Consider the following 138927-nt stretch of genomic DNA (forward strand, 5'->3'; position numbering starts at 1 on the left):
TAAGAGGTATAAAGAAAAAAATGTTCTTCCAGAAACTACACTTAACTAAGAGTTTTGTCAGAGTTTTGGTTTTATTTATACTCATTTGGGCAAAAATTAAGCCCAAAAAAGAAAGAACTATGGAGCACTAACATCACTTAATGTTACTATGTCTTGTTACATACATTGAGGACACCACCATTAATTTAAGAAATGTTGCCTACCAGCTATAGTACTGTGCCTGTAGAACTAGGCATGGTTCTAGGCTCTTAAGAACAGCTAAATATTCATTCAACAAATAAATTTAAGTACTTAAGTGTTAAGAATTGTTCCTAGGCCTAAGGATGCAGCAGCAACCAAGATCAACTATAAAGCACTGCCCTCCTAGAATATATACTCTGTTTCTCACCCTCAGCACTGTTGACGTTTTGTGCTGGATAATGTACTGTGGGCCTGTCCTGTGCATTACAGGATTTTTAGTAGCATCCTGGTCTCTGCCCACTAGATGCCAATAACACCACCCCCAAGTTGTGACAATCAAAAATGTCTCCAAGCTGGTTGGGTGACTCATGCCTTTAAGCCCAGCACTTCATGAGGCTGAGGTGGATCACTTGAGGCCAGGAGTTCGAAATCAGCCTGGGCAACATAGTGAGACTTCTATCTCAAAAAAAAAAAGTTTTAAAAATTACCCAGGCGTGTAGTGGTGCATGCCTGTAGTCCCAGCTAGTTGGGAGGCTGAGGTGGGAGGGTTGTTTGAGCCCAGGAGTTTAGGGCTGCAGTGAGCCATGATCGGGCCACTGCACTGCAGCCTGGGCAACAGAATGGTGAGACCCTGTGTCTGAAAAAAGAAAATGTCCTCCAGTTGGACTGAAGAGTCTGAGGGAGTGGATTTTGAGGTCAGAATCACCCTGGTTGAGAACTACTTGTCTGAATAACACATTAGTTACAGGTGAGTGTTAGGGTCACAAGATGTATGGTTTAGTGTAGAAAATAAGATTATAGGCTCTGAAACCAAATTTCCTGGGTTTCTAATCCCAGGTCTGACACTTCCTAGCATGTGATCTTGGTTTCCTCATATGTAAAATGAGAGTGATGATAGCAACTACTTTATAGGAGTTAGAGAGTGAATTGTAATGCTAATAGAAATAGGGCTGTGATTTGGCAAAAATCACCATTTTCTGCTATATAAAATAGTAACTGCAGCCTAGGAATGCAAATCATATGTAGATGGACTTTTCTGATACTTAGATAGAAAAATACTGAAATAATTCAGGCAGAAAAAGCATGAGTTCCTTTTCATGTCCCCAAGGATATTTGGAAAAATTTGAATTTTAAGAGAAACCCAGAGTGATATAATGATATTTCACTTATATTTTTCTAAAAAGTATAAAACCCTGTTTTGACTCTAATGTTGATTCAGATTTTTTTTCCTTAAATGTAAATAGATAAATTTTACCATATGTGGACATTATGAATATAGTTTTCAATTTTGTTCATGGAATTAAGTTTTGCTTTTTTAAATTATCTCATCTTTAGATGTGGAGCAGCAAACTTAGAATCAAAACTCATCACTGCAACGTTTTTTCTTATACCTACCTTAATCTTTGTCTTCATTGAATTTAATCTTCATACATTATTCTGTCTTTCTTTTAAATCCTGGATATGTATAAAGGAGTTATAATGTGTTTTACAATTTATACTCCTACTTTATCTTATAAATCTTAAAGTATTTGCAAGCTTTTTTCTCTTAAACTATAATGAGTCTTAATTTGTGATTTATAGGACTCAATTTTTAAAATAAATCTGTTCCATAATTTGTTATTTTGTATCAATATGTCTGGCATTTCATGAAAACATGAGTAGTAGATTAATAATAGAACTAAATTTAATGTATATTTCCTAAGTTAAACTGAGAAAAATGCATGAGTGGATGTTGGGATACTTGATAAAACTGGTTACTAAACTTATTAACTGAGCAACTAAGGCTGTAGGCTTGACATTAGATTATCTTTGAAAGGTAGAAATAAAATGCTTATTCCTACATAGGTCTGTATTCTAAATGCAGTATTAAGTATTCCACATGTTGCACATGTGTATTACACATATTTTGAACTTCCTTAAAACATCCATTAGTGGCCTATAGGTTGCCGACCTTAGAAATTAAAGGTTTTATCCGAAATTAGGGATATCTACCTGATTTTTGTATCTAAGAATAAGTTTATTCAGTATTGACTGTCTGCCATGTTCCAGGCACTGTTCACATTGCTAGACAGAGCAAAGGATGTTCTGCTCATGTGGGGAAAACAGTGGATGAACAGAGCTCTACTGGTAACAGTTTGTTAAACATTCTCAGAGCTTTCTCTTTGGGACAATTTAAATATTTTTATAGGCAGTAATTATTCTGATTTCTCCAAAAGGGTTTGGAGAGACTTTTTACCATTTTGTTTTATTATGAACCTAGTTAATCCTGATTTTCTTTACAGAGTGACATAAATAATTACCGAAATTCGGCATTTGGGTCAAAATGCAGGGTTTTTTCCTGAAAACTAAACAGCACAGATCTTACAGGATTTTATGGGAATAAACTTAAGTCAAATGGTTACACCAGTTTTTAAATAAGCAGAGATCAAAGGCCTTTCATGTTTTTGTGATCTGCACTATTACTCATTCAATTTTCTATTTATAGTGTAGTATTTTGTGTCCCTTGTGAGCACTAATGTCAGAACAGGAAACTTTATTACTGTTAAACTTTTTAATGTGCAATGTACCAGGCTTGGGACAGAGAGGAATAAGAAGGACTAAGTATAATAAGCCCAGTCCCTGCTGACAAGGTATTAAACAAGTCAGTGGTAGGGAAGACCAGTCATAAGCTATCAAATCTAATAACTTATGTCTAGCCATAGCTCATGTTCTGTTATCCACACTAAAGCAAATGACTGATAGTAAAAGTTATATTTTGCTTTAAAATAATATGAGCTATTTGGTTTATATTCCCAACTATTAGATTTAGTTGACTATTAATAGGTAAATGTTATTTCGATTCCCTAAGCAAATTAACCAATGATGGAGAACTACATAGCTGACAGAAAAATACTAGGAATGGTATGTAACCAGAAGAGTGGGTAATTACTGGGGAGCCCTCCACTGTTATAAATGGGATTGATAGTAAATATTCTAATACGACTAAAGCAACAGATTTGACAGCTGTGTGAAAGATATCCCAGGGAGGGGCAATGGTAGAGCTAGAATTAACCAAACCAGTTTGTCTGCCTTTGAATAAGTATCTTCTTTGGGTAGCCAGATTTGAATGGTAGGGCCTTGGTGTTATTGACATACAGGAGGCAATTGAAACCATGAATGTGAATGAAGTTATTTTCATAATTAAGCATGCAGAAAAAAATAGGAAAGCCTGGCCCAAGCAGGCTTGGGATGGAGAGGAGAAGGGTTGGAGTACAAAGGATTGCTATTAAAAAGACCTAGGCAAATAGCTATGCAGCAATTGAGAATATAGCATCCGTGATGGCTGTTCCTCTCTGCTTCTGTTATGCTATAGGCCAGCAGTAATTTTATTCTCTGGATGTGTCATAATTTATAGTTGTCTCTATATTCTTTTTCTCTTTTTTTGAGTCTCACTCTGTTGCCCGGCTAGAGTGCCGTGGTGTCAGCCTCGCTCACAGCAACATCAAACTCCTGGGCTCAAGCGATCCTGCTGCCTCAGCCTCCCGAGTAGCTGGGACTACAGGCACACACCACCATACCTGGCTAATTTTTTCTACATATTTTTAGTTGGCCAATTAATTTCTTTCTATTTTTAGTAGGATGGGATCTCAGGCTGGTTTCGAACTCCTGACCTTGAGCAATCCACCCGCCTAGGCCTCCCGGAGTGCTAGGATTACAGGGGTGAGCCACCGCGACTGGCCTGTCTATATATTTTGTGTGGAATTGGCTAGCAACCTAAGGAGATGATAGGTTACTTTTGGAAATAACCATCCTCTAATTAGTAGGCCTATGTATATCTGTGCAGCAGCCATAAAAGCTGTTTCAGAGTCAGTGTTGGCAAATGTATTCAAATTCAGCTGCACCAAGGCCACAAATCATCTTTCAAATACTTGCCTTTGCAGTATTTCTCCATATACCTTCCCAATAATGTAAACTTTTTTCTCTCTCATTCTTCATAAATGTCATTTTGGTGCTTTATTCAAAATATTAAGGAGATAAATTATTATTTCGTATTAACTGGGTTCATGTCCAAAATCAAAGTGTTATCAGGGGCCTAGGAGAGAACCCACTCCTTGGCATTATGCCACATCACTCTAATCTCTGCCTCCATCTTCATATCTCCTCTGTGTACCTAATCCCCCTCTTCTCTCTCTTATAAGGATATTTGTTTTGGCATTTAAGGCTCACACACATACTCGACAATAATGTCATCTCAGGGTTCTTAATCATATATGCAAAGATGGTTTTCAAATAAAGGTAATGTTCACAAGTTTGGGAATGGATGTGGACGTCTGTGGAAGCCATTAACAGCCTACAAAAAAATTTTACTAATTTTCAAGTAACAAATACCAGCGTGGGTCTAACTGCAGGATAATGCAAAACATTCAACTGAATCAGCAGACTCTGGGATCTCCCTGGAGATATCCTGAGCACCTAGGAAAGCCCCAGGATTAAGCTACTCTACACAGATTCTCTTAGGGAAGCCTAGGGTCACGTGAGACTTCCATGTGTCTATAAGAAGTCTAGTCTGGACTAGTTCTACAATTACTGAACCAAGTGGCTGTGGAATGCTGTTAACTTTTGTCATCCCACAGAATTACTTTCCACTTGTGTTAGTATACATCCTGTCTACCCTGTATGTTTTGTTTTTCAGTGATGACAGAAACGTCCTTCCACTGACTTAGATTTGGGAGTAATATAAATAGCAAACTTGATTTCCTTTCTTTGCTTTTCATTTTCCAACTGTCCAGAGGGTTTTCCCTTCACTTCACCTCCTATCTTTAAAAAAGATACGTGTTATTTTGAGACCAAATGGTGTTTATAAGACTTTACTTCTGCACCAAATGGAATGTTTTATTTACTGCTTGAGTATTTTGGTTTTGTTTTTAAAGATATGGAAGGTGATAAAAAAAAAACTCATCTGATTGGAATAAAGTACACTGAACATTTGAGCAAGTTAGGGATGGAATTTATGGAGTTTTATGTCTTAGTACATTCAGCATTAGGGATGGGGTTTCTGTCTGTGTAATTACTTCTCGAAAATGAATTTGGACCTTCTCCAGGTAGCCTGTTTACCCATTAATTATTTCAAGTAATGGTGTGAAGAGATTGTAACCATCTGTGTGGTTGACTTGTTTAAGATACAAAGTTACAGTCCCAGAAAATTCAGCTCTATCAGAGCTTGTTGTGGAAAAAGTTCTTACTTATTCCTTCCTTTGAATTTTCTGACTTCAATAAAGCATGACTTGGATCATACAAGATTTCAACTGGAGACTTACAGAGTCTATTTTATTAGAATAAAAGGCAATAATGCTTCCTGAAATACATCTGGGTTCTTTGCAGAAGCTGCACTATCTGGTAATTACTATTTAGCAAACATCTAACAGCTAGCTCTTAATTTTTCAGAAATTATGAGAACATTACTAGCCAATATCATACGACTAATTTTATTACACCAATGCTTTCATAGAATATATCAATAAAGAAGGAAGTGGCATCCCCTACCCCTTCCCCCATCCTTCCACTCTGAACTGATACCGGATATTCTCATGGTCAGGGCATTCTCCCCTTGGCAGGATGTGGCTAATGACGTATGTAGAATTAATCAGTTGGTTGCCCTAGGCCCCCTGCCAAGGCTCCTTCTGGAAAGGTTAAAGAGGGCAGGTCTCAGGATGTCATCTGGACAGGCTGGATATAGAATGCCAATCATGTTAAGCCCTGGAAAGTTAAGACATTTTACAATATTACCTCCTCCACCACTGTCTGTCAGAGGAGAGCCAGTTGCACACTGATCATTTCCCCAAGGCTATTATATAATAAGGAAAGGCATTTTTTTCTTAGCTCAGTTACTTCCTCACTCAGAGGAGCAGTGAAATTAGTCTTGATTGACTCAACCACTTTATCTCACTTTGAAGAAGAAAAGTAACAAATTCTAGGAAGCAAAAGATTTTTTGTGGCCTGCACAAAATAAACACTACATGAGTTAAACCAAAATATTTTCAATGGCCAACCTTAAACCTAGTTTGACTTAAACTTCTTTTCCAAAGGGAGATAACCATAACAACAATCTGGAATTATCCACACAAACTTTCTCTGCCCTCCTTTTCTGCCATCCTGTGAAACACAAATAGAAGTTTAAGAGAAGCCTGTCATCTAGGATTCCCAAAACCAATTAAAATGGGAAATGATGAAAGAATAAGAAAAGCCAGTAAATGATAGCTTAATTCTTGAGTTCTTTGGCTTGATATTTCCATGAAAGACATTTCTAGATTGAAGAACTGATAAGCCCTGATAGTTGAGAAATATCAGTATCAGTTATTTCTTAGATACCCTAATATATGCCACACGTTGCTCTAAGCATTTTACATGTGTTATTTAACTCTCACAACAATGTTATCAAATAGGGGCTCTTAGTGTCTCCTAATAGTGCTAATGAATGCATTCAATCAACAGAATGAAATAAACACTGGAAGATAAAATTATTTTTCCTTGTATTATGAGTGAATACTTCAAAAGCGCAAAAAAATCTATTAGAATTATTCAGGAACTTGGGAAGGTGACTGGATACAAGATAAGTATGCCAAAAATCAATAGTTTATATCTACAACACTTAGAAATTATTATGGAGGTAAATGTTACAGAAGCAAACACTATAAATGTCTTAAGGTATAAAGCTAACAAGCTATTGGCCGTGTGGTGGCTCATACCTGTAATCCTAACACTTTAAGAGGCCAAGGTGGGAGATTACTTGAGGCCAGGAATTCAGGGTTGCAGTGAGCTGTGACTGGGCCTCTGCACTCCAGCCTAGGCAACAGAGCAAGACTCTACACAGACGGGAGGGAGGGAGGAAGGCAGGCAGGCAGGCAGGCAGGAGGGCGGGAGGGAGGGAGGAAGGAAGGGAGAAAGCTATTACTAAATTGAAGGAAGGAAGGAGGGAGAAAGCTATTCCTAAATCTTTTTGAAGGACATAAATCAAGATCTGCACAAAGATTATATTGAATGGGAAGACCATAATCATAAAAATACCAATTATCCCTAATTAACATGTTAATGTAATATGACTCCACTCTGAATTTCAACTGGGTGAGGTTTTGAAATTGAAATTGAACTAAATGACCTTAAAGTTCAAGTGAAAGAAGAAATGACAATTTTTTCTTCTTTTTTTTTATTTTGAAAATTATTAATCAGTAGACTTGAGTCCAGAAGTAGATTACAGTATACAACAAGTTAATATATGCCAAAAATACATTTCAATAGAAAAGAATGTTATTTAGTAAAATGCTAGCACAACTAGATATCCATCTGAAGAAAATAAAAATTCAACTCCCATATCATGTAATATATACTTTCCAGATATATTTAAATTTTTCAAACTATAAAGTAAAACAATAGAAACCTTAGAAGGAAATCTTAGAGATTGGAAGTCTAGAGACAGGGTAGACCTTCTTAGCCAATTCAGAAAACTCAGAAGCTATCTTTAAAATTAAAATATTTTATATATTTAAATTAAAATAGTATTAAATATGATAAGCCCATGATAAGTCAAAAGTACATTTAATGCCCAAATAAACTCATGGTAAAGTTGAAAATTCTAAGTCAAACCATTGTAAATTGGGAACTGTCTGTATATATATAAATCTAAAACTTATTTGGCAAAATATATTACAAAGTCAGATTTGGGGAAATATAATACAAATAAAAGGTAAAGAGTTAATATCCATAAAATACAAAAGGTTGTTAGAAGTTGAGAAGAAACAATCCAAAAGAAAAATGGATGAAAGATATGACTAGGCAGTTCAGAGAAGACCAAATCCAAGTGACCAATAAACATAAAAAGATGCTCTAACTAGTAGCCAGAGAAATACAAATGAAAGTACCAAGGAGTCCAACACAAGGACAAAAATTGCAAAGAGAGAACACTATAGTCCTAGAAGGGAGGGTAGAAGGCAAGAAAGGATTCATTTTTTGCCAATGGAAATGCGAGTTGTAAAGCTAACATCTATGAAAATTCAAAATATGTTTATTTAACCCAGCAATTCTCCTGATGTCTACACCAAAGAAATCAAAGGATATATATACACAAGATTATTTGTTGCCACACTCTAGAAGAAAAAACAGGGCAAATGCCTATCAACAGAATAATTAAATAAATGACGATTCATGCATAACATAGAACATTATGCAGTCATTAAAAAATGAGTTTGATGCTTAAAGGTTGAACTTGGAGGGGTTCCTATGAGGTATTGGATGTAAATAAAGCAAAATACAGAGGACATGTGATACGTGTGTGTGTGTGTGTGTGTGTGTGTGTGTGTGTGTGTGTATTACATGAGCCTGGAAGAGGTATTGAAGGAGACCTACCAGATTGTTAATGTGCATTGTCTGGCATGGTGATACAGGAGGGAAAGGGTGAGGAAATGAAAGGGATCTGAGTAGGTGGGAGAAGAAAAGCAAAAGTACAGTGGTAGGAAAGAGACAAAACAGGAGCACAAAGACATATAGAAAGTCATTGTCAGGAACAAGTCAACAACAGTTTCTGGAATATAAATTTTAAAAGTCATATGAATGTCATAGGTAAAATACGAGTGTAAATATGTGAGGGGTAGTGTGCAGTAAGAAAAGTTCTCAAGCTAGCAGGAATATGGATGACTCTTGGATGATTTCCTTTTCCTTAAGATCGTCATGCTATCTTTGAGTAAAAATAATTTAAATTAAAAAAAATTATCATAACATTATCCTTAAAGCAGAAAATCATTCAAAAAGCCAAAGGAGTTTCACTTTCTTTTATTACCTGAAATTCAGCCTTTTTACATGGCTGAGGAACTTGAGTTGATCTTGTGAAGGACAAAGAGACAGAAGGACTCCCACAGGATGTTAAGAGTTTCCTAAAGATTAAGTTCTATCATTTAAAATTACAAATAGGAAGCCAGGATGGATTTTTAAATACTAATTTACCTAATGCTCTTTTGCAGCACAGACTCAAGCTTCCAAACGAGTTCCAAGGGCAATGTTCATGACAGACACAGCTTTTTCTCAGCATTATATTGCATTGCCAATGCTCGTATTCTGTCATTTTATGCTTTTAAATGCACTTCTATATATAGAAGCTGCATCGTTTGCTCTTATATGTCAATGTTTGTAGCTCAAAATATACTTGATGTGTTTTAAGTCAATTCCTACTCTTGATTTATGAACTAAATATCCTACATTTTCAGTTGTTAAAATAACACCTTGAAAATGTTGTTTTTAAAGAATAGCTTCATAGCATCATGAATGCATGATGTATCTACAGACACACTTTCACAAGTCTTCTAATTAGAAGATATTTGCTTATAGACAAAGATAATTGTATATATGTGGTAACTAGTTATCCATTCAACTTTTGAATTACTTTTTACATTGTTACTCCAAAAGTTATCATTAGTTCATAATGATGTGGGTTTGTTTTCCCTGCATTCTTTTTAGGCTCCTCCACACCCACTCCCCCGATCCTTTCCCCTACCTCCTGGCTTCGGCTTCACTCTGGGTATGTGAACAACACATGCCTCCCATCTTCAGACAAACACTGAAGCCTGGACCGTGACCTGCATTAGGTAGAGTCTACCGGAAGCTAAAAGCCTTTTACCTGTGTTTTAAGCAGCACAGAAGCAGCCACTCTCCGCCCTCCCACCCCACAATTTTTGTGCAAACCCCAGAGAAGAGGAGAGACCCCCTGTGATGTGTGAGGTTGAATTTCCTGCCCTCAACCTATCAAAACAGACAGGATGAGGGCTCGGTCAGAACTAAGACAACAATAAAAGAAAAAAATTTAATGTGACTCTTTTAGGCCAGTCCAATTTGTGGGGTAAAGTTCATGCCAGCTTACTTTGCATAAGCAAATCTAAGCAGAGTATAAATTGAGCCATTTACAGAAAACAGCAAAACAATGCTCTTCTAAGGGCCCTAATAAATCACTCTTCAGAATCATGAACGTGTGTTGGATTTACAGGATTTCTATGCCAAGCAGAGAAGTGTGTGAAAACAGGAAAGCAAATTGCATACGTTGCAATAGTAGTTTTGTGGTTTAGCTGGCGAATGTTCTGTATCAAGAAGGGATAATGATTTTAGTTTTTCAATTGCCCACCAAGATCATTTCCATTATTGATGAGGTCTGGCTGTAGAATCATTGCAATTGATTTATTTGTCTTGCAAACTTTTTGTCAGCAAATTTACCACTACCTCAAAAATGTCACTAGCTATGCTTAAGATATAGCACTAGAAGCACAAGCCACAATGCAAACCTATATTGAGCTAACCCTTACTGTTGGAATTCTAAGAAGAAATAATGTATTTATGATTTCACGTTAAAAATCCCCCAGAAGGTCGGGCAGAAGGCCACGCCTGTAATCCTAGCACTCTGGGAGGCCGAGATGAGTAGATTGTTTGAGCTCGGGAATTCAAGACCAGCCTAAGCAAGAGTGAGACCCCGTCTCTACTAAAAAAATAGAAATAAATTAACTGGACAACTAAAAATATATAGAAGAAATTAGCCAAGCACGGTGGTGCATGCCTGTAGTCCTAGCTACTTGGGAGGCTAAGACAGCAGGATTGCTTGAGCCCAGGAGTTTGAGGTTGCTGTGAGTGAGGCTGACATCATGGCACTCTAGCTGGGGCAACAGAGCAAGACTCTGTCTCAAAAAATAAAATAAAATAAAAATCCCCCAGATACCAATATTCAAATCACAATTCAGTAATAAAAGAGTAATTTGAAATTAGGAAGTTTTACATTTCACCATTCTATATTCCTCTTCAAATTGAACACAGTTTGAAAGAATTAAGAGAAACTATAAAACATAAATTATTTGAGGATTCTTCCTGTTTTTAAGCTCCGCAAGATTGAGATTATAAAGACATCATTTGATGTAGTAGAGAAGTATCTAAATTTGAGAGAATAAAAGTGAAAATAAATTACAATCTGATTACACATATGTAGATTACTCATGCTAGAATATTATTTGAGGAATTGAGTGCAATAGTATTGATTGAAAATGACCCACTCATTCAAGAAAAATTTATTGGGCACCTACTAAGTGTCAATAGGCAGAAGTGAATAAAATATAGTCCCTGCCTTCTTGAAGCTGAATAAAATAGCAAACACTTATTGAGCTATTTACAGAAAACAGCAAAACAATGGTCTTCTAAGGGCCCTCATAAATCACTCTTCAGAAATGTGAACGTGTGTTGGCTTTATAGGATTTCTATGCCAAGCAGGGAAGTATGTGATTATGTTGTGCATTGCAATATTATCCAATGTTTATTGAGTGGTCATGTCAAAACTGTCCTAAGTGACTTACATATGTTAACTCATTTAATCGTCACAATAAATCTATCGTATTGGTACAATTATTTTTGTTTTACAAAGGCATAGGAGGGATAATTTGTCCAAGATTCCATTGAGTAAGTGGGGACCTCAGGATTCAACCCAAGGAGTTCTTGTGTTCTTTACCACCTCTCAACTGTCACATAAATTTTATTTATTTATTTAAGACAGAGTTTCGTTCTGTTGCCCAGGCTAGAGTGCCTTGGTGTCAGCCTCGCTCACTGCAACCTCAAACTTCTGGGCTCAAGCGATCCTCCTGCCTCAGCCTCCTAAACAGCTGGGACTACAGGCCCACACCACCATGCCTGGTTAATTTTTTTCTATTTTTAGTAGAGATGTGGAGATGTGATCTCTCTCGCTCTTGCTTAGGCTGGTCTCAAACTCCTGACCTTAAGCAATCCTCCTGCCTTAGCCTAACAGTCACATAAATATTATTTAATTTCCAGTGTAAACTTTTCATGACAATAGTCTTATTCTCTGTTTTGTTTGTTTGTTTGTTTTTTTGAGAAAGGATGTCACTTTGTTGCTCAGGCTGGAGTGCAGTGGCATGATGATAGCTCACCGCAGCCTCCAACTGCTGGGCTCAAGCGATCCTCCTGCTTCAGCCTCCCGAGTAGCTGGAACTATAGGCACACAACACCACTCTTGGCTAAATGTTTTTTCTTTAGAAACAGGGTCTCTCCATGTTGTCCAGGCTGGTCTCAAACTTTTGGCTTCAAGCAATCCTCCTGCCTCGGCATCCCAAAGTGCTGGGATTACAGGCATGAGCCTGGCCACTCTCGATTTACAGAAGAGGAAACTGAGGTATAGAGAGGTAAAATAACTCAAAAGTGAACTGGCAATGATTCCACCCACTACACTGTTTAAACTGGGAAGACAGACAATTAAACAAGTGTCAAGGCTCCCCATTTAAACTCTGACCCCATTTGACCTTGGAATGAAGCATTTTTCTTCAAACCAGACATACTTCCCAAAACAGTCATATTTGAAAAGACATAATGTGCTCAATCAATAGCTTCCCACTATGACCACCACACCATATCCTTTACTAGAATTGTATCAGTGCCTCGTCCAGTCCTTGCTTTAGCTTTCCTTCTATTCATGAAGTTCAAATAACACACCAGAATTTTTGAAGGCATTCAAAATTTACGTTCTATGTGCAAATATTTTTTTCTTCCTTATGAACTTCTTGAAATTTAATATCTTTTTTTTTTTTCTATCTTTTTTGCTGCCTGGTCTATCTGGACCACACTTGTATGTATTTTGCAGGTTCCTCCTAAACTACATTCACAGCTCTCTTTTGCTTTGTATAATATAACATGTTTAACTACCATGTAGAATCATTGCTACTTGTGTACAAAATGTTTGTCAGACTTTCAGTCTGATTACCAAGATCGCATGTGTCTTGAGCAAGAAGCCAAATTAAATAAATAATATGGGGAAATACATTTTTTTTCTTAAGCAAATATATTTATTTAAAAATAAAACATTGCCCTGCACAATAATGTGAATTTACTTAATGCCACTGAACCACACACTTAAAAATGGGTAAAATGGTAACATAGATATGTAATATATATATATATATATATATAAAACCACAATTTTTTTTTTTTTTTTTTTTTTTTGAGACAGAGTCTCGCTTTGTTGCCCAGGCTAGAGTGAGTGCCGTGGCGTCAGCCTAGCTCACAGCAACCTCAAACTCCTGGGCTCGAGTGATCCTTCTGCCTCAGCCTCCCGGGTAGCTGGGACTACAGGCATGCGCCACCATGCCCGGCTAATTTTTTTTTTATATATATATCAGTTGGCCAATTAATTTCTTTCTATTTATAGTAGAGACGGGGTCTCGCTCTTGCTCAGGCTGGTTTTGAACTCCTGACCTTGAGCAATCCGCCCGCCTCGGCCTCCCAAGAGCTAGGATTACAGGCGTGAGCCACAGCGCCTGGCCTTAAAACCACAATTTTTAAAAGCAGATTAGTGAAAGAGCCAGTCAATATCAAGGGGGAAAAAAGAATACAACATTACCAACAAAGCAATGATAACAATTCATAAGATGTAGAAGTTTTAACACATAATAGGTGTTAAGTAAGCATATTTAAAGAAAATAGTGGCCAAATTTTATTTGATAACTACAGTAGTAACTAAAAACATTTATATATCCCATGTTATTATTAACTAAGTATATTTGAATAGATAAGTTTACCTAATTTGTTTTTTTTAAATAAGTGAATGTCTTTCTCCAAACTATATATCCCAGGTCCAGGCACAACAATGTCTAGCATTTAGTAGATACTTAATAGATATTGGTGAATGGATGAATAAAGTATTCTTTTTTTTTTAAATTTTTTTTAGCTTATTATGGGGGTACAAGTGTTAATGTTAAATATATTGCCCATGCCCCCCTTCCACCTTGAGTAAGAGCTTCAAGCGTGTCCATCCCCCAAATGGTGCACTTCTTACTTGTTGTGGTTGTATATACCCATCCTTTAGTCCCCCCTCCCACCCTCCCGGCACCCGATAAATGTTACTCCTATATGCCCACTTAGGTGTTGATCCATTAATACCAATTTGCTGGTGAGTACATGTGGTGCTTGTTTTTCCATTCTTGAGATACATCACTCAGTAGAATGGGTTCCAGCTCTATCCAGGAATATACAAGAGGTGCTATATCAACATTATTTCTTAAAGCTGAATAGTATTCCATGATATACATATACTACATTGTATTAATCCACTCATGAATTGATGGGCACCTGGGTTGTTTCCACAGCTTTGCAATTGTGAATTGTGCTGCTATAAACATTCAGTGCAGGTGTCTTTTTCATAAAGTGACTTTTGATCTTTTGAGTAGATGCCCAGTAGTGGAATTGCTGGATCAAATGGTAGATCTACTTGTATCACTTTGAGGTATCTCCATATTGCTTTCCACAGAGGTTGAACTAGTTTGCAGTCCCACCAGCAGTGTAGGAGTGTTCCTCTCTCTCTGCATCCATGCCAGCATTTGTTGTTTAGGGACTTTTTGATAAAGGTCATTCTCACTGGAGTTAAGTGATATCTCATTGTGGTTTTGATTTGCATTTCCCTGATGATTAGAGATGTTGAACATTTTTTCATATGTTTGTTGGCCATTATTCTGTCTTCTTTTGAGAAGTTTCTGTTCATGTCCTTTGCCCATTTTTTTTATAGGATTGTTTGATTTTTTTCTGGCTGATTTTCCTAAGTTCTAAATAGATTTTAGTTATCAGCCCTTTATCAGATGCGTAGCTTGCAAAAATTTTCTCCCATTCTGTGGGTTGTCTGTTTGATCTCTTGACAGTTTCTTTGGCTGTGCAGAAGCTTTTAGTTTGATCAGGTCCCATTTGTTTATTTTTGTTGCTGTTGTGATTGTCTTTGGGGTCTTCTTCATAAATTCTTTGCCTAGGCCAATGTCTAGAAGAGTATTTCCAACATTTTCCTCTAGAATTCTAATCGTTTCACACCTAAGGTTCAAGTCTGTTATCCAGCGTGAGTTGATTTTTGTGAGAGGTGAAAGGTGTGGGTCTTGTTTCAATCTTCTACATGTGGCTATCCAGTTTTCCCAGCACCATTTATTGAATAAGCATTCTTTTCCCCAGTGTATGTTTTTGTCTGCTTTGTTGAAGATTAGTTGGCTATATGAGGATGGTTTTATATCTGGGTTCTCTGTTCTGTTCCACTGGTCAATGTCCCTGTTCTTGTGCCAGTTAAAAGCTGTTTTAATGACTATAGCCTTGTAGTATAGTTTGAAGTCTGGTAAATTGATAACTCCGATTTTGCTTTTATTGCCTAGGAGTGATTTTGCTATGCGGGGTCTTCTCTGGTTCCATACGAAGCATAAAATTATTTTTTCTATATCTAAAATGATGATGGTATTTTGATAGGGATTGCGTTGACTCTGTAGGTCACTTTGGATAATATAAGACATTTTAACAATGTTGATTCTGCCGACCCATGAGCATGGTATATTCTTCCACCTGTTTACTTCCTCTGCTATTTCCTTTTTCAGTATTTCATAGTTCTCCCTATAGAGGTCTTTCACCTCCTTAGTTAAATATATTCCAAGGTACTTTATTTTCTTTGTTGCTATTTTGAAGGGAATTGAGTCTTTGATTTGGTTCTCACTTTGACTACTGTTAGCGTATATGAATGCCTCTGATTTCTGTGTATTGATTTTGTATCCTGAGACTTTACCAAATTCATTTATCAGATCAAGGAGTCTCTTGGTTGAATCCTTGGGGTTTTCTAGATATAATATCATGTCATCAGCAAAGAGTGAGAGTTTGATCTCTTCTGCTCCCATTTGGATGCCCTTAATTCTGTTCTCTTGTCTGATTGCTGTAGCGAGGACTTCCAGCACTATGTTGAACAGAAGTGGAGATAGTGGGCATTCTTATCTTGTTCCAGTTCTAAGTGGGAATGCTTTCAATTTTTCCCCATTCAGTATGATATTGGCTGTGGGTTTATCATATATGGCTTGTATCATTTTTAGGTAAGCCCCGTCTATGCCTATTTTGTTGAGCATTCTTATCATGAAAGGGTGTTGAATTTTGTCAAATGCTTTCTCTGCATCTATTGAGAGGATCATATGGTCTTTGTTTTTGCTTCTATTTATATGGCGCATTACATTTATAGATTTGCGTATGTTGAACCATCCCTGCATCACTGGGATGAAGCCCACTTGGTTGTGATGAATTATTTTCTTGATAAACACCTGGATTCGATTGGCTAGGATTTTGTTGAGAATTTTTGCATCTATATTCATAAGGGATATTGGTCTGTAGTTTTCTTTTTTGTTGCATCCTTTCCTGGTTTTGGTATCAGGGTTATGTTTGTTTCATAAAATGTGTTGGGGAGAATTCCATCCTTCTTGATGTTGTGGAATAATTTCTGCAGGATAGGCACCAGTTCTTCTCTGTAGGTGTCATAAAATTTGGGTGTGAAACCATCTGGTCCAGGACTTTTCTTTTTAGGAAGGTTTTTGATTGCTGTTTCAATTTCAGTACTTGATATTGGTCTGTTCAGGAATTCTATTTCTTCCTGGTTGCGCCTAGGGAGGCTGTGTGTTTCTAAGAAATTGTCCATTTCCTCTACATTTTCCAGTTTGTGTGCATAGAGGTTTTTGTAGTATTCGTAAATTATATCTTGTATCTCCGTGGCGTCAGTTGTGATTTCTCCTTTATTGTTCCTGATGGAGCTTATTAGAGATTTTTCTTTTCTGCTTTTTGTTAGTCTAGCCAATGGTGTGTCAATTTTGTTTATTTTTTCAAAGAACCAACTTTTTGTTTTATTAATCTTACGTATAGTTTCCCTGTTGTCAATTTTGTTTAGTTCTGATTTGATCTTAATGATTTCACTTCTTCTGCTGGGTTTGGGGTTGGTCTGTTCTTCTTTTTCCAGCACTTTGAGATGATTCATTAGGTTGTCTATTTGTGATCTTTTTGACTTTTGGATATAGGCATTTATGGAAATAAACTTTCCTCTCTGGACTGCTTTAGCTGTGTCCCACAGGTTTTGGTAACTTGTGTCACCTTTGTCATTTAGTTCAAAGAATCTTTTGATTTCCATCTTAATTTCCTAATTTATGAAATGATCATTCAGCAGAAGGTTGTTTAGTTTCCATGACTTTGTGTAGAAATGAGGACTCCTGTTAGGATCGATTTCTACATTTATTCCATTGTGGTCTGAAAAGATACATGGTATAGTTTCTATTTTTTTAAATTGTTTGAGACGTGCTTTGTGTCCTAGGACATGGTCCATCTTAAAGAATGACCCATGAGCTGATGAGAAGAACATATATTCAGTGGTTTGGGGGTATAATGTCCTGTAAATGTCAGTCAGGCCCATTTGTTCTAGGGTTCTGTTTAAGTCCATTATTTCTTTGTTCATTTTCTGTTTGGAGGATCTGTCCTGTGCTGTCAGTGGGGTGTTAAAGTCTCTGACTATTATGGTGTTGTTTTTTGTCCATTTTTTTAGATCCAGTAGAGTTTGATTTATGAATCTGGGTGCACCAAGGTTGGGTGCATATATATTTACAATTGTTATGTCTTCTTGTTGAACTGTACCCTTCACCATTATATAGTGACCTTCTTTGTCTTTTATTACTTTTGTTGATTTAAAAACTAAGTTATCTGTAATCAGCACCGCCACGCCAGCTTTCTTTTGGCTTCCATTTGCTTGAAATATTGTTCTCCATCCCTTTACCTTTAGACTAGTTGCATCCTTGCAGGTTAGATGTATTTCCTGAAGGCAGCAGATACTTGGCTTGTGTTTTTTAATCCATTTGACCAGCGTATGTCTCTTGAGTGGGGAATTTAAGCCATTCACATTTATCGAGATAACTGATGGGGGGGCAGATTTATGTTCATTATGTTGGGTTGAACATTGTTGCTTTGTTTTCTCACTTGAGCCATTGTGGTATCTGGGCTTTGATCTTTAGATTTGAGTAGATTTACATTCGTGAGAGTTTATTGTGCTGATCCATGGGTAACACTGTTTTGAGTACTTCTTGAAGGGCTGGTCTTGTCTTGGTGAATTCCCTCAGTCTTTGCTTATCTGAGAATGTCTTGATTTCTCCTTCATATACAAAACTTAGTTTTGCAGGGAATAAGATTCTAGGCTGGGCATTGTTTTGTTTCAGAAGAGTGAGAATGGGGCCCCAGTCTCTCCTTGCTTGTAGAGTCTCAGTAGAGAAGTCTGGTGTTATTCGAATTGGCTTTCCCTTGTATGTTAATTGCTTCTTTTGTCTTACAGCTCTTAGAAAGGCCATTTTAGTTGATATTTTGGTAAGTCTGATGACTGCATGTCGTGACATCTTCCTGTTTGCATTGAATCTCCCAGGGGTCCTCTGAGATTCTTGAACTTGTATATCGAGATTTTGAGCAAGGCCTGAGAAATTTTCCTCTATTATATCTTCAAATAGCTTGTCCAACCCTTGAGTGTTGTCTTCTTCCTCTTCTGGTAAATCTATGACCCTTACATTAGGTTTCTTCACATAATCCCACATCTCTTGTAGGCTTCGGTCTTTTCTCTTGTTTCTCTGCTCTATCTCTGTGACTGATTTATTTAATTGAAAGGTGTTATCTTCAATCTCTGAGATTCTTTCTTCTGTTTGATCTACCCTGTTCTTAAGGCTTTCCACTGTATTTTGTAGTTCCCTGAATTGATTCTTCATTTCCAGGAGTTTGGATAAACTCTTCTTCACTGTATCGAATTTTAGTGAATTTTTGTTCCAGGTTCTGGAGGCTTTTTGTGGTTTCTTTGTGTTGGTTATGGAGTTGTTCTTACAGGTCATTGAATTTTCTTATGATCCACATTCGAAATTCCTCTTCTGTCATTTTGGTTGCCTGATTTTGGTTGGTGTCCATTTCTAAGGGGCTGGTGCTCTTCTTTGGGGGTGTGGTTTCTGTTTGGTTCTTCATATTTCCAGAGTTCCTTCGCTGATTTCTTCTCATGTCGATCAGTTGTTGCTTCTTTCCTTTAGGTTTTTGTTTGGGTATTCACATGCCTTGTTTAGTTTCTGAGCCAGTAGGTGGTGTCTGTGGGTGAGATTTGACCACTCCCTGTATGATGAGTCAGTAGGTGCCATGAAAAGGCTGTGCAGGATGTCCTCCCTGTCAGTAGGTGGTGCTTGCTTGGAGGAACAGGCTACACTGTTGTTTTTGTGTCCTGTAACCAGCTCTTCTTCCTCTAAGAGGCACTCTAGTGCCTCAGGTGGTGGGTGGGGCCCTGGGACTTCCAGGTGTGTCCTTTTCTCCCTCTCAGTTTGGGCTGGTCTGAGAGTCAGTCTGGGCGGAGCTGGGTTGGGTAAGCCTGCCCTCAGGCAGCACCAATGCCATTAGCAGGGATCAAAGTTCTGTTCTCTGCTTCTGGGAAAAGCTGTCAGGGACGGTCTGGAATGGCCCCCGCTCAGTCAGAAAGTCTGCGTGTGAGGGTGGGGCTGTCTGAGATCTGCAGTCTGGAGCAGGCCTCACTCCTTTCCACCCTCTCCAACTCCGAGGCTAGTCCTGGGCCTCTGCCAGCAGGCCAGACCTCATGCCACCGGGCCTCTTCTGGCTGTGATGCCCGCCGGGATGTTCCCTGTGTGGAACACCACCTGGGCTGGGCCAAGGCCTCCCTTTGGGAGGAGGGTTGCCCCCTAGGACACTGATCTGCCCCTGAAGGCACACACACCTCAGTAGGCTGTTTGAGTATATCCCTTCTGTGCCCCAGGCAATGCGAAACTTGGGTGCAGGATCTGGTCTGCAGGTCTGACCTCTGGGTCCCAGAGTTCAAACTATATCCCCACCAGGGAGAGGAGTGCCAGTCCCAATTCACCCATGGGGAGCCCAAGCTGGATCTGTGTCTCTCAGCCTCAGGGTCTGCCCCGTTCTCCTGGGATCACCGTGTCAGCAGCACCTGGGAAGGCTGGCGGGTAGGGAGCTCACTGTCTGAGTTCCCCTCAGTCAGCTGTAGGGCCCCAAAAGGGAAGGTCCTGTTCCCTGGAGGTGTCTCCGGCTGGTGTCTCTGAATAAAGTATTCTTAAGGATGGTGGACAATGAACGGCTATATGTGGATAACAAAAGGAGACTTTGAAGTCATATTTTTATTTATCAACGTAAAGTATCAATTATTTTGAGCTCCTCATACAGAGACCATACTTCTGCTATTATTGCAGAAGAAATGACTGGAATTGGTTCAGTTCAATCTATGTTACTTATACCTCTATTGCTATGTCCCTAGTTTGACGTTTCCAAATGAACTGATAATAATTATAAGAGTAAGATCATTTTGAGGACACATAAGCTATGCCATGTATATGCATATTATAATGCATGATACTGTTCTAAGTCCTGAAACATTTTTTTGGTTTTAGAGACAAGCCTTGTTCTGTCACCCAGGATAGAGTGTAGTGGCCCAATCATAGCTAACTGTAACCTCGAGCTCCTGGGCTCACGTGATTCTCCCACCTCAGCCTGCCAAGTAGATTTGACTACAGGCACACACCACCATGCCTGGCTAATTTTTAAATTTTTTGTAGAGATGCAGTCTAGCTATGCTGCCCAGGATGGTAATTCCTTATGCATGTTAACTCATTAAATCCTCATAACAACCTTATGATCTGGTACTATTATTATACCCCAAAAGAAGAAACTGAGGCATATACTTGTGTCCAATGTCATGTATAGCTAGAAAGTGGTAGAACTGGTATGTGATCCCAAGCATTTCAACTCTAAAGTCTGAATTTTTAATCACTTAGCTCTATTGTTATTTTTATATTTAGTCCTCATAACCACTCTAAGAGAAATTTCTCATTTGTAGGGATAAGGTTTAGAATAGTTATATAACTGATAAACTATAGAACTGAGATCCAAACTCAGGGAGCCTGATCTCCAACACTGTAACCTTAACCTGCAGGCAATAATGTCTCTCTTTTTTTTTTTAAACAGAGTCTCACTCTGTTGCCCGGGCTAGAGTGCCGTGGCATCAGCCTAGCTCACAGCAACCTCAAACTCCTGGGCACAAGCCATACTCCTGCCTCAGCCTCCCCAGTAGCTGGGACTATGGGCCAGTTAATTTTATATATATACATATATATAAAACTATATATACATATAGGTTTTTTTGTTGTTGTTATCCAGCTAATTTCTTTCTATTTTTTTAGTAGAGACGGGTGTCTCACTCTTGCTTAGGCTGGTCTTGAACTCCTAAACTCAAATGATCCTCCTGCCTCGGCCTCCTAGAGTGCTAGGATTACAGGCATGAGCCACCATGCCCAGCCAATAATGTCTCTTGAGTTGAGCCAGTTATTATGATTCATAGTTCAGCCAAAATCTGGTATTTGTTGTCAATTCATGATTCATTGTTGTTTACCATACATTTAGTTTGTGATTCAATTTAGTTCAAGTCCATGACCTAGAGTAAATTACTTAATCTTTTGGCAATTCCAATTCTTTAGATAAAAAGAATATTACTAAATTATAATAGCATGTTTGCAATGTTTGTGTTCAAAAGGAAAACTCCTCAAATATTAAAATAAAATACACACCATCTTGTATCTGAACAAGCTGTTAATAATCTCAGTATTTCACTTTGTCTTATATAAGCTGTTGTATATCTTACAACTGTATCCAAAATCTTTGCACTATCTTTTAAACATGGAAAAAATATTTAAGCATCTGCCAAAACTAACCTCACTGGATTCACATCTGACTCACTGGAATTCTTGATGAATGTACTAAAATATCTGTGGACAACTTGGGGAAAGTTAAAAAAAAAGAAAGAAAGAAAACAAATAAAATATTTGTTTGAATTTCAAGTGGAGCCTGCTATGAAAATAAATTGCTTTAAATAAAATAAGGCATAGTGAACTAGACAGTAACAATAAGAACAAAATTAGCCAAAGTCTTACTAAAGACAACCACCATCAACATTGGTATAATCTTTGCTCAGTGTTTTTTAAATGTTTTTACATTGTTTCTGAGCATACTGATATATATATATATATAACATGCCCATCTGTTTCCCTCATTTAAAGCAAAGCATAAACATTTTCAAATTATTTTTTTTAATTTCTATTTATTTATTTATTTATTTTGAGACAGAGTCTCACTCTGTTGCGTGGGCTAGAGTGCTGTGGCATCTGCCTAGCTCACAGCAACCTCAGACTCCTCGGCTAAAGTGAGCCTTCTGCCTCAGCCTCCCAAGTAGCTGAGACTACAGGCATGCACTACTATGCTCAGCTAATTTTTCTATTTTTAATGGAGACAGGGATCTTGCTCTTGCTCTGGCTGGTCTCGAACTCCTGAGCTCAAGCAATCCTCTCACCTTAGCCTCTCAGAGTGCTAGGATTACAGGCCTGACCACCGCGCCTGGCCAATGGAGAATTTTTGATATGAAAAGATGTTCCTATTGTTAAGTGAATAAGCAGATTATAGAGTTAAAGTATAATTCCATTTGTTCCAGTTGTCAACTGCCACATAAAAAGCCACCACAAAATGTAGTGACATAAAACAATATATTATTAACTCTCTTGGTCTTGTGAGCTAAGTGGACTTAGTTGAGTAATCCTTGAGGAGGGTATTTCATGCAACTGTACTCAGATACAGCCCATAGAATCATAGGAATTCTTTAATTTTCTGCCTTTGTTTATGTCTATTTTCTTAGCTTTCTGTAAGAGACACTTGGATTTGTACTAAGAAAACCAGTACTAGTTATTCAAAATTTATCAAAATGGAAGTTGGCTGAAAAGGGAAAGAGAGAGAAAGAAAAGATATTAGCTAGAGAGAAGCATCAGGTAATTGGACACTTTCTTTTGAAGGGGCTTCTCGAAGGGTTGGTTCAGCAGATTTTGAAATTGAGACAAACAGAACTCATGTACCATCTAATGGGATTAAGAAATACTCAACAACACCTATGTAGTAGTCCTGCACCCCGCCTCTTCAATGTATTCGAAAGTGCTTATCATGAAGAAACAATCAGAAAAATACCCAAATTGAAGAAGATTCTGCAAACCCATCTGAAGTCTTGAAGAGTTCAATGACTTAAAAGAAAAAAGATGTCTAGGTGACTATTATTAATTAAAAGAGAACAAAGAGATATGACAATTAAATGCATAATCCTCTATGTGATCCTGTACGGAGAGGGGCAATTATAAGGGACATTATTGGAGCAACTGGGGAAATTTGCATTTTAATTATGGTGTTCTGTATACATTAATTATTCTGAGTGTTTGTTTTACTGTGACTAGCTAGGAGCATGTCTTGTCCTTGTTTGAGGAGCGCCACAGAATAGTTTCAACAAATTGAATTTTAAGGATCTAATTGGCTTTTATTAGTGATTCATGAATCAGGCAGCATCCCGTCTACAAAACAGAGGGGCTTGAGTGAACTGATTTCAGATGGTGAGCTTTATAGGCAGAAAAGGGATGAAGAAAGCAGAAATAAGGAGCAAAAAGCAGATTGGTCATTTCCAAGTCACTTTCTTCTCCAGGGTTAACACAGGGGATTTCCCTGTTGCCCTTGCTCAGGTAGACTGGGCATCTTCTAATGCATTGCTGTGAATCTCCTATATTTTTGAAAACTGGCCCATTTTTTGTTTGTTTGTTTAGAGATGGGGATCTCACCTTACTCCCAGGATGGGTTTGAACTCCCAAGCCCCTCCTGCCTCAGCCTCCAGAATACCTGGGACTACAGGCATCGTTTTACATTTCAGTTTAATTACATGGCACCTAGCATGATCTCAGTCCAAAACAATGGCCCCCTATAAATTTTATTTAACAGGAGATACTTGCTGAAGTATCTGGGGGTGAAGTATCATTATATCTATAACTACCTAGACAGTTTAGCCAAAAACAAGAAGAGAGACATCAATTTGTGGGGAAATATAACTGTTCTAGATAAAGAGTATATTGAGGCCGGGCATGGTGGCTCACACCTGTAATCCTAGCACTTTGGGAGGCCGAGGCGGGCGGATTGCTCAAGGTCAGGAGTTCGAAACCAGCCAGAGCGAGACCCCGTCTCTACCAAAAATAGAAAGAAATTAATTGACCAACTAAAAATATATATACAAAAAATTAGCTGGGCATGGTGGTGCATGCCTGTAGTCCCAGCTACTCGGGAGGCTGAGGCAGTAGGATCGCTGAGCCCCGGAGATTGAGGTTGCTGTGAGCCAGGCTGACGCCATGACACTCACTCTAGCCTGGGCAACAGAGTGAGACTCTGTCTCAAAAAAAAAAAAAAAAAAGAGTATATTGATGTCTATCTGTACTATTTTTATATAAGCCTTTCTGTAAGTTTGAAATTTTTCAAAATGAAAAGTTGGTGGTGGGGTGTGTGTGTGTAATGATATTTGATTTCCTCAGCTGTTGGGGATAAGTGAGGTGAAGGGTGCTCTAAGTCAGATAGTTCAGGTTTGAGTATTTTTGGGATGGTTGCTTTCTGTGCTATCCCAGAGCTTTTCTCTAGTTTCATAACAATTCAACGAGCACCTGATAGGCTTCCAGTAAATTCCCTTTTGTTTAAGTGAACCATAGTGAATTTCTGTCATTGCAACCAAGAACATTAAACATACAAGAGCTGTCCAGAAAGTATCCAGCCATGCAATATTAACATGTTCTCATTGCAGTAACAATGGCTGGATGCTTTCTGCACAGCCCTCATAAAACTACCATGTGTATAATAAACACCACATAAGTTTATTCCACACAGTTTTAAGGTAATCAAATGAACATATTTTGAAATATTTGGGAAAGGTATGGTGTTCATGCCTACTAATTAAATGTGTCAAAGTGAAACCCAATGCACTTCCCCACAAGTTTTCTCTCTTTGCATATGAACCGAACATAGTACTAACTTTTGGCCCCAAACTGCTCTTCTTTTTCATTGTATGCTTCATGGTAAATTACATCAAGTACATTTTAAGCACATTATATGAATGAAACAGATTGGAATTCAGTTGCTGAGGGACACATGGCAAGAACCTGGGACACTGGCTCACACTTTGAATAAATTTGCCTTGGCACTGACAAAAATCATCAGGACCACATTTCACTTTCCATAAGAACAAGTGTGCTTTTGAACAGGAAAATTAGGAGGTGAGGAGAATGAGAAAGCCCCTTAACATTTCAGTGACCTGCTATGCAGTGTACACCTGACATCTTGTTTTTAATCCTTACAACTCTGTAGTAAAGGCATTGTTATCGCCATTCTACACATGAAGAATCCGCACGCACAGGGAATTTGAGTCTAGATTGAGCCCAAAGCCAAGTTTTTTCAAAATGCCGTGTTTTCTTTGAGTGGATAAGGTATGAAGAGGCCTTCCTGGGAACCACATTTCCCAGAATTAGAGCAGAATGTAAATGCCTAAAACAAAACTTTGACTGATTTCCTCTTTTCCAGCTGGACCATAGAGGGTATTGAGAAGAAAAAGAAGATTCGTACTATGTCAGAAACCCATAAGAAATAGTGAAGAAATTTTGCAGAGCTGAAGATCAAGTGCCTGAAAAAGAAATTTGCCCCAAAAGATGCTTTGAAAGGTGAGTAGAAACCTTTATCTATGAAAAAGCTAAGCACTATCACAGGAACACAGGCAGATGTACAGAACTAAGATTTGAATGGCTAGGATGTCAAGAAAAGCTGGCACCTTCTGTGTACCAATGGAACCCAAATCATCATTTGTCATCAGGATCAGAGGTATCAGTGATGTGAGCCCAGAGATCTGAAAGGTGTTGCAGTTTCTTTGCTTTCACCAGATCTTCAATGGCAACTTTGTTAAATTCAATAAGGCTTCAGTTAACATGGCTGAGAATTGTTGAACCATATATTGCATGGGGAAACCAAAACCTCCAATCAGTAAATGAACTGACGGACAAGCGTGGTTATGGTAGAATCAATAAGCGAACTGCTTTGACAGATAATTCTTTGCTAGATGGATCTCTTGGGAAATATGGCATCATCTTACTGGAGGATCTGATTCACAAGATTTATACTGTTGGAAGAGTCAAACAACTTCCTGTGACCCTTCAAATTATCTTCCCCACAAAGTGGAATGAAGAAACAGACCGCCTATTTTGTAGAAGGTGGAGATGTTAGCAACAGAAAAGACCATATCAACATGTTTATTAGATGGATAAACTATAAGGTGTCTACCATTATTTTTGTAACCTGGTCAGTTAATACAACCACTGCTTTCAAATTGGAAAAAACAAAACCCAAACAAAAATGAATCCTTCAACACCAGAATATACTACTTTTTGCTTAGATGGCACTTTGAAATAGAAAGCAATAACACCAACTTTTATGCTTGCCTTTTGACTTTTTAAGACAAGTAATCCTTTTCTCTTTAATAGGGAAAAACTACCAAATAAAAGACAAATTAGCAATTATGGAAAACAATGTCAAAAATTACACCACAAGGAGGTGAGTGCACTGAAATAGAGACCCCCAAGGTGTGGGGCAGAGCCTATACATCTAAATTCCAAGAACAGGCGCTCTCTGACAGAGAATACCAGGAAATGACTTCACATTTTTCCAGACTATCAGTATACTTTATGTTTCCCAGTAGGATAACCCAGCTCCTGGACCACGCCCACAAATGTTGGTCTGGCCAAGCGGCGGCAGCGAGTCCCGGCTAAATGCAGCCGGGTCCCGCCCCCTGCCCCGCCCTTTCCCCCGCCCCGCTCCTGCTCGGCCCCGCCCAGCACCTTCACGCTTCGGCAAACTTTCGCGCCTGCGCCCACCGGGCCTGCGGCTGTAGGCGGAAGTCGCGCACGCGCTGGGTGGGAACGCTGTTTCTTTTCCTCCTCCCTTTTTCTCTGGGGCTGGGTTGGCGAGAGGGTGCTTCCGGGTCGGAGGGTTTGTTTCCGGAGAGCGGGAAGGCTGAAACGCGGTGGCTAAGCCGGAGCCAGGCTTGGTTCTGGGTGGAGACGGCCGTAGCCATGGACAGGTCAGTTGTGGTTGTGGCAGCTGAGTATGGAGTCTTGTCCCTCTTGCCTGTCGGCGGAACGAAACAGGTGAATCCAGACTCCCAGAGGAAGCCGAGGAGGTCCCAGGTGCTACCCCTAGGACACACCTTTCCCCTGCCGGGAGATTCGGCAGCTGATGGAGGAAAGGCCGCTCGGTGTGGGTGGGAATAATGGTAATCCCCTACCTTCCCACTACGCTCTACGTTCTGAGATCTCTTCGGTGCTTTCGGGCGACAGCACCGTTCGCTACTGGGGTGGGCGGGGTAGGTGGTGGCTCAGCATTCAAGATTCTAAGAGACGAGCCCGAGATCACAAAGCCAGTTAGTGACGCTGCTGGGATCTCAGGCCAGACTTTCTGATTCCAGGTGCCAGCATCTGATAGTCACTGAGTCCCTCCTATGATCAGGGCACTAGCTGCCTGCAACAAAGATTAGTTATTCAAGGTCTTTGAACTTGGGGAATTCGTTGTGTAATGGATGAGACAACCAAGCACTGTAAAGTGTTAAGTGTTTTGGAGCAATTAAGTCTCCCTGTCACGATAGCTATCAGGAAGACCTTTCTGAGAAGGTAATTTTCTATCTGGTCTTTGAATAATAATAGTACATTATTACTACTCAAAAACATTGAGTGCCAACTATGTGACTGCCATCTTACATTTAATCTTCAGAACAATCCTAGGAAGATAGGTACTGTTATCCTCTTTTTATAGATTACACTGAGGCTAAAAGAGGTTAAGGGACTTGCTCAAAGTTAAGCTAATAAATAGAAGAACCAAGTTGCCAGCCTGGATCTGTTCTGTGTGACTCTAGCCTCCATGAGGCTGTTTGAGAAGTAAGTAGGTGTTCACCAGCTGGAAAAGGGGGCAAATGTAGGCTTCTGTAAAAGAAACAACATGTTCAAAGGTGGGAGGATATGAAAAAAGTATATACTTTGTGTAGCTGAAAGGTTACATACAGTGTATGTTTGTATGGGAATGATGCTTGTGGCTGAATATAAGGCTGACCCCCTAAACTGGAGTCATGTTGTAAGTATCACGCTAGGAAATTTGGACTTTATTCTATAGGCCAGAGAGAGCTATCTGAAGGTTTTAAGTGGAGAAAAGCATGTTAAATTCTTGTCTTAAAAGACAGGTCTTTTAATCCACACTATTTAGTTTCTAGACCTTCAGTGAGAATGATAGTGGTGGAACAGAAGAGAGAGAAATAACTTGAAGGGTCATTTCTCTCCAATTTACTAGAACTCTTTTACTTACTCTCCCATCTCACCAGCTCTATTTTTTTTTAAATAGTACCCATGGTTTGAAGTATTTTGGAGACTGCAGGAAATCTTAAAGAGATAGATAGTTCTTGCAGTTAATTCCTCAATCCAACAGGGGAAAGATTTACCTTTACGAAGCAATTACCTAAAACTGTTATAACATAGATTCCAAGTGTTGAAATAATAATTCTGTAGGAGAAAATAGCATAGTGAGTGTTAGAAAGTCAAAGAATTTCTTTGTGCAGATAAGATTTGAGTGGGACTTTGAGGAGTAAGCAGGATTTGGAACCAAGAGGGCATACTCAGCAAAAAAAAATCTAAGACTTGGCTACTGGAATGACCTATTTCTTAACTGACTAAGGGACCTTTGCACTAATGATGATGATAAAATTCTTGGTAAATGCTACATTCTCATTTTATTTACATGAGCTTGATTATACTGTCTTAGGAGTGGCTTTGGAGAGATGTCATCCCCTGTGATCCGGGAGGCAGAGGTGACGCGGACTGCACGGAAACAGAGTGCTCAAAAAAGAGTTTTAAGTATCCTTTGCATCTTAAGCATCATTATAAAAATTGCAACATATTTGGAATCAGTGTCATAGAATTTTCTTTTTATGAGGGGTATTAAATGTTAGTTGTATAAAATCCTGTAGAAATTAATTTTGGGGGGGGGGCCAGGCGTGGTGGCTCACACCTGTAATCCTAGCACTCTGGGAGGCCAAGGCGGGAAGAACACTCAAGGTCAGGAGTTCAAGACCAGCCTGAGCAAGAGTGAGACCCTGTCTCTACTAAAGATAGAAAGAAATTAGCTGGACAACTAAAAATATATAGAAAAAATTAGCCAGGCATGGTGGCACATGCCTGTAGTCTCAGCTACTTGGGAGGTTGAGGCACTAGGATTGCTTGAGCCCAGGAGTCTGAGGTTGCTGTGAGTGAGGCTGACGCCATGGCACTCTAGCTGGGGCAACAGAGCAAGACTCTGTCTCAAAAAAAAAAGGAAAATAGTTTTTCTCACTCTACAGATAGATTATTTTGTAAATATAATGCTGGAATTTAATGAGATTAATATTTATGTTTCCCTGAAAGTAAGAATATTGCATTTTACTGCTATCATATTATGGTTACCTTCTACTGAGATTGTTTGCTTTTTTAATTGGAAGTCTAAAAACTCTTATTTCAATGTGTTATCCAAGACTAACTTCTGAGAATTTAAATTGCAGAGGGAATTATAATTATTTACTTCTTGCATAGAAAAATGAAAAAATACCCTGTTCTTGAAAAATGTATTCACATACATAATTTGTAGTAAAAATATGGTTAATTCCAACTTTAATGATCTCTTTTCTACATGGAAAATTTTTCTTAACTTTTCTACAGTTCGGGCATCCCAAGAGGATAATTTTGGTAATACTACACCAAGAAACCAGGGCATCCCTCGAACTCCCAGCTCATTTCGACAGCCTTGTAAGATTTTTTTGCTTTTAAAGCATTTAACATCAACAATAATTATAATAGTGGCTAATTATTATTGTATACATAATAAATGTAGTATTTGGTTATAATATCAATAATTAAGCACAAATAATAGTGATTGCAGTTATTATTTGTTGAAATCTTATGAGCAAGGGCACTGTACCTTACATGAATATACAGTAACCAGATACAGTTATTGTTATCTCTATTTTACCAAAACTGGAAGCAAAACATTTAATACAGATAATAAATATGTAAATAATGGAACTAGCATTCTATGCTCTATTTACTCCAAAGTATATGCCTACTATACTATTAGTATATTGCCTCAGTATGCTTTATAAAATTAGAATATGGAGAATCCATTGAGTCTTTAGTGTGTTTAACTGCTCATTTATGTTATAATGAAAACATCTGTATTTACAGTAAAATTTTTCCTGATAGGCTCAGTAGTACCAAGAGGTCAAATATAGAAAAATAAATTAAATCTTTGTATCATGGAAATGTTAACATTTAAGGTATTTATTAGGTTAGAATCAAAGTAATTGAAAACAAAAATTGCTTATTCTTTATTGTTTGCTTACTTTGTTTTGATAATCAATGTTCATGCGCTTTGAGTTCTTTTACTAACCTCTTGTTTGTAGTTACCCCACCAAACCGAAGCTTACTGAGGCAGCCAGATGTTTCCACCATTCTTGGAACAGGAGGGAGGTCTCCCCGGTTTACACAGTCTTCAGGGTTCTTGGGAAACCTGTCCATGGTATGTGGAAAAATAAGGCTGAAAACTTCTTTTTTATAAAAGTATAGTATTTGGCTTAAAAACCTTTTAATAAAAATTGAAGTCATATCATAAAAGTAACTCTAGGCTATGTGAATTGAAATGATTGATTAGACATTCAAAAAACTGAAAACCTTACACATCTCATGTCACAGGTGGAAACTGTGGCACCAGAAACATTTAGATACAGATAAAATTTTTTTTAATTAAAAAAAATTTTTTTTCTTTATTTTTATTTTTAAAATTTAAAAAATTTTTAATTTTATTTTTCAGAAAGGACTCAGAGCACAGATAAAATGTTTTAATCTGGCAGTTTGCTGATCAGAAGAAATATATTCTGTGGTCATTTGCTGATGGCTATAAAAGCTGAGCTGTGCTTTGAATCATATAAGAGTAGGAATCCAGGAATGATAGATGAAGAATATCATGAGGAAGAGGGACAGTGTATTAAAGGGGATGAAAGAGAAAATAGGAAAAATAGATAAGATGCTCTTTAGGAATCAACGTGGTACAGTATTGAAAATAGTGGAAGAAATATTTTATAAACTGTGGTGCAGAATGACTTCACCTGTGTTAAAAATACTCTATAGAAAAAGAATTAGATTTAAGAAGGAAATAGCAGAGTTTTGTTGGAGTAGTAAAGAATTAAGGAATATTTAGTACCAGAAGCAAAACAAAAATATTTCCCCTTTCTTTAGCTTTGTGTTATTAAAAAGGCACAGAGATTTTTATGCACACATGAAATTGGCTAAATTAGGTGTTTTTTGAAGGATAGTTTTTGTGTTAAACCTCTCCTTGTCATAGAAGATGAAATCAATCTTTAGAATTTATTATAGTCGCCTGGGCACAGTGGCTCATGCCTGCAATCCTAGCACTTTGGGGTGTCAAGGCTGGAGGATTGCTTGAGGCCAGGAGTTCAAGACCATCCTGAGCAAGAGTGAGACCCCGTCTCTATAATAGAAAAATTAGCCAGGCATGGTGGTGTGTGCCTGTAGTCCTAGCTACTTGGGAGGCTGAGGCAGGAGAATCATTTGATCCCAGGAATTTGAGGTTGCAGTGAGCTATGATCATGCCATTGTACTCTAGCCCAGATGACAGAGTGAGACTCTGTCAAAAAAAAAAAAAATTATTATAGTCTTGTGGATTTTTGGAGTGTTGATAACTAAACAATGATCTAGTCATTGAACAATTTTACTTTGCTTATGAAACTGGTTATTTTGTCAGTGTCTGTTTTGTTCTACTAAAAATAAAAGTGAATCAGCCATCTCTGGGTTTAAGCAAAAGAAGATGGTTTTATTATTGTACTGCCTCAGAACTATAAGATTAAGAGTAAAATTGTTGTTCTCTTAAAGGCCAGAACAGAGAAAATATGCATTTATTATTATAAAATTATTTTGTAGTCAAAGATATTTTTCTATTTTATTTTGCTAATTTTAGTATCAGCCATGACAGGTGGTCTTGGATATAGGTTGCCCTAAAGGAAGTAAAATTATTTGCTATGTTAATATTTTTACCATATGTCTGGCTACCAAGATTTGATTTTGGACGAAAGTATTTTTCTGAAAGTAAAATGTCATTGTTGTTTAAGATGTTCAGTTTTATCCTTATACTAATAATGGTAAGTACTTGAGAGTGAACTAGTAATCAGCCTCTAGAAGTGGCAGCTAAGCCGTCCTCATCCCATAGTTACTACCTCAAGAATATATAAGGTCCCAGCACCCATCTTTAGCGGGGAGACTGATTTATTTTTTTACTTTTTTTTTTTTTTGAGACAGAGTCTTATAAAATAACATTTTGTAAAATGTTATTGGCTAATATCAATAGGTAAAAATAAAGTCCTACCTTAATAAGGTTCACCTCAATTTTCCAGTTTTCACAAATTATACAGGGCAAGTGACCCAGTTGTTCTTCAACAAGTGAATGGCAATGGGAAGAAGTATTAGGGAGGAACTTATAGACTAAAAGACTTAAGAGATGTATCAAGCAAATGCAGTGTACTGACCTTGTTTGGATCCTGGTTTAAGCAAACAAACTTTGACATACCTGAGGAAATCTGAACGCTTAATGAAAGAGAAATATATGAATATATGTAACATCAGTATTTGAAATCAAGGAATTACTTGTGTGTGTTGGTTAGTTGTTTTATTAGTATTGTACTCTTACTATGTCTCAGAGAGATGGACTGAAGTATTTATAGATGAAATGGTATGATATTAGGAATTCTAAAGTAACATTAGGAAAGTGCACGTGGGTATAGATGAAACAAAATCAGCCAGATGTTGGTAGGTGCTGAAGCTGGGCAATGGGATCATGGAGTCACTCTATTCTTTTTAACATGCTTGAAAATATCCATAATAAAAAGTTTTTTAAAAATCACCTTTAAAATCCAGGCATGAGCAACAATAATAATGTTATCTTTAAATCATTCACAAAATGTGATTGGCTTCTTCTAAAAGCATGGAGTAGTACAAAAAGAAAAAAATTTTGAAAAATATAATTTTCTTAACAAAATAACCCTTATGGCTGTTTTTCAAAAATGAAAAATACATGTGTACAGTTTTTTAAACCATATTCAGTATTATTTATTCACTCAATGATAATAACTCATTTTCCTGTATTTTTCTTTCTTTCTTTTTTTTAAGGTAACTAATCTGGATGACAGTAACTGGACAGCTGCATTTTCATCACAGCGTTTGGGGCTCTTCACAAACGTGGAGCCCCACAATGTGACAGAAGATGTAACTCTCAGTGCTGTTATGTTACGGGAGGATGATCCTGGAGAAGCTGGTAAAATGGCTTTGAACTTTGTGACAAAGTAGCATCAAAGAAACTGTGTCCTCTATTCTGAATGTCATTATAATGTATTTTTCTTTTCTTTCTGGTTTTTTTTTTTTTGTGTGGGGGGAAGTGGCTTAAACAACAGAAATTTATTTTCTCACAATTCTACAGTCTAAAAGTGTGACATAAAAGTGTTGGTAGGGTTGGCTTTTTCTGAGGGCTCTCTGACAGCTTGTAGATGGCCATCTTTCCTGTGTCTTCACAGGGTCTTCCATCTACCTATAATATATTTTCATTAAGCTAATTAGTTATAGTCATGGCTACACTATTTGATACATTATCTCTACAAGGTTAAGAACCTCACCTTAGTTCTCAGCAGCATATTGCCATTTTTTTAGGATAAATAATAGCCTCTTAAATTATTGCATGAGGTTCATATTTTTATTATTTTCTTATTTGTGCTGTTTAAAAAGTATCTCTTTTTCTTTATACTTAGTTTTCATTTTTATTTATTTATTTATTTTTTGAGATAGTTTCTTGCTCTGTCACCCAAGGTTGAAGTGCAGTGGCATGATTGTAGCTCCCTGCAGCCTTGAACTCCTGGGCTTAAGTGATCTCCTGCCTCAGCTTCCCGAATAGTTGAGACTACAGATGCGTGCCACCACTCCCAGATAATTTCTAAAACATTTTTTTGTGGAGATGAGGTCTCACTATGTGGCCCAGGCTGGTCTTGAACTCCTGGCCTCAGGCAATCCTCTTGCCTCAGCCTCCCAAAGTGCTGGGATTATAGGTGTGAGCCAGCATGCCCAGCCATAGTTTCACTTTTTAGTTTTGTTTTTAAGAGAGGATCTCACTCTTGCCCAGGCTGGAGTGTAGTGGCATTATCATAGCTCACTGCAGCCTTAAGCCCCTGGGCTCAAGTGACCCTCGTACCTCAGCCTCCCAAGTAGCTGGGACTACAGATGGGCACCACCACTCCCAGCTAATATTTGTATTTTTTATAGATACAAGGTCAGTTTTTAATCTGATTTTGTTGATGTGTTTTGTTTTGGCCTAGACCAGACCAGTGTTTTCTCAGGTAGTATTATGACCTTGTTAGTTTCAGATTGGTTATTACCATTCCCTTTTGGGAAAAAACCATTTACTTTTAGTGTCTTTATACCTCTACATTATTATTACATTCTTCATCATTTTATTGTCATCATAAGCTAACATATACGAATGCTGGTTAATGTGTTTACCACTGTACAAACATCAACTGATGTAATCCTTATCCTGGTCCATTAAATAGTTCTAATAATTATTCCCGTTTTAGAGGAAAGAAAACTGCTGGTCAAAGAGGTTGGGTAACTTATTTAAGATCACCTAGCTAGGAAATGGCACCAGGATTTAAAACTAAGCAATTTAGTTCCAGAGTCCCGCTCTTAGCACTTTGATAATCACTTTTTTTTTTCTTGTAGTATCTACCAATAATAGGTCCTCAAATATTGAGTGACTCAAAAATGCTTTCTACTGAATCTAAAATATAAGAATTTCATTTTAAGAGACTTTAAGTATTATACAGGACTGTAGTAAAGTGCATTTATTCTCCCTGAGTGGAACATACCACTTAATATTTATTACAGCTGTCTCAGCTACTTTGTTATGGTATGCTTAAAATATAATTCAGATGTTTTAAAATTTTCCTCAATGTTTTAAACAATTGTTGATAACACAGAAAAGACTAACAACTAGTACATCTTTGAGATCTTAAAAGACTTATAGATAATAAGAGAACACATACATAAATTAGACTACATCAAAATTTTTAACTTCTGTGCATCAAAGGATATAATCAGCAGAGTGAAAAGGCAACCCACAGAATGGGAGAAAATATTTGCAAATCATTTATCTGAGTGGCGGTTAATATCCAAAATATATAAAGAACTCCTATAACTCAACAACAAAAAAATCGACCCAATTAAAAAATGGTCAAAGGAATTACATAGACATTTCTGCAGAGAAAATAAACAAATGGCCGGCCAGTAAGCACATGAAAAGATACTCAACATCACTGATATTAGAGAAATATAATTAATCAAAGCTTCAGTGAAATAACACCTTATACCCATTAGGATGGCAGCTGTTAACATATTAACTGCTATGTGAGTTGTATTTAACTCATGCTAGTTTTGAGCCCAGGGCCTCATGAAACATGTAACTTGTGCGTCTCTTTTCCTTGAGCTGTGTGAACTATTTTTCAAGTTACATATAACTCACACACAGAAAACAATAAAAAATAACAAGTTTTTCATTAAATTAGGAAGGATAGTTTTGATTTCGAAGTTTTTATTCTATTTTCGTAATAAAACACTGTGGCCCCAGGGAAAATTTTCTTTCCTAGCATGGCAGACAACGTGTTAAAAAAAAAAAAACACAAAAAAAAAACAGAAAATAACAAGTGTTGACAATGATTTGGAGAAATGGAAACTTTGTGCACTATTGGTGGGAATATAAAATGGTGCAATCAACTAGATGTGGTGGCTCACACCTGTAATCCTGGCACTTTGGGAAGCCAAGGTGAGGGAGGATCATTTGAGGCCAGGAGTTTGAGATGAACCTGAGTAACATATCAAGACTCCATCTCTAAAAAAATAAAATGGTATAGTCACTGTGGAAAACAGTTTGGCAGTCCCTCAAAAAATTAAAAATAGAATTAACATATGATCTAACAATTCTTCCTCTGGATATATACCTAAAAGAATTGAAAGCCAGGGTCTCAAAGAGATGTTTGTATACCTATGTTCATAGCATTATTCGTAATAGCCAAAAAGTGGAAGCAAGTCAAGTGTCCATTGGTGGATGAATGGAAAAACAAAATGTATGTACGTAGAATGGAATATTATTCAGCTGAAAAGGAAAGACATTCTGACATATGCTGTAACATAGATGTACTTTGAGGATATTATGCTAAGTAAAATAAGCCAATCACAAAAGGATAAATACTGTATGATTCTATCTATATGAGATATTTAGAGTATTTGAACTTACAGAGACAGAAGGTGGAATGATGATTGTCAGGGACTGGGGCAAGTGGGGAATGGGGAGTTAACGTTTTATAAGTATCGAGTTTCAGTTTTGCAAGATGAAAAGAGTTCTATGGATACATCATGACGATGGTAGCAAAACAATGTGAATGTATTTACTACCATGGAACAAACTATACACTTAAAAATAATTAAGAAGATAAATTTTCTGCTATGTGTATTTTACCAGTTAAAATTTTTTAAAAAACATAGCAGTATGGAATCTTAATGCAGATTGCTAAAAAAAAAAAAAAAATAAAAAAAAAAATAAAAAAAAAAAAACATAGCAGTGAATATAAAAAAAGATGTGTATTTATGTTTTTAAATTTTCAAACAGAATTACCTAGAAGTATGTCACTTAACTTTTCTTTATTCATTTTCTTTTTAATGTGTTCTAGCATCCATGAGTATGTTTTCTGATTTCCTGCAGTCTTTTTTGAAGCATTCTTCAACTACAGTTTTCGACCTTGTGGAAGAATATGAAAACATTTGTGGTAGTCAGGTAAGCTAATTTGACTCAAACATTGGTCAAACTTTAGCACTTTTAGTTTTTCTGAACAGCATCAACCTGCTAATTTCCATACTGCTTCCATACATGTTTTAGGGGTATAGCGACAGGAGTGGAGGGAAGGTCAGCCAGGGAGAGCATCCGTGCATTTTATATATTGAGAGTCCATACAGAATTTCCTTGGGGGACAGAAGGATTCTACTGCTTTAAAAAAGGGAAATCCAAAATCTACAAAAACTCTTAAAACTCAACAATAAGAAAATGAACAACCGGATTAAAAAATGTACAAAAGATGGGAATAGGCACTTTCCAAAGATATACAGATAGTAAATAAGCATATGAAGAAATGCTTTGCATCATATGTCGTTAGGGAATTACAAATTAAAACAAGATACTACTACACACCTATTAGAATGGTGAAACTTTGTAAAGACTTGGAATCAACCAAGATGCCCTTCAGTAGGTGAATGAATAAACTGGTACCTCTAGACAATGAAACATTATTCAGTGCTGAAAAGAAATGAGCTATCAAGGCATGAGGAGATACGGAGGAACCTTAAACATATATTGCTAAATGAAAGAAGCTAATCTTTCAACCTGAGAATACTGACTGTCAAAAAAAAAAAAAAAGAAAAGAAAGATGAAGCCAATATGAAAGGGCTACATGCTGTATGATTCCACTTTACGACATGCTTTGTCAGTACAATGAAAAGATTAGTAGTTGCCAAGAGTTAGTGGGGAGGGAGGGATGACTAGGTAGAGCACAGAGGGTTTTTAGGGCAGTGAAACTACTCTGTATGATACTATAATGGTGGAGACATGTCATCATACATTTGTCAAAACTCATGGAATGTACACCACCAAGAGTAAACCCTAATGTAAACTATGGACTTTGGGTGATAATGGTATGTCAATGTGAGGTCATCAGTTGTGACATTGTACCACTCTAGTGTGAGATATTGATGAGGCTGTGATTTTGTGAGGGATAGGGTTATTCGAGTACTCTGCTTTCTGCTCCATTTTGCTGTGAACCTAATACTTCCCTAAAAAAATAAAGTATTTTTAAAAAGGAAAAAAGACTTCAAAAAACTCTGCATTCAAGAATAATTAAAATTATAATAGACAACTTTTTTTAGCATTTAATGTTTTTTTTTTTTTTTTTTTTTTTTTTGAGACAGAGTCTCACTTTGGTGTCCAGGCTAGAGTGAGTGCCGTGGCGTCAGCCTAGCTCACAGCAACCTCAAACTCCTGGGCTCGAGTGATCCTTCTGCCTCAGCCTCCCGAGTAGCTGGGACTACAGGCATGCGCCACTATGCCCGGCTAATTTTTTATATATATATATCAGTTGGCCAATTAATTTCTTTCTATTTATAGTAGAGACGGGGTCTCGCTCTTGCTCAGGCTGGTTTTGAACTCCTGACCTTGAGCAATCCGCCCGCCTCGGCCTCCCAAGAGCTAGGATTACAGGCGTGAGCCACAGCGCCCGGCCTGCATTTAATGTTTTAATCAATATCTGATTAAAAGCAGTAGCTTCATTAAATAACAAAAGCAATAATAATCACTTAATGAATCACTGGAATCAGGATCCAAATTGGGAATTTAATAAATGAATGAGAACAGATAACACTTTTATTAAATAGTGGTCTTAAGACAGTGTTAACATTACTTTATGAATACTTTTTAATGTGTGGGAAAACCTCTTGGGCTGATTCTTCATGTTCTGAATGAGAACAATCTTATTTCTTAATTCCCCTCATTATTAGATTTTCATACATGCCTCAGTCCTAAAAAGATTTAAGACCACTATTGTAAACAAGGAGGGACTTTGGTGAAGTTTTGTTTAGAAATGACAGTGTTTTGGTGCCAACCGTAGGAAAATATTTTTCTTGGTCTGTTACATGGTATAAATTTTTCAAATATATTTTTAAGATATCTCCTTCAATTTTCATTGCTACTATGTTGGCTCACGTTATGATTTTGTCAGGTGTAGGTTTGATTTAACTTATCCTCTTGGTAAATACACAGGGAGCAAAAAAAGTACTCATGGCTGCTACTGTTGAATCTGAAATCTAGAGAATGTTAGACTTTTACATATATACACATAAACACACCTTGTCCCAAATTAGGACCATTTCTATTGGGAATGTTACATTATATTCAATTTAAAAAGGCAGAATAGATAGGAACAATTTATAACATATACGTATGTATATATATATATATTAAATTAGTATTGCTTTAGTGCATGTACTTGAAGAATACAAAGTTTTCAGTGATTTAAAATTGTAGGAAATTACCTCTTTACATCTGTGTTTTTAATTCAGGTGAATATACTAAGTAAAATAGTGAGCAGAGCAACACCTGGACTTCAGAAGTTTTCAAAAACAGCAAGTATGCTCTGGCTTCTTCAACAGGAGATGGTCACATGGAGGCTGCTAGCTTCTTTGTATAGGTAAAAGTGTACAGAATTCATAATTGAAATAAATATAAGGTGACAAACCAATAGGTAAATTAATTTAAAAGTTAGACTAGGATGTGCTTGTAAATAGGTTTTACTATTTTTGGTGCTTATCATTTCTAACACCTTAGTTGTCAGGAATGAATTATGAGGGAGGAGTGGCATATCAGGTCATAAAGCTGGTAGTTAAAATTTGGATATGTATCAAGATTTAAGGAAAGTGCTAAAAAATAGTGCAATATTTAGGATATATTAAGAACTGAAAGGTAGGCTTTGTGTCATATGGAAGTTTGAAAGAAGTCAACCAAATTTTCCTTCTGAGATGCTCAGTGGTGAGTTCCATACATTCATGTTAATTAAGCCTTTTTCATTTTTGTTCCCTAGAGACAGAATACAGTCTGCATTAGAAGATGAAAATATGTTTGTAATTACTGTAAGTTTGTATTAATTTTTTTATTTATAAATGCTTAACGATAAAAGAAAATGTTTTTTACTAATAGGATTTAATTTCCAGCCCTCCATTTTTCTTTTTTTTTAATGCCTGGACTTCAACACTACAACCAACCCTCCATCTTGAGTTTCTTCATTTAAAAATTTTTTTTTTTTTTTTTTTTTTGAGACAGAGTCTCACTTTTGTTGCCCAGGCTAGAGTGAGTGCCGTGGCGTTAGCCTAGCTCACATCAACCTCAAACTCCTGGGCTCAAGCAATTCTGCTGCCTCAGCCTCCCGAGTAACTGGGACTACAGGCATGTGCCACCATGCCCGGCTCATTTTTTCTATATATATTAGTTGGCCAATTAATTTCTTTCTATTTATAGTAGAGACGGGGTCTCGCTCTTGCTCAGGCTGGTTTTGAACTCCTGACCTCGAGCAATCCACCCGCCTCGGCCTCCCAGAGTGCTAGGATTACAGGCGTGAGCCACCGCGCCCAGCCAAGTATGACATTTTAGATAAGAGACTTGAGCATCTGTAGATTTTGTCCTGGAATTAATCCCCCACAGATACCAAGGGCTGACTATATATTCTTTGCTAGAGGTTTCAATTAGATAATCTGTTACATTCATTAAATATTCTTCTGTTTCTATCAGATGATATTTTGGCATCTGCCAGTAAGTTCATGTAGCTTTTCTCCTTTACCCCACGATGAAAATGAATGAATTAATAGATTTCATCCATGCTTGAACTAATTACAATTTAATATACTGCTTGGTATTACTTGCTAATATTTATGTTAAATTGTCATTTAAAGTAAGTCTTAAGAGTCTTAGATTGCTCTTACGTTTTATTACTTATCAGCTTCTGTGTAGAATGAAATGATCTTACAGTTTTTATGTTTTTATTTATTTACTTTTGAGACAGAGTCTTACTCTGTTGCCCGGGCTAGAGTGCCATGCCATCAGCCTAGCTCACAGAGCAACCTCAAACTCCTGGCTCAAGCTATCCTTCTGCCTCAGCCTCCCGGGTAGCTGGGATTACAGGCATGCGCCACCATGCCTGGCTAATTTTTTCTGTATATATTTTTAGTTGCCCAGCTAGTTTCTTTTTTTTTTTTTAGTAGAAATAGGGTCTCACTCTTTTTCAGGCTGGTCTCCAACTCCTGAGCTTAAATGATCCCCCTGCCTCAGCCTCCCAGAGTGCTAGGATTATAGGTGTAAGCTACCATGCCTGGCCTAGATCTTAAGAGTTTTTAAATGTAATTTTCTAATATATAACATGGCTACATCCAGTCCTTTATTATGATTTTTCATTTCATTTTATTTTGTGTTTATTTTTCTCTAAAACATCATCTCTGGGGAAATAGACTTTTAAAATTCTAAGTGTAAAGAATTAAATATCAGGTAAGAGCAGGTGCAAATTGATCTAGCATTTTGAAATTTATTTATACAATAAATATTTTTAAAGGTAAATATACAGATTTACCATGTGGTAAGATGTTTATGGGTGATTAAATGTACTTTTTCTTTGACTGTTTTTTATCTTTCTGTTGAAATAATATTCTTATAATATATTGTTATTTCTTTTCTTTCTTTCCATCCTTTAAATGATTTTTATAATAGGCTCTTAATGCCAGTGAAAAAACAGTTGTGGAAGCGTTATTTCAGAGAGATTCACTTGTTCGGCAAAGTCAGGTATGGCTGGAATTTTTAAAGTTTTTTAATGAACCTTGGAAAAAAGTCAGTGGCATACAAAGTACTGAAGTTTGTTTAATTTAAAATTTTTTTCTTAATTCTTTTCCTACTTGATTTTTTTTTTTTTTTTTTTTTTTTTGAGACAGAGTCTCACTTTGTTGCCCAGGCTAGAGTGAGTGCTGTGGCATCAGCATAGCTCACAGCAACCTCAAACTCCTGGGCTCAAGCAATCCTTCTGCCTCAGCCTCCCGAGTAGCTGGGACTACAGGCATGCGCCACTATGCACAGCTAATTTTTTCTATATATATTAGTTGACCAATTAATTTCTTTCTATTTATAGTAGAGACGGGGGTCTCACTCTTTTTCAGGCTGGTCTCCAACTCCTGAGCTCAAACGATCCACCCACCTCGGCCTCCCAGAGAGCTAGGATTATAGGCGTAAGCCACCGCGCCCAGCTGATCTTTTTATTTGTAATTAAAAGGAATCAGGAACCTTGTTTTTTGATTTTTAAATAATAGCCCTAGTATTTCCAGGAATAGCCTGTTTAAAACTGTATTATTCCTATAGAAAATTTCATTCTTTTGCCATATTATTTATCATAAAAAATAAAAATAGTACTTGGAAAATTTTTACTTGATATTTTTGAAATCAGAAACTGTTTGAATTAAGCGTATGAGGACCCCTACAAATAAAACACTAATAGATTTTGTAGTTAATACTAATCTTTTTTTTCTTTTCTAGCTGGTGGTAGATTGGTTAGAGAGTATTGCCAAAGATGAGATTGGAGAATTTTCTGATAATATTGAATTTTATGCGAAATCCGTGTATTGGTAAGTCATGAAACTTTTATTTTTTTTTTTATTTTTTATTTTTTCTGTTTTTGAGACAGAGTCTCACTCTGTTGCCTGGGCTAGAGTGTCATGGCATCAGCCTCGCTCACAGCAACCTCAAACTCCTGGGCTCAAGCAATCCTTGTGCCTCAGCCTCCTGTATAGCTGGGACTACAGGCATGCACCACCTGCCTGGCTAATTTTTTCTATATATTTTTAGTTGGCCTATTAATTTCTTTCTATTTTAGTAGAGACAGGGTCTTGCTCTTGCTCAGGCTGGTTTCAAACTCCTGACCTTGAGCGATTCTCCTGCCTTAGCCTCCCAGAATGCTAGGATTACAGGCATGAGCCACTGCGCCCAGCCTGAAACTTTTATTCTTAAAGTCACGTAATATTGATTTTGTTCACTCATCTTTCAGTAAATATTTAGTTTTTACTTTATTCACTCTGTGAGCAAAAAAGATAAAATCCCTGACTTTATATAATTTATAATTGTTTAACCACTTCGGTATGGCACTTACCAGCTGTGAAACCTTGCCCACAGCCGGCACTCATAGTCCGCACGATAGTTTGTGCCGTGCATTGACGACAAATCCGTTTTGCTCTTGTGTGATGAGGAAAGCTTTAAAGCACTGGAAGCTTGTTTTACTTTACAGGCAGCTTTCCTTGTAATGTAAATCAGAATAGGTAACATATACATATATGTTTTCATTGTGTTATTTTTAAATGTTCACAATTTTATTTTGATAAATGAAAAATTAGAAAAGTCAAGTTTTATTATTAATGCTAAAGTCGACACTCGGCTGTGCGCCTTCATGTCACAGCTGTCAGCTAAAGTCGCTGTGCGCGTTCATCTGTGGCTATATCAACTATAGTCGACACTTGTACCAAAGTGGTTAAAAGAGTTAGATAGCAGATAAACAAATATACAGTCAGCCCTTCATATTGGTGGTTTCCACATCTGTGGATTTCAGCCAATCTCAGATCAAAAATAATTTTTAAAAACTGTATAAAAAATAACAGTACAATAATAAAATACAGTATAATCATTATTTGCATAGCATTTACATTATTTTAGGTATTATAAGTAACCTGGAGATTCTGTAAAGTATATGGGAGAATGTGCATAGCTTATTACATTTTATTTAATATATATAAGGGGTTTGAATATCCTAGAATTTTGGTATACAAGGGGGTATCCTGGAGGCAGTCCCCCACACATACCAAGGGACAACTTTATATCCTGTTGGGTGTTAAGAACTTTGGGAAAAAAATGAATCAGAGTTAATGGATAGAAGGAACAAGGGAGTCCTACTTTAAATAGAAGAGGTGGTCAGGGAAGGCCTCTCTAAGGAAGTAACAGGTAGTAAGAGGCTTTTAAGAAATAAAGGAAGCAAGTCATGCAAAAATCGGGGGGATAAACATTCTGAGAAGGAACACCAACTGTTAAAGACCCTGAGGAAGTAAAGTATTTGCACAAGGAGGCCAGTGGGAGCACTTCAAGGAAAAGAATGGTAGAAAATGAGATCGGAGATAGCCAGATATAAAGACTTTTACAGGCAGGCCAAGATAAGGATTTTAGGCTTTATTCTACATATGATGGGAAATCTTGAGAATAAAAGAATAACATGGTCCAATTTATGTTTTCAAGCAATCACCTTGCTACTTTTTCTAATCATAATCTGATCATCAGGAAGATACTTCTGCCACATTTTATAGCTGTTTGTGTGGTTTTTTAAAATTTATTTTCCCTACATCCTTCAATACTTTTAAATTATAATAAGCCCTTGGCCGGGCGTCGTGGCACACGCCTGTAATCCTAGCATTCTGGGATGCCGAGGTGAAAGGATCACTCAAGGTCAGGAGTTTGAAACCAGCCTGAGCAAGAGGAAGACTGTGTCTCTACTAAAAATAGAAAGAAATTAATTGGACAGCTAAAAATATATAGAAAAAATTAGCTGGGCATGGTGGCGTGTGCTTGTAGTCCCAGCTACTTGGGAGGCTGAGGCAGGGAGATCGCTTGAGCCAAGGAATTTGAGGTTGCTGTGAGCGAGGCTGACGCCAGGGCACTCTAGCCTGGGCAACAGAGTGAGACTCTGTCTCAAAAAATAATAATAAGAAGAAAAATAAGCCCTTAAAGCCAGAAATCTCCCCTAGATTAAAGGTGTTTATTTCATGACTTGTAAAAGTTCACATTTTTTTCAATTCAGTAATATGTTTGTACACAGTCTATTTATATTTTTTATCTGCTTAACTTGAAAATAGTGCATCAGTGTTTATTAAGAATCTTGAGTAGTTGTGATTTTTTACTGAAAGAGAAATTTTCATTTTGAGAAAAAAAAAATTTCAAGTTAAAATGCCCTGGTAAGGTTTTTATAATTTTTTCATGAATTGGTCTTCTTTTCTTGCTGAGCAATGGAACAGAACAGAGAATCCAGACACAGGCCCATTTGGTTTTCAATAAAGGCATCAGAGCAATCCAATGAGGAATGGAAGTCTTTTCTACAAACCACAGAAAAACAATACCTATGAGAAAAAAGATTAACCTTGACAATACCCTCATACCATGCCCAACAATTAATTCAAGATGGATCATAGTCCTAAATGTAAAAGCTAAAACCTATAAAACTTTTAGAGGAAAACATGGGAGGATTTCTTTGTAACTTGAGGATAGGCATATTTTCTTAGCTCACAGAAAGCAATAATCAGGAAAAAAATTGATTTGACTTTATCAAAATTAAAAACATCATAAAAACACTATTTAGAAAATGGCTGGGGCAAGCTGCTTTTTCTTAATCATAAACAGCAGACAAGAAGAAACATATAGTACATATAGTTCATAAACAGCTATAACCCAGTAATAAAAAAATAACCCCATAAAAAGGGCAAAGATTTGGCCAGGCGAGGTGGCTCATGCCTGTAATCCTAGCACTCTAGAGGGCAAAGGTGGGAGAATCTCTTGAGCTCAGGAGTTCAAGACCAGCCCGAGCAAGAGCAAGACCCCATCTCTACTAAAAATAAAAAAAATTAGCCAAGCCTGATGGTGTGGTGCCTGTAGTCTCAGCTACTTAGGAAGCTGAGGCAGGAGGGAGGATCCTTTGAGCCCAGGAATTTGAGGTTGCTATGAGCTAGCTAGGCTGATGCCACCACTCTCTAGCCTAGGTAACAGAGAGAGACTCTGTCCCTCTAAAAAAGGTGGGAGTAGGGAGGCAAAGATTTGAACAGATACCTTACAAAAGCAAATAGATACATGGCAAATAAGGACATGAAAAAGTGCTCAACATCATTAGTAGTCATCTGAGCTAAATTGTACTTTTGTGTGTGTGAGTGTGTGAGTAGCTGGGACTACAGGCACATGCTACCACACCCAGCTAATTTTTTCTATTTTTATTAGAGACAGGGTCACACTCTTGCTCAGGGTGGTCTCAAACTCCTGACCTCAAGCAATCCTTCACCTTGGCCTCCCAGAGTGCTAGGGTTCAAGGCGTGAGCCACCACACCTGGCCAAATGCACTTTTGTGTTAAAGATTTTTGCATGTTTTTTTCTGGGTTTGTCATCTCTTTTTCTTACTTGGCTTAATTTTTTTAATTGGCCTATTAAAATTGCCCCTTGGAAAAAATTTGATGTTTAATTTTTTTTTCCAGGGAAAATACTCTGCATACCTTAAAACAACGCCAGCTAGCTTCTTATATAGGAAGTGCCCGTCCTCTTGTCACCGAATTGGTAAGTAAGCATTCTTTGAAGTGAAAGTTGTCTTCAGTGCTAAGTGACTTTTTTTTTTTTGTTACGGCTGAGCATTTCTCTTCTCTTGGATCCTTGTTTTACTTTCCTGAAGGTTTGCGCAGACTAGCACTTTGCTCTAAAACAACTAATTTGCATTGGAATTTGATGGAATGTATTGGAACATATCCATGGCTTTTGAATTGTAAATAAGAAGTATGGAAAGTGAACCTAATTTGCCAACATTAAAAACAAATTAATTTGGTCTTCTATCAAAGTTTGACTGTCTAAAGTAGTGAACCATGAAAGCTCTTTTATATATTAACAGAAAGCAGGAGGAAAAATAAAGCCTCATGAATTAGCTTGAGGCTAGGATATGAATAATAGGAATGAGAGTGGATTTGAAAAGAAGTTGAGCCGAATTATTTCAGAAATCTTTGTGACATTTGGGGGCATGTGAAATGTTTATAATGAAAAATGGGAGAAGTAAGTAACAATTGAAAAAATTCACAGCATTCCATTTGGTATGTGGTTTTTGATGAAAATTGTTTAGAAACTGCTAGAAGAACTTGAAATTGTAGCTAAATTAACTTGTAGCTAGCAATAGTTGAAAATCTTTTGGTCTTAATAGCTAGAAAGTGATTTCCTTTTGCTAGAGAGACCATGTTCCAAAATTGAATGATGTGTCTACAAAATATTTGTGAAAGTAGCCAGTTGATCTATTATGTATTCCATTTCCTGAATGGATATTCATATTATTATATACTCAATAACCCATGAAATAAGAATTATTTCCTTTCTTAAGTAATATTAAAGGCGTTTTCCATTTGAAATTTATTATGTAGCTATTTGCTGCTACAGTGAGGACAATATATTATCCTGAATGTTTAAAAACACATGAAAGGTAGCACTCTGGGAGGCCGAGGTGGGCGGATTGCTCAAGGTCAGGAGTTCAAAACCAGCCTGAGCGAGACACCGTCTCTACCATAAAAATAGAAAGAAATTAATTGGCCAACTAATATATATAATATAAAAATCAGCCGGGCATGGTGGCGCATGCCTGTAGTCCCAGCTACTCGGGAGGCTGAGGCAGGAGGATCGCTTGAGCCCAGGAGTTTGAGGTTGCTGTGAGCTAGGCTGACGCCACGGCACTCACTCTAGCCTGGGCAACAAAGCGAGACTCTGTCTCAAAAAAAAAAAAAAAAAAAAAAACAAAAAAAAAAACACATGAAAGGTAGATAGGAATAACCATTTGGGGGGGGGGGTTACTTATTTATTAGAAATCTGTTTCAAATTAGTTTTATTGAGTATTGTGTTTTGTATCAGCAGTCCCCAACCTTTTTGGCACCAGGGACTGGTTTCATGGAAGACAATTTTTCCACGGACAGGAAAGTGTTGAGGGGAGTGTACGGGGGAGTGGTTTTGGGATGATTCAAGCACATTACATTATTGGGCAGTCAAACCTCTCTGCTATGATAATCTGTATTTGCAGCCACTCCCCAGCACTAGCATCACCGCCTCAGCTCCACCTCAGACCATCAGGCATTAGATTCTCATAAGGAGTGTGCAACCTAGATCCCTTGCACGTGCAGTTTGTAGTAGGATTCAAGCTCCTATGAGAATCTAATGCCACTGCTGATCTGACAAGAAGCGGAGGTTATGCAGTGATGTGAGCAGTGGGGAGCAGCTGTAAATACAGATGAAGCTTTGCTTGCTTGCATCCCACCTCCTGCTGTGTGGTCCACTTCCTAACAGGCCACGGACTGGTACCAATCTGCAGCCCTGAGGTTGAGGACCACAGTTTTATGTGCTATTAATCCCCAAATGGATCTTAATAAGCTCTCTTCTCATATGTTCTCAGAAAGTACTAGCTAAGCACTTTTCTAGTTACAGAATAGATTTCTTCAGTTTTTCTTCATGTTCATACTTCATCTAGGTCTAATCCTGTTCAGACTTAACTTGGCCATGTAGCTATGGTAGAGTGAAGCTCAAATCATCTTCTAGTGTTACCCGGGCTGGGATAGGCTAGTAGTATTTCTGCCTTGCCTGACCTAGGCATACCCCTTTGTGGGCCACTGGGGTCTGTTTTAAGTGGGGAGCAGACAGTTGTGTGGCTATTTGGAACACGTGACCTTGTGCCACTTTCATTCCCTTTGTTACTTAACTGAATTGTAAATGAATCAACTTCAGTATGTAAACTCAGGATAGGTTTATCATCTTTTGATGTTGTTTGAAATGTATGTAGATACAAAGAACAAACAATTTATTGTTTTGTTTTGTTTTTTTCTTACAGGACCCTGATGCTCCCATAAGACAGAAAATGCCCCTTGATGATCTGGATAGAGAAGATGAAGTTAGATTACTCAAGTATCTTTTCACTCTAATCCGTGCTGGAATGACAGAAGAGGTAATCATGTATATCCTGCTTATCCACTTTCAAAAAGTCATAGGCTCTTTGAGTTGGAACAGATATTTGTGGCTACCTAGTATGCTCCCTCAATGCACTAATTCCATTCACAGTATTTCTAGATCTGACTTCCTGTTTGAACATTTCCAGTGATAAGGAACACATTGCTTTGGAAAGCAGTGTACTTTAGTTTGTACAACTCCAATTATTAGAAAATTCTTTATAACAAATCAAACTTTGCCTTCTTATATTGCACTTCATACTTTAGGCATATCCTCATTATTTCTAACTCTAATTTTTAAGAGTGCAGAATAAGTCTACTGCTAATTTTAAGTAACACTATTTAGGTACTTCAAGGCTATAATAGCCCTCAGACTTCTTCCTTTTAACCTTACCTCTTTAAAATGTGTGTGTGGTAGGGTGTAGTGGCTCATGATACCTATAATCTCAGCACTTTGGGAGGCAGAAGTGAGACGATCACTTGAGGCCATGAGTTCAGGATTAGCCTGGGCAACATAGCAAGACCCCACCTTTACAGAAAAAAAATTAGGTATAGCAGCATTTGTGCCTGTGGTCCTACCTGCTTGGGAGGCTGAGGCAGGAGGATTGCTTGATCCTGGGAGTTCAAGGCTTCAGTGAGCTGTGATTGCACCACTGTACCCCAGCCTGGGCAACAGAGCGAGGCCCTGTCTCTAAAAAATAAAAAAATGAAATGTGTATGATAGCTAAGATTTTATATGTAGAATGTTAAGTATCTAATTAGTTTAGTGGATGGCTTTGTTGATTGTTTAGGTGAGGCAGTCTGATGTATAGGAGTCTCAGTGTTCAGGTATTATATTGTACCTCTTTTACAGTACTCATGGCAGTGTTCTTTAGATAGATGTATGTTAGTTCAAAATGTTATTTGTTCTTCTGTGTTATCAACCATTAGCATATATTAAGTAATTTCTTATAGTAGTAAGTCTTGAGTTATTAAATGTCATTCTTATTTTTTTATTAAGCAAAGAAGTTGATACCACATATTCATTTATTCAGAAAATATTTAAATCCCAGGTAAATTTTACCTTGTAATGTGTGAGGTACTAGAAATTTCAGTGGTAAACAAGAGGGACTTATTTTAAAAAATAGAAAATAAAAATAATCATCATATTACTGAAGGCTTGAAAAATAGAAACTCTCAAGGTCTCACTAGCTTTAATTAATCACACATTGTGGGTTTTTTGTATTTACTTATGGCCCTTTATTGTATATCTTTTTAAGAATTATAATCATAGCATATATTCAAGGTTTTTTCCTCTCTTTTTAACAGCTTTATTGAGATAAAATTCACATATCGTACAATTCAGCCTTTTAAGGCATATAATTCAATGGTTTTGGTATATTACATTTTTTTAAAAAATTATGTGATAAATATAAGAAAAATTTGCCATTTTAATCATTTAAGTGTATAGTTCAGTGGCATTACTTACATTCACATTATTGGGAAACCATCACCACTATCTGTTTCTAAAACTTGTTTATCAACCCAAACAGAAACTGTGTTTCACTATGCAGTAACTGCTCATTCCCCTCTTCCCTCTGTCCGTGGTAACTTCTAATCTACTTACTGTCTTTATGACATTTAGGTGGAATCATACTACATATTTCATTAAGTGGAATCATATAATATTTGTTTTCTTATGTCTAGCTTATTTCATCTAGCATAATGTTTTTCAAGGTTTTATATTCAGTTTTTATCCTTCCTTTTTGTGATAGCATATCAAAACATTTTTCCATGTTAATTGCTACGTAGCTCTCACAAGTTTTAAAGGTCATGATTTGAATGATCTTTGAGATTATTATATTCTCTAACCAGTTGTATTTATCAGGCTCTCTAGGTTCAAGTGACAGAAACCCAACTTAAGTTAGTGTATACTTACAAGGGGAGAATTGATTGGATCATGGAACCGGGAAGTGTGGAGGGTTGTATCTGGCTATAAGCAGGATCCACAGACTCCAGAGATGTCACTAGAATACTGTCTCTTTCCAATGCTCATAACTCTGCCTGCTTTTCTGTGGCTTCATTCCCAGGAAGCCACCCGCTGTGTTGTTTCAGCAATGCCCACCAGAAGTTCCAAGCTTACATTCTCCTGCCAGCTAGCAATCCCAGCAAAAGGAGTGTATTCTCTTTTCCAATATCTCTAGCAAGGGTCCTGGTGGTGAATCTTGTTAGATCACATGTCTAACCCTCTAGAGTTCTGGAGTGGCATCAGGCTTATCCAAACCATGTAAAATAAGAATGGGGAAGAGATAGTTCCCTACAGGGGTAATAGAACAACAAACAAGTGTCTACCTTACTGGTATATTAAGCACATCTTACTGGTCATGTTGAACATAAAGAAATACCATCAATGGATTAAATGAGCAATAGCACCCTTGTCATTATAGAGACTAACAATGTTTTGTGATACTTTTGTGTACTTTAACATCAACCTCTTTTAACCCATTGTTTCTAATGGAATTAAATGCTAGTGGGTACCATGGGAACCTATTCTTAAACCTAAAATCAAAGAGAAAAGGTATTATTAGAAAGAGAAACAAAGACAGAGAAGACCACAGAAAGATATGCATTAGTTGGTAAAATGGAAAGCTGTTATTAATTGCTTCCATCATCCTTCACGACATTTGTGCCGTAAGTTATCTAATCTTGTCATATATTGGTTATACTTTACTATAAGGCACAAGTACTTTTTCAGTACTACACTGGTTATTTGACTAACTGCTCTTTCTTGTTCCAAAGGCACAACGACTCTGTAAACGCTGTGGTCAAGCCTGGAGAGCTGCAACACTTGAAGGCTGGAAATTATATCATGACCCTAACGTTAATGGAGGTATGTTAGTAGATTTTATTCTGGCAGTTGGAGATAAAGGCATTTAGCTCTAAACGCCAGTCTTTGTGAACTATAGCTTTTCTTTGTAGAAATGATTGAAATGTCTCATTTTAAACTATAAATTTTATCTCTTTTACCATTTTATAGGAACAGAATTAGAACCTGTTGAAGGGAATCCATATAGACGCATTTGGAAAATAAGTTGTTGGAGAATGGCAGAAGATGTAAGATACATAAAGTATTTACTGATCTGATTTTTACTCCAGTATAATTAATTGAAGACCTACTGAGAGGCTGTGAAACATTGAGAATAGTATAAGACTAACTGAGTCTCTGAGGTCTCTTGTTTGGATGATAAGAAAACTGGAAATGCCATTAATAGAATCCTTAAAGTAAAATGAAGTAATTTGATGAGTATAATTAATTTTAATCTTAGGAATTAGATGCAGACTCATGTGTGCTTTATTTTGATGTTGTTCTTAAGTCTGTATCAGGGAGTATTAGGTATTTAGAAACATTCTAGGAGAAAACATATAGGTACTATTTAGAATAAATTTGGATTATAGATAATCAAAGCATCCATTTGAATTAGATCTGCTTTCACCCTGCATTTGAAATTTAAATGTTTGACTTTTCCTGAAGATTTCAGCATTGATTATTTCATCAAACTGAAGTCCTTCCCTCTTATTACCCCACTAGGTCTTTTACTAAAGTTTAGAAAGTATCAAGTGGATAAAAAAGATTTAAAAATTCCAGATTTTGAGGAAAATTAACATTCTAAGAAAAACTATTTCAAACTTGTTTGTATTCGTTGTATTTTAGGAGCTTTTTAATAGATACGAGAGAGCAATTTATGCAGCTTTAAGTGGGAATCTTAAGCAGGTATGTAATCTATTTTAATATTCAGTTTTTTCTGTGGAATAAAATTAGATACATAAATCATTCTTGTCTGAGAAATATACTTAGCTCAGAAAAAAGGCAAAAAAATAGTGCATTTAGGTAAAAGTAGCCAATTTTTTCATTTAAAAAAAGACAATATTCTAATAGTTGTATATAACAGAGCATATAAACTTAAGCCACTTTCTAAGAGTAGCAATGATGAGATAATCATGAAATAGAATAATGATCTGCTTGATTTGATGTATCGCATACATGCATGGTATTTTAATGAGTGAAATCAGACTTTAATTTCTAACTAAGAATTGTAAATTTAGTTGCAACACAGATTTACTATGACTGGTAATAGTCATAACTATACCCAGAAATTTGCCACTAAGGCATAGTGACTGCTTGGGTTGTCTTACATATGCATGTGTGTTTCTCAACAAATCTCCACTACTCCCTACGTTTTACAGCTATTTTGAGGGATGCTATAATCAGTTGAAACACCATCTTATATCAGCATGGAAAATTGATGCTATTGTAAACTCTGTGTGGAAAAAAATCTTAGTAGTTCAAACTTAGAAGATGTAGTTTGGGGGAGAAAAAAGGTATTTGATCTCATTTTTAAAAATCCACAATGTTTTATATCATTATAAAGTGACTTTATAGTACATGTCAATGGATGTAATTGCTTTTTCTTTCTTTTTGTTGGATATGTCTATGTGTTTCTGTTTTGGTATGGGGAAAAAGCTTCTTCCTGTCTGTGACACCTGGGAAGACACAGTGTGGGCCTACTTCCGGGTGATGGTGGACAGTCTGGTAGAACAGGAGATCCAGACATCAGTAATAACTCTGGATGAAACTGAAGAACTTCCTAGAGAATATATGGAATCAAAGTGAGCTTCTTGCTTTTAGTCATGGTGATTGGTAGCATGATCTTTGATGTTTTATTTTATAGCCCTTTTTCATATTACTAATATGTATTCTATTCCTTTCCTGTTCTTTCTTTTGAAGTTGGTCCTTAGAAAAGGTTTTTGAAGAACTTCAAGCTACCGATAAAAAGGTAAATGTTAAAATTAATATGAACATGTTATATATCTGGAATAGGAAACAAAGTTACGTTGTTGTACACTGTAGCTGAAAGGAAAAAATATGTGGGACTTGGTTCTGCCCTCTTCCTTGCCGATTATCAAAGAAACTTTCTTTGAAAGGAAGAAACTTAATTATGTAAATGATATATCATTTCTGTTTCTTTGGTTTAGGATTGGTTTTATCTAAATATATGCCTGTTAGCTACATTTATCCCTTTCCTTTTGAAAATTTAAAATACATACTAGAAAGTTAATAAGACTTGGTTTTCCTAAATCCCCAAATAATCTAATATTTTTTTCAAAAAAGTCATTTTAAGAGAATTTGTTAATAGGTAGCTAAATACATGACAAAGTTAAAAAGAAAAAACACAGTCTTTCTGTACTTGTTATAAATTAATCAAGGGTTTCAGGACCTTCATTTCAAAAACTGTAGAATCCTAGTGAGAGACGTAAAATAAGACATGAATAAATGAATATACTATGTTCTTGGATGAGAGGATTTAATGTAAATGTCACTCATTCCAAATTAGTATAGAAACCTAATGTTTTTGGATATTATTTCTGGACAAAAACTTCCCAAGTAGAAGAATAAGTGAGAATGGCAAGAAAAAGAATAGTTGTGGAGTACTTGCCTTAATAATAAAACTTATAAAGATAGTACAGAATTGGTATGAGAATAAATAGGTTAGTGGAACACAAAGCCCAAACTAGATCCAAATATATATGAGAACTTACCAGCGAGCAGAGGTGACCTTTCATTTCACAGAGATAGGGATGCTTTGTTTAAATAAATGGTGCTGGCATAATTGGCTTTCCATCTGGAAGAAAACAAAGCTAGATCCTACCTCATGTCATGTAATTAAAATAAATTCCAGATAGAGCAAAAGTTTGAATGCAAAAACAATATATGCTAAAAGGAAGTTTAGACAACTATCCACATAAAAATTAAAATATATATAACAAAAAAATCATATTTGCATCAAAAAATCAAGCTGCAGGTTACTTAAAAATGTTTTTTTCTACTCTAACTGGTCAATATTTTGTTTTGCTATTCTTTGCGCCATTGGCAGAAGAGAATACCCAAAGAATGTTTTCAAATACTGCTGCTCATGTTGAAAGAAATGTTTATTTTGCTTAGGTCACATGGGCACTTTCTCTTTGGTCCACCATGGAGTTCCAAGATAAATAGGAATAAAATTTAAGAATAGAAGTTTAATAACTTCACAGAGATTAAATTGTGATAGCATAGTTTTCTATTTTCAATGATACTGTTCAGTTCTAGATTTATAAGCCTTGAATATATTCCAAAGGCAGTATCCTTCCCATATTTTATTTTGTTTTGATCTTACTAAGACTCTTCATTTCAAACTCTTTATATGTTCCTTCAAAAGTTTAATATTTTTTAGCTTAACAATGAGTGTATATTACAGAATGACAACTAGAAGATTTATAAAAAATGGAAAAATTTTTTTCAGAGAGTTCTGGAAGAGAATCAAGAACATTTTCATATAGTTCAAAAATTCCTTATCCTGGGAGACATTGATGGTAAGATATAATTTTATTTTGCTTTGTATGAGTTCTTCATTTCCTTATAGTAATTTTGGGAGAAAGTTATCAAAACAGTGCATATGACTCACCATGTATTTTCATCTTAAAAATGTCAACCTATTGGATTGCAACTATTTACTTAATTGTTTTTATAAAATAAAGTTTGAATTTAACCCAAAATCTGTTTAAGAGGGCATAGAGAATTATATGATGGCTACTAACAATGAGACAATGACTTACTAGCACTATTGAAATGAAGTAAATGTTGTGCATAATGTTTATTTCTCTTCTTTTGATTTAATTCCTGTTGAATCTTTGCTTTGATGGCTTGTAGGTTTGATGGATGAGTTTAGCAAATGGCTTTCCAAAAGCAGAAACAATCTACCTGGACACCTCCTTCGCTTTATGACTCACCTCATTTTGTTTTTCCGTACTCTGGGACTACAGACCAAAGTAAATAAAAATGCACAATTTACCCTTCTCTGTAAGGTTGATGGTATATGCCTATTGTCAGGAAAACACTACTTTTTTATTGTTGTTTTCTAGAAATGGTGAAAAGAGTACAGAAGTCTTCCATATAGTCTTGTATGGTCAGTCACTCAGTGCTAAGTCACTATGGGTGATCCTTTAGGGTTTTAGTCCTTGGCCACAGAATGCTATTGGTTACCTAGTTTTTAATAAATTTGTAACTTTATCCTCATCAGTACCCAACTTTAAATCAACCAGCGGAGCTAACTGAACCAAACTGAATTCTATATCTTTTAAACCTTTGTTTTCTTTTTTTGTTTCTATGTTTCTAAATGTTTGATAACATTTTGGTCATACTATATGTAGAAGGTAAATGAATAGTAGTTCAAAGCTTGGGCTTTGGACTAAGAATCTTGAGTTTTTACTCTTACTCAGAAGCTTCTAGCTGTGTAATTCTAGGTAAATAAACTCTTTGGATCTTAGTTTTTTCCTCTGTGAAATGTGAGTAATAATAGTAACTACCCACAACGAGTTATGTTAAGGTTAAATCAGGCAATAGGTGAATTTTGCTAAGCATTTGGCTTGGTGTATAGATACTGCTCAAAGGTAAATATTAGACTTTTTAAATCGTTTAGTAGCAGAATTGTTATTAGAAATTTTATTACTGGTTCATATAAACAGTTATGTTTATAATTATGTCTTTTTTCCTATGAAGGAAGAAGTTTCTGTTGAAGTTTTAAAGACATACATACAGGTAAACTTTGAGAATCTGCAACTTAATTCTTTTTTACCATTTTAATGAAAACAAAAATCAGAATGGTACTATTTTAATTCTCAGTGATAGGCAAGTCATCAGAATGCATAAGAGATCTTTTAATTATCATAAGTACAGTTGACCTTTGAACAAGGGTGTTGGGGCACCAGTCCCCCGTGTAACCAAAAATTCTTGTATAACTTTTTGATTCCCTGAAAACTTAACTACTAATAGCCTACTGTTGACCAGAAACCTTACTGATAACATAAACAAGTTGATTAACACATATTTTATATGTTATATGTATTATATATAGTCATCTCTCAGTATACTCAAGGGATTGGCTCCAGGACCCCCACGTTTGCCAAAATCTTTTCATACTCTAGTCCTGCAGTCAGCCCTGCAGAGCCTGCATGTACATGAAAAATTGGCCTTCTATATACTTGGGTTTTGCATCTCTCAAATACTATATTTTTAATCTGAATTTAATTGAAAAAAATCTGCCATATAAGTGGACTGATGCAGTTCAAACCTGTGTTGTTCAAGGGTCAGCTGTGCTGAGTTTTTACAATTAAAGTAAGCTAGAGAAAAGAAAATGTTAAGAAAATCATAAGGAAGAAAAGATACATTTACAGTACTTCACTGTATTAATTGGTACCATAATCTTACATCATCTGTTAATAAGATGAGTTATCTGAAATGGCGGGCAACTGTAGTTGCAGACCTCAATCTATAGTATCTTTTTCTTGTAATGTCATGACTTTTCTTTGCTTCTTGGGGGCACTGCAGCATCACTAGTGGCACTTCATATGTGTCCCATGATGTTAGGGTATTGTACTAAACACAATGAAAAACACAATGTAGAACTCAAGATAGATTACTTTATTTTTTTGAGACAGTCTCACTCTGTTGCCCAGGCTAGAGTGTCAGGCTAGCTCATAGCAACCTCAAACTCCTGGGCTCAGGGGATCCTCCTGTCTCAGCCTCCCAAGTAGTTGGGACTACAGGCATGCGCCACCATGCCCGGCTAATTTTTTCTATATATTTTTAGTTGGCCAATTAATTTCTTTCTATTTTTAGTAGAGATGGGGTCTTGCTCTTGCTCAAGCTGGTTTCGAACTCCCGACCTTGAGCAATCCATCCGCCACGGCCTCCCAGAGTGCTAGAATTACAGGCGTGCGCCACCGCGCCCAGCTGAGATAGATTACTTTTTACTGCAGTACTCAATTTACTAAAGAGACAAACTCCTCACTTAGAGATGATTAAGACCACCACATGGCCTTTTCTTTCTTTCTTTTTTTTTTTTTTTTTGAGACAGAGTCTTGCTCTGTCACCTGGGCCAGAGTGCAGTGGCATCATCATAGGTCACTGCAACCTCAAAATCCCAGGCTCAAGTGATCCTCCTGCCTCAGCTTTCCAAGTAGCTGGGACCACAGGTGCATGCCACTGCACCTGGCTAATTTTTTCTGTTTTTTGTAGATAAAGGGTCTAGCTCTTGCTCAGGTGATCTGGAACTCCTGACCTCAAACAATCCTCCCACTTCGACCTCTCAGGATGCTAGGATTACAGACATGAGGCCAAGCCACATGGCATTTTAATCAGATACTTGTAACACTTGAGCTCACCCTAGTGGCAACAAGAAGTGGCTAGGCAATTTTTACAGTAGTAGGGAGTGTACTACAGTGAGTTTTATTCAGTTATTTAATACTGCGTCTTTACATTTGTTTACATTTCTCTAGACTGCAAGTGGCACTGTATGGTCTGTTAGTGTGTGCATATGTTTTGATAAATTTTAACTTTTTATAAAATATTTGTGTGCATTTTATGGTATAAATGATAAAATAGACTAGTATCTACATATATTTTATGCATTTATGACATACCTAACTTTTTCTTAATTTTTTAGATATTTCTAAGGTGTGTGGTTAGTCTCCAAGTTTTTTCAAATTGTCACAAATCTCCAAAAATTTTTCCAGTATATTTATTAAATCCACCTATAAGTGGATCCACACAGTTCAAATCCATGCTATTCAAGGGTCAACTGTACATTTTTTTGGAATTTAAAATTACTTTGACTAGCAGCTCAAACCCCTATCTGTGTGTACCTCTCCTAAATATATTTGAAATGTTGAAGTAAATTTTTCATTTTATTATTGACATGCTTTGATCTTTTTCTGTTTTTTAGCTTTTAATAAGTGAGAAACATACAAATCTCATAGCATTTTATACCTGTCATTTGCCTCAAGACCTAGCTGTTGCCCAGTATGCATTATTTTTAGAAGGCATTATAGAATTTGAAGAGCGCCACCATTGCTTGGAATTGGCTAAAGAAGCAGGTAAAACTGATGGAGAACTTTGTCTATTGGCCTTTGTAAACACATTTTCATTTGGGATATAGTAACATTTGTCCTTCTAGTTTCTTTTTCTTTTTAAAACCAAAAAATTAATAATAGTTATTTACTATCATCAAATGTCCTTCTAGTTTTAAATCTTATTTCACATGAGAGGAGGAAAAAAAAGGAATAAAATTTTCAGTGAAGTTCTATTTTAGGAGTAAATAACTTATACTGTAACTCATATAAAATATATTTAAATTTTAGCATTTTCTTTTGTAATGTCTTTCATATTTTACATATTATATCTTTAACGAATTACTATCCCAAATTTACTAAATCATCATGACTGTTTAGAGAATATTAATGTAAATGATTAATCTTTGGTTTTTGTCTTTTCAAAAATTCTTTAGATTTGGATGTTGCAACAATAACAAAAACTGTAGTTGAGAATATTCGAAAGAAAGATAATGGTGAATTTAGTCATCATGATCTGGCCCCAGCCCTAGACACTGGCACTACTGAGGTAATTTGGATGGGAGAGTGGAGGTTGTATAACTCCTAATAATCCTTATGTTGTTCCTTGGTGAACTTCTACCTTATTATTAATAAAAGAAATTCTACACTAGTTTCTTTCTTTTTTCTTTTTTACATTAGATAGGTAATGTGCTGATGTCGTAACAAGGTTTGAGGGAGGCACATCTCACACCCAGTCATCACACCTATGAACTGCAAAAAGATCTGCACTAGTTTCTTTGTTTTTTAAGAATGTTCGTCAGCCCAGGCCTTTTAAATTATAAAAATGGGCAGCAAATTAAAATTCTATGTAAGGGATTGCTTGTGGTAGTATTATATTAAAGAAAGCTTCTTTAGTAGAAAAAAAATCTTGAGTTTTGGCTTTTTAGCTCATTAGGTTATCTTAGGTGGCTTCTTACCTTTGGAAAGAAATAAAAAGAAAACAGTTTTAGAGTAGCACTTAAAGGAATCACATGGTTAAGTTGGTGAGGCATATAATATATAATTCTAGACTTATAGTCCAGTAAATTTGTTCTGTAATAGAAAGCTGTTAAATATGAAAATAAGGCCAGTTAGATTCTTTCATAATTTTGTTTAACTTGAGGGAAAATGATATTCACTAGAAGTACAGATGTCAGTTAATTCTACTAATTTGCAGAACATCTTGGAAAAAACAAAATTGATGTTTCATACCTCATTTTTTTTTCCCCTTAATAGGAGGATCGCTTAAAGATTGATGTAATTGACTGGTTGGTATTTGACCCAGCACAGAGGGCAGAAGCATTGAAACAAGGCAATGCAATCATGAGAAAATTCTTGGGTATGCTATGTTTTTATATTCTTTTTTAAAGTTTTTGTTCAAATCCATATATTGAATTTTGTTTTGTTTTTTGTGTTTTAGATCCTTCCACTGGTGGGAGAAAACCAGGCACTCTAAATCTATCAAACCTAGTATTATGAAACAAAATATATTTAAAAGTGAATTTTCATTGTCGTAATTAATTTTGCATACAATCTCAAGGCTATCAGACTTTGGAAAATGTAATTGCTTTCTTTTTTTATTTTTTATTTTTTTTTATAATTTTTATTTAATTTTTGCCAAAGAGCAAACTGTGGAGTAATTGCTTTCTTTAAGACATAGAACTATGTAAAAGCAACTGTATTTAATGTGTCCTTTTGTATTACTGTCACATTGAGATAGGAAGGAAGCTAGTCCATTAGGTAGAAAATCACCAATACCTTTAATACAAGTACCTTTGGACCTGAAATGGTTATAGCTTACTATGAAAGCTCTAAATCAGTGAGTTGACTCCTTTAGAAATCATTACACAGAGGACCATTTATGTTGAAAATTGTGTATCTTTTTTATCACAGCATCAAAAAAGCATGAAGCTGCAAAAGAGGTATTTGTGAAAATCCCTCAGGATTCTATAGCGGAAATCTATAATCAGTGGGAGGAACAAGGAATGGAAAGTCCACTTCCTGCTGAAGATGATAATGCCATCAGAGAACATTTGTGCATCAGAGCTTATTTGGTGAGATTGGAAAGAAAACCACAGATGTGCCTATCTTCGTGATGATTTTTCCGATTTACTCTTAGAGTTTGAACTTATTCTCCTGAAGTGGTACTGATTCATCTTAACTCCCTTGTGGCTGTAGTGCTGACTTATCCACAAGGAGATTAAAATCTTGGCCTTTAGCCGGGCGTGGTGGCTCACGCCTATAATCCTAGCACTCTGGGAGGCCGAGGCAGGTGGATAGCTGAAGGTCAGGAGTTTGAGACCAGCCTGAGCAAGGGTGAGACCTCGTCTCTACTAAAAAAAATAGAAACTAGCTGGACATCTAAAAATATATATATAGAAAAAATTAGCTGGGCATGGTGGCCCCTGCCTGTAGTCTCAGCTACTTGAGAGGCTGAGGCAAAAGGATTGCTTGAGTCCAGGAGTTTGAGGTTGCTGTGAGCTAGTCTGACGCCATGGCACTCTAGCCTGGGCAACAAAGTGAGACTCTGTCTAAAAAAAAAAAAATTAAAATAAATAAAATAAAATAAATAAATAAAATAAGAAAATAAAATAATCATGGCCTTGTCTTTATTAGCTTGATCTCTAATCAGTGCTAACCAGCCAAGATCATCTCATACAGAAGATAGTCTGTGTAATATCTAGAACTTATGTTTTCATATGATACTGTTAAATGCTTGTCTCAATTGTAATATTTCTGCTTTTGGCCATAACTGAGAAAAGCAAGATATTCTAAATTTGTTATGACTAGAATAAAAACATGCTCATTCAAAATTCATTTAAATAGTCAAGTAATTACAGTGGGTTAGATGGCAGGGCCAAATGTCTGTATAGCATTCCGTCCTTGCCCTCTAAAAGCTAATGAGCTAGTCAAGAAAAGACAAGTAGGTATGCAGACATCACAGAGTGATAAATGTCAAGATACATACATGATCAGATTGCTGAGATTAGAGTAGATGCCATAAAACATACACTATCTATCTATCTATCTATCTATATATATATACATACACACACACACACACACACCCCTTGCTGGTGTAGTTCTCACTTGACAAAACATTTATTTATAATATGATTTTTTTTGTACGAAAAAATGTTGAACAGTTTTATTTCCTGATGCTGTAAAATTATGTCTTCTTTTTTTTTGGTGCAAAATTATTTCATTTTTTTCTCCTCGATTTCCTTCATAAGGTGCAAAATTATTTCTAAGAACCAGTCTTAAAAGCTTTGTTGAACAATAAAAGTAAAAACTTTTATTTTGTTTTGTTCCATTATTTTACATTTTAGGAAGCCCATGAAACCTTTAATGAGTGGTTCAAGCATATGAATTCAGCTCCACAAAAACCTACTTTGATGCCTCAACCAAGTTTTACTGAGAAAGTGGCTCATGAACACAAAGAAAAGAAATATGAAGTAAGTTGAATATCGATCCGAGATTTGCCTCTTCCATCTTAAAAATGTGTGTTATATATTTAGAGGTCATTTCTTTAGTAGCTATATTTCTATTATAACAGGTGATCTTCCTGTTAATGTTCTGCTTTGAAAAAAGCAGTCTGTTTAGTCACTGTTCTGTAGGTAATTAACCAAACATGAAAAATACCTTCAGGTGACATTAGCATTCATTTACAAAGTTAACATTTTAGTGTTTTATTTAATTACAGTCTGTTGATATTTATTTGGCAAACTGAAACATCAGCTCTTTAAAATGATGTTCCATATGTATATTCCTGTCTGTACTTTACACATACATTATTTATTGGGTTTTTTTCCATTATATGACTGCCTTATGTTTGTTTTGCAGATGGACTATGGTATTTGGAAAGGGCATTTGGATGCCCTAACTGCTGATGTGAAGGAGAAAATGTATAATGTCTTGTTGTTTGTTGATGGAGGGTGGATGGTAGATGTTAGAGAGGTAAGCTGTGTGCACTATTTATAGCTAAATTTTTTTTAAAAAACTGTCTTTTTTGAAATGTTCTGTCTCTAAATAGGAGCATCTACAGATTTTATATGATCTTTGTAGCTATAACCAGATATCCCATATTAACCAAAACTGAAAATACTAACTAGGGAATAGAAATATTTGATTCTTGGGTAAACTATCACTTCACATTTAATGTCTTCACACAGAACACTAAAATCGAATTTTTAAAAATTTTGGATCTAAAATTTAATTTTAGATGTAAATAGCTGAGGGAATGGTGATTATCATCTGTTCTGATTTTTGCTCTAATGGTTTTCAATTTCTAACTCTTATTCCTTTTGTGCATGTTTTTATTCAAGGCATAGTAAGTTTATTAGAATATAAATTTAGCAGCATTTTATATTCATTTCATACCTACGACCCCTTTGTAGTACACTTTGTTTATCTTCATGTTTTTTTGCCATAAAATCTTGTCTACAAGGGGGGGGGGAAAGGGCATTTATTGAAACCTTAAAATCTGTACCCCCATAATATGCCGGAAAAAAAAAAAGTCTTATCTACGAGATACTGTTACTGAAACCCTGCCTTATTTTATTTTTAATGGACATGCTAAGCTTTAGAGAAACCCGTTAGCTTCTCCCTGTTGCATGTTAGTTTAGATTCAGTACTTGAATTTCCTTTTTATAAAGCTCTTTAGATTAAATTGTTAAAATGATTTCTTGATATCTGTTTGTAGGATGCTGAAGAAGACCCTGAAAGGGCACATCAAATGGTTTTACTGAGAAAACTTTGTCTGCCAATGTTGTGTTTTCTGCTTCATACGATATTGCATAGTACTGGTCAGTATCAAGAATGCCTGCAGTTAGCAGATATGGTATCCTCTGAGCGCCACAAACTGTATCTGGTAAGTCTAGGGCATTGTAGTTTTAAATTTTAGTGATTTGATACTTTCTGTAGTAATATTTAATGTTGTGAATATGTTTACATTTTTAGTTCTTGGATTTTCTTAAAGTAATGGTCCAGTTTTAATGTTTGTGCTTTTTTCCCAAAATGTGTATATATTTGTAAACAGTTAGAAATACATAGAGTGAGTCTGAGTCTGAGAAATAGCCGTGAAGTTCCTGAACCACTTGATTTATTAGCCTCTGGCTGTATAAATGTTTTTGTTTTTTGTTTTTGTTTTGTTTTTGTTTTGTTTTGTTTTGTTTTTGTTTTTTAAATGAAGGTCTCCCTAGGTTGCCCAGGCTGATCTTGAATTCCTGGTCTCAAGCAATCCTCCTACCTCAGCCTCCCAAGTAACTAGGATTAGAGGCACTTGCATAAATCTTAAAGAGTAATTTCTTTTTCTGTTGAGCTAATCAGATTGATTAGGTGACTATAAGTTCATCATCTTCTCTGTTCTTATTAACTTTTTTCTCTTTTTTAAAATCAGGTATTTTCTAAGGAAGAACTAAGGAAATTGCTGCAGAAGCTAAGAGAATCTTCTCTAATGCTTTTAGACCAGGGACTTGACCCATTAGGATATGAAATTCAGTCATAGTTCATCCAGTCTTTGTAATCTCAGTAATTTCCATGATAAATGGAGCTTTTTGTAAAATACGCATATTTGTTATCACTGCATTTTTTTCTTTTGCATTGTCCTGGGAAAAAAATGTAAAGTTTTAGAACATCATGGTAACATTTTGAAAATTTAATGTATTATATCAGTATTTCTTAAGTGTGTTTATTAATAAAATTGTATAAAAATTAATGTTTTGTTTTTACAAATTGCAAGATTGTCTCTCTGTTATATAAGGAAATTTTCCTTTATAATTTTTTCACAATCGTAAGTACTCTAATATCTTAAAATTATAGAGAAGATAGAAAGTAGATTCATTTTTAAGACAATACATAATTTTTCATTTATCATAAAATTTAGTAATTTTAAAATACTATAAGAAGATGACTATAACAAGAATGTTTTTAACATATTGTGCTATTATTTTCTTTATTTTGAAGACAATTCTAGTTTAGCTGTCATTTAGCAAACATGCTATTAAAATAAGTTGTAGTATGTAAAAACTTAGCATAGTATCTGGTGCTCAATAGGCACTGAATACATTGGAAATACAAATCCTGTTCTTCTAGTAGAGGAAACACTGTAAGTATATTTAAAAGGTGTCATTAAAAAAATACAAGTAATCTGAGCGGGTTATAAATCCCTTTAAGAAAAAAACATCAGTCAGCTTGAGAAGAAAAATCTTCCCCCCCATTTATACTTACCAGTGATGTACGATAGGAGTATCAGATACCGAAGAAGTAAAAGGCGGGTCTCAGCTTCACCCTATGCTGCGACCTTGCAATCCCCCAGATGTGCTGGGGGTTTCACACAAGGTACCAATCTGAAATGCCCCTCAGTCTGTAGTTCTTCTTTTCTTATAAAACGTTCTCTCTCTCTCTCTACAGATATATACACATATACATATATATACACATGCATAAGCATAATTGTGTCTTTTTTTTTTTTTTTGAGGCAAAAAAAAAGAGTCTTGCTCTGTCTCCTGGGCTAGAGTGCAGTGGTGTCATCATAGCTCACTGCAACCTCAAACTCCTGAGCTCAAGTGATCCTCCTGCCTCAGCCTCCTGGGAAGCTGGGACTGCAGTCATGCACCACCACGCCTGGCTAATTTTTACTATTTTAATAGAGAATGTGGTCTCACTCTTGCCCAGGCTGGTCTGGAGCTCCTGAGCTCAAGTGATCCTCCTGCCTCAGCCTACCAGAGTACTGGAATTACAGGCATGAGCCGCCATGCTCAGCCCAAAGAGAAAATTAAAACAATCACCTCAAGTGAGATGGCTCACACCTGTAATCCCAGCACTTTGGGAAGCCAAGGCTGGAAGATCACTTGAGGCCAGGAAGACCAGCTTTAGTAACAGAGCAAGATCTTGTCTCTACAGAAAAGTAGATGATGATATTGAAAGACTGATGTATCTGAAGTCAGCTTCTAGGATGCCCCTGTAGCTCTTCAAAGGTCCTCACGTCAATTCTCAGCATCCACTTGGCATCAGCCACTGTAGGTTTTCCTGTGCTTGCTTCCCCAGATGCCCCAGAGAAAGTGGGTCCTGTCCCTTTAGGCCTACAGTGCCAGAGCAGCCAAGGAAATGGTTCAGTGGAGAGCATTGATTTGACCAACAACTCACTCTCACTGATGGGATACCAGGAGTAGCAGAACCAAAGTCCAGACACTGTGGGAAGCATGTCCTTCCAGGCACCCTCCCCAGCCAACAGCCAAGCAGAAAGCATCAAGTCAAAGTCTCCCAATGCTAGGGGCAAAGCTGAGACCTCCAAAAGTATCTGCACTGAGATGGGTGGCCGGAGCAGTCTCCCATGAACGTTCATCCGAACCTAGCCAACTATGTCAAAGCTAAAGTTCCTAGCACATTTGTAGGACCCTCAACCCTGTCCCAGGGCATGACACCTTTGTTAGTGGCCCAGCCTCCCCGACAGGCCAAGCAGTGTGGCTGCACATGATGTAGGAAAACTCTTCAGATTCACGAGCAGGCTCACACTGGAGAGGGGCCTTTTGTGTGCAACACATGGGCACACTTGCACCACCAAAGGCAGCTTGAAGGCCCACTGGATGGCACATGGGGCAAACAATACTCAGCATGCCATGGAAGGAAGCCCACCATTAATAACACCGTGGCTCTGTTAGGTACAGACGGAAATCCTGGCCATTTTGGTGACTGTGGCCCCTGTCACGTGTAACCAGTACACTGGTATGCCCACAGGTGGTTTGGCTCTGAAAACCAAAGAGATCTCTGTACTCCAGAGCAGCTGTGTTCCCACCCTCCTGGTTTCCCTGGAGACCAACTTTGTTGTGAATAATGCCACTGTGTCCAAGATGGATGGCTCCCAATCACATATCAGTGGTGATGTGGAAAAATCAAGCATTATTGACAGTGTTCCCAAACACCAGTTCCCTCACTTCCTTGAAGAAAATAATATTGCAGTCAGCTAATCTAAAGGAGAATATGCATGGAGGGAGAAATGCAGAGTGAAATCTCTAGATTCTGTGCCCTTTTTTGCTTTTTAAAGAATTCATCTCTTCTTTTTTCTTACTGATATGCAAATGATGTTTACAATTCAGGCAGCCCTACATGGCAATTGTTGCTATTCTACTTTGTGAAAAAGAAAGAAAACAATTCACACCAAAATAAATAAAGATTAGAATTTTAAAGTTTCAAAATAAGCAAGTAGCTTTGTTACTTTTGTAGAAACTTTGTATAACCTAGACTGACTATTTCCAAAGACTGTCACCTATATATTGAACCACAGTGGAAAAGAAAACTACTTAGCCTTAATTGGAAAGGAGAGGTACTGTATTCTTCCATGGTACCTATATGCGGGTAAATGGACAAGGACTGCCATCTATTTTAGGGACTTGTTTTATATGTCCCGACACTGTACCCATCTTTTTTTTTTTTTTTTTTTTTTGCTTTGTTTCTTGAATGTACTTTAAAAAAAACAAAAAATTAAGGTTGTAGAGTTACAAAATTCTTTCAACCATAGAACCTTAAATAGGATGCCCTCAAAAGGACTTATTTTAGTCTTTAGGGAGTCAATGTTTATGTTGCTGCTTGTTTAAATACAGCTCGATTGGAGCCCCAAGAGTGCCAAAGTACTCCCCACACATCCCAGATGCCTTTGTGTCTTTCTGAACACCAGAAGTTGTGGGCGCCAGAGTGGGAAATCTCAGGTGACTTAATTTGGCTCACCAGTGCCTACTGTATTGAAGAACTGCATTTTATTTTTCATTCTAGAGAAGAAATTTATGGAAGGGTGTGTCTCCTATCACAGGTTCACATTAGTATTTTTTAAAATACCAATTTAAAAATATTTTCTTGGTGTAACTTATGCCAAGTAATTATGAAGATTTTTATCCTGAGTATTGCCTGAAAGCTACAAAGTTGGAACAGGCAAATCCTGGGTGTAAACGTTTAAAATTTATTTATTTAGGAGACAGGTTTTCATTATGTTACCCAGACTGGCCTGGAACTTTTGGGCTCAAGGGATCGTCCTGCCTCAGCCTCCTGAGTAGCTGGGATACACAGCATCCAGCTACTTTATTTATTTTTTTAATTTTTGTAGCCAGAGTCTCTAGTCTTCCATTTTCTGACCACTGAAGTATTCTCAGGCCATGTTATAAACCTAAGAATTGATGTATTGGTGGGACCAGCTGGACATTCAAGATGTTTTTGAGTCCTTTTTAAAATCCCATTTTGTACATGTAATAACATCGAGCAAATGATGAAATGTTGCTCTAGCAGTTTAATGAGGAAGGAGAAAGACCCTAACTTCTGGATGGAGAAGTCTTTTCCCTCTATGTTGAAAGCCCTTATTGTAGTGTGCATCAAGACTGTTACCCAGAGTTTTGTATCTTAGTCATTGCACCTGACTTTAAGGACCCCCCCCCATTTTTTTTTTTTTTTTGCCAAATTGTGCCTTTCCTTCTGGGGTTGTAAGAGAACACAATGACAGTACCTGTTTACACTGTCATGTGGATATTTTTACAGAGTCATGTGGATACTGTTACAAGTGGCTTTCTCACTGTTGAACTAATCATGCCCTGTTAAGGTATGATCTATAGAGAAACCCTTGTAACTGCTGCTGTCTGCTGGAAAACAAAATTTTAGTATTTCTTTCCAAAAATAAAACAAATTGAAAATATGCCTTCAGTAAGTAATGCTTTCCCATTTCTGGCAAGGACTAAAATTTGCTCAGCATCTGTCTCATACGTAAAATCGTCCAACAGCATCTGCACAGCCCACTCCACAAACTTGAGAGAAGCTGCCTAGCAAGTCGGGCCAAGTGACACACAGGAAATAAACATCAAGAGAGGGGTCCCAGATAGGCCTAGCCAGGTTGAGATGCTAGGTAGCTAAGACTAAGGGGGCAGGGGAACCCAGACGGTGGGAATCAAGGATGCAGCGTTCCGCGCCCATCGCCCGACGCGCCTGCGCAAGGCAGACGCGGCTCAGCCCGCGGCTCCCGGGCGGAAGCGAGGGCGCCCCGAGTCACGTGGCCGTGGGCGGCGATGGGGCGGGGCGCGGGACGCCGTGCCGCGTCCTCACCGGCTTAAAGGGCGGCGGCTGCGGAGCATGTGTGCGCTGCTGAGGCTGCTGCTCGCCTGGCGCCGCACCCGTGCATGCCTGTCTCCGGCCAAACTCTGAGGACGCGGCGGTGGAGGACAAGGGCAGGCGGAGACAGGCCGGGCACCCCTCTCGGAGGCCGGACGGCCCCGGCTTCGCTGGGGTCGCAGCGCGGCGGGCGGCGGGGATCATGGCATCTCTGGCGGACCGAGTACGGGGCAGCGGGCGAATAGCCGCCGGGCTCCTGTTCAACCTGCTGGTGTCCATCTGCATCGTGTTCCTCAACAAGTGGATCTACGTGCATCACGGCTTCCCCAACATGAGCCTGACCCTGGTGCATTTCGTGGTCACCTGGCTGGGCTTGTACATCTGCCAGAAACTGGATATCTTTGCCCCCAAAAGTCTGCCGCCCTCCAAGCTCCTCCTCCTGGCCCTCAGCTTCTGCGGCTTTGTGGTCTTCACCAATCTTTCCCTGCAGAACAACACCATCGGCACCTACCAGCTGGCCAAGGCCATGACCACGCCGGTGATCATAGCCATCCAGACCTTCTGCTACCAGAAAACCTTCTCCACCAGAATACAGCTCACGCTGGTGAGTAGCTGAGCTTCCCGACTCTAACGACTCACCTCCCGGACCGCCTTTCTCCCCGGGAAATTTGAATGCTCGTTGTTTAACCTTGCGCCACCCTCTTCCCCATCGTCTTGAAATCCGCAAATGAGTCATCTGTGCGCCTGTGGAAGTCGAGCTTTTTGGGGGAGGAGGGTAAAAAGACATCTTGGCATTCTATTGGGCTCTCAGCCCCAAAGAGTGTGCTTATGAGAGCTCTATTAATAATAACCACCGTTTGGTGGAAATCTTTATAACGCTGTGATTGGTAAGGAAAGAAAGGTGTATTGAGTAGTGCAGTCCAGTATATCAGAATATCTGCAGAAGCTCAAACTGAAAAACAGCCCTCCTTCACCAGGGGAATCAAACCGTGTATATTTAACGAAAGGTTTAGCATAAAATATGTCTCAGAGTATGTGTGCAGCGACATACTGCAGAGGTATCTGCATACAATAAAAGGAGACAAAAAATTTTAGCACTTAGTGACTTATAATGTTTAAGATAATTATGCTTTTGTTATATGTTTATGCTTATATATTGTTTAGACACTAGTTTTGGGGTCCATTTACTCATCTGTGTATGCATGTGGTATTTTCTTGCAAAGTGCAAAATGCATTTACCACAAATTTAAAAAAGAATTAAATGTGAGCATCAATATAGAGTGATCATATTTCACGTTTAAGAAATAGGATTAAAATTAGTTTTCTAAAATGAGAAAAGAAAACGTTTATACAGGTTCATTGTTTCTCACTTATGTGTTTATGATTTGCCTTGTAAGACACACTAAAAGGAATACTAAATTTATGTTTGTTGAATTTAATCTGAACAACATTTACCTCTTTTTCTTTACAGATTCCTATAACTTTAGGTGTAATCCTAAATTCTTATTACGATGTGAAGTTTAATTTCCTTGGAATGGTGTTTGCTGCTCTTGGTGTTTTAGTTACATCCCTTTATCAAGTGGTTGGTAATTTTTTTTCTTTATGTGCCTTTTTAGCAGATTTCATAAATTTTGAAGCTGTATCCCAAGGTTTAGAAAATACAGTATAGAGACAATAGACTGTTGGGAAGAAAGCATAATTGCATAAATTGTCTGACTCAAGGTGAAGAGAAGAAAGGAGACAGAAACTTGGGTGTATGATGCTCTCCAAATCCTGTTTGTAAGTGTATAATACCCATGCTTAACAGTCTGAGTCTGGGGTGAAGTTATGTTATTTTCTGGGGAGTCTTTACTTCCTAAGTTTATTGAGTATATTTATCATTTACTCTTTAATTATAGCATTGCTGTGAATGAATGAGTACATTTCCAGAAATTTGAACAGGAAAGGAAACTTCCAGATTTGTAGATTTTTTTTTTCCTCAAAAAATACACTGCTGTTACAACTTATATTGGCTTTTAATAATTTGTTTATATCAATAATTTATACCAATGGGTATTTCACTTCCTGTGCAAGCACAGTGCCTTGCCTATAGCAGGCATTCATTAAAAGTTTGTTCGTGGATTCACTTCATTACCCTGAAATCCCAACAGATATGTTTTTTGTTCTTATATAGTGGAGAAAAAATAACTTGGTGTAGGGTACAGTGAAACAGTATTCTCTCTATACTGGAAACCTTGGTCTGGAAATTCTGGGTGTGCCTGCATGGGGAATTAGCCAAAATGTTTAACCAATTTTACTTTTTTCACAAACATCCACTGGTTATAAACTAAGGCATTCTTGTTGGGAATGTAAGAGTTCAGTAATACAGCCCTAGCATCTTAAACTTTCTGATAGGTGATCATGTCAGAAAGATTCTTATGAAAAAATACTGCAAATACATTTTTTAGTGGCAGAGAAGCAATTTAAATAAAAGAAGAAAGTAGCATAAGAGGGTGGAGCTCCTACTCAGTCTTGTTAGTTGCTGCCATAATAATCTGTCTTTTACTACAGAGTAATCAGGAAGCTCAACTTTGTGCTTTAAAAAAATTATATTTCGGTTCTACTTCAGTGTGTTTAAATTTTATTACTATATAAAGTAAGTGAACAGTCCTATTTACATTTTTTGTTAAATGCACTTTTTTGTCTAGTGTGGGTTAAGCATTTATTAAATACAGGAAGAAATTTTATTATTGAATATTAGAATTTCTTGTACTTCTTATACATAATTTCAATTCAGAATACTCACTGTCCATGTCAATATTACTATTTTTGTCCACACAAATCTCAAATTGCTCTAGATTAGAATCAAAGGATTCTATATCCTAGGGTAGTTATTTGAAGTAAGATTGACCAAGAAATGATTATAGACTAACTAATGGACAAAGTTTCCATTATCAGTAAATGGTAAAAGTACTATTGCAAAGTAAGTGTATTCCCCAAAAATTCTTTTGAAAGGAAGTTGTATCTGTCCATTGCATCTGGGTATAATTTCTAAGTTATTTTTCTTATACTGCTAGGGATACTAAAAGGAGTTAGAAGATGAGCGATCAGTTTTTAGCTTTAGTTGTGGCAAGATGGTTGAGTCATGCATTCAGCAGTCTTTTCTGCTTCATGCTCATGCTTGAGAACATAGGTGAAAAGCAGCTACAATCCAACATCGTAGAAGCTTGTGTATACTGCTAGTCACAGTAGTATTCGTACCTCAGGGTACGAGGAAAAGTTTTGAGGAACGAGGAAAAGTTTTGAGGAACACCAATGAGGAAGTGGCAGCTCTATGAGACAGGTGGTGAGGTAAGAGTTTAGGGAAAAGTTAATTTAAATTGAAGGATGCACAGGCATTCCCTTGGCAGTGAAATATTGCAGGTCTTTCCTTGTGTTATGTGAGCATTTTGAAGAACTCGATTTGTCTGATGAGGCTAGACTGTGGGTGCATTATGGCTACACAGGCTGAAGAGTGGGCGAGACCAGATGGCAGAATCTTGAATGCCTTGCCAAGGAAGTGTGTCGTTATCCTGCAGGCACCAGGAAAGGAGTTCAGATAGGAGAAAGACTTGATCATTCCCTGTGCTTGAGAAAAAGAACTGGTGGCAGTGAAGAGTGGGTGTGAGAGGGAAGAAAGGGTGAAGGCAGAGCAGTCAGGAGCCCATCCGAGCTTCTAGGGGCAGGGGGAAGGGCTGGGCTAGGGCAGCCGGCGTGGATGGGGAAAGGGGAAAAGACAGTCCGGAGGCCCTTTGGAGGAGGAATCAGTGGGACCTGACTGAATGTGAGAGTGAGGAAAGTAAGGAGACCGATCCTTGGTAGAGATTATATCATTCATCTTGGAGCAGCACGAGAGGAGCTTATTCATGGAAGGAAGTCATGAGCTTGATTTCAAACAAGTTCCTGCAGATTATCTAAGTGAAGATTGCCAGGAGGCTGTTGAAGATCTGAGGTTAAGAATGCTCAGGGAAGAAGGTCAGAGCTGCACATGTCGGCAGATAGTAAAAGAGGTCAGTCAGGGAGATGAAAGAGGAAGGGAGACATCTATCTTAACAGTGAGTGAAGGAGGCGGTGAGGAAGGAGTGCAAACCAGAAGGCAGTTCTTTCAAGAGAAATTCACAGGTTCTGCAGAGAAGTCCAGCAGGAAGGAGGCCACGTGGAAAACCCTTTGGTTGTGGCCACTGGAGGTAATGGTTCCTTTAGGAGAGCATTAGAGGGGAGGCAGCCAGGAAGGGACAGCTAAGACCCAGGAGTCCCCTCCATGCCAGGCAGTTCTGTGGCAGGGGCACACAGCAGCCTAGTGACAGGCCTGCAGGGGAGGAGGGCCGAGCACACGCTTTTTGCGTGGTTTTTGCTCACCGCAGTGCCTACCTAGGAGTAGGCAGCAGAAGAATCAATTCTTTGTCCTTCATATTCACAGAAGACTCTCAGTTATGGCTGGCAGAAGTGCAGTTCAGATTTCCTGTTCTTCTATTTTTGTCTTGGTGAATTTCTATAGACTTAAGAGTTTATGTAACAGGATATCCAGACCTACAGGAACAAGAGGCGTGTAGAAGTGAGTCAAAAGCCTGGCTGTTCTTGCCAGATCTTATTCGAACAGTCCTACTAAGGTTTCCTCAAACTTTCCTTTTTAGTCATATTTATGAAGCATTTTGAGGAATGATGCTATATGAGGTTTTGAAATGTTGTTTCTACTGAATGGTACAGTATTTTAGGGTTTGTGATTATCTAACATATTTAGGTGTATTTGGTGGGGGATGGGGAATACTACCCACAGAAAATCTTCCATAGAGAGGAAAATTTCTTCTACCATTGATTGGATTTTCTAAAGAACCGAAAAGACCATGTGCCTTTCAAGCCACACACCTTTGCAGCCACCTGGGATAACTGTTATGGTCCATCTGTCAATCTCTAACCTGCCCTATCATTATCCTGCCCTGTGGCCCATGGCCCGCCCTGCATCTTCCTTTTTTTTTGGCCATTTTTAGAAAGAAATGAAATCTCACATCTTTATTCCTATATTTCCTAAATTTCCGTTTCTGCTTTATTTTCCCAAGATCTATGATGCTTGTGGGCCCCATATTTACTAGCATCAGGAAGGAGGGAAAAGAGGATTTTTCTTTCCTTTCTAAGGAATTGAGAAGAAAATAGATTAATCAGAAATTGAATTTATAGAGCTCCTTTCAGCCAAGGTGCTTAAAAGTACATTCATGTATCTTATTGATCTTTGAAATCCTGTAGAATAATTAGGCGTTTCCTCTTCCCCCAGCCTGCCCCCACATTCCCATCTTTGTGGCTAGAGTTGCATCTTTTATTAAGTGATGTTATTTCTTTTGTTCCTGGCTTGTTTCATTGTGATTTTCAGTGGGTAGGAGCCAAACAGCACGAATTGCAAGTGAACTCAATGCAGCTGCTGTACTACCAGGCCCCGATGTCATCTGCCATGTTGCTGGTCACTGTGCCCTTCTTTGAGCCAATGTTTGGAGAAGGGGGAATATTTGGTCCCTGGTCAGTTTCTGCTTTGGTAAGTTCCGATTGTTTGGTATCTAAGAAACAGTATAATAATAATGGCTCCACTATTAATGCAATTTTGAATTTTCAGAGTACTATCTCAGTATCTCAGATTTATTCTCACATTTATTCTTCATAATCACCCTTTAAGGAAAGCAAGGTAAGGAATGTTTTTTCGATGAAGAAACTGAGGCATAGAAAGGTGAAAGGACTTGCAGGGTTAGGACATCTAGGCAATGGCAAAACCAGAACTAACAGTTCAGGTCTTCTGATGCCTGCTTACTCTTCTGATCATGCCAAGCTATAGCCCGTGAATAATTTGAACATTTCTTTAATTTTTTTTGCAGTGAAAATATATTATTGGTTTTTAAAAAATATATACAAATATTACATGTTCATTATATAGATTTTGAACATAAATAAAAATAGAAAGTGAAGGGCCCCTGGAATCCTACCACACTAAGAAAATCACCTTTACAATTTGGTGATGCTCATTTTATGGATCTCTTTTATATTAGGTCATTAAATATGAAATGTCCAATTTCAAATCAAAAGTTTAGTTTATTATCTCTCAAACAAGAAGCAATACAATTAATCAAAATATCTACCTAAACTATCAACACAGTTTTGCCATCTTAATGGTAGCTTGTTTATGCCAGCAGCAAAGAAGCGTGAAGAGTGAGTGGTGATGAAATTGCAAAAGGTGTTTCCCACAACTTGTTGAGAATTGAATATTTTTCCTTGCTAGAAACAGTCTAGGCTGGGTACAGTGGCTCACACCTGTAATCCTAGCACTTTGGGAGGCCGAGGCAGGAGGATCACTTCAGCTCAAGAGTTTGAGACCAGCCTGAGTAAGAGTGAGACCCCATCTCTACTAAAAATAGAAAAAATTAGCTGGGCATGCTGGCGTGTGGCTGTAATTCCAGCTACTCAGGAGGCTGAAGCAAAAGGATCTTGAGCCCAGGAGTTTGAGGTTGCTGTGAGGTAGGCTGATGCCACGGCATTCTATGCCGGGCAGCAGAGCGAGACTCTTATCTCAGAAAAAAAAAAAAGAAAAGAAAAGTGGTCTAAAGCCTGGAAGAAGTGGTAGTCAGTTGGTGCAAGGGCTGGTGCATATAGTGGATGACAGAGAGTTTCCAAGTGTAGCTTCTGGAGTTTGAGCAGGATGTTTGTGCGACATGTGGTTGAGCATTCTCTTGCAAGAAGATTGGCCTGTCTCTGTTGACCAGTCTTGGCTACTAATCACAAGCATCCTCATCATTTCATCCAACTGGTTGCAGTAGACATCCACTTGAATCAATTGACCAGGTGTCATGAAGCTGTAGTGGATAATCCAGCTCTGGACCAGCAGACAGACACTATTATTTTTTTCTGATGAATATTTGGTTTGGGACCATTTCAGCACTTCATCTTTATCCAACCATTGTGCCAAACGCTTGTGACTGTCAAAAAGAATCCATTTTTCATCACATTTAACAATATGATATAGAAATGGTTCATCTTTATCTCATGACGGCAAGTAAAGGCAAACTTCGAGGCAATTTTTCTTCTGATGTTTACTTGATTCATGCAGTATCCATCTATCCAGCTTCTTTATTTTGCCTATTTGTTTCAAATGGTCCAAATTGTTGGAATAGTGACGTCAAACCTTGCTGCTAATTCACACGTAGGTTGAGATGGACTCACTTCCGCTATAGCTTTCAGCTCATAATTATCCACCTTGGTCTGAAGTCACCCACATGGCTCATTTTCAGGATTAAAATCACCAGAACTGATCTTCTCAAACCATCGACATGCTGTGTGTTTGTTAGTCACATCCATCCCAAATGCTTCGTTGATATTTTGAGCTGTCTGCTCTGCATTGGTTCCACGAAGAAACTCATTTGAAAATAACACGAATTTTTTACTTATCCATGGTTTCACAAAAAATTGCTCTAAAAAATACTTTGAAAGATAATCACAAACCAAACCATGCATTTGAAAGACTGAGGAAGTACCTTCATAGTAAACGTAAAACAAATGTCAAAGTGAAATGTCAGAGATATCAACTGTCACACTTAGTCCTTAAGGAAATCAGGTATTTCATACTTAATAACCTAAAAACAGACACATGTGCATCTGTGTGTATAATTTTATGTAATGGAATCAAATCATATATGCTGTCTTTATCGAGGATTCCTTTTCTCTGGCTTTCCTAGCCATACTCACTTCCCATTACCCCATCCATGCCCTTGATGTAAGTTGTGTATGTTCTTCCATATTTTTCTCCATGCTTTATATACCCCTGTAAACACATATATACATAAATTTAAAAATATTTCTTTGATAAAAGCAGAATCATGTTACACATGCTTTTCTGTATATTGCTTTTCTCAATAATATCTCATGAAAATGTCTTCAAATCATTCTTTTCAGTGTGTGTATAATAATCCCTTTGGGGTTTTCACTTTTTTCCCAGTTCTTAACCACAGTGAACAATGTTGTGATGAACATTCTTATACACGAGTTCTCAGGTGCAAGAAAACTTTTTTCTTGTTTTTCTTTGGAATAGAGTCCCAGGATTGGCAGATCAAAGGTATATGTATTTTGGGGATATTTTAAGTTAGATAATCCCCTATGTCTTAGTCGGTTCAGACTGCTATAACAAAAATATCATGGATTGGATGGTAAGAGCAGAAACAACAGACATTTATTTCTCAAGAGTTTGGTGTCTAAAAGTCTGAGATAGGGTGCCAGCCTGGTTGGGTTCTTGGTAAATCCAACCTGGGCTACAGATGGCAATCTTCTTGAAAGACATTCAGTCTTCTTGTTTCCTCACCTGGCAGGGGGGGAGAGAAGAAAAGCAATTCCTTGCTTGTCTCTTCTTAAAGGACACTAATCCCATGAGGGCTCTACCCTAGGACCTAGTCACCCCCTACCAAAGGTCCATCTCCTAATATCATCACATTGGAGGTTAGGGCTTCAACATACGAATTTTGGTAGGACACAAGCATTAAGTCCATAACGCATTACTTATCAGGAATTTCTGCTTCCCACAAATTTAACTCTTGGAGCACAGTCAATGGGAATGTCTTTTGTGTTGGTAATGGTTTTTGTTTTTGAGAGAGGATCTTGCTCTGTCACCCAGACTGAAGTGCAGTAGCTCGATCATAGCTCACTGCAACCTCCAACTCCTGGGTTCAAGCAATCCTCCTGCCTCAGCCTCCCAAGTAACTGGGACTACAGGCACATACCACCATGTCTGGCTAATTTAAAAATTGTTTGTAGACACAGTGTCTCACTATGTTGCCCAGGCTTGTCTCAAACTCCTGGCCTCAAACAGTCGTCCTGACTCGGCCTCCCAGAGTGCTAGGATTACAGGCGTGAGCCACTGCACCTGGCCCGAAGTCCATATTTTTAAGCACTCTGCTATGCTGCCCATAAGTACACTGATAGTTATTGCAAATTAATATGCTTTATCATATATGTTCTTTTCTGAAGTGGAAATTGCTGGACCATCTCTCAGATAATACTTCCTATTTTAAAAAGTTCTAGCTATCTTGGTTATCTGGTCTTCAGAGCATTGCAGCTTGGAGACCTTAAGCTAGAAGGAGCGGAGGTTTCTGTGGTAGCTCTCTAACAGGTTTAAAAAAGGGGAAGGCAGGCCGGGCGCTGTGGCTCACGCCTGTAATCCTAGCTCTTGGGAGGCCGAGGCGGGCGGATTGCTCAAGGTCAGGAGTTCAAAACCAGCCTGAGCAAGAGCGAGACCCTGTCTCTACTATAAATAGAAAGAAATTAATTGGCCAACTGATATATATATAAAAAATTAGCCAGGCATGGTGGCGCATGCCTGTAGTCCCAGCTACCCGGGAGGCTGAGGCAGAAGGATCACTCGAGCCCAGGAGATTGAGGTTGCTGTGAGCTAGGCTGACGCCATGGCACTCACTCTAGCCTGGGCAACAAAGCGAGACTCTGTCTCAAAAAAAAAAAAAAAAAAAAAAAAAAAAGGGGGGGAAGGCATTCGGGTTGTATATAGTGATCACAAAAAGAACAAAGAAAAAAAATAAGCAGAAAATAAAAAAAATAAAAAAAAAGCGGAAGGCAGTAGAAAGGACATAATAAAGTTAAAGAAGCTAACAGGCTGAGGCCATTTAGTTTGAGGGAGAGTCACCTTCATTCCTTAATGTCCCTAGGGGGCATCCTCGACTCAAAGTAGAGCATGTAATTGTGTTTTCAAGGATGTGCCAAGTCATCAAGTAATAGGTATATAACGTTCTGTGAACGCAATAAAATTAAAAATGATAAATTTTAGATAAATTTCTAGAAACAGTTTTAAAAATTTTAAAGGAGCAAGTTTCTCTCGGTTGAGTATGTAACAGACCTTGCAGTTGTAAATCAGATGAGGTATAACTGTATTTACCTAAACAGGACACAGATCGACCTGCTCTGGTCCTTTTATTGACTGTACTGATTTGAAATCTGATAAAACCCACATGAGACAAGAAAGGATCTTTAAAGATGACATGTTTTCTTTGGTGCCTAAACGTCTTAATAATTTAAATCATGACTAGCATTTTATCTAAATTCTCTTCAGAAATAGAATATGATTTTGCAACTTTTTGAATAAAATTATGGGATAGGTTTAAATGAGTATGACCCATTTATCCCCCGTCCTCAGCCAAGTTGGTTTGTTCCTGTACCATGAACACACCTTGTTACTTTCATGCCTCCGTGCTTTGCCCTTTGTTGTTCTCTCTGCCTGGATCTTACCCCACTTCTTTCTTTAATCTGTACATACTTTGTGAGATCCAAAGACTTTTCTCCCTAGCCCAGCCCACAGTGATCTTTTCCGCTGTGAGATATGTAGGGAACCTGTCGTCTGTTTGCCTACTACTAATGTAGAATTCAAGACTCAGTTTCTTTGACTGCCTGAGCTGTAAATCTCATTGCACTCTGCCCTTCATGTGAGTGAGAGGTAGCCTAGCAGAGTGGATTAAGAGCAGGGACTCCAGAACCAGACTGCCTGGGCTTAAATCCCAGCGCTGCCGGTTACTAGCTGTGTGATCTTAGGCAAATCACTTTATCTCTCTATGCTCTCTATCTGTTAAAAAGGAATAATATTTAATGTTTTTACACTTCATGGGTGTTTGTGAGGATTAAATGAGTCAATACATGTAAAACATTTAGAACAATTCTTGGCGCACTGAAAGTGTTAATGTAAGTGTAAGCGCTATGATTACTATGATTTTTATTATGTTCTAAGCTCTTTAAGGGCAGCAGCTTTGCCCATATTGTGTTCCTCACAAGGCCTGGCCTAATTTTATAAATATGCAATGAATGTTTATCGATTTGATTTAAATAAGAATAAAAATGAGCAATTCAATAGAAAAAGATCAGGAAGGATATATGCCAAGATGTTAATGTGTGGGTGGGTGGATGGGATTATAAGACTTCCTTATGTTCTTCTTGCTTATCTTTATTGTCTGATTTTTCTATAATGTGTATGTATTTTATAATAAATACAAAATATTTTTCCTCAGAGAAATAAGAAAAATGAACCTGAAAATTCACATTCAGAGAAGGGATATTATTGTAGAATTTTCCATTCTCGTGGACAGAATTACATTTCTGAACACTATTCTGCTTTTTTACCTTCAATTTTGCTATCTCCCAAATTGACTCTATTTCTTTTTTTTTTTTTTTTTTTTGAGACAGAGTCTTGCTTTGTTGCCCAGGCTAGAGTAAGTACCGTGGCATCAGCCTAGCTCACAGCAACCTCAAACTCCTGGGCTCAAGCAATCCTGCTGCCTCAGCCTCCCGAGTGGGTGGGATTACAGGCATGCGCCACCATGCCTGGCTAATTTTTTCTATATATATTAGTTGGGCAATTAATTTCTTTCTATTTATGGTAGAGACAGGGTCTCGCTCTTGCTCAGGCTGGTTTCGAACTCCTGACCTCGAGCAATCCACCCGCCTCAGCCTCCCAGAGTGCTAGGATTACAGGCGTGAGCCACCGCGCCTGGCCTTATTTCTAATCTTATTTTTAATGGTTGATATTTGAGTTTTTAAAACTTCCTAATGAAATTAACGTGATTATAATGATTGCGGTGCTTTGCATTAATGATTCTTTTGATTTATTTGTAGCTTATGGTGCTGCTATCTGGAGTGATAGCTTTCATGGTAAACTTATCAATTTATTGGATCATTGGGAACACTTCACCTGTCACGTATCCTTTTGATAATAACTTATAAATGCATTGTCTTATATTTTCCAAGACTGTCACACTCATTGCTTACCTTAATGGAGTCTCACACTAACTATTGCATGGCCTAAATTAAGTAGAGATGAGTTATTTTTAGTCTTTTGTTGTATCTGCCCACACTAGAGACCATAGAATTTTAAAGAAATATAAACTAAGCAAATGAGTTAGCTTTCTGTATTGTGAATGGTTTTGAATTTTCTTAAGTAATAGGTGGCCTCTTCCCTTATAAAAATTAACTTAGAGTACCATTCCTTACATATTGTGAGATTAAATATTTGTTGATTAAATAGTGAGGTGGAGGTTTGAGTTTTCAATCGATTTTCAGGTATTTATAGTAACAAAGTAGAGGTGTGGTTAATCCGCATAACAAAAGATAATTTCAGACCACTGGCATCTGACTTTGGAGTATGTCTTTGTACTACTTATTTGGATATGTTTGTCTCAATATTATTTCAAATCACGAAATGAAGTCATATGTTGAAGATCAAATTCAACTGCCATTTTTATCATTCTACTTGTCAGTTTCTCTTCGTGTTTCACTCTGCCCCCACCATTAGGCAAATGCAAAGAATGAATTTCCCCAAATCAGAGAGGTAGCTCAGTGATATTTTCTCATAGAGTACTGACTTATATAAATGAGTGAATACTGAGATGTCAACAAAGTAAATAAGTATCATATTTGCCAACTATCACATAACAATGGTGATATTTAATAATTTTTTAAAGCCATCATTTAATAAATATTTATTTTGTGCCATGTACTGTTAGAAACATTCTGTGAGTATTTAATTCTCACAGCAGCTCTGTGAGGTAAAGTTGTATTATTTTATTTTAGAGAAGAGTAAATGGAGGTACAGATAGGTTAAATATTAATAACTGACTTAAGACCACACACAGATGAGAAGTATGGTATTCACATTTGAATCCATGTAGTCTAGTTCCAGAACTTGTGCATCATGCTGCCAAATCAAGGCATCCAAGTATGTGCCCTGACTAAAAACATTCATTCATCCAACAAATATTTATTGAATACCCACTAGAAACCACTCATTGACTTTAAAATATTTATGTGTCAGGCACTGGGGACACAGTAGTGAACCAAACAGACAAAAATCTTTGCCCTCACAAGCTTAAATTCTGGTGAGGAAGACAGACTATAAAGAAGGAAACTTTAAAAGGATTTATATACTTTATAGAGTGTTGAGTAGTGTTAAATGCCAAGGAGAAAAAATGAAGCAGGAAAGGGAATGGGAAATGTTGGGGACGGAGTTGGGATTTTAGGTAAGATAGTGAGGAAGGCCTCAACAGGAAGGTGACTTTTGGGTGAAGATTGAAGGAAATGAGGCTGCTCTGTGCAGGCCAGAGGGAAGGACGTTCCCGGCAGAGGCGACAGCAGCGAGAGGCCCCAAGGAGCAACAGGGAAGGCCATGTGGTGGGAACAGGATGAGCAAAGGAAGGGATGTCGTAGACCAGGAGGTAACAAGGAAGCAGGTTGAGTAGAGCTTTTACATAAGGACGACTGTGCTGATTGAGATGGGAAGCGGTTGGAGTTTTGAGCAGAGAAGTGGCATGCTTTTACTTACATTCTAGTGGAATCACTCAGAGCTTCTGTGTTGAGAATAAACTATAGCAGGATTCTCAGCCTCAGTGCCGTTGACCTTTTGAGCAAGGCAGCTGTTTGTGGAGGCCTGCCCAGCGCACTGTAGGATGTTTAGCAGCGTGCCTGGCCTCGGCCACTAGGTGCCAGTGCATACCCTTTCCCCAACTGTGGCAACCAAAAATGTCTCCAGACGTTGCCTTTGTGACAAAGTGACCCATGGTTAAGAACTCCTGGATGAAAAGAGGCATGGGAGACTGTTGGAAGGCCACGGAAACATTCTGATTTGGAAATAATGGTGGTTCATTACAGGATGGTAAAAGTGGGTATAGGAAGAAGGGAATGGATTCTGGATGTATTTCCAAGTAGAGCCAATAGGTTTTGCTGATCAGTTGGATGTGGAAAATAAGAGAGAAAACTAGGTTGACTCACATGGTTTTTGATCTGAGGAAAAACCTGGTGAATAGAGTTGTCACCAATTGAGGTAGGACATCCCAGAGAAGGTTTGGGGATGGGAGGAAGACCAGGTGCTCAGTTTTGGATAAGTCTGAGGGTTCAGGGGTGAGGTCTCAACTAGAGCTATTCCAGAGAACCCAGCAGTATGTAGATGTGGTTTAAAGTGGTGAGTCTGATTCAGATTACCAAGCAAACAAGTAGAAGAAAAGATGTCCAAAGACTGAGTCCGGGGTGACTTCCAGTGTTTGGAGTTCAGAGAAACAAGAGGGGCTGGGTGAAAAAGGTGGAGGAGCAGCAGTGAGGAGTGGGAGGAGGAGGGGAGTGATGTAGAATCCAGGTGAGGAGGGAGGGTGGAACAGCTGTGTTAGGTGCCACTGGCAGGGCCGGTACGGGAGGCTGGTAGCCAATGAGGGGCATCAGTGAGGTGGAGGGCACTGGTGGTTTGATGAGAAAATTCTGGGGTGGGAGGGTTCGGGAGTGAGGGCAACAGCCAGCCTGGGACAGAGTGAGAACTGGAGAGAGGAGTTGGGAATACCATGTATAGACTGTTGTTTTGTTTTTAATTTATAAAAGGGTTTAATTTAAAAACTCATGAAGAGTTTCTTTAAAATTGCCTTCCCTCTAGTATAAGTATCTTTAAAAAATCATAAACTAAACATGATCTATGTTGGGGCTCCAACTCTACCACTTAATGGAGTGTGTTCTGGGGCAAGTTACTTAAACTCCCTGAGCCTCTACAGTTGTAAAATAGGAAGAGTGAGGCTGCAGTGAAGGTAAATGCGATGCTGAGATAAGATGGCATCATGTAAAGCGTCTCTCAAGGTGCTTGGCACGTAGTTGGTGCCTGGTGTTAAGCCCTCTCGCTTTCCAACCCTCTTCCCTCCTAAACTTGAGCGGACTGGATGTGTTTAAACTGAGTCAGCTCTCTGGTGCCTTACACATCTCATCTCATTTGCCAAAGAAAGTTGACTAGAACTGCCCCTATAAAACATAATCACAAACTGCTGAACAAAATATCTTCTCTGGACCTTGTTCTGGGTGTCTTTCCTTTTATATTGCAGACCTTTTCTTTTTGGAGAGATCAGCAGGAACAGATGAGGCAGTTTCGCATCCCTGACTAATGACTAACACCTACCTGAAGAATCTAGGATTGTCCCAGCACTTCACTGAAGTTGCTGTTCTTTACAGAGGGCAGGCTGCTGTTCAGTCTGTGTCTCCTGCAGTTCTTTGCAGCCACAGGGAGCCTTTGCTCTGTGTGTGTGTGTGTGTGTGTAAATATAACTATCTTGTTATTCCTTTTAATCCTTATCCAAAAACCTCAGCTATAACATGTTTGGACACTTCAAGTTCTGCATTACTTTATTTGGAGGATACGTTTTATTTAAGGATCCACTGTCCGTTAATCAGGGTCTTGGCATTCTATGTACATTATTTGGCATTCTCGCCTATACCCACTTTAAACTTAGTGAACAGGAAGGAAGCAAGAGCAAACTGGTACAACGTCCTTAATTCTGTTTTTGTGGAGAAGAGAATGTTGCCTCAAGAAGCTAAAAAGTGTTGTTACGTGTGCAAGTTATTTTCAAAAAAAATTATAGGGTGAAATTCATTGAATGATTTTCAAGAAGTAACACAAAGGAAATTTTATTCATAAAATGACTTTTTTAAGTCTTCTTTTTAAAAAAATATTAATTCTCTAAAACCAAATGGTTTATGCTTCTTTACAAAGATGATTGTATAAGTACATAGGATGGTTTGGTTATACCAAGCACATGAAAATTTAAGGTCTATGATAATGACAAAGGAATTATTGTTATTGTGCTACAAATGTATTGTGCTTCTCAGTGTTTACACTCTTCTAAGGAAGGACACATAGGACCTCTGTATTTGCTAGTAGATGGTTTCTCTATGTGAGATTTGTTATAATTTTGGTCAGACTGTTCAAGTCAATTTAAATCTAGCATTTTTATTTTAATTGGTTTAGTTTAACTTCCTGATTATAGAAATGAAATGTTATTTATAAAGTATAATAGAGAAGATGACCATAAGACCAAATCCATTTCTAAAAGCACTATTTTTCTAGCAGAAAGTTGATGTAAGAAGTTGTATACTATCCAGAAAAACTACAGTTTTTATGGGTCTTCTCTTGTTGTTTAGCTTTCAGTGAACTGTAGAACCTATGCAGAGTTAAAAAACAAAATGTTTTTTTTGCTCAAAAACCATGATGAAATGGCTCAAAGAAAAGATAAGAGATGGAATTGAACAGGTGTATTAGACTGCTTACTGTTTTCCTGGCCATTCTGAGCATTTCATATTGGTGATTTCTTAATACCACCTCCCTGCTACCAGTCCCTACCCCTGCATTTGAGGCATCCACGGAGCTTTCTAAACAGTAAGCAGAAACGTGGTGAAAAATACGAGGAAAGATTTGAAAGAGAAGTAGAAAAATAATTAACTAGTTCAGTGAGTTTTTACAGTTACCATTTCTAAAAATTGGGGTATTTAGAGGAAATACATGATTTCCAATTAAGGAAATATAGTGCCACATATTTAATTGCAAAATATATTTCTGCCTTCCACCTTTTTGACGATTGACTTATAAAAACAGTTCTTGATCATCTCATATAATACATTGAGAGATCATTCCTCCTGTAATACATAATACTTTTTCTAAATGTTACATAAACTTTAAGAGAGAAAACTCTTAAGTAAACAAAGAGCCACATATACAAAATACGCCTGTCAGTAAGATGGTAAATTTTATGTTATATGGTTTTTACCACAATAACACATACATGCACACCCTCTTTTGGGTTTTTTTAGGATTTTTTTTTCCTAGACTGTTAGGAATGAGAAGCCTCACTGAAACTCTATTTTGAAGAATTTCAACTTGTCAATCAGTCTGTTGTGTGATTAATGTATGTGGTTTCCTATTTTTGTTTTAAATATTCTTTGGTTCTTCTCGGTATATTTTCTTGTGCTAAGAAGTAACAAAGCAATTCGTTTTTGCCAGATAAACCTTGAGTATTATGTTTGTCTGAGAAACATTCTCTGTGTATGTTTAAATTAACATAATTATTTCTCAAAAGCCAGAAAAAAGTGTTTTAGCACCGTGAGGGTTATTTGACTTCCGTGCACTGAGAGCAGCTGAGTTGATTTGTGCCATGTACAAATTCTTAACTGTAAATAAAACTTGGGGAGGGAGTTGTAGAAAAATATGTCACTTCTAGGAATGCAGTAAGATGGCTGGAACAAGACAGGGTTAATGAATAAAATATGTATTGCTAGAAATAGAGTCGGATAAACGTTTTTTTGCCCTGAAGACAATCATCCCATTGCAAAGAAAATTCCTGGGGAAAAAATGTGCCTGGTGACCAGGACCAAGCACAGAGACAAACCAGATGCAGATGAAGAAAACATGCTGTCTTTTTGTTATCAATGTAACTGGACTTGTTTTTTATCCTGTGTTAAATGACTGAACTTCAGTTTTTACCTGTTAAAAATAAAGACAACCTCTTTTTACTTTTGTATTGTGTATTTGAGCCAATGGAAGAAGGGTAGTATCTGTGTGTGTATGCATGCTAATGCTGGCCTCTTCAGCTCCCAGAATTCCATCTCCCTTTTAAAATTAAAATAACATAGAGGAGAAATCTTTGTGAAATGAAGTAAGCTTTTTCCTGTTTCATTTTTAAAAATACTTTTTAAACGTTGGTATTATTAAACTGTTAATGTCTTCTCTTTTTAAAACTTTGTTTCAAAGAGCAGCATTAATCTAGCATTCGACATCCTATCCATCAATAAATAGCTATTAGGTGAATGAGTATGCAGAATGGCCAAAGGTTGAAAGTTTGATTGAAACAATGGAGTGCATTATTTTTTGATTCTGTTGAAAATAAAGAATGGAGGCCAGATTTATTAGATATTTTCTGTTGTGTATGTTTTCAAAATTAAGCTGGATTATACCTGCTAACATCAGGGACACTGATAATTTCATTCATTCAAGAAAGATTTATTGAGCATATACTATATACTAGGCACTGGATATAGACACAGTCCTATATCCCCTATGATGCTAAGGAACACATTTGTCTAGCAGAAAAGATAGGACTGATTAAACAGAGTGAGTTTATTGTTACAAATTCAGATAAAAATTGCTAAAGGGTTCTTTGCCAGCATGTAACAAAAGAATCTGCCCCAGGTTTGGCAATTGGGGATGGTTTCCATGAAGAAAAATTGAGCTGAAATCCGATGGATATACAGAAGGCACCTATGCAAAGGAAGGGTATTGCATTCTGGAAAAGAGGGTACAGCACATACAAAAGCCCACTGGTTGGAGAAATGATGACTTTAAAGAACTGCAAAAAGGATGGAGTCTAGAGACTAAATTTGGGGGTGGGGAGACACGGTGTGACATGAGCCTAGAAAGGTAGGCAGGCCTGCACGCTATGCTGGGCATCTTTAGTAAGAGTAAGGTGGAGTGTTGCGAGCACTGTCACAGTCAACCCCTTTGTTTTGAAATTAATGGAGGAGAACCAGAGCCATGCCAGGAGACCAGTTGGGAGACAACTGCAGTGAGAGATGGTGGCAGCTTACAAACGTAGTGGGTGAGGCAAATGGAGATACTCAAGACAATTTAGTAGATGGAATGAGCAGAACTAGAGATGGAATAGAAATGGAAGGCATGGGAAGGGGTGAGGTAAAGAATCACACTTAGGGATCTGATTTGCACAGCTTGATGGAGAACATTGCCATTCTCTGAGTGGAAATGCAAGAAGACTGGGTTAGGAGTGAGATGAGGCGGAGGAAGATTATGGGTACATACAAGGCCATCTTGCTATTGAGACGTCCACTTGATGTTAAGTAATCAGCTATAGAGGTCTAGAACTCAGGAATTTTTTGTTGGCGTGGAGATAAAACTTGGGAGTTATTGCAGTATGCTTGATTAGGATAAAAACAGACCAAGATAAGCTTGCTGAAGAAGATAGCATGAAATAAAAAGTCTACACCTGAACCTCAAGGAACTCTAGCATGTAATAATAGAGAATGACAATTTTGAAAAAGGAAACCAAGAAGGAACAAAGAGACGGGAGGAAAACCGGGACAATAATAGAATAGGAGAGAGTGGTCAAGTATGACACTACTGCTGAGAAGTCAAGTTAGACATGGACAGAAAAATAAGCAATGGATTTATTGAGAAAGATGTTGACTTAGGCTGTTTCAGCAGAGAGGCAAAAAAGAGGTTAGAGTGAGCTGACAAGTCAGTGAGAAGTAAGGACATGGAGTCCAAGACTGTAGACAATTCTGTTGCATTGAACTATGACATGACCTGGGGCTTTTTTGTCTGAGTCAAAAGATTTTTATAGTATTTTATTGTTACAGAATTAAAATTGTAGAATCCCAAAGAGCTTTGTACTCCTGGAAGAAATGCATATACTTTTGTAAGAGGGATGATTTTTGCTCTGAAAAGGAGTTTTGTTTTTACTACAAAGTATAAGATCATTCCTGAATATATTCTTGAAATATGAGTTGCTATTTAGCCACATTAACTTTTGCCAAGTGCCATTATACTCTAAAAAATGATTTCTTATAGAAAAAATTAGCTGGGCACGGTGGCATGTGCCTGTAGTCCCAGCTACTCAGGAGGCTGAGGCAGAAGGATCGCTTGAGCCCAGGAGTTTGAGGTTGCTGTGAGCTAGGCTGACGCCACGGCACTCTAGCTCTGGCAACAAAGTGAGACTCTGTCTCAAAAAAATAAATAAAATAAAAAATGATTTTATAAGCCCATTAAGGGATGATCAGTTATGCATTTTCGTTTTCTATTTCTGCAAAGGAAGGAAGGAAAGGCAGGCAAAGTGAAGGCGGCCAGTCTCAGTCTGGGAGCTACTGAGGCACAGTGGAACCATCTAGCCTGGACATTAGGGTCATGACCTCCAGTCCAGACTGCCATTTACTAGGATATCCTTTAGTAAGCCTTTGGGCATGTTGCCTGAATTTTCTCAGTTTCTTCATTTATAAAATAAGGGCTTCAATCCAGATGATTTCCAAGGGACCATCCAGTTCCAAAATCCCCTGATTCTGCTTTTTCAGTTTAACGTTATAATTTCTCATTTACTTATATTAAGAGCAAATCTGAACAACTGAATCTGAAAGAGTTTGTTTAACCCTTATAAGATCTGTTTTCTTATTCATGTGCACTTCTTTACTCATAGAGCCTGTTTTTGGAAAGTATATGCAAAATATTAAATAGGATTTATTTTCATATTACTTTATATTGGAACACATGATTTCTTTTGATTTATCAAAGCTGCTTTATACTTCATATGAAGTCATTAGGAGGTGAATTATTGCCTATTCAATGATTTATCAGCATTTGGGGAATTGTTTTCATTACACTGTTTTTGATTTGGAAAACAGCATGTCACCCAAACCTCAATAACAATATTTTTTTTTTACTAAAAATATCTCATAAATACTATGTATGCCACAAGAATGAGCATGCATAGTTATTTAACCAGCGAGGACTATGCACTTCTAAATTTTTAATGTTTTTAGTTATCCAAAAGAGATTATTTTTCCTTTTGAAATCAAATGATCTGTATCAACCGTATGTCTTCATTTTCCCTTTCCTGTTTGTCTTACTCTCCCCCCAAGAAGTCAGTTTCCTGTTTTCTCGGGTTAAAATTAGTCAGATCCTTGTGGCAGGCGCTGTGTCCTGCAGTGAAGGTAGCAAGAGGAGGCCCCTGAAATAGCCCAAGAAGCAGGCCATAGAGGTGGGCGAGGAAGATTCGGCCTTCAAGGAGAAACAAAAGGAGGAGCTAAAAGTGAACACCCTGCACCGCCCCCCCACCACAGGTGAAATTTAGAAATTTGGCAAAAAATAAGCTGTTCCTTGTGCCTGAGGCGATGGCAACCCTTGATTCCATTCCTCTTTAAGCATCTGGATGCCCTGCCCTAACATCTTTTGCCACCTATAGCTAGAATGAAGTGTTGTCTTGGAGTCTGTTGTACAAAAAAAAAAAAAAAGGGAAAAAAACATTAGAGCCTACAGCAGTTTGGTGCAGGAGAGGGGTGGGTGGGCCTTAATCCAGCAGGTAGAGGGCTCAAAAGCAATCTCCTATTGAGATCTGGAATCTCCAAAACTAAGATTTCCTATAGGAATGATCAGACTCTCCAAGTCTTTCTCTGCCTGGAGTTTAAAAGCAAGACTAACCTTTTGAGGACCGGAGTTCTTAGGGAATGATGGGGTGACTCACTGACCATATTTGTTAGAATCAAAATGTTTTACACAATTTAACAAAAAATTTTATGAAAAAAAAAAGACAAAAATGCCGTAAGACCCAATTGGTTTCCTAACCAAATACCCATTCCTATTCTTTTTATTTTATTTTTATTATTTTTATTTCAGCATATTATGGGGTACAAATGTTAAGGTTATGTATATTGCCCATGCCCCCCTCCCACCCGCCCGACACCCGATAAATGTTATTCCTATATGTCCACTTAAGTGTTGATCCGTTAATACCAATTTGCTGGTGAATATATGTGATGCTTGTTTTTCCATTCTCGAGATACATCACTTAGTAGAATGAGTTCCAGCTCTATCTAGGAATATACAAGAGGTGCTATATCACCATTGTTTCTTAAAGCTGAATAGTACTCCATGGTATACATATACCACATTTTATTAATCCACTCATGTATTGATGGACACCTGGGTTGTTTCCACACCTTTGCTATTGTGAACTGTGCTGCTATAAGCATTTGAGTGCAGGTGTCCCATTTGTATGTCATTTGATCTTTTGGGTAGATGCCCAGTAGTGGAAATGCTGGATCAAATGGTAGATCTACTTGTACCGCTTTGAGGCATCTCCATATTGCTTTCCACAGAGGTTGAACCAGTTTGCAGTCCCAACAGCAGTGTAGGAGTGTTCCTCTCTCTCTGCATCCATGCCAACATTTATTGTTTGGGGACTTTTTGATAAAGGCCATTCTTACTGGAGATAAGTGATATCTCATTGCAGTTTTGATTTGCATTTCCCTGATGATGAGAGATATTGAGCATTTTTTCATATGTTTGTTGGCCTTTATTCTGACTTCTTTTGAAAAATTTCTGTTCATGTCCTTTTGTCCACTTTTTGATAGGGTTGATTTTTTTCTTGCTGATTTTCCTGAGTTCTAAATAGATTCTAGTTATCAGCCCTTTATTGGATGTGTAGCTTGTGAAAATTTTCTCCCATTCTGTGGGTTGTCTGTTTGCTCTCTGGACAGTTTCTTTGGCTGTGCAGAAGCTTTTAATTTGATCAGGTCCCATTTATTTATTTTTGTTGCTAAAGTGATTGCCTTTGGGGTCTTCATAAATTCTTTGCCTAGGCCAATGTCTAGAAGAGTATTTCCAACATTTTCCTCTAGGATTCTAATAGTTTCACACCTAATGTTCAAGTCTGTTACCCAGCATGAGTTGATTTTTGTGAGAGGTGAAAGGTGTGGGTCCTGTTTCAGTCTTCTGCATGTGGCTATCCATTTTTCCCAGCACTATTTATTGAATAAGGATTCTTTTCCCCAGTGTATGTTTTTGTCTGCTTTGTCGAAGATTAGTTGGCTACATGAGGATGGTTTTATATCTGGGTTCTCTGTTCTGTTCCACTGGCCAATGTCCCTATTCTTTGTTCACCTCTACTCTAGTGGCTAGAAATGCTTAATTTTCTGTTTACCTTGCTGCCTAGTAGTTAGGGGGTGGTCATATGACATCTCACCAGTGAAACAGAAGTCTGCTGAGGATTTCTGGGGTTTCCTGATGATAGGGATGGATGTAACTGGTACTGCCTATTACTACCACCTCTGCTTCGAATGTAGCTGTGGGTGTCTAAAATTGCACTAATCAGATAGGGCCGTAAAAGAGAGGTGAAGAGAACCAGATCTGAAAAGTTTTGAGCTGTTAAAACAATGCTAATTAGATGCTTTAGATCTCCAGGCTTTTTGTTTTCGGTGAAAAGTAAACCCCTGTCTGGTTTAGCCACTTTTAATTATTAGCTGCAAGCATGCCACTGAGCATTTTGGGTAAAAAGGAGCAAGAATGGAGGACTTGCTCTGTCTGTCAGACTTTAGAACCCAGAAGCAAGAACTAAGTGTAACTGGTTGTCTTAGTCCATTTCTGTTGCTTATAACAGAATACCTGAAACTGGGTAATTTGTAAAGAAAAGGAACTTATTTCTTACAGTTATGGAGGCTGAGAAGTTCAAGGTGGAGGGGCTGCATCTGGTCAGAGACTTGGGACATCTGCAGAGTCCCAAAGAGGTGCAGGACATCACATGGTCAGGGGCTGAGCATGCTAGCCTCTTATAAGGCCACCAATCCCATTCTCATGATAACCCATGAATCCATGAAAGGATTAATCCGATTATGAGGGCAGAGCCCTCATGACCCAGCCACCTCTTAAATGCCCCACCTCTGAATACTGCCACACTGGGGATTAAATTTGAACATGAATTTTGGAGAAGACAATATTCAAACCATAGCACTGGTTAAAAACAAAAATAGACTGGTAGGGTAGCCTGACCCCTGCCATCCTTCCATTCCATAGAGCACCAAGCCCCAGGGAGTGGGGTGCGTGGGGGAGAGGGAATGATCTGGTGCAAATGGACTTACAGATGGATTCCAAACCTGAAGCTGTTGTTGGCCTGGAGAGAACGAACCAGTTCCAACCGGGGGCAAACTTTCCAACCCAATGGCAGGTGGCCTACTTTGCCCATCCTCCTTGTGCTCCCTGGCTTTGGTCAGTTACCCAATACACCCTTTGCCCCAGCCTTGCACCCCGTCGTGCCCAGTAGCTCCCCTAGTTCTGCTTCAGGTTGAGTTGGTAGATCAAGAAAGCACAATCACCAATGATCGCAAGGTCATGTTAAAGTGTTGGAACTGGGCATCAGTATGAAGTTCTGCAGATATTCAATAAGAGGATCTAGGAAAACTCACTCTGATAATATTCTAGGACTTTAATAAAACCACAGGAGGAGAGAGCTGCACCAGGGGGCCTCCCAGTGTACATAACACACTGGGACTATGGACATGGATGAGAACTCTATGCTGGGAGGAAATGTCTGTGTATTGTCATGGAGTGACTGAATGGAGCACTCTTCAGCCAAACACAGGACCAGGCTTCTGAAATGATAAAGGCTGCCATGAGGGTGTCCAGGCTTGCACTCAAGCAGCACTTCTTACAGGGAGGTCATGCCTATGAATCTCTCAGATCTCCAGGAAGCTCAATGCCATTCTGAAACTTGGAATTTGCCAAGGAAGCTATGAGCTTCCCTCTCTATATTCCCCATCTCCCCACCTCCCCACCCCACTGCACTGTGTAGCTTCAGAGAATGACAAGCCCTGCCATCATGGGGTTTTTGAATGTCATCATGTTTATTTCCATTCTAACCCAACCTTGGCCTCACCGTCTTCCTGGCGTGAAGATGCAGAGCCCAAGTGGGGCAGTCTGAATTTCCCCACCCTAAGGTGTCAGGGAATCAGAGGAAGTTACTGTGCGCATCTAGAAACTATTAGAAATGGAGTTCACTCAAAAAATGACCACCACAGAATTTATGAACTACTCCTGGACTGTACAATTAATGAAAGTCCCCTAGACCAGTACCGCTCAAGTGCTGCTCCATGACCAGTTTGTTACCCATTGAAACAAGGTAGGTACAGAAATCCATAGTAAATGTTGAGAAGCTTTTATAATATTTTGACAGTGCTGTCACAGCCAAGCATGTGGTTTTATATTTTATGAAAGTATTGCTCTGCAATGGATTGAAAGCAAAAAAACTGGTCCTTCTCCATAAATAGTATGAGAAGGAAGGACCGCCTCCACCCATGCGGGGAGAATAGGAAGGAGATGGCTGGAGTTTGGGCCACAAGGTGAGCTGAGGAGGAGTGGCTTGGTGGTTGACTCAATCTGGCTCTCTTGGTTGCTTGGCTTAAAGCAGGTCTCCTGTTAGGTAGCGGCTTTGAATTTCCAGACCTCCCTGCCCCTCCAGGGCCTTGGAGTTTAGCGGAAGGACAAGAAGAGTGGGTGGGACACCAAGATTGGGCATCTCACATACAACTCATTAATCCAGCAGCCTCCATACTTTTCCTTCATCCCTGCGAACTGTCCTCACACCGCCAGGGTGCTCAGCAGCCTACGTGGGTGGCCTTGCCATGTCACCCTCTGCCCCAAACCCTGCAAGGGTCCCCTGCTGTTATTCAAAAGGCCAGGTCCTCACAATGACCCCAGGGCCATGTAGTGCATTCTCTGTCCCCTCTCTGCCCTCACCTCCTCTCACCTGTCCCTCCCCCTGGGCTCTACCTGGCTTCCTGCTGTCCCTGAGGGTCCAGGCAAGCCCCATCTTCCAGCTCTGCCTGGAAGCTCTCCCCCAAACCCCAGTTTGGCTGACTTTTATTTCTAGTCTTTCCTCAACACCTCACATTTCCAATGAGGCTCATCTCGATCTTTTTTGTTACTGCAGCCTACCTCACCCTCACCCCAGCATGCTGGGTCTCCTCACCCTGCCCTGCTTTTTCTTTTTGCCATAGAACTTGTAAACTACCACTTTAATTTTCTTATACATTTATTTACTGTCTCCCTCATCAGAAACTTCACGAGAGTAGAGATCTATTTTATGCTTTGACGTACCTAAAGTCAGGCACTTAGATACTGGACAGATGAATGGATGAATGTTCCTACAGCAGTTTTTACTAATTCCCTTGAAGAATCCCCCGAACCTTGCTGTTACTAAAGTAAGGAAGGAAAGCAGAGGAGGAGGAATACAGGAGCTATCATTAAAATGCAAGGCTGAATTACCCACCAAAATCTGCAAGAACTTCTTGTTCCCTGGTATCATCCTCCCAATCTCCCTGTCTTCCGTTCCTTTGGGATGGGCCAGAACACACAGGTGACAAACAAAGGATCAGAACTCATCTGCTGAAAAACTTCTGGATTGCACACAGGCAAAATGGGAGAGGTGTGGTGGAGTGGATCTCTTTCTCCACTTTTTGATTATACATTTGTGTAGGGAGTTCCTGGCTTTTCTCCATCAGAGCAGGAGTCTGGTGAACAAAGCAGCACCAGATTCTCCCTTTCATTTCCTTCAATAGAAAGTTATAGGCATGGTGGCTCACACCTGTAATCCTAACACTTTGGGAGGCCAAGGCGGGAGGACTGCTTGAGCCTAGGAGTTCGAGACCACCGTGGGCAACACAGCAAGACCCCATCTCTAGGAAAAAAAATTAAAAATTAGCCAGATGTGGTGGTGTGCACCTGTAGTCCCAGCTACTCGGGAGTCTGAGGCAGGAGGATCGCTTAAGCCCAGGAGTTCAAGGTTGCTGTGAGCTATAATCAGACCACTATATTCCAGCTTGGGTGACAGAGCAAGACTCCATCTCAAAAAAAAAAAAAAAAAAAAATTGGAAAGGAGGAATAAAGCAAAGAAAAGTTAAGCAATATACACAAAATAAGATGGCATAATTACCTTCAAATATATCAGTAATCATAACTTTATATATATGAAATTCATATTAAAGTAATCTATTTAAAGACAAAGACTTCAGAGAGATAAAATCTGACTATCTACTTTTGATAAGAGAAACTTTCCTCAAAAGAGAGAGAAAGAAAAGAAAGGAAATCTAGGGTAGTAATATTAATAGCAGACAAATTGGAACTTAAGGCAAAAAGTATTGATAGGATAAAGAGAAATAATTTTTAAAAAAGGGCAGTCCACTAAGAACATAAAGCAACCACAAACAGCATAGCAAAAATAATAAAATTAAAAGGAACACTGAGATTTTAAACATCTCTATCAGAAGTTGATAGAACAAGCAGCCTGGAAGTTAGTAAACTTGTCTAATAGGTTATCTGCAGCCAATAATCACAGAACACTCATTCTTTTCAAGTACCTGTGGAATGTTTATAACAGTAAAGGTTAACATATTATAAATAATTGGTAGATGCATTTTTTTTGTTTTATTTTTCTATTTTTTGAGACCAGGTCTTGCTACGTGGCCCAGGCTGGAGTGCAGTTACTATTCACAGGTGTGATTATAGGGCATTACAGCCTTGGGTTCCTGGGCTGAAGCAATCCTCCTGCCTCAGCCTCCTGAGTGGCACCACGCCCAGCTATCATCAGTATGTTTTTTTGTTTGTTTTGTTTTTGAGTCAGAGTCTCTCTGTCGCCAGGCTGGAATGCAGTGGCTCATTGCAACCTCAAAGTCCTGGGCTGAAGCGATCCTCTTGCCTCAGACTCTCATGTAGCTGGGACTTCAGGAGTCTGCCGCTATGTTTGGCTAAATTTTTTTTCTATTTTTAGTAGAGACAGGGTCTCACTCTTCCTCTGGCTGGACTCGAACTCCTGACCTCAAGCGATCCTCCCGTCTTGGCATCTGAAAATGCTAGGATTACAGGCTGTGAGCCACTGCGCCACACTGTCAGCACGTTTTTAAGTGAAGAAGTTTTTGTTTTCTGTGCATTTATTTAAATAAAAACATTTATTTAAACCATCTTTAAGATAATTAATGCTGAGAATGTACTAGACTATTGAGCGATTAGATTTCAAAACACTGTTAGTAGTAGTAGTGAACCAGATGATCTTGTGGCTTCAAGGAGGCTTCTGAACTCACTATAACTGAGAGTGGAAGTATGGTAATAGGACTGGACTATCTAACTCAAGGTATGCGAACCAGAAAGGATGGAAACGTGGTTTGAGAAGGAGCAAAGCTTAGGAGGAGGGAATTGATGAAGCCATTTGCAAAACTTCACAGGAAAGCTAAATAAATGAATGGATACATAAATAAATGTGATTACTAAGTAAATATGGGTTGCTGCTAAGCATAGAGGGAGGGACCACGAGGGACATTTTGGGTCACTTCTCTGGCCGCAATTTCTGATTTTTCTTTTTAAGTATAACTTCTATTTTATTTTTTTCCAAAGGATAGTTTTTCTTCAGTCTTCAAGGACTCAGCTTCTTGCGTGGGCTTTGGTGGAGGTCGAGGGGCGGCACTCGCAAGTCTAAAAAAGGTCTTTGCGGGCTTTTCAAGAGCGATTCCTGACTACCTCGCTGTGAATGGTGCAACTCACCCGGTAACGTAGCTTCACCTACAGCTCGGGAAGCACACAGGTGACGCTCGCTTCAGAAATGGTGCTGGGTGGCTGCAACCTCCACTGTGCTCCAAATGACAAACTTCTCAATAGCTTTGTCCTTTGGCAGGTGTCTGGGCAGTTCCTGCAGAGCACAGGCTGCACGTGGCTGTGGCCCTTTTTGGCAGGACCGTTGTTCCTTCTTTTCTTTGTCATCTTGGAAGCAAGGATGTAAAAGAGCTCTAATCTCTAATATTATTCCTAATGCAGGACACATCTAGCTATCCTAGATCAGTTACTCTTTTTTATTTAAATGTGTTCTAAAATTTTGTTTTAAGATCTTAGCACATAATTTCTAAAGACATGCTGTTTTTAAAAAGATTTAAAAAATTCTGCATGTTCTTTTCTTAAAATTTTTTTCAGGATATTATGGGGGTACACACATTTTGGTTACATGAAATGCATTTGCCCTGCCCAAGCCAGGGCTACAAGCCTTACTTCTTTCGTAACTAATTTGACGAATTTTTCTCCATTGCACCTAAGGCTGAAGGAATGTAGTTTACTGCCCTCCAGCCTATGAAAAGAGTCTTGTCTTCTCGAACGTCTACGTTTCAGACACAGCATTGATTCAGAAGGTACAGACGCTAACAAAAAATACATCCACAGTCATAACAGCAGGGGAGAAAGTGGGAAAGCCTTGTTTGCACTGTGGTTACTGTACATGTCTTTGGGGAAGAAAAAATCAAATTGAGTTCATTAACAGCATTATTTTTTAAAATATAAGATTTGTGATTGTGATATAAATTTAAATCACTTTGGGAATGAATCCAACAATGTATGTGACACAGATGAAAAATTAATCATTCTCATTATAAATTTGACAAGGTATTAGTAATTAGATATATCTGTGATATTGCCACTTGCCAATTAATTCTGAATGTTCTCAGGACTCTATGAAAGGAGAAAGGCAAGATCCTTTATTAGTGCAAGTAGAGTGACATTTTGCTGAATAAAACCTTTATAGCTAGAGATCTAACAAGATTGTTTCTACATTTTGGCTTATAGCCCACAACTACTCTGTTTTGCTAATAATAAACAATAATGCTGTGCAGAGATGTTTCTTTAATTAATTTGTTTCCTGAAGTTGTTTCCTTTTGGCCTTTTCCCTCTGAGCCCCAATCTTTGAATTTTAGCAAACTGTGATTCTGACCACAACTGTTTCTTTATTCTTAAGTAGCTCCGTGAGAGCAGAAAACTTGTCTGGTCCTGTGGGTCAAACAGTGTCGGACACATTTTAGACGTCGTCTTTATCATCTCCAAGCTGATAATTCCCAAATCCACGTTTTTAGTTCTGTGCTCTTGCTCATAGTTTATCCTTGTTCTTTCAAGTAAAAACGTTGTCCTATGATAAAAAGGACAGCTTGCAATTCAATCACAAGAGAGCTTTTCCTTGAGATAATGTTCCTACTTCGATGTGCAGCAGAAGGGCTTATGCAGGCCTCCAGTCATACAGAATACTAAAGAGATGTGCACTCAAGGGTGAGGATTAAATAAAATTAATAACTTTGACTACTTCTTCAAGATCATTCTTAAATAAATGTTAAGCGAAACTGGCTTTTTTTTTTAAGCTGTTGAGCACATAGAGGGGAAATATACAATGTCTGCTAGTACAGCTGGTGCCATGGCTTGAGTCACACTAAGGTAACGACAATTTTACCCACCATCAGTGCAAAAGTCAACAAAGTGAAAAAAGCAAATAAAGTCTTAGTATTATTATTATGAAAAGAGTTTTGACCTCACATGACCTTCTCAGGAGGTCTGTGGACTACACTTTGGGAACAGCTGCCTTAGCTTTAAAAGAAGTAACATGTTATAGAATTTTAAGAAGACAACATTTAATAAATAGAGCAGTAAACAAGATGATTTCAGAGCATGATCAATTCTGTGAAAAGAATAAACAAAGGGAATATGATGGACAGCAACTAGGGGCTCATGGAGGGGGGACTGCTTTTGAAAGGGCCACCCTGAGGAGCTGAGGAGGTAACATCTAAGCCAAAGAAAGCCCAAGGATGAAAGGTGGTCTGCCATGCACAGAGCTGGGAAGAAGTTTCTGGAAAGATGATGCAGCAAGGAAAAAAAGCACTGAGGTAGGAAAGAAGGGCAGTCAGGCTGTTGCAGTATATTTATGGCCCTTTTAAAACTCCTTCAAGGGGAATTCCAGGTTATTAGCATTAAAAATGCTAAAAGTATATGTATTAACTCTTTTAATCCTTGCAACAACCTTGTTATTATTCCCATTTTACAGATGAGGAAACTGGTCTCTGAGCTAGAACACCAAGGCAGTTCGGCCACAGAATCTATACTCATAATCTTTAAAGCCTCTTTGGAGGAAAATCGTGTAATAGATTAAAACTTCCTTATTAGTGTATATAAAAGCATGTGTGTGTGTGTGTGTGCATGTGTGTGTGTGTGTGTGTGTGTGTGTGTGATATCTTATTTATCCCTCTTTGCTTTGCGTCTGCAGGACCAGAAGCTATTAAAGCCACTCTGACATGTTATATACATCTATCATTTGAGGGAAGGAACAGTAGTACAAAGGAGTTTCTATGAATAATTCCCCTAAAGATTATCTCTTTCAACTTGCACAGTCACCGATGCATTGATTCTTTTTGAAGGTCTGTCTTACTCTAATTGAGTTATAAACAAAGAGCAATGAATAGTCCATTCTGTGACATGTTCCCTTTTTCAGTAGGTCTTGAGTGACTTTTCTAACTTCCATGATGGCCCAATGAGGAAGTTACAAAGGTTTAATGCTCTGTTGTCGCTCAATGTACACAGACAGGCAGGAAGGTGGTAATTCCCAGTCTAGGAGCAAACTCACCTGAGACCCCAGTGGTGAAGGGGACCTAACTGTCAGCTTTGGTAGGAAAGAGCAGCTTTAAGGGCATTAAGACCACCCACCATGTCACATTCTAAGATGTGTGTGCTGATCCAGCACCTTCTCTTTAATGTTATTATTGTGGAGTCTTCACCTCTTTGCTTTTTCCCAGCCCACTCCTACCCAGCCCAATCCACAGGTGCCAGGTAAAGGGTGACATTTAGCTCAAAAGGTGGCTATCAGTTGAGGCCAGGCTTACTCCTTGGTTGCAGGTATTCTGTCATCTGTAGTTCAACAGAACTGCAAACTGCAAACTTAGAATTGCTTTCTAAGAGACTAAACCCAAGAGACTAACCCCAATCCAGATTTAGCCACCTGCACAGTCCAAATAATAGACTGTGGCTTCTGCTCACCAAGGAGCCCTGCTTTGAGCTTCTGGAAATTATATGGTTAAATCAAGACAAGGACATTTGCCCTTCCTCTCCTGACAATAAAGACGATACTGCATTTGCTTGATCAATATTCTACCGCTGACTTTTGTAATACTAGACTATAAGCTCCACCAGGGCAGGGTCTCGTCTGCTGCTGTTCACCTTTGCAGCCCCAGCACTGGCACAATGCCTGGCATATGGCATATGTTCAGTGATTACCTGTTGAATGAATGAATGAGTATATGAGTGATTTAACTGGACACATGAAAATAGACATATCAAGGCTGGGTGCGGTGGCTCATGCCTGCAATCCTAGCACTCTGGGAGCCTGAGGCTGGAGGATCGCTCAAGGTCAGCAGTTTGAAACCAGCTTGAGCAAGAGCAAGATGCTGTCTCTACTATAAACAGAAAGAAATTAATTGGCCAACTAAAAATATATAGAAAAAATTAGCTGGACATAGTGGCACATACCTGTAGTCCCAGCTAGTTGGGAGGCTGAGGCAGGAGGATCGCTTGAACCCAGGAGTTTGAGGTTGCTGTGAGCTAGGCTGACACCATGGCACTCTAGTCCCGGCAACAGAGTTAGACTCTGTCAAAGGAAAGGAAAGGGAAGGGGGAGGGGGAGGAGGAGGGAGAGGGGGAGGGGAGGGAGAAAGAAAATAGACATATAGGTATAATGAAAAACTTATTTATCCATTTGGTCTTTTATTCACTATTCCACAAATATTTATTGAGCACTGACTATGTTGGGCACTCCACTAGATGCTAGGAATACCAAATACATGGGTGAAGTAATCTAACCAAGGAGACTTTCTCAACTAATCAGATTCGAAGAAACGGTCCTTTATTCAGTTGGTAGCATGAGTTAAGTAAGAGTCCCCAGCATGCAGCACGCTGTACCATACCCAGAAAAGTGGGAAGAGATGGAAGACAGTTCCTTTTCATCATAGAGCTCTCAAATTAAAGGCAAAGAGCATAGCCAAATATTAAAATGTTATGCAATGACACATATATGAACAAACAAATTAACATACCACAGTACCAAAATGCTGCATCTCTTTGAGTAATTAAGTGATCGTTACTCATGGTGTTTCTGTCAGAGTTTTCATCAGCCTGATAAGTCTCTCTTTTAAGAACCCAGTTTTTTCCTCATCCCCATTTGCAATTATATATTTATTTGCTGCTTGTATTTCTCCTTCACTACATTGCAAGCTCCAATAAAGGCAGGGACTATGCATATTTTGAATAGGCTATATTTCTAATGCCTTGTACCATGCTGATAAATATTTGTTAAATATATGAATTGCTGGGCCTGGTGGTGCTCACCTCTAGTCCCAGCTACTTGGGAGGCTGAGGTAGGAGGATCATTTGAACACAGGAGTTTGAGGCTGTATGTGCTGTGGTCACATCTGTGAATAGCCACTATACTCCAGCCTGGGCAATATAGTGAAACACTGTCTCTAAAAATGAATGAATGAATGAAGGATGGATCATAGGCAAATTCCTGCTTAAAATATTTTGAAAACTGAGAGAATTGTAGTGGTGAATCAAGAAACTAACTGATGGTGTATTTCTGACATGATTGGTCGCATAGGATTTATCTTTCCATACTGAGCTAAATGACCGTTTTCATTTTTGCTGGCAAAGTTCTGGTCTAGAATCTGGTTTACTTTACTTTTCGTTCTGTCTTAAGCTTATTTATTTAATTTTAACTGTGGTTAAAGATCCTAGTTAACTTTTAACAATAGTCTACAATTTACTTTTTTAAATTACTCTGTTATTTTTTTATTTTTATTTTTTTGAGACAGAATCTCACTCTGTTGCCTGGGCTAGAGTGTTGTGGCATCAGCCTAGCTCACAGCAACCTCAAACTCCTGGGTTCAAGCGATCCTCCTGCCTCAGCCTCTAGAGTAGCTGGGACTACAGGCATGTGCCACCATGCCCAGCTAATTTTTTCTATATATTTTTAGCTGGCCAATTAATTTCTTTCTATTTTTAGTAGAGATGGGGTCTCACTCTTGCACAGGCTGGTTTCGAACTCCTGACCTTGAGTGATCCGCTCGCCTTGGCCTCCCAGAGAGCTAGGATTATAGGCATGAGCCACTGCGCTCAGCCACTCTGTTAATTTTTAGTCATATTTTTATGTGATATATTTGGATTTATGTCTTTAAATAGCTTAAAAGTGACAAGGACACTATTAAGTAAGATAATGAGAGATAAGAAACATTTAGCTTTATTTTTAAAGTGGGTGACTGCCTCTAAGCTTGGAAAAAAACAACAGTCAGACTGTGTCATTTTCTGGTCGTTAGGTGGAGCCATTGCTACCATAGGGTTCCTAAATTTTCAGTCATTTAATAATCAAAGCCTCTTGTAAATAAATATTTAACATTACATTTTAGTTCAGTGAGTTCCTTTAAATTGGAAGGATCCTGAGAGAAAAAACAAATATGTAGTCAATTATTACACATTTTAACACTCTAGTAAGCAGAAATGCTGCTTATTAGAATTTGAGTTCGTTTTCAGATTTTTCCAAGAGGTTTGAAGGGCTCTACTGTGTTTAACAACACAAGGACCAGTTTAACAACCAAGGACTAGGGAGGGAGCTGTTTAGAAGGAAGGAATGACTAAAGTCTGAAGGTCAGAGCACTAAAATCCTGGTGACATAGCAAGTTGCAACACATGGGTTTTTTGCCTTTAAAAAACAAAAAACATTCTGTGCTAATTTCTCATTTTTGGCCCCAGTAATCACTAGACTCTTGCTTGCTCTTTCATTTCTTCTTCTAATGATAAAGGAAACTGCAGTTGCTCGACTTTTAAACTGAAAACACTGGACAGCTACACAACATGGACAAGCACAGAGCTCTTCTGTAGTGGCAGCTGTCTGGGCCCGTGGCTGCCCCATTATTTTCCTTTCTCACTTTTGTTCTTTTCATCTTCATTTCCTATCACATTCATTTTCTTCCCTAACCTTTCCACCACCCTCTTTTCCTTCCATCACACCCCTACATTAAGCCCACAAGTTGAAGCACTGATAAACGTTTCTGCTTCAACTCAGGACTATCAATACAAAACACAAGACCCCAGGGGTCATTGAAATATAATGTAAAGCAAACTTCTTTTCTATAAATGTAATATACAGGTCTTTCCAACTGATTAAAAATGATCCTACATGAAAATTAAATGAATTTTTTAGCATGTAAAACTGGCAAACATTTTGTTTTAATTTTAATACAGACCTATAAAACCACACCTTTTAAAATTTATTCTAGCAAAGGGTGTGGGAAAATGAGTATCCTCTCACACCCATCGTGAGGCTATAAATTGCACAGCCACCAAAATACTTATGTGCTTTGCCCCAGAAAATCCACTTGTAGGACTTTATACCAAGGAAGTAATGATGTACACAAGGATTTTGTACATGCAAGTTTATCAAAGCATTATTGATAATAGCAAAAAATTGGAAAGCACCTAACTGTCTAACAGTTAGGTGTTGTTAGTCCACCAGTCTGTGTGGTTCCCCAGACTTCTGGAAAGGCCTGGGGTTTTTAACCTTATACTTGTCACCTGAACCTCAGCTGGATGAGTGAGACTGTGGAGGTCCATGGACATCTACAGTTAATAATTGCTAGTCTTCTCTCATTTCTAAGTTCAGACAGTTTGATTTCCTCATCTTTTTCAACATGCTGCTTAGAACTTCTAACTGCAACTCCTTCCATCCTCCACTGTGGTTAAATACAAAAACTGTGCTCTTATTATTATTATTATTATTATTATTGTATTCCCCAGAGCTTAGCATCACAGTTAATAAGCATTTAGCACATTTTTATTGAGTGAGTGAGTGAATAAATGAGTGAGATGTTTGCATCTACCTAAAAGGAAGAGGCTAAAGCACAAAATATGATTTAAAGAGTTTACTGGAGCCAAAGTAAAGACAAGCGCCAGAAGACTCAGACCCAAGTAACCTTGCATATGAGCTCAGTTTGATCTTTGATACAAGCAGGTTTTTAAAGGCTAAACAAGGGAGACAGGAAGTGGGCTGTTACAAAGTCCTTTGTCAGGAATTCTCATTGGTTTACAAATAACATTGATTAGTGATTGGCTATACATTGTTCAGCTATAGGGTATGGGTTATAGTGGGTAGTGTGACATTGTTAGGTTAATTTATTGCTACTTGTGGCAATAGCAAGCAGTTTCAAGAGATGAATACATAGCTCAAAGAGGGCAGTAGGATGTGATTGCTGTGTCATTTTAATTAATGTCTCTCTGGGCCTGATAATTTAAAAGGACTTGCATTCCTCAGATAAAAGTTCTTTTCTTTTCTAATTTGCAGTCTGCCTTGAATGTGATTTACTCTACTTCAAGCTGTCAGCCCATATCCCTCTGTGGAAAGAAATCATTTACATAGTAATACTATAAGGAAGAAAATGATTCATATCATTTAAATGTTAACCTAACAAAACAACAGTCCACCCATTTGGCCACCCATTTGTTCAACAAATGTACTGAGTACCTTCTATTACCAGGCATGAAAGCCCTGGAGATAGAACCATGGAATTAGAACCCAACCCTCCCCTCCTCTCCCCTCCCCTCCCCTCCCTCTCTCTCTCTCTTTCTTTTTTTTTTGAGACAGAGTCTTACTCTGTTGCCCAGGCTAGAGTGCTGTGGTGTCACCCTAGCTCAAAGCAACTTCAAACTCCTGAGCTCAACTGATCCTTTTGTCTCAGCCTCCCGAGTAGCTGAGACTACAGGCATGTGTCTAGCTAATTTTTTCTATATATTTTTAGTTGTCCAGCTAATTTCTTTCTATTTTTACTAGAGACGGGGTCTTGCTTTTGCTTAGGCCAGTCTCAAACTCATGACCTCCACCAATCCTCCCACCTTGGCCTCCCAGAGTGCTAGGATCACAGGCGTGAGCCAGCAGGCCTGGCCCAGAATATCAGTTTCTTAATTCAGAAAGGTGCACATACCTGAACTATCCATTTCCCCTCTATGGGCATCCCGTCCTTTTTATTAAGGTACCTGTAAAACTACATAGGTTAGCAGGAAATGTTTTTAGGGGGCATATAATCAGTGGTAAGGGAGCAGACTAATGTAGGAAGCTATTTCTTTCAAGCCATGGAAAGGCCTGGAAGTGTTTATATATTTCTCTAGTGAGTTGGTTATTCCCATGCCAGACGATCATGATCAAATTCTTATTATTTAATTCCCCCTCCCCTTTTTTTTTGAGACAGAGTCCACTCTGTTGCCTGGGCTAGAGTGCCATGGTGTCAGTCTAGCTCACAGCTCACAGCAACCTCAAACTCCTGGGCTCCAGCAATCCTGCCTCAGCCTCCCAAGTAGCTGGGACTGCAGGCATGCGCCATCATGCCTGGCTAATTATATATGTGTATATATATATATAATTTTATATGTATATATTATATATACATATAATATATACATATAAAATTATATATATATAGTTATCCGGCTAATTTCTTCCTATTTTTTTTTTAGTAGAGACAGGGTCCTGCTCTTGCTCAGGCTGGTCTCAAACTCCTGAGCCCAAATGATGCTCCCACCTCAGCCTCCCAGAATGCTAGGATTACAGGCGTGAGCCACCACACCCAGCCTTAATTCCCATTTTTGTATACTTCCTGTATGTCTTGTGGTTTGAATGTCCCTCCAAAACTCATGTTCATACTTAATCCCCAATGTGGCAGTATTGAGAGGTAGGACCTTTAAGAGGCGATTGGGTCACGAGGACTCTACCCTCATGAATGGATTAATCTATTCATGAATTAATGAGTTAATGAGTTAGTGGGCTATGAGTTGTCATGGGAGGGGAACTGGTGGCTTTATAGGAAGAGGAAGAGGGACCAGAGCTGCACGTTAGCACACTCAGTGTCCTTGTCTATGCCCCTCTTTTGCCTCAAGAGTCTTCAGAGTCCTTGACCTCAGACTTCCCAGCCTCCATAACTGTAAGAAATAAATTCCTTTCTTTATAAATAACCCAGTTTCAGGTATTTTGTCATAAGCAACAGAAAATGGACTAAGACAAAACAGAATCCCCTTTTACTGTATATTATTCCAGACAACCTCTACAATATAATAACTAATGTACACTTTTCATTTTACAGGCAGATCCTGCTCATTTAGGTAAGTCTGTCGAAAGAAAGCTAAAGTGTTTTTAATGCTTAGGTCCTCAGGTTGCCTCTGGGATGATGAGGGACAGGGATTTGAGTAGGGTTTAAAGGAGTTTTGTCCTTATGTGTATCCTTTTTTTAACAAGGAGAATTTGTGTATTACTTCTTTAAATTCTATTTTAAAAAAATTAAATCTTTTTCTGGTCAATAACTGATATATATGAAATATGTATACTCCCTTTAAATAGACAGGAATGCTGCATTATCTATATATTAATGATACATATTTTTTACCTATACAAATATATATATAGAGAGAGACAGAATAATTTGAAATCAAGAAATATTTTCCTCCTCATTAGTATAGTGGTGAGTATCCCCGCCTGTCACGTGAGAGACCAGGGTTCAATTCCCCATTAAAAAAAGAAAAAATTTTAAAGAAATTAAAAGTTAACATTTTTTTCAAATTTAAAAAAAAAATATTTTCCTTTTGTACCAGAAATGAAAATAAAGCCCCAAAATCTAAGCAGTGAGCAGGTGCTAAAGCCAAGGGGCTCACAGCTAGTGAAACAGGATCAGACTTTATGTCTGGGGCCCGGGCTTCAGGCCCAGGCTGCAGCGTCAGAGGCTGGCAGAAGGTGGAGGAGGAGGTGGGTGTGGGGCACCAGGCTGGAAAGCCGTGATTGTGAGCAGCGCTGAGGGAAGAATACAAGGCCAGGGCCCCCGCCCTCCATACTAGAATACCAACTTAGAGAGAAAAACAGGGATGAGGGAAATCTAAAAGAAAGACTAAACATTTCTATTTAAAAGAGACTGGACACTGCCTAATTGACTGATTAAATAATCAGATCCAACCATTTAAATGACAGCCTCAGGAATACTCATAGGCAAATTAAAAGTGCTATTTTTCTCTATCTGCCTGCCTGAGCTGGTGTGAGTTAAATGCGCAACCCCTACTTCTTATATAACAATCAGTTATAATATTGTTTATACAGCCACCTATGATCACAACCAACGATAGCTGATAAGGCAGCTATCATCCTCAGCTAAGCATGAACTGCAAGGTGGGTCATTTGTCCTGCTTAAGCCTAACTTTCTGCTGTTTATTTTGGTTCTACGGAACAGATTGACCCCAAATGTCTGACATAATTTATGTAAGTGACAGCGTTAGCTTAGAATAAAGAGAAAAAGACTATCATGGCATTTTAAAGAAAGCAGATGCTACAGTGACCTAAGTTGGGGGACTGACAGACGTTAGCTGGCAGTCTTCTAGGTCTAGCCACTGTAGAAAAAAAATTAAAGATCCATTTGCCTACATAGCAACTCCTTATCAGGGAGGAGGCACAGTGACTTTTTAACCACTTTGACGATCAACAGCCCAGACATCTGGAGCCAGTCATAGGGGTTAGAGAGTTCCAGACACCTCAGCAACCAGCAATAGTGTAAAATGGGGTGGTCAGGCAGAGATTGCTGGCAAGAATTCTCTGACTCCTTCAAGGCACCCACTGAGCATGAGAACAACCTCTCCAGCTTGCCTTGGGAAGGAAGACTTTAATGCTACTAAGGACTGCTCTACAGCCCTGCAAGGCGGTACTACTTTTGTGAGATTTTAATTTGAAGACCATGCCAACCTGTCATTCAAAGACACCCATCCCTGCCTAAGCTGTCAGATGTGCCAGTTTCTGAGTTGTGCCATGATTGTTAATGCAATACAAAATCATATCAATCATGATTCTCCGTGGTAAGTAGCAGAAACCAGTAAGTATTACTTTGCTAGGGCTGCTCCAACAAAGTACCACAAACTGGGGGGCTCAGAACAACAGAATTTATTGTTCAGAGTTCTGGAGGACAGGTCTGAAATTAAAGTGTTGACAGAGCCATGGTTTCTCTGAAGGTAGTAGGGATGGATCTGTTTCAGGTCTTTCTTCCTAGCTTGTGGTGTTCCTTGGATTTGTGGAACGTGATTCCAATCCCTTTATGCTGTTCTCCTAGTGTGTGTGTCGGTACCCAAATTTCCCCTTTTATAAGGTTACCAGTCATATTGGATTAGGGGCCCACCCTACTCCAGTATGACTTCATCATAACTAATTGCATCTGCAACAACCAAAATAAGGTCACATTCTGATATACTGGGGGTTAGGACTTCAACATAAGAACTTTAAGGGATACAGTTTAACTCATAATGCACCTTGTGTGATTTAGGGGGAAAAATCCATTAAAAGGATATTGGTTCAAAGAACCATTGGAAAGGCTGAGGAAGCAACTTGAAAAGTGGGCAGGTACAGGGGAGCTGGGTGAAGCCAGGACCATGGCTAAAATCATGTCACAAACCAGCCTAGTGAGGATATCCTGATCTCCGCAGGACACTGGGCACCATAGTTTGCACTGTCCTGGAATCTCTGAGTTGCTATGCTGCAACTCCCAACTGCCTTCAGACACCCAATTCAAGAATGGATTTACCAACATCTTGGCTCTTATATCACCAGTTCCTAATTTTAAGTCTAGGTAACAAGCCCATGTCCTAGCTGCAAGGCAGGCCGGGAAAGCAAGTACAGTATTGTGTCACTCAACAACACAGACACATTCTAAGAAATATATCATTAGGCGATTTCATTGCTGTCAACACCATGGACTGTACTTACACAAAACTAGAGGAGGGTGAGAAGTGCTTTGGACTAAAACAGGATCCGCACCTTTCACCCTCCTCTTCAGACTGCTTTGGTGACTCAGCCCGGAAGGGGAAATGGTGCTGGCAGACAAATCTGTGCTCAGGCATGGTCACTGGGGTTTTTCGAGGAGTAGGTGGCACCAGTTGTGAGTAAATCATTATTTTAAATGTTATTTCACCATTATTCCATCACCTCTAAAGACAGCAGCACTTTTACCATCATTTTTAAAGGTGTGGTTTCATGAGCTGCAACCTAAGATGGTTCTGGCAGAGATTTCTATGTAGATGCCTAGCTAAGGGGACTTTTCCAACAAGTTGGTCCTTGAGCCTTTAAAATAACCATTCTTTAAAGAATTACCTCACCATGGATCACCATCACTTCACGAATGGTAGCCCCTTTACCATCCTTTCTAGAATCATTTTTTGGAGCTGTCCTTTGTGTGAGGTGGAAAGTGCGGGTCCTGTGTCAGTCCTTCTAGCTGACTATCCTCTGAGATGAGAAGTGCGCATGTGCGAGATAGTTCAAAAGTTTGGATCTAAAGACTGAAACAGGATCCGGACTTTTCATCCTGGTTTTCAGGCTGATTTGATACAGCCTGATCTAGATTTTTTGGTTTCCATACAAGGTTTTCCGGGGTTGTTTTTTTTTTTGTTTCCTTTTTTCTTTTTTTTTTGGCATTTTTAATGCTCCCTATATCTGTGGATTGTTGTCTGACATTAATTTAGGAAAATTCTCAGTTATCATGGTTTCAAATATTTCCTCCATTCTTTACTCTTTCTTTTTCTTCTGTTGTTCCCATTATGTGTATGTTATACCCTTGTAGCTTTCCCACATTTCTTGGAGATTGTGTTCTTTTTTTTGTTCAGATTTTTCCTGTTCACTTTTCAGTTTTGGAAGTTTCTATTGATATATCCTCAAGCTTAGAAATTCTTTATTTTCAATTTTCATTTAATTAAAATTATGGACACATAATAGTTGTATCTCTTTATAGGGTACATCTCATGTTTTGATACAGGCACAACATGTGAATAAAGTTCAGGTAATCATCTCAGACATTTGTCATTTCTTCATGTTATGACCAGTCCAATTCCATTAATTAGTTGAAAGAATATGTTAATTTATTGTTGATTATAGTCACTTTATTGTGCTATCAAATATTTTTTCCTCTATCTAATTATCTAATAATATTTTTACACCATTAACCATCCTCACAATATCTGCCCCCCTCTGCTTCCCTTCCCAGACTCTGGTAACCATCAGCCTACTCTGTCTCCATGAGATCAACTGTTTTTAATATTTACCTCCCACATATGAGTGAGAACATGTGAGATTTGTCTGTGTTTGGCTTCTTTTAACATAATTTTCTCCACTTCTATCCATGTTGTTGTACATGAAAGAATTTCATTTTTTGTGGCTATATATTATTCCATTATATACATGTACCACAATATCTTTATTCCTCCGTTGATGTACATTTAGGTTGATTCCAAATCTTGTCTACTGTGAATACCACTGCAATAAACATGAGAGTATAGCCATCTTTTGAATATAATGAATTCCTTTCTTCAGATTTATACCCAGCAGTGGGATTGCTGGGTCATATGGTAGTTCTATTTTCAGTTACTGAGGAACTTCCATAATGTTCTTGATAGTAGCTTCAGTAATTTATAGTCCCACCAACAGTGTATGAGAATTCCCCTTTCTTTATATCCTCACCAGCATTCATTATTGCCTGTTTTTTGATTAAAAAAACCATTTGAACTGGGGTGAGATAACTCATAGTTTTCATTTGCATTTCTCTGATGACTAATGATGTTGAACATTTTTTCTTATACCATTGGTATGACGATTTGTATATCTTCTTTAGAGAAATGTCTATCCAGATCCTTCACCTGTTTTTTAATCAAATTATTTGACATTTTTCTATTGAGTTGTTGGAGCTCCTTATATATTCTAGTTATTAATCCATTGTCAGATGGATAATTTACAAATGTTTTCTCCCATTCTGTGGGTGGTGTCTCCACTCTGTTGATAGTTTGCTATGCGGAAGCTTTTTAGCTTGATGTGATTCCATTTGTCCAATTTTGCTTTGGTTGACTGTGCTTTGGGAAAATTCCTAAAGAAGTCCTTGCCCAGATCATGTCCTGAAGTACTTCCCCAATGTTTTCTTTTAGTAGTTTCAAGTTTCAGGTCTTAGATTTAAGTATTTAATCCCTTTTGATTTGATTTTTATATATGGTGAGAGATAAGGGTCTAGTTTCATTCATCTGCATATAAATATCCAGTTTTCCCAGCACCATTTCTTGAAGTGACTGTCTTTTCCCTACTGTACGTTTTGTCATCTTTGTCAAAGACAAGTTCATTAGAGACGTCTGGATTTAGTTAGGGTTCTCTACACTGTTTCACTGTCCTATGTCTCTGTTTTTATGGCAGAACCATGCCGTTTTATTACTGCAGTTCTCTAATGTAATTTGAAATCAGTTAATGTGATTCCTCCAGTTTTGTTCTTTTATTCTCATGATGGCTTTGGTTATTCTGGGTCCTTTGTGGTTCCATATAAATGTAAGGATTATTTTTTGTATTTCTGTGAAGAATATCAATTGCTATTTTCATGGGGATTGCACTGAATCTGTTGATTACTTTGAGTAGTATGGACATTTAAGCAATATTGATTCTTCCCATCCATGGCCATAGAATATCTTTCCCTTTTTTGTGTGTGCTCTTCAATTTCTTTCATCAATGTTTTGCAGTTTTCATTAGAGAAGACGTTTGCTTCTTTAGTTAAGTTTATTCCTAGGTATTTTATCTGTAGCTATTATAATGGGATTGCTTTCTTGGTTTCTTCTTCACATTGTTTACTGTTTACATACACAAATGCTACTGATTTTTGTATTTTGATTTTATATTCTGCCACTCCAGTGAATTTGTTCTAATAGTGTTTTTGTGTGTGTGTGTGTGTGTGAAATCTTTAGGTTTCTCTAGATATTAGATCATAGCATATGAAAACAAGGATAGTTTGACTTCTTTCCAATGTGGATTCCCTTTATTTCCTTCTCTTATCTGATTGTTCTAGGTAGAACTTCCAGTACAATGTTCTGTAATAGTGGTGAAAGTGGGCATCCTTGTCTTCTAAATCATAGGGGAAAGACTTTCAGTTTTTCCCCATTCAGTATATTAGTTGTGGTTCTGTCATACATAGCTTTTATTGTGTGAAGTAAACTCGTTCCATAGCCAGTTTTATGAGAATTTTATCATGAAGGGATGTTGAATTTTATCAAATGCTTTTTCAGCATCAATTGAAATGATCATATGTTTTCTGTCCTTAATACTATTGGTTGATTTACATATGTCGAACCATCCTTACATCCCTGGGATGAATCCTACTCGATCAAGACTAATAATCTTTATAATGTATTGTTGAATTTGGTTTGCTAGTATTATGTTGAGGATTCTTGCACCTATGCTCACTAGAGAAACTGTCCTACAGTTTTTTCTGTTGTGTCTTTGCCTGTTTTTGGTATCAGGGTGATATAAGCCTCATACAAGTTTGGGAGTATTCCCTCCTCCTTGATTTTCTGGAGTAGATTAAGTAGAACTGGTATTAGTTCTTTGAATGCTTACTAGAAGCAAGTGAAGCCATTAGGACCTGGATTTTCTTTAATGGGAGACTTTTTATTACAGCTTCTATCTTGTTACTTGTTATTGATGTATTCAAGTTTTGTATTTCTTTGGCTCAGTCTTGGTAGGTTATGTGTGTCTAGGAATTTAACCATTTCTTCCACATTTTCCAATTTATTGGCATATAGTTGCTCATAGTAGTCTCTAATGATTCTTTAGATTTCTGCAGTATCCATTCAAATGTCCCCTTTTTCATCTCTCATTTTATTTGAGTCTTCTCTCTTTTTTCTTAGTCTGGCTAAAGGTGTGTCTATTTTGTTCATCTTTTTTAAAAAAACACCTTTTTGTTTCATTGATCTTTTGTATTTTTTAATTGCATTTATTCATACTCATTTCTTTATTATGTCTTTTCTTCTAATTTGATGTTTTGTTTGCTCTTGTTTTCTACTTTTTGAAATGTATCATTAGGCTGTTTGAGGCTTTTCTACTTTTTTGATGTAGGGAATTATCACTATAAACTTTCCTTTTATTACTACATTTACTGTATCCCATAGGTTTTGATATGTTGTTTTCATTCCTATTTGTTTTGAGAAATTTTTAAATTTCCATCTTAATCTCATCATTGACCCACTGGTCATTCAGGAGTATGTTGTTTAATTTATATTTGTTTATTTTCCAATGTTCCTCTTATTAATGATTTCTAGTTTCATTCCATTGTGGTCAGAGAAAATACTTGGTATGACTAAGATTTTTTTCAATTTTGGGGGACTTATTTTGTGGCCTAACATATGTGTCCCTTGAGAATGATCCATGAGCTGAGGAGAAGAGTACATATTCTGGAGTTGTTGGATGAAACATTCTATGAATATCTATTGGATCCATTTGATCTATAGTGCAGGTTAAGTCCAATGTTTCATTGTTGATTTACTGTTTGGATGATTTGTCCAATGCTACAAGGGGAGTGGTGAGGTCTCCAAAAATTCTTGTATTGGGATCTGTCTTTAGCTGTGGTAAAATCTGTTTTATATATCCAGGTGCTCCAGTGTTGGGTGCATATATATATATAGAATTGTTATATCCTCTTGTTGAATTGACCTCTTTATAATTATGTAATGACCTTCATTATCTCTTTTGACACTTTTAATTTTGAAATCTATTTTATCTGTTACAAGTATAGCTACTCCTGCTGTCTTCTGTTTCCATTTCCATGCAATATTTTTTTCCATCCTTTATTTTCAGTCTCTGTATGTCTTCTCGGTGAAGTGGGTTTCTTGCAGACAGCATACAGTTGGGTCTTTTTTTCCTTTTTATCCATTAAGCCACTCTATGTCTTTTGATTGGAGAGTTTTCTTCAGTCACATTCAATAATTATTGATAGGTAAGGACTTACTACTATTACATTGTTTTTTGATTTCTGGTTGTTTTGTGGTCCTGTCTTTGTTTCTTTCTTCCTTCTTGTCTTTCTTTGTTAAAAGTGATTTTCTTTGGTGGTGTGTTTTCTTGTTTTTCACTTTTGTGTATCTGTTGTAGGTTTTTTGATTAGAGATTACTATGAGCTTGCAAAAACCATTTTATAACCAGTTATTTTAAAGATATGACAACTCTGCTTACAAACAAAAACTAAGAAAAAAGAGAAATTTAACAGAAATTCTATCCTTTAAAAACATCTCCCTACTTTTTAACCTTTTGTCTCCATCCATATCTTTTATGCTATCTCTCTCTCCACTGAGAAGTCTGCTGCTAGATGTATTAAAACATATAAACTCCTTTATGTGTGTGTGTGTGTGTGTTTCTTGTTTCCCTTGGGATCTTTGGGAGCTTGATTCTTTTTTTTTTTTTTTTTGAGACAGAGTCTCACTCTGTTGCCCAGGCTAGAGTGAGTGCCATGGCGTCAGCCTAATTCACAGCAACCTCAGTCTCCTGGGCTCAAGCAATCCTTCTGCCTCAGCCTCTCGAGTAGCTGGGACTACAGGCATGCGCCACTATGTCCGGCTGATTTGTTCTATATATATTAGTTGGCCAATTAATTTCTTTCTATTTATAGTAGAGACGGGGTCTCACTCTTGCTCAGGCTGGTTTTGAACTCCTGACCTCGAGCAATCCGCCCGCCTCAGCCTCCCAGAGTGCTAGGATTACAGGCGTGAGCCACTGCGCCCGGCCGGGAGCTTGATTCTTAAGTTCCTTGAGACAGCCTTGTTTGGGTGTAATCTGGCAGGCATTCTATGACCTGATTGTACCTGAACATTGACACCTTTTTCTATGTTATTATTTCTTTGAATAAACTTTCTAACCCAGTATCTCTCTGTACCTCTTCTTTAAGCCCAATAACTCTTAGATTTTCTCTTTTGAGGTTATTTTCTAGATCTTGTAGGTGTACTTTATTCTTTTTTTTTTTATATTTAGGTTAAAGTAATCTTTTAATTAAACTCTAATATTAAGAAAATGAAATAACCTTGGGAACATCTTATGAATCCAATGAATACCAAAAGTGGGAGGAAATTATGAAAGGAGAGTCAGGCCAGCTGCTGAGATATTACAGTCGATGGGCTCACTGCTCTCGGTCTTCCCCAACCTTCTTCTCCCTGTAGCCTGTGTGGTAGTTTTAGAAGGAAAACCTTATCTGGGGCCAGGTGCGGTGGCTCACACCTGTAATTGTAGCACTCTGGGAGGCTGAGGCAGGAGAATCACTTGAGGTCAGGAGTTCGAGACCAGCCTGAGCAAGAGTGAGACTCCTGTCTCTACTAAAAATAGAGAAAATTAGCGGGGCAACTAAAAACAGAAACAAAATTTTAGCTGGGTGTGGTTGCACACGCTGGGGAGGCTGAGGCAGGAGGATCGTTTGAGCCCAGGAGTTTGAGGTTCCTGTGAGCTAGGCTGATGCCACGGCACTCTAGCCTGGGAAACAGAGCCAGATTCTGTCTAAAAAAACCCAACAACACCCCCCCCCAAAAAAAAGCCATCTTATCTGTTTTCTCTCTTGACTAATAGTCCTCAGTAGCTCCCCATTACCCCCAAGATACAATTAAAAATGTTGGCTTGATAAAGGCCTTTCAGGGTTCGGAATTTGCCTTACCCACTCTTCCCTACCCACCATGCCTGTGTGCTTGCCTGAACAGCTTTCAGATCCTGAACATTCTGGACTCCTGGGATCTGCATCTGCGGCACCCTCCACCCGCACCGTTTCCCATCCACAGAGCTGGCTCCTACTTACCCTTCAGTTTTTAGTGTAGACGACCGCTCTCCCAGCCCGCCAGAGCCTGGTGCTCCCATGCGCCTCTGCCACGGCATCTCTACTTTATTCTTATTCTTTTTTTCTCTTCTGACTGTATTTTCGATAGCCTGTCTTCAAGCTCACCAATTCTCTCTTCTGCTTGGTCAATTCTGCTGTCAAGAGAATCTGATGTGCTTCTCTGTTGGTCAATTGAATTCTTAGCTCTAGAATTTCTACTTGTTTTTTAAAGTATGTCAATCTCTTGGTTAAACTGACCAATCTCTTGGTCAATTTCTCTGATGAGCTTTTAAATTCTTTCTCTGCATGAAGCTTGAAGTTCATCGAGCTACTTCAGGACAGCTATTTTGAATTCTTTGTCTGAAAGGTCACCTATCTCCATCATGCTGGGATTGGTCACTGGTACCTTATTTAGTTTTTTTGGTGAGGTCCTGTCTTCCTGGATGTTCTTGATGCTTTTGGATGTTTGTCAGTGTCTGGGCATTGATGAATTAGATATTTATTTTAATCTTCACAGTCTGGGCTTGTTTGAACCTGTCCTCTTGACAAGCCTTTCCAGACACTCACAGGGAATTGAGTGTTGTGGTCTAAAGCTTTGTTCATGCAACCCTATCAGCACTGGGCCAGTAATGCTGTGACTCTTGCCGACTTCTGATAGCACCACCTTGGTGGACTTTGGTGAGATATGGGAGGATTCCTGGAATCCAGGCAAAGTTTCTCACTGTCCTCCCTCACTCTCTGTGCTGGGATGCTGGAATTGGGGGAAGAGTGATGTGGGCACACCCTTGTGGCCTCCAGCGCCTGGTCACACCTAAATCTAGTCCAACCTCACCCAAAGCCATTGGTGACTGCTGCCTTACTACCTGATGTGTATTCAAAGCCCAACGGCTCTTTAGTCAGTGGGTGGTGAATCCTGTCAGGACTGGGTCCTTCCCTTCAGGGTAGCCTGTTTCCTTCTGGCCCAGCAAGGGTCTAGAACTGCCATCCAGGAACTAAGGCCTGGACTCAGACTTCAGGAGTCTGCTTGGTACTTTTATTTACTGTGGCTGAGCTGATACCCAAGTTACAAAACAAAGTCCTCTGACCTCTTCCCTTTCCTTTCCTCAAGTGCAAAACAATTCTCCCTGACCCGTAGTGTCTGGAGTTGGGGGAAGGATGACATAGGCACTGGCATGGCCGCAGTTGCTGGTGTCTCACTGGGTCATGTGAACTCCACATCCACTGACACTGCGCCAGCATAGTCACTGGAATTACCCAAGGATTGCCACCCTGGTGGCCTAACTGCCTTATGAGTTTAATTCAGACCCCAGGCTGTTCTTTTTCTGCCAGGGTTGTGGCTGGTGGAAACTAGGTTTTCAGGGCGGAAGATTTCCCTTGGCCAGGCTGGTCAAAATGCTCCCTCTGTCAGCATCAGCAGAATTCTGCCCTGTGCTGTGTTCCCCTGTGCCGGCGCTGCCCTGAATTTCAGTGCGAAGCCCTGTATCACTTCACACTCTCCCCTCCAGGTATACAGATTCTGGCTACACTTAGAGAGCTCACGGGCACTGCTGGGGCCTGGGGGCCGGGTGCCGTAGGCTATGCAGCACTATCTTTTCTACCCTCTTCAGTGCCTCTTTCCTTGATACAATGTTAGAACCAGGTAGTATGATTGCTCATCTGCTTTTTGGTCTTTTGAAAGTGCTTGCTTGCATGGATAGTTGTTGAATCTGGTGTTTGTGCAGAGGGACACTTGCTGGATGTTTCCATTTGGCCATTTTGTCCTGCCCCCCTTTTAGCTCAGAAATTCTTTCCTGAGCTGGGTCCAGTCTACTAATGAGCCCATCAAAGGCATTCTTCATTTCTATTAGTGTGTTTGATCTCTAGCATCTCTGATTCTTTCTTAGAATTTCTGTCTCAGTTACCACCACCCATCTGTTCTTACATGTTGTCCACTTTTTCCATTAGAGCCCTCAGCACGTTTATCATAGTTGTTTTAAATTCCTGGTCTGATGATTCCAAATCCCTGCCATATATGATTCTGGTTCTGATGCCTGCTTTGTCTTTTCCCACAGTGTTTTTCACCTTTTAGTATGCCTTGTAATTCTTTGTTATTAATAAAAGCTGGGCCTAATGTACTGGGTTAAAGGAACTCTGATAAATAAACCTTTAGTGATATAGTGGTAAGGTGCTGGTGGAGGAAAAGAATTGTATAGTTCTATGATTACGTTTCAGTCTTTTAGTTAGCCTGTGCCTCTGGGCTTCAGACTTTACAAATTGTTTCTTGGGTTTCTCTTCCTCAAGGTGGGAAAGCTAAAGGAGGCTGGACTTAGGTATCTCTCTTCTCCCACTTGGAAAGCTAAAGCAGGCTAGTGGGCCCCTCCCCCAGGTCAGTTAGGCTCTAATAAAATCCCAGTAAGTTAGGCTCTGGTAAAAGAGTTTCTTCTGAGGGCAGGCCTTGTTAAAAAGAACAGAATGTTCTGGCATAATTCAAAATGTTACTTTTCCTCTCTCCCTGCCACAGGCAAAAGGGGATATTTCTCTGATCTTCACTGTATAAACCTTGTACAGCAGATGAAATTAAAATTCAATTAAGTGGGTAGGGGGCAGTTGTGGGGGAAGGAAGAACCTCACTATGACTGGGCACTATGGAGTCTTTAAACTCTCAGACTTGCTCACACTGAGCTTCCAGCAATTTGTCAATTACAGTTTAGGTTTTTCCTTCTCAGCCACTGGTTCCAGTGGAGGTTTCTGTTTGTGCGTTTTCTGCTCCAGTAAATTGTGATTCTCTCTGTCTGTCTGTCTGTTTCTTTAATTTGGGGGGCAGTGATTGTCCTATGACTTCACTTCTCACACAGACAGTTATTGATTTTCAGTTTGTTCAGCTTTTTACTTGCTAGTACAGAGTATGACTTCCAAGGTTCTTATGTGCCAGACCAGAAACCTAATAAGCTTCATCAACTCTGAAAAATATAGTTTGAAAAACTCCAGCTGAAGTAAACACAACACCTTTTTACACAATTTAAGAAGCCATTTCCTACCAGGAGAAGCTACTAGACAAATGAACAGAAGAGACTGAAGCCTTGTCTGAGGGTTTCATTGGCAGTGGACTTCTTCACCTTATCTTGAGCTCCAAGACAGAGAAGTACCTTTAGAAACAAAAAACAAATCACCTTCATTTCTGAGGTTTAATCAGCAATCTCAGGAAATCTGAAGGTGCTAGTAAGGCAGGCCTCAAGTTGTGAGATGTTAGAGTTTATTTATCAGCACACTTAATAAATATAGCATAGGTATATCTGGCAATTACATAACCTCTTCCTTGAAAAATAAAAAAAGGTATTTAACTGTGGAAAGGAACCTGACAAGTGGAACCTTTTCAAAAGCCATCCACTCAGCGTAAATCATAAAATGTTAATAGTCACTGTACTGACTGCTACCTCTACACCACTGCATAATCCAGCCCTGTGAAATGAATCACATGATAAAATTCTTCTCTCCTCAGTATAACTTACCCTCCTCAGGAAAATGGAGATGAAACATTTCTCATCATATTCTCTGATAAGATTATGATCAGGCTGGTTGAAATCTTCTGATATGCTCTATGTCCCCAGGATTATAGTAGGTCCTATTTAAGTTATTTTTAAAAAGGAAAGGGGCCGGGCGCTGTGGCTCACGCCTGTAATCCTAGCTCTTGGGAGGCCGAGGCGGGCGGATTGCTCAAGGTCAGGAGTTCAAAACCAGCCTGAGCAAGAGCGAGACCCCGTCTCTACTATAAATAGAAAGAAATTAATTGGCCAACTGATATATATATAAAAAATTAGCCGAGCATGGTGGCACATGCCTGTAGTCCCAGCTACCCGGGAGGCTGAGGCAGAAGGATCACTCGAGCCCAGGAGTTTGAGGTTGCTGTGAGCTAGGCTGACGCCACGGCACTCACTCTAGCCTGGGCAACAAAGCGAGACTCTGTCTCAAAAAAAAAAAAAAAAAAAGGAAAGGAGCTGACTCATATCAGGTTGGAATGACAGAATAATGCAGCTGTAAATTTAATGAAAATTCTGAAGACATAAGAAAAATAACTGTTTCAAGGAGAAATATAGAAATTTTAAGAAAACCTGAAATGATTTTTTATTAGTGTTTTCTACATATTAAGAACATGTTTAAGAATGTAAAAGGGCATTTTGTTCATGAAATGATTGTGCACATTAAGTTTTAAAAAATAATTTATTCAGACAATACAAATCAGATGCTCTTTTACAAGGAAATAAAAATTGGCTTTAACTTTGTTGTAAAACAGAGTCAAACAGCTGATTTTTAACATTACCTCTTAATTTGGGGAAACAAGAAAAAAGTTGTGAAGAAAAAAAATAACCTTCTAAAAATGCAAAGGAAATTATATTTTCTGAGTACATACAGTTGTTTGGACTCCTAATCTCCCATTCTTTCTTCCTCACTATACTATTTCTTTAACCAACCTACCTAAGCAAAGCGTAGGTTCTCAATGATTCTCTCTGGCCCATTCATATTCCTGATCACAAACTATTTTTGTAAGTGATCCCAAGATGCAGGTGAATAAAACTTTGGTGTATCCCCTATACTAGGAAAGTGGCCCCCTCCAAATCAAAACAAAACACTCACTAAAAATTTATAACACATTATTTCAGTGAAAATGGATACCTATTCCCTATTAATTTGATACAACTTTTTTGGAAAGCAATATAGTCTGTGCGTATTCTAAATCCTAACTCCATATTTGCCATAGGAATTCAACACAGGAAAGAAAGTTGGCTTGCTAAAAATATTACAAAAAAATGTGTATATTATACAAATAGTATTAAGGGCTTGGTAATTGAAATATTGTTTCCTATATGCACTTCCATGAATTAACGATGCTACCCCCCCCACTCTAAAACATTAGGAAGATTTTGATTAACTGGCATGTCACCTAGTTGCTATGTAATAAACCACCTAAAATGTAGGAGTTTAAGTCAATAAATATTTATTTAGTTCACAATTTGGTGGGTTGTCAATTTCAACTGGGCCCATGTGGGTGGTACTTGTGGTCACTGCTGATCTCACTAATGCATGAGGTCAGTTTCTGGATTGGCTGCATGATAGTTGTCTAAGATGGCCTCGGCTGGGATGGCACATCTACCTGGTCTCTCATCTTTCAGATGGATTTCCTAACCTTATTCATGGCAGCTGAGGAGAATTCTAAGAAAGACAGAAAAAGCATGCACGCTTGAGGCCTAGGCTCAGAACTGGCACATCATCACATCTGCTATATTTTATGGGCAAAATCAAGTCAAAACGTCCACCCAAATACCAGAGGTAGAGAAACAGATTCCACCTCTTGATGAAAGAAAATGCAACATCATATTGTACCATGTATGAATATAGAAAGGAGTAAGAATTGTGACCATTTTACAATCTACTGGGCTACCTTTGGTTTCTATTACTCTTATATAATTCATTTCAAAACTGAAGCCTCTGAGCATTTATTTCATATAGTGACTTAAAAGTATCTGAAAGTATAACTTCAAGAAAGCCTTGCCGGGCGTGGTGGCTCACGCCTGTAATCCTAGCACTTTGGGAGGCCGATGCGGGCGGATCGCTCAAGGTCAGGAGTTCGAAACCAGCCTGAGCAAGACCCCGTCTCTACCAAAAATAGAAAGAAATTAATTGACCAACTAAAAATATATATACAAAAAATTAGCCGGGCATGGTGGCGCATGCCTGTAGTCCCAGCTACTCAGGAGGCTGAGGCAGCAGGATCGCTTGAGCCCAGGAGTTTGAGGTTGCTGTGAGCTAGGCTGACGCCACGGCACTCACTCTAGCCTGGGCAACAAAGTGAGACTCTGTCTCAAAAAAAAAAAAAAAAAAAAAAAAAAAGAAAGCCTTACCTGAGCATCCTAGCCAAAAGTGGTATATTTTAACTTAATTTCTATAAATAATTCAATCACAATGTTCTACGGTATTTTATATGGTAGCTCCTAGTAGACTGCAATTCTTAGAAGGCTAGGGATCAGTTCTAGCTTATTTTCTTCTAATGGGTAATCACTGCTTTCACAATGCCTGTACTCAATAGGTACTCAATCAATATTATTTATTGATTAAATGGCTGAATGAATAAGGGGATGAACTCACTATTAAATTAAAAAGTCATTAAAAAGGGAACTGTCTCAATGAATTTGTATCTCCCATAGCATCTAGGTATTTGCACACAGTAAGCCCTCTATAAATAATTGTTAAGTATATCTTTACAGAAAGAGCAAAAGAAGAATTTGTAGATTAAGAATTCTGGCAAACACTTCTTATACTTTCTTCACCCTTCAGGATTTTAAAAATATGTTCAGCTAACATGTTTAAGGATACATACAGCTATTCCCACGATGTTTGAAATTTGTCCATCATTTAACAGCAGTTGCCAAATCACCCTCAAATAAATATTGAGGAAATTTATTGTCTGGAAATACTTTATGGAACTGGCTGTAAACATTGACCTCATTATACTGCAGGGGAGAAAAAAAAGATAAATAGGACTTTACATATAGATAAAACATTATAGAGAATCTGCAATATCACCCCTTACCTCAACCCTATAGTTAATTATAAACAGAACAGCAACTTTGGGAATCAATTCAGTACCATGATTTCATCAGTTATTTACTATGGAAAAAAGTTTATCATAAAACAATAATCTTTGTTATTTCATGTTATAAAAATTAATATTGAACCAGAAATATATCCACTTGAAGACTTTTTCATACCCCATTTTTCAAATTTAATCTGTCAATGACATTTGAAAATACACAGTAAATCCAGTTGTGAACTTCAGAAAAGACACCTAGATTAAGATATATACTGAGATATTTTATCTTCATAAGTACTGAACAAAGAAATCATTACTCAGAGCCATTATGAAACAATTTTTTCAATGTCAGTAATATTTGGAGGGTCACTTTCTATAATGTCACATGAAGTTATTTTCAAGTAAAAGCAGCTCAAGGAAATAATGATCCTTGGATTAATTTTATCTAAAATGAGTTTTCCATTACCAATTATTAAAGACAGATAGGTGCAGTGGCTCACGCCCATAATCCCAGCACTTTGGAGGCCAAGGCAGGAGAATCACTTGAGTTGAGGCCAGGAGTTCAAGACCAGCCTGGGCAATATAGAAAGACCCCATCTCTATAAAATAAATAAATAAATAAATAAATGAGAAAAACAAGCCAGATATAGTGGTGCTCACCCGTAGTCCCAGCTACTAGGAGGCTGACACCGCAGGATCACTTGAATTCAAGAGTTTGAGGCTTCAGTGAACAATAATCCTGCCACTGCACTTCAGCCTGAGTGACAGAGTCAGACCCCATCTCTTAAAAAAAATTATTAAAGACAGATTAGAATTGACTGATATCAAAAATAAAGTTATAGTATAATTAGGTCATGACAAAAAAAGGATATTTTCATAGTCATGGCACTTTGACTTTTCAAATGTTTCTAACTGCTCTTGTTAATTTCTGTCAGTTTTTATGTACTCACCTTCTAACTCATAAATAACATATCAATAAAAATACTTAAAATAACACAAAGGTGGCAAATATTGTTTGTATACAACAATAGTTTGTATACAATATGTTCTGTGACATAAAAAGCAGAGGACGAAATAGCCAGTGGCAACCAACAGAGTTAACTCTCATGCCAACAGGCAACAGAAAAAAAAAGACTCTGAATATGAGCCAGTGATTTTACCTTAACAGAATAAAAACATTTACTGATATATCAGCAATACTTAAAATTCCTAATTCTTAGACTATGAAATTTAACATAAGAAGAGAATTGCCATAGGTCTTTCTCATTCATGCTTACAGGTCTCAATTTTTTTCAAGCATGGAAATAGTTCAATGGCTCTTGCGCATATTAGATTTTTGTAAATTTTTCATCAAGACATGTTAGTCTCTGTGTTACTGAAACAGGTCATCTTAGTTCAGAATTTTATGTGTATAGTTAATCACATTTTTAATGGTATATTCTTTCCATGGACTCCCAAACATGAAGCATATTGATAGAATGCAGCAAAGCACAAATCATGGGCAAACAAGGTATGAGTTCTGGAGAAGCGATGGCTAAATGGCAAAAAAAATACATGGTGTGGCTGAAGTTAATGAACAATACCAAGTTCAACTACTAGAAAACTATGGTAACATTAAAACTAGGTAAAATGCAATCATTAAAAAAGCAAAGGCTTTGGAGTCAAACTGACCTTTGATTTGAATCCTGTCTCTACTGTTGACAGAGCTACCTTGGGAAAGTCACTTCATTAATTGAAACTTCAATTTTCTGATCTGTAAAACTGACATAATACATTTTCATAATGTGTTATGAGGATTAAAGGAGACTGTGTATATAAGTTACTTCAGTGTCTCTCACATAGTTAAGATCAATCAACCCAATGTTTACTATGTACTAGGCACTGTTCCAGGGGATACAGTGGCTCTTGACCTTACGAAACTTACATATAGCTCAATACATTTTATAATTAACATCATCAGGCCATGAGGCAAAAATTAGGTTAAGGAGTAAAAAAATCAAGATGAAGTGAAAGAGATACAAGGTACTAGAATATGAACTAGAGCCAAAGGCAGAAAGTAACCTAAGGTAAACAAAGCAACAAGAATAAAGTTTCAAGAGGAAATGTAAAGTGATCCAACTATATTGCTAGAATGGAGCTGCTTTAAAAGAACCAGATGTATGTATTCTGGGTTGTACTCCAAACCATTTAATATCACCAACTGGATTTATTGAGTGTATACTATGTGAAAAAAACACTATTTGGGGCCGTGTGTGTGTGTGTATTAAAAAACAAAGTCATGCAAAACAGGTTCTGCCTCTTAATAGTAAATGTAGCAGTAAGGAGAATAAGACATGTAAAAGGTTAATTTCCAGTTATCTAATGCTGTGTAGCAAACCACCTCAGAACTTTAAGGTGCTTAAAACAACACATGTTTATCATAAATATGAAATGTGAACAGGGCTAGCAGGGATAGCTCATTCCTAATCCGTGTTGGCTGGGGCTGCTGGGGTGCTGGTTCATTCACTTATATACATATCTGGTTCTGAGGCTGAAAAGACCCAAAAGCCTGGGGCAGGGAAAGCTGGGGCTTCTTAGGCATCTTACTGTTACTCTCTCTATGATCCCTCCACATAGATTCTCCAGCATAGAGGCTTTAGGGTAGCCAGGCTTCTTAAATGGCAGCTCAGGACACTCAAGGCATGTGTCCCGAAAAAGAGGATGCCCGCTGGAAATTATATCACCTTTTATGACATAGCCTTGGAAGTCATGCAACATCATTTCTGCCTCATTTTGCTTGTTACTATAGAAGCAAGTCACTAAGGCTCACGCATAGCAGGGGAAGGGCACTTAGACTTCACCTTCTGTGGAAGGAGTGTCAAGTAAATTACAAACATACCCTTTGGCCACAAATTTTTACATTCCTTTTACATGCAAAATACACTCCACTTTCTTAGGCAACTTCACCACTGCAAAAGCCTTACCTGTTACAGCATCAAGGCTAGGCTCAAAACCCAGTATCTCATCTAGGTGTGGATCAGTCTCCTCAAATGCCATTTATCAAGCACACCTCATGAAGTATAGCTATTCTCAATCTAAAAACCTGGTGACCTAAAGAGACAAGTTATATGTCTGTCCTCCAAACACAAACATATGGTGGAAGAGGCACAGACTTTCCCACTGAAAAGAGAGAAAAGGTGAGGCAACCAGGAGTCACTTGTCCACACCCATTCTGTAATTTGGCCAGGCACATGTTAGTTAGTTCCTTAACTCAGGCCTGCTGTCTAGGAATGCAGTATAGCATTCCTAGCTCTACTATGTGAGCCCATATTTCTACCCTGAGTTATCTTTTTCCATACAAAAATGCTGACATTTGCAGCTGAGTAGTTTTTTCACCCTGCTTCCTGCCAGTAGTACTTCAGAAGTCCAAAGCCCCCACTTCATGTTGTATTGTCTCTGTCCTTTTTAGTCCAAGTTGACAGTGTTTCTGCAAGTACGCCTTGCTTAAAACTTTGTGGGTCTCCTATAAATCATATTGGGGTTCACTCCATTAGACAAAAGCTATCCCCACACATTTATGAAGACCCTAACTTTCCTGTAAGGTTGCTATAGGAAAGCACCCTTGACATTCTTAAAAGCCCTATTGTTTAGCAGAAACAATCTGCAATGCATTTCCTTTAAGGTCCTTAGAGAGATTTATCTGATTGAGATACTACCCTCAAGTATTTTTGAAGAGTTGAATGATACCCTTGACATCATCTTTATCCCTTATTTTCCTGACAGTGCCTTGGATTTGATCTTTATCCAAAAGCCTTTTTTTTTTTTTTTTTTTAATTTTAGCATCATTTGCCATTTGAACAGACTAGAATGACAAAGTTTTATTTTTGGTCTCAGTAAATCCTGGCTCCTTTATACATAAATGTCCTTTCTGTTGCTTAACACTCTCATCTGGCATTTTACTATAGACAGCTAGAAGCCAGGTGGCATTGTCAACATTCTCCTTGGAAATCTCCATGATTTTCTAGTTCTATTTTCCACATTAGTACAGATAATAGTGTTGCTTAGCTTTCTGCTACTGCATAATAAATACCCCTTTTCTTCCCACTTTCAGTAACGTTATCCTCAGTTTCCTTTCAATCATCACCTCAAAGGCTTACATGAGTACTACTATGAGTCTCTTCAAGGCCCTTAGACTTTAATAATATTCTCAAGGTCCTTCCAGCTTCAACAAACCATTCAGTCCCAAAGCCACATATTTTTATAGGTTTTTATAGCAGCACCCACTTCCAGGTACCAAAATATCTTCCATTTATCTATTATTGGTTAACAAACCCCTCAAAACTTAGTGGCTTAAAATGAGATTTATTTTGCTTATGAAGCTGCAGTCTAACAAAAGATTGCTACAAGAAATTAAAGAAAACCTGAAGAGAGAGATATATTCACTGACTTGTAAAGCAATATTATTAAGATGTTAGTTCTCCCCTAAACTGATAGAGATTCAACACAATCCGTACCAAAATCCAATCAGGATTTTTTTTTTCTTGGTAGAAATTGACTAGCTGAAGCCAAAGTGTATATGGAAATGCAAACAACCTAGACTAGCCAAAACAATTTTGAAAAAGAACATTAGTAACACTACATGATTTCATGACTTCAAAACTTGCTATAAAAGTAATCAAGATAGTGTGATATTAGTATAAGAAGAGATATAGAAATCAATGAAACAGAATAAAGAATTCAAACACACACATCTATGGTCAATTGATTTTGGATAAAAGTGCAAAGTTAATTTAATGAAGAAAGAATAGTCTTTTTAACAAATGGTGCTAGAGGAAAAATGAAACAAACAAAAACTGTATAACCTTATATTATACACACACACACAATATTAGATGGAAATGAATCAAGGATCCTTATCACAGACCTAAATGTAAGAACTAAAAATAAAAAACTTGTAGAAGAAAAAAACAGGAGAAAATTTTGGGGACCAAACTCAATAATTTTTTAAAAGATAAATTAGATTTTATAAAAATTTAAAATGTTTGCCATTATAAAACACACCATTAAGAAAACTAAAATACACTAACACAGGGGAAAATACAGTTTTGCTAGACCGCTTGTTTTGAAAAGGCAAATTCGTTACCACACTGACTATATTAAGAAACAATCTGAGCATAATGTAGGTTTCATATTGGCTGATGTGTGGTTGTGTCCACAAGAAACACTAGGCCAACATACAAAATACCCATCAGAACTGAGCTACACAGGAACACACAAAATAAACATACACACACCCCTCAAACATCCACCAGCTACTTCAACTCACTGTATTATCTTACAAGGTTATGTTCTGCTGTTCTTTCACATTTGTAGACATTTATATATGATAATAGAATTATATATGTTACATTATATAAAAATAAATAAAGTCATTGAACATCCTAAATATGTCCATGTCCCTGATTCAAAAATGTGACGCAGTATATGCAAAAGGAAAGCTTTAAGAGTTTAAGAGAAGCGTGGAAATAAAGTATGTTGAAAGAAATGAGAAAATATGACATGTGACATCTCCTGAGAAAAAGACACACAGGAATACACACTGAGGACCAATAGAGATAATACTGAAAAAAAAATTTTTAAATACCTGTGGCTAAAACAATGTCAAGTGCTGAAAAGTCTTGAAGAAGGCCTAAAGAAATATAAGAAATGAGAAAATAGTTCAGCATACAGGATGAAGAGCAAAAACTGAAAAAATCAGGAACAGTCTTTCCCACAAAGAGATAGCACTATCTGTATACAATATACAGACCTTAAATATATATCACCAAATCCTACAGAAGTGGTTCCTTAATGCTAGTAGTGGCTAGTCTTGTGACTTCAAACATTGCTACAGCTGTAGGGTAGAAACAGAATTTTGGAACGACCAGTATTTTCTATCAGCATTTGGAAGGTATTATTACACTGTCTTTGGGCTTCCATTATTCCTATTAATATTTAAAAAATCATCTGACACTGCATGTGTCTTTTCTAGGAAGGCAGTCTTTTCCCCTCAGCTGCTTTCAAGATCTTTTGACTTTGAGGCTTTGCCATTTTATGTTATGTCTAGAATATGGAGTTCATAAGTTCTAATACCACTTGGAAATTGCTGGCCTTCTTGAATCTGTGGATACTATAATTGATCAACTCTACAAAATTCCCAGTCATTATCTCTTCAGATTATGATTGTATCCTATTCTCTCTCTCCTATACTGTTAGCATTTAAATTAAACGTATGCTAAAGCTTTTTACTCTGTCTTCCTTATTTTTCAACTCATAATAACTATTTCTTTTTCTCCTCAGGCATTTTGGATAATTTATTCTTACATATATTTCACTTCATTCTCTCTTCACCTATATCTAACATGCTGCTTGACTAACACATTAAGATTACAGCAGGTGTCAGAATTACAAATGTGAGACTAGAGACTTGTAAAACTAAGAAAAGAATCTATGTTGAGGAAGGGGCTGAACAAGATGGCTGAATAAAAACCTCTAGTGACTGTCCCTCTACACAAACATCCAACTCAACAACTATCCATGCAAGCAAGGACCTACAAAAAGTTAATATGGGAAAAAATGGCAGGGTAAAGTCAACTCCCCAGACTCCTGCTCCCAGAGAAGGAGACACAGATCTTGGTCTCCTACACATGAGTGGATCTCCCCACTACAAGGACAGCATCGAGAATCCGCAGAGGTTCAGCACAGGACTCTCATAAAACGAAAAACAAGGTGATCGGGAGATAAGATCGTGTTCTCTGGAGAGTGCAAAGCAAACAATAGGGCGCGTGGGAGGGTGCTGGCCCGCTGGGCCAGGGGGTGAAGTGGGATCAGACCCACAGGAGAACTCCTTGCTTCCCTATTGACCTCCACACCCACCCGGCCAGAGACCTGTCTGAAACCAGTGTGAAATCGCAGCAGCAGAACAGGGTGCTGGAGAGTGCGGTCATTGGTGAAAAACAACGTGATCTCCTGAGCCCTTTGCTAGGACAGCTCCAAGACAGGAGGAAACTGAACTGTGCGGATAGAGGAGGCAGTTAGAGGTCTTGCCTCTGGTAACCAGCGAGACTAAGCAGGGGCTCTAAGCTGGATCTGCCCTGGGTGAATAAAACTGGCGGGTCAGTAAAAGCGCAGGCTCTGATGAACAGGCGGTTGGGCAGGTGGCATGGAGGAAGCTAGGGGCATCCTATTGACCCAGGCTCCCAACCCAGTACCGGCCGCACCCTCATCAGTCACTTCCAGTATTGGTGCCCTACGAGTGGGCTAGCAGTCGCCATTGATGGGGTCCACAGCCCAGCTGGCAGTGGGCAAGTCCCCTTCCCCCGCCCAGCCTAGAGTCACTCCTGGCAAATCCCGCCCCTACACAATCTGCGATCAGCTCGCCAGGCCTGGCTCCATCAGCGGACTACTGAGAAGTCTAACAGCTGAGAGGAGATACAGCCACTGGGGTGCTAGGGTGCAGGGCAGACTGGAGAGATACCTCCTCACCTCAGCCCACATCTCTCTTGCCCAAAGTGGTAGGCTCCACCCCTGGAGGTGGGTGAGACAAGAAAACCCACTCTCCCCAAAATCTAGGGAGAAACTGCTGAAAGGTTCCGACACAGGAACCTTCCAAGTGCTGTGGAAGAGCTTCCCCCAGTGGTTGATAAAGAAACTACAAATAAGTACATGACTCGCTCTAGCAATTGACCCAGATGGGGAGGGCCCTATGCAATTCAAAAAATCAAACTGAAAATACATCCCCTAGGAGATACACCAGCTCTCAAGAAACGGAGTCTGAACAAACCCAAAACACTAAAATGACAGAAGAATTCCAAAATTAGACTGTAAGAAAGCTCAATGATATGCAAGAATAAATGGATAACCAACACAAAGAAACTACAAAGAAGATACCCGAATTGGAACAAATATTCACTAAGGAGATAGAGAGCTTGAAGAAGAATCAATCAGACATCCTCGAAATGAAGAATTTATTCAGGGAAATTCAAAACACAGTGGAAAGCCTCAAAAATAGGATGGATAAAACACAGGAAAGAATCTCAGAGATTGAAGACAACTCATTCAAATCAAATAAGTTACTCACAGAGTTAGAGCAGAGAAATAAGAGACATGAGCAAAGCTTGCAAGAATTGTGGGATTATATGAAGAAAAATAACCTGTGGGTCCACTGGATTCCAGAGAAGGAGGAAGAAAAAACCCAAGGGTTGGATAAGCTTTTTGAAGAAATAATTGAGGAAAACTTCCCAGGTCTAACTAGTAACCTAGAATTAAAAATACAAGAGGCCAAAAGGACTTCTGGGAGATACAATGCAAACAGGAAAACACCACGCCATGTAGTCATCAGACTGACCAAAATATCAACAAAAGAGACCCTCCTACAAGCTGTAAGGCGAAAGCAGCAAGTTACATAACAAAGGAAAACCGATCCGAGTAACGCCAGATTTCTCAACTGAAACAATTCAAGCAAGGAGGGAATGGGGACCCACTCTCTCTATTTTGAAACAAAATAATGCCCATCCTAGAATCTTGTACCCTGCAAAACTAAGCTTTATATATGAAGGGGAAATTAAGACATTCTCAGATAAGCAAAGTCTCAGAGAATTCACCAAGACAAGACCAGCCCTACAAGTACTCAAAACAGTGTTACGCACGGAACACCATATTAAAAACTCACAAATATGAAAACAACCAAAACCAAAAGATTAAAGGCCAGATATTACAATGGCTCAAGACAGAAATCAAAGCAACAACATCCAACCCAATGAATGAATAGTGATCTACCTCACCTATCAGTTCTCTCAATAAATATGAATGGCTTAAACTCTCCACTCAAGAGACATATGCTGGCTGAATGGATAAGAAAATATAGGCCAAGTATATGCTGTCTTCAGGAAACATATCTAACCTGAAAGGATGCATATAGATTAAAAGTAAAAGGGTGGAGATCAGTATTCCAAGCAAGTAGAAGCCAAAAGAAGGCTGGCGTGGCCATTCTAATCTCAGATGATTTAGTTTTTAAACCAACAAAAGTAGTGAAAGTCAAAGATGGTCATTATATAATGGTGGAGGGCACAGTTCAACAAGAAGAGATAACAATTTTAAATATATATGCACCCAACTTAGGTGCACCCAGATTCATAAAGCAAACCTTACTGGATCTAAGCAAATTAACAGCAACTCCATAATCACCGGAGATTTCAACACCCGCCTGACGGCACAAGACAGATCCTCCAAACAGAAAATTAATAAAGAAATAATGGACTTAAACAAAACTCTAGAACAATTGGGTCTGACTGACATTTACAGGACATTCTACCCAAACTCCACTGAATATACGTTCTTCTTATCAGCTCACGGGACATTCTCTAAGATTGACCATATCCTAGGTCACAAAGTAAGACTCAGGAAATTTAAAAAAATAGAAATCATACAATGTATCTTCTCAGATCACAGTGGAAAAAAAGTAGAAATCAACCCGAATAGAAACTCACATTTCTTCACAAAAATGTGGAAATTAAACAACCTCCTACTAAATGATTACTTCATAAATGAAGAAATCAATATGGAAAAAAAAAATTCTTTGAACAAAATGACAATGGAGAGACAAGTTATCAAAGCCTCTGGGACACAGCTAAAGCAGTTTTGAGAGGAAAGTTTATATCCATAAACGCCTGTAACCAAAAGTCAAAAAGATCACAAATAGACAATCTAATGAAACGACTCAAAGAGCTGGAAAAAGAAGAACAGACAAACCCCAAACCCAGTAGAAGAAGTGAAATCAACAAGATCAAAGCAGAACTAAACAAAATTGACAACAGGGAAGCTATACAGGAGATTAATAAAACAAAAAGTTGGTTCTTTGAAAAAATAAACAAAATTACACGCCATTGGCTAGGCTAATGAAGAGTAGAAAAGAGAAATCTCTAATAAGCTCCATCAGGAACAAAAAAGGAGATATCACAACTGATCCCAAGGAGATACAAGACATAATTTATGAATACTAAAAAAATCTTTATGCGCACAAACGGGAAAATGTGGAGGAAATGGACAAATTTCGAGAAACACACAGCCTCCCTAGGCTCAACCAAGAAGAAATAGATTTCCTGAACAGACCAATCTCAAGAGCTGAAATAGAAACAGCAATTAAAAATCTCCCTAAAAGAAAAGTCCTGGTCCACATGGTTTCACACCCAAATTTTCCCACACTTACAAAGAAGAACTAGTGCCTATCTTGTAGAAAGTATTCCACAACATTGAGAAGAATGGAAACCTCCCCGACACCTTTTATGAAGCGAACATTACTCTGATACCAAAACCAGGAAAGGAAGAAAGAAACCAGGAAACAAAGAAAGAAAACTACAGACCAATATCCCTAATGAATATAGATGCAAAAATTTTCAACAAAATCCTAGCTAACCGAATCCAGATGCTTATCAAAAAAATAATCCATCATGACCAAGTGGGTTTCATCCCAGGGATGCAGGGATGGTTCAACATACGTAAATCTATAAATGCAATTCACCACACAAACAGAAGCAAAAACAAAGACCAAATGATTCTTTCAATAGATGCAGAAAAAGCTTTTGACAAAATTCAACACCCTTTCATGATACTAACACTTAATAAAATAGGCATAGAAGGGACGTATCTAAAAATGATACAAGCCATATATGACAGACCCATAGCCAGCATCATACTAAATGGGGAAAAATTAAAAGCATTCCCACTTAGAACCGGAACCAGACAAGGCTGCCCACTATCTCCACTTCTATTCAACATAGTGCTGGAAATCCTGGCTACAGCAATCAGATAGAAAAGTGGAATTAAAGGTATCCAAATAGGGGCAGAAGAGATCAAACTTTCACTGTTTGCTGATGATATGATATTATATTCCGAAAACCCCAAAGATTCAACCAAGAAACTCCTGGAACTCATAAATGAATTTAGTAAAGTGTCAGGATACAAAAGTAATACACAGAAATCAGAAGCATTCATATATGCCAACAACAATCAAATTGAGAACCAAATCAAAGACTCAATTCCCTTCACAATAGCAACAGAAAATAAAGTACCTAGGAATATACTTAACCAAGGAGGTAAAAGACCTGTACAGGGACAACTATGAAACACTGAGGAAGGAAATAGCAGAGGATGTAAACAGATGGAAATCCATACCATGCTCGTGGATCGGCAGACTCAACATCATTAAAATGTCTATACTACCCAAACTGATCTACAGATTCAATGCAATACCTATTAAAATCCCATCATCATTCTTCACAGATATAGACAAAAATAATTTTACGCTTCGTATGGAACCAAAGAAGACCTCGAATATTAATAGCAATCTAGGCAACAAAAACAAAATGAGAAGTATTAATATGCCAGATATCAAACTATACTACAAAGCTGTAGTAGTTAAATCAATCTGGTATTGGCACAAAAATAGGAATATTGACCTGTGGAACAGATCTGAGAATTCTGATATATAACCATCCTCATATAGCCATCTAATCTTTGACAAAGCAGACAAAAACATATGCTGGGGAAAAGAATCCCTTTTCAATAAATGGTGCTGGGAAAACTGGATAGTCACTTGTAGAAGGCTAAAGCAGGACCCACACCTTTCACCTCTCACAAAAATGAACTCAAGCTGGATAACAGACTTAAATCTAAGGTATGAAACTATTAGAATTCTAAAGGAAATTGTTGGAAACACTCTCCTAGACATTGGCCTAGGCAAAGAATTTATGAAGATGTCCCCAAAGGCAATCACAGCAGCAACAAAAATAAATAAATGGGACTTGATCAAACTACAAAGCTTCTGCACAGCCAAAGAAACAGTCATGAAAGTAAACAGACAACCTACAGAATGGGAGAAAATTTTTGCATCCTACGCATCTGATAAGGGGCTGATAACTAGTATATGCTCAAAGAACTTCAAGACAATGCAGAGAAAGAATTCAAAAGCCCATCAGAGAAATTTAATAAAGAAATTAAAATACTAAAAAAAAGAAATTCTAGAGCCAGGAATTCTATTGACCAACAGAGAAGCACAACAGATTCTCTTGACAGCAGAATCGACCAAGCAGAAGAGAGAATTAGTGAGCTTGAAGACAGGCTATTTGAAAATATAGTCAGAAGAGAAAAAAGAAAAAATAAATAAGAATGAAGCATACCTATAAAATTTATAAAATAGCCTCAAAAGAGAAAATCTAAGAGTTATTGGTTTTCAAGAGGAGGTACAGAGAGAGACTGAGTTAGAAAGTTTAGAAAGTTTAGAAAGAAATAACAACATAGAACTTTCCAAACCTAGAAAAAGATATCAATATTTAGGTATAAGAAGGTCATAGAACAACTAGCAGATTTCACCCAAACAAGGCTGTCTCAAGGAATTTAAGAATAAAGCTTCCAAAGGTCACAGATAATGAAAAGGTCCTAAGGGAAGCAAGAAAGAAGAAAAAAACACATAAAGGAGTTTATATGTTTCAATATGTCTGGCAATAGACTTCTCAGTAGAAACCTTACAGGCCAGGAGACACTGGCATAACATATTTAAAGTGCTGAAGGAAAAAACCCTTAACCCTAGAATATTATATCTTGCAAAAATACCCTTCAAGTATGAAGGAGAAATAAAGACTTTCCCAAACAAAAACTGAGGGATTTATCAATACCAGACCTGTCCTACAAGAAATGCTAAATAAAGTTCTTCAATCTGCAAGAAAAGGACATTAGTGAACAATAAGAAATTTTCTGAAGGTATACAACTCACTGGTATCAGTAATAACAAATGCAAAATACTCTACTGGTATAACTGTAGTATATAAACCACTTATATCTTGAGTAGAAAGACTAAAAGACACATCTATGAAAAATAAAAGCAACAAGTTTTTTAGAAATAGATAGTATAAAAAGATATGGATGGGGACAACAAAAGGTTAAAAAGCGGAGGAGATATATTTAAAAGAGAATTTCTGTTAGATTTCTCTTTGCTTATTTGTTTTTTGTTTGTAAGCAGAGTTGTCATATGTTTAAAATAACTGGTTATAAAATATTTTTTGCAAGCCTCATACTAACCTTAAATCAAAAAACCTAGAACAGATACACAAAAAAGTGTTAAAAATTAAAACATTAAAGTCTAAGAAATTAAAACACACCACCAGAGAAAATCACTTTGAACAAAGGAAGACAGGAAAGAAAAAAGAAACAAAGCGAGGATCATAAAACCACAAGAAATCAAACAACATAGTAGTAATAAGTCCTTACCTATCAATAATATCATTGAATGTGAATGAACAAAACTCTCCAATGAAAAGACATAGAGTGGCTTACTGGATTAAAAAGAAGAAAAGAGCCAACTGTATGTTGTCTGTAAACACCCACTTCACCTGTAAAGACATACAGATACTGAAAATAAAGAATGAAAAAAGATATTCCATGGAAATGGAAACCAGGAAAGTGCCGGAATGTCCCGACCCGCAGGACCAGTTATTAGTAGGGTCCTCGGAGGAGGGAGTGGGACCTGGGAAAGGCATAAGACACAAGAAACGGAGACAAGACAGGGGTCTGATCAAGTCTCGTTTATTAGGAACAGAGTGCAGACTTATATGCCAGTAGCTCGGCAGGTTTCTCCGAGAGGCAAAGGAAAACCGTATAAGGCAGGCAGTAAAGGGTCTGGGGGCAAGAGGCAAACGATACTGTATAAGGAAGGCAGTAAAGGGTCTGGGGGCTACATCATGTCAGAGGAACAGAAAGTATGCACTTTCTGTCTCCCATCATGACCAGGCATCCATCTCAGGCTGGCTATGTGAGGCTGTAGCAGCCATCAGGAGCTGCGGCTCTGGACACCGTAATAGCTATACTTCTACTAGATAAAATAGATTTCAAGATCGAAAGTGTCAAAAGAGATAAAGAAGGTCATCACATAATTATAAAGGGGTCAATTCAACCAGAGGATATAACAATTCTAAATATATATGGACCCAACACTGGAGCACCTGGATATATAAAACAAATTTTATCAGAGCTAAAGAGAGAGAGAGAGAGAGAGATCCCCATAAAATAATTATTGGAGACCTCACTACTCCCCCTGTTCTAGGATTGGACAGATCATCCAAACAGAAAATCAACAATGAAATATTGGACTTAACCTGCACTATAGATCAAATGGACCCAATAGATATTCACCGAATGTTTCATCCAACAACTGCAGAATACACGCTCTTCTCCTCAGCTTATGGATCCTTCTCATGGAACAGATGTTATGTTAGGCCACAAAGTCAGTCTCAAAAAATTGAAAAAAATAAATGCTGTCATACAAATTATTTTCTCTGACCACAATGGAATGAAACTAGAAATCATTAATAAGAGGAACACTGGAAAATACACAAACACATGTAAATTAAACAACATAATCCTGAATGACCAGTGGGTCAATGACAAGATTAAGAAGGAAATTAAAAAATTTCTCAAAACATATGAAAGTGAAAACACAATATATCAAAACCTAAGGAATACAGCAAAAGTAGTAATAAGAGGAAAGTTTACAGTAGTAAGTGCCTACATCAAAAAAGTAGAAAGCTTCAAATAAACAACCTAATCATATATCTCAAAATACTAGAAAAACAAGAGGAAACCAAACCCAATTTAGAAAAGAAATAATAAAGATCTGAGCTGAAATAAATCAAATTGAAACAAAAAAATACAAAAGATAAACAAAACTGAAAGTTTGTTTTTTGAAAAGATAAACAAAATAGATACACCTTTAGCCAGATTAACAAAAGAGAGAAGACCCAAATAAATAAAATCAGAGATGAAAGAGGAGACATTATAATGGATACTGCAGAAATCCAAAGGATCATTAGAGACTACTATGAGCAACCACATGCCAATAAACTGGAAAACATAAAAGAAATGGATAAATTCCTAGACACACACAACCTACCAAGACTGAAACAGGAACAAATCCAAAACCTGAATAAACTGATAACACACATGGTAAGTGTGTGCAGAATCTTTAAGTTTCTATTTGGTTTATCTGGATAGAACTTAGCTAGGGTTCACTTTGTTTTATAAACCTTAACCTGCAAATATAGAATGAAAAATGTGTCTACTTAGATTGCCTTTTATTTATATTTTCAATAAATGCTTTCACCAAGAGAAACATAAACCAGTAATGCATTTTGAGAAGTAAGTTATAACCTATTATATGGGATGTTTCATTTTGTAAACCAATATTCACTTTCCTTTCTAAATATATTTGTCTTCTTAAAGCACCTAAGGAATTACCAACTGTGAAGTTACGGAATGGACTACAAAACTGCCCTTACTTCTGACACCAACTACAATTTGGGGGGTTCCAAGGCCACCCTCAGATTTGGTAATTCACTGGAAGGACTCACAGAACTCACTGATAGCTATTATATTAACGGGTATGGTTTATTACAGGGAAAGGATATAAAACAAAATCAACCAAGAAAGGAAACATATGAGACAAGAGTCTAGGAAAGTAACAAAGTTGAGTTTCCAGTCATCCTCTCCCATGAATTCATGGACTAGATTACTTTCCTGGCGATGACTGTGACAATTTATACAGAGTATTGCCAACCAGAGAAGCTGACCTGAGACTTGGTGTCCAGAGTCTCTATTGGAGCTCCATCACAGTGGCATGGTGGACTGCCTATATGGCTGGCTGATCTAGTTCCTAACCCCTTAGGAAGTTGAGCTGTTATTGCTTTACTCAGTCTCTACCCTAAATCGCACTGTTACTTTCTAGTATGGCCCAAGGTTCCTATGCAAATAAAGACACTCATCAGACATAACATGCCAAGGGTTTAGAGATTACCTCACAGAAACCAAGGGCAAAAACTGGATTTGACTGGTTGGGGGGGGGGGAGAGATTAGATTCTTTACTGCACTGCATCTTACCCTGCTCTCACTGTGTGGGGTCACTGCATTTAAAATGCCCTGAACTACTTCATCTTACAGATCTTAACTGTTACATTATGATACTGATAAAAGTAGAATTACATGTGGACTTTTATAATTAAGGTGCTTTCAATATTGCTACACTTTGATTCATATTTGGAAAAAATCAGTTTGAGACTTGAAACCACTCAAGATTCACAGCTCAAGGTTATTCTAATATCATCAGAATAGACGCTTCTTTTTCTGTGTGTCAGTCTTCACCACTACACCATATTTTTGCAAAATAGCACTCAGTATAATCAATACATAATGGAATACCTTTCATTTAATATCAGGATAAAAACCTAGCCTTTTGAAACACTATCAATGTACATACCTCAGATACTTATATTCCCTTCCATGAGGTGATCATTATACTTTAAGAATATTACTTACAGGCTCATTGTGCTCTCTGAGGAAGCAAAACTAACTTCCTAAAACCAGCTAAAAATCTTTAGATTGCTACTATTTAAACATTAGCTGTTGGTGTTTCTAAACTACTGTGCCTCAAATCACCTCTGTACCACAAACTATTAAGTGATGTGTCTATATATGAAAATGCAATAATGAATCATTCTTTTCTTAAAAGACATAGAAACCTCTAACAATTTTACTTTGGGTTGTTAGATATCAGAATGCTCTCTGCTGTGTACTTTGTAATATGTCCAAACAAGTGTCAATTTTACAGTATGAAGATATAAAATCTAGACACAAATGTGTTAGAAATAAAATTTGTATTTTAGAAATGAAAAATCCTAATATTTATGAAAAAAATCTTAGCAACATTAAAATTACTGACATAAATCACTTTTCCAATTTCAAACAATAGTTTTATAAAAGAATTAAAACATCTTTTAATCACACAGAGAAAAATATATTCCTTTGAACTAATATAAACACCAACAAAAATCATTATCCACACATTTTATCTAAAAATTAATGCTAGAATTTTTGAATGGGAATATAATATTGAAGAGAAGTACTGATACATTTCTTGTAATAAAGACATAAAACAGATATTATTTGGTATTATTTTCTTTCTGCCTTAAAATTTTGGAAGAGAATATT

The 138927-nt window shown here is 38.0% G+C and overlaps 2 protein-coding genes and 2 pseudogenes across 3 annotated transcripts; 3 read left to right on the forward strand and 1 right to left on the reverse strand.

Moving 5' to 3' along the window:
• Positions 1 to 26847: 26847 nt before the first annotated feature.
• NUP107 (nucleoporin 107) lies at positions 26848 to 64720 on the forward strand. The gene is made up of 28 exons (XM_012782426.2): positions 26848 to 26995; positions 28720 to 28811; positions 29649 to 29735; positions 30389 to 30504; positions 33165 to 33309; positions 36764 to 36867; positions 39198 to 39325; positions 39716 to 39764; positions 41389 to 41460; positions 42202 to 42290; positions 45936 to 46014; positions 48305 to 48418; positions 51198 to 51288; positions 51436 to 51512; positions 52111 to 52170; positions 52921 to 53066; positions 53185 to 53233; positions 54737 to 54806; positions 55144 to 55262; positions 55993 to 56031; positions 58217 to 58367; positions 58778 to 58890; positions 59598 to 59700; positions 60255 to 60415; positions 61691 to 61816; positions 62205 to 62318; positions 63064 to 63231; positions 63760 to 64720. The coding sequence occupies exons 1-28, from the start codon at positions 26988 to 26990 to the stop codon at positions 63865 to 63867; spliced, it is 2778 nt and encodes a 925-aa protein (XP_012637880.2). The 5' UTR covers positions 26848 to 26987; the 3' UTR covers positions 63868 to 64720.
• Positions 59016 to 59105, reverse strand: LOC142873649 (uncharacterized; annotated as a pseudogene).
• A 260-nt stretch (positions 64721 to 64980) lies between the features above and the next one.
• LOC105880994 (sal-like protein 4 pseudogene) lies at positions 64981 to 66768 on the forward strand (annotated as a pseudogene).
• A 1660-nt stretch (positions 66769 to 68428) lies between these two features.
• On the forward strand, positions 68429 to 98809 carry SLC35E3 (solute carrier family 35 member E3). Of its 2 annotated transcripts, XM_012782427.3 has the most exons (5): positions 68432 to 69051; positions 69919 to 70029; positions 73831 to 73989; positions 80100 to 80182; positions 83594 to 85790. In XM_012782427.3, exons 1-5 carry the CDS (start codon positions 68650 to 68652, stop codon positions 83778 to 83780), a joined length of 942 nt encoding a protein of 313 aa, XP_012637881.2. In that variant the 5' UTR covers positions 68432 to 68649; the 3' UTR covers positions 83781 to 85790. The 2 variants fall into 2 exon arrangements, with proteins under 2 accessions (XP_075863588.1, XP_012637881.2); XM_076007473.1 differs by lacking the exons at positions 80100 to 80182; positions 83594 to 85790 and adding an exon at positions 96217 to 98809 and having other exon boundaries at positions 68429 to 69051.
• The last annotated feature ends 40118 nt before the right edge of the window (positions 98810 to 138927 follow it).

This window comes from Microcebus murinus, chromosome 10 (genome assembly GCF_040939455.1).
Source record: "Microcebus murinus isolate Inina chromosome 10, M.murinus_Inina_mat1.0, whole genome shotgun sequence".
In the NCBI taxonomy this organism is placed as follows: Eukaryota; Metazoa; Chordata; class Mammalia; order Primates; family Cheirogaleidae; genus Microcebus; species Microcebus murinus.

What these genes read in the sequence shown, in the direction of transcription:
- NUP107 (XM_012782426.2), top strand. An exon ending in TTTTAAAGACATACATACAG is followed by an intron (nt 56,032 to 58,216) that starts GTAAACTTTGAG and finishes TCTGTTTTTTAG; the next exon opens with CTTTTAATAAGTGAGAAACA. An exon ending in AGCGCCACAAACTGTATCTG is followed by an intron (nt 63,232 to 63,759) that starts GTAAGTCTAGGG and finishes TTTTAAAATCAG; the next exon opens with GTATTTTCTAAGGAAGAACT.
- SLC35E3 (XM_012782427.3), top strand. Translation starts at nt 68,650, where the DNA reads ATGGCATCTCTGGCGGACCGAGTACGGGGCAGCGGGCGAATAGCCGCC. An exon ending in CCAGAATACAGCTCACGCTG is followed by an intron (nt 69,052 to 69,918) that starts GTGAGTAGCTGA and finishes TTTTCTTTACAG; the next exon opens with ATTCCTATAACTTTAGGTGT. An exon ending in TTACATCCCTTTATCAAGTG is followed by an intron (nt 70,030 to 73,830) that starts GTTGGTAATTTT and finishes TGTGATTTTCAG; the next exon opens with TGGGTAGGAGCCAAACAGCA.